Raw genomic sequence first — 103,370 nt, 5'->3', positions numbered from 1 at the left:
TATCGGTGGGCTAATAGTATGCAATGCCCTGCTGCAATAAAACAACAAATTTCACGACATCTGCCAGTGATATTAAACCTGATTCTGATTCTGGGTGATCTGGTCGTTGAGTCCGTGTTTCTGTCTATGCATAGGAACCTTTTATGCAACAGCTCATCAAGTGTCCATCTATCTTTGCGTTAAGAATATTCAATATTCTTTGTCTTTGATCCCCTGATTTCTCCGAAGTACAAGTTCTAGTGATTGAACCATCAGAACCCTCTGGGATAAATAACTCCAGCAGTTCATCACTGTTGTGAAAAAAATAACTCCCAGCCACCTCAGCTTTATCTTCTGATCGGGGTGTGTAGGATGATAAGAGGAATTGACTGAGTTGCCAGTAAGCTAATTTTTCCCAGGGTGGAAATGGCTAAAATGAAGGGCATAATTTTAAGGTAATTGGAGGAAAGTATAGGAGGGGGGAATGTCAGAGGTGTTTTTTTTACACAGATGTTGGGTGCATGGAACATGTTGCCGTGGTGATGGTATAGGGAGATACATTAGAGACATCTAAGAGATGCTTAGACAGATGCATAGATGAAAGAAAAGTAGGGGCTACAGGGGAGGGAAGCGTTAGATTGATGTTGAAGTTGGTTAAAAGGTCAGCACAACAATGTAGGCCAAAGGGCCTGTGCTGTGCTGTAATGTTCTATGTTCGATGTTTTAATTGATTTTCCCTTAGCATCTACGTCCCCTCAAGACCAGAACCAAGTTAATGTTCACATCAAATCACACAACACACAGTCAAATATCTTGCACTTGTCAAAGATTACTAGGGGTAAATTTCAGCAACAGACCAGAATCAGAATCAGGTTTATTATCACTGGCATGTGACGTGAAATTTGTTAACTTAGCAGCAGCAGTTCAAAACAATACATAATATAGAAGGAAAATAAATAAATAAATTGCATTATCAGATCAGAGGAGTAACTAATAATATAACTAAAAAACATTACTGGGATCAAATAAAACAACATGCAAACCATATTTAAAAAAGAACAATTGTGCACAGAGATCACACGGACACTTACAATTACTGCAATACCACGCTCAATAAATGCCAATTCAAGGAATCAGGTGATCGCACAGAAACATCTAAATTCATGAGGGATTTTCTGATTTCAGCTTTAAATCATTCATCATCTCCATTACCAATCGCATTTTCAATCACCTTTCAGACTCAGAATTAGAATCACATCCACGTCTTATGTGACATGCAATTTGTTATGCAGTGGAAGTATAGTGTAAAGACATAAGATTGCTATAAACTGCAAAATTAATAAATAGTACAGAAAAAGGAGTAATGAGGTAGTATCTATGGGTTCATGGACTATTCAAAAACTGATGACAGGGGGGATGAGGCTATTACTGAATCACTGAGTGTAGTCTTAAGGTTCCCGTACTTGCTCACTGATGGTTGTAATGTGAAGAGGGTATTCCTAGAGGGTGAGAATATGTCCGAGAGGGTGAGGGTATGTCTGAGAAGGTGAGGGTATGTCCTAGAGGGTGAGGGTATGTTCTAGAGGGTGAGTGTATGTCCGAGAGGGTGAGGGTCCTTAATAATGAATACAGCCCTGTTGAGAAGCCTCCTCTCGACGTTTTCCTCGATGGAGAGGAAGGTTGTGCCTGTGATGGAACTGGCTGAGCCCACAGCCCTCTTGTGATACTATGCATTGGAGCTTTCGTACCAGGCTGTGATATGACCACCTCTGGAATTTAGCTTGCTGGTCAATATTTCAACCAAGGTTGTGAGGAGTTCTGAAGCAGAATGAAACTGGCAAAACCCAATGATGTGCCTTACACAAGAAAGTCTGCAGATGCTGGAAGTTCAAAGCACAAGCACAAAATTCTGGAGGAACTCAGCAGGCCAGGCAGCACCTATGGAAAAGAGTAAACTGTTGACATTTTGAATCGAGATAAAGGGCTTTGCCCAGAAATGTCGAGTGTTTACTCTTTTCCATAGACATTACCTGGCCTGCTGAGTTTCTCCAGCATTTTGTATGTGTTGCCTTGGGGTGCCTTATAGCAGGGTTTTGGTGAGTAAGTGTTTCTCCATTTCACTGCTGGTGACATCATCCATCACCTTGCTAATGAGAAAAGATCGAATGGGCAGTGAATAACTGGACTGGAATTGTCCTGCCTTTTGACAACAAGACAAGCCTGGACAGTTTTCCAAATTGTTATGTAGATGAGAGTATTGCATCTTCATGGGAACAGCTTGGCTAAAAGCAAGTAGGTCACCAGACTGCTAAAGCAGAGGATTAGAGGAATGAAACAAGATTAAGTGGTAGGTACCACACATTCTGAAAGGTTCTTCATCAGCATTACTACATCTACTCTGGTTGGAAGTTTACGGCTGTGAGCATCAATTTAAACAATGCTGGGATCACTCAGTTCTGTGTCACCACCACCTCTGTCCACTGTTCAATGCTTCTAAATTCTCACAATGATTGTCCCAGTCTTCTGAATGAGCAGAAAATCTTTCAGTTACATATTTTGGCAACCAAGTATGTAACCTTTGGACTTGAGCTAAATCTCTCTTGTTTTATCAGAACTCCATCCTAGCAAGTGTCCAAGGATGAACCAGACTCTGCAACTCTGATGTCATTTTTACTATGGTAATAAATGTGTAGCCATCTACTGTATCAGTTCATCAATAAAACTATTTATTTCTTCCCACGTAATATCACCTGACTCATTTCACCGCATATTCTGATTCATGCTTTTGCCACCTCAGGAATGATTGTTCTGAACACATCCCTGACCACCTTGCCTTCTCCTTTGAGGTCTTTGAAACCTCATCCCATCTAGTTCCAAGTTCTATAAACACCTCAGTCATAGGACTGATGACTGAACAAGGCTGATGCATTTCATCTGAATATAGTCCCCCCCCCATTTACTCCACAGTTTCTGGAGAGTTATCCTGCTATTATTGAGATCATTTCTTGTGGTTTCTGTCAAGTTGATTATCTATGCTTTAAACAGATTCATATTTCTGTGTAGCCTTCCTGAAGGCCATTGAAGTCAGTTGTCTGCTACTAAATGTCAATAAAAAGCCAAAAAAGGAAGCAGTAAAATATAGAGCATAGAAATCTACAGCACATTACAGGCCAACCACGTAACCTACTCTAACCCAGAATTTCCCTACCGCATAGCCCTCTATTTTTCTAAGCTCCATGTACCTATCTAAGAATCTCTTAAAAGACCCTATTGTATCCTCCTCTATCACTGGTAGGACATTCCATGCACCCACCACTCTCTGTGTGAAAAACCTACCTCTGACATCCCCTCTGTATCTGTTTCCAAGCACCTTAAAACTATGCTCCCTCATGTTAGAAATTTCAGCCCTGGGAAAAAGCCTCTGGCTATCCACACAATCAATGCCTCTCATCATCTTATACACCTCTATCAGGTCATTTCATACCCTCTGTCGCTCCAAGGAGAAAAGGCAAAGTTCACTCGACCTATTCACATAAGGCATGCTCTGCAATCCAGGCAACATCCTTGTAAATCTCCTCTGCACTCTCACTATAGTATCCACATCCTTCCTGTAGTGAGGTGACCAGAACTGAACATAATACTCCAAGTGAGGTCTAACTAAGGTCTTACATAGCTGTAACATTACCTCTCGGCTCTTGAACTCAATCCCATGGTTGATGAAGGCCAACACACCATACAGCTTCTAAACCACACTGTTAACCTGTGCAGCAGCTTTGAGTGTCCTATGGACACCCATGATCTTCCTGATCCTCCACTCTGCCAAGTGTGTTTGAAACATTATCGATAATAAGACCTTTAAGTCAAATTTACAAATGGACTTTGCATGGAACTCAAAATAACTTTGGCAATAGAAGTGTGAAATGGGAAGTAAGAAAAATAACCAATCAGAAAGATGAATTTATTGCACCAAATTCTTATCTTCTGTCTCCAGAAGTACTTTTTTATGTTAATTCAACATGCCCTTGCTTGTTCGTATTAACCATTTCCACCTGGGACTAGACTTTTTTAATTACAAAGGATGCAAAATTTAGCACAAACATAAGATTCCAATTCATCTTTCCAGTAGTTCTCTTTACTTTTACTCTCTCTGTTTTTCTTTTCCCCTCCACCTTAATGCTTCTATTCCCCCTCCAGCCTTTTACCTCTTCGCCTCACCTGCCGAATCACCTACCCCGGAGCCCCTCCTTCTTCCCTTTCTCCCATGCTCCTCTCTCCTCTTTTATCAAATTCCTTCTTCTCCAGCCTACCTTTCCCACCCACCTGGCAAAACCTATCACCTTCTAGCTTGTCTTCCTTCCCCTCTCCCATCATTTTATTCTGGTGTCTTATCCCTTTTCTTTTCAGTCCTATTGAATAGTCTTGACCCAAAACCTTGACTGTTTATTCCCTTCTATGAACACTTCCTGACCTGCTGAGCTCCTCCAGCATTTTGTGTACATTGCTCTGGATTTCCAACAGTTGTAGAATCTTGTGTTTGAGGTTCCAGTGCTTTAATTGATTGACGGCTCAATTACAGTGAACTGTGCAGAATAATCTTCTAGAATTTTTACCAATCTGCAGACTGTGTATGCTGAAAACACAAAATAAAAATGGAAAAATGCTGGAAATACGCAGCAAGTCAGGAAGCATTGAAGGAGAGCAAAACAGTTTAATTTTGTTGAAAGATGAGAAACGTTTCTTGCTTCAGATATGATCCACGAGTGAACAAAGTTATTTCCAAGAAATTTAAATACTCCTCAATTGGGAAGTTATGTAGTTTGTTTCCTGTGCTCATTTGGAAGTGAATTAACCTGTCTTTCAGCCAAAACCAGAAACCAACAGCAGACCAAGTTCAACCACATAAAGCGTATTTGATTCATCATTTAAATCTAAGCTTAATACCACGTTAGTAAAAAACTAATCAGCACCCTCGCCCATGTAACCTCATAACAGCTCACTGAACAGCAAATATCGTTTTCAATTCAACACTACTTTCAAAAAGCATTCAAAATTAGAGTGTAATACAAATCAATAAAGTGTTAGTTATTTATCATGAGGGCCTACAAATTAGTCTATAAATGCCCAAAGTACAAAACAATTTATTATCAAAGTACTTAAGGGTTCATTTTCTTGCAGGCATTCACAGTGGAGCAGAGAAATAAAGTAGAATCAATGAAAAACTACTCATAAACAAATATATATCCCAATATAATGCAATTTTACTCAAGGAGCTGATGAACAAAAATAACGCGTATTATTAGCAGTTACAAATTGATAGGATTTCCAACTGAATCAGTTAGTATTCAAATAAGGGTATGTCCCTAAGATGTGTTGAAGTAGCAACTGATCTCAGCCAGAGTATAAGGTTTATTTAACTTTGACGCTATGGCTGGAGAAGAATCGTGGACACTTTAGTTTTAAATTGAAAGATGTGGACAGTGCTCATAAGGTAAATAAATTCTGCCCACTTTTTCTCTAGAATGCCTTTGCAGACTCCCTTCTTGACATTAAGGCCACCAAAAAAAAGAGAGCAGTTGAATGCTGAGCACCCATTTCTATTTCGCCCAGTAATGACTGCAGAGTTTTGTCCCGAAAAACACAAATGAAGCAGTAAATGTTTACAATTCAGTACCCATTCATGGAGCAACATGCTTGCATTCCATTTGAGCTGAAATTTCAAGTTCAAATTCAATTTATTGACATTCAACTTTACCCATGTATACCACCAAATGAAACAATATTCCCCCAGACCAAGGTCCTCAACACAGTACATATTACTCACACACATGCACAGAGCACAAAGTAATTTTACCACATATTAATTAACAAATAATAAGGTAAATTTACGGTACAAGCTCAAGGTAAACAGTGTAACATTACCAGAACTTCATACGTGTTGAAACCTGGGTGGTGGCAGGGAATTTAGTCATCTTACAGTCTGGGGGATAAAGCTGTTTTCCATCCTAACAGTTCTTGTCCTAATGATATGGCACCTCCTATCTGAAGAGATTGTTGGACAGATGGCAGGGATCATTGCCAAAGCTAAGAGCTCTGCATGCACAGTGCTCCTGATAAGTACCTCAGTTGGGTGGAAGAGAGACCCCGATGATCCTTTCAGCATTCCTCGCAATCTTTTGGGTTTTGCAGTCAGATGCCTTGCAATTCCCATGCCAGACAGTGATGCAGCTGGTTAGGACACGCTCAACCGTGCTCCTGTAAAAATTGATTAGAATAGGTTGGATGAGTGGGGAGGGAGGAAACTTCGCTTGCCTCAATCTCCGCGGGTAGTGGAAACACCGCTGCGTTTTCTTGATCAAAGAGGTGGTGTTCAGGGACCAGGTGAGATTGTCCGTTACATGCACTCCTAGAAAGTTGGTGCTTCTGACGGTCATTTATGTGCATTGAGGAGTGATCAGCTTGCACCTTCCTCATGACCACACATCTCTTTGGTCTTGTCAATGTTGAGACTGAAGGTATTGTGTTCGCACCAGTCTACCAGCGCTCTTGCTCCATCTTGTCACCGTTGTGGATGACGCCAACCACTGTTGTGTCATCACCAAACTTGATGACTTGGTTTGATCGGGATCTAGTAGTGCAGACATGCGTCGGCAGCGTGAACAGCAGTGGACTATGCACACAGCCTTGGGCATGGGGTTGTTGGTGGTGCTCAGCATGATGGAGTTAGAAAAGTTTCTGCCAATAGACTGACTGTGACCTTTCCATCAAGAAGTCTGGCATCCTGTGTACAATGTCCTGTGTATGTTACTCAAAATGGGTTTTTTGGTTTGTTAAGAGTAGGAATGCTTCTTTGATAAGTGTTTCTCTTGCAGTTGTTTGCTTTATACTTGTTGATATGGTAATTGTATTCATTTGTTAACCAATGGGGAATGCTATTTTGTCTTGTGAGGCTGGGAACTTGGGAGGAGAGAGTCGTGACTAGGCGCTCCCCAGGTAGGGTGGAAGCCTTGGAGCTGGCAGCCGCACTTAATTCCCTGGTGGGAGTGGCCGAGAGGCCACGGCTGAAGCTGGGGGTGTTCTCTGGAGCTAAGCCTACTCCGGACAGGGAGGTGGACTATGAGACCTGGATCGAGCATACATCTTTGATATTAGAGGAGTGGCCAGGCTCGGAGGAGGAGAAGAGGCAGCGATTGGTGGGAAGTTTGAGGGGTTTAGCAGCCAAAATAGTCTGGGAGTTGAAAGCTGAGAAGCCTGGGGCCTCAGTGGAGGAATGCATAGAAGTTTTGGAGAGAGAGCGGGAGGAAGACGTCAAGGAAGGTGTACGTGCACTGCACTGCTCGGAAGACCACCGGGGGTGGTCCTAGGTGCGAAGACTTGGAGGTCGGAGGCAAACGACGAGGGGTCGAATGGTTCGATGCTTGAGATCCAACGATGTGCACTAAACTACTGAACTTTGATAAGTTGGCGCCTTTTTTGTTTTTTTCCCTTGCATATATATTGTATTGCCTAATACTCTTTTAATTTTAGTAAACTCTTTAAAGTGTATTTCATAACGGTATTTGTTGTGGGTTTGATACTGTGGGCAGGCGCGAGGCATAAACTCGATTCTCACAGCACCTGCGTGTACGGGAGGTGGGATTGGTGTGTGGCTGGATCTCCTTTTCCCCTAGACATATACCAGCCTGTTAGGTAAGTGTTACATTTGTTGGAAAGAGGGGCGTTGAGACCCAATGAGGATTGTTAATCTATAGGTTTCTGAGGCGTGATTGTAATAATTGCCAAGTTGAGGCTGATGAACAGCTTCCTGTTTTATGAGGTACTATTTTCCAGGTGGGACAGGAATGGAGCTTAGTGCAAAGGATATGGCATCGTCAGCAACTGATTTGAGTAATAAGCAAAGTGCAAAGGGTCCAATGTTGCAGGAAGACGTGATTTGATGCGATCCATAACCAGCCACTCATTATTGTTGAGGCCAATGCCACAGATCATAGTTGTATGGACCTCTTGGGCACCAGGATGATGATGGCTGCCTTGAAGCCTTTATTGCCAACAACATATCAGGATGGAACTGGACTACACACACAAAATGCAGGAGGAACTCAGCATACAAGGCAGCATCTATGGAAAAGAATACAGTGCTCTCCTATTAGATTCCCCTTTCTCCAACCCTGTATCTCTTTCACCAATCAACTTTCAACTTCCCAGCTCTTTATTTCACCCCTCCCCCCCCATTTCACCCATCACCTTATGATTCTCCCTCCCCTCCTCCCACCTTTTAACTCTCCTCCTCAACTTCCTTTCTCCAGTCCTGCTGAAGGATCTCGGCCCTTAACGTCAACTGTAGTCTTCTCCATAGATGCTGCCTGGCCTGCTGAGTTCCTTCAGCATTTTGTGTGTGTTGCTTGTACTTCCAGCATCTGCAGATTTTCTATTGTTTGTGTTGAGGATGGAACTGGAATTTTTTTTTGGTCAGAATCTGATGATAGACACCATTATAGATATCAGCTTTAAAAATCTATATTCAAATGTATATAATTAACTATATTTAAAATCCTCAGCTGCCATCGTGGATTTGGAACTCAAGTTTCCAAATCATTAAAGTAGGAATCTAGATTACTACTCCATTTTCTTAAGCATTTTATTCGTATAGCTAAGCATTCAGGGCTTCGATGTTTCTATGGGATTTCTTTGTTTCATAGATGTCTGTGAAGAGGACAAATTTCAGGCTGTATACTGGATACTTACTCTCTGATATTAAATAGACTTTGAAACGTTTCATTGCATTCTATCCATTCATTTGTAATTGAACCATAGGCAGATTAGATCACCACTAGAAGTTACCCAAACAACGGGGTTCTTAAAAGGTAAGCGCACATATCAGGACAACAGTGTCAGAATTTGATTAACACTCACAGAAACTCGGATGGACAACAGCTGGCAAAATTCAGTTTTGGCCACATATCCATACTAAGGACAGACTGAAGAGGGTACAGTAGAATAATCAACATTTTGCCTGGACCCCATGTATTCAGCTGGAATTTATCATATGGAATTAAGATTAGGGGGCAATTTAATACATGTTTTTAAGACATTAAGATTCAATATAGTTCTATAGTAATATACAATATTACAAGGAGTTGAAAGGATAAATCAGAACAAACTATTTCTGCTGGCTTTCACACTAACAAAGTAGTGTGAAAATCAAAACCTGGCCTTTCAGCGGTGAGACCAAGAAAGTTTTATCTAGATAAAGTGAGAGGAGTTCAACTATTTTTATAAAAGGCAGTTGATGATTGATTTATTGTTTAGTTTAAAACAGATTATTTTATGTAAAGTAAATTAAATTGAACACTTCTCCATTTGATCTGCAAGGTTGACATGAAGCTTTCAATCACATTTTACTTGAGGTTCTCATCCCATTCGCACTCTGACACCCATCTTTGTCCTCCCAAACTATTCCAACAAAGTTCAATTTAAGCTTAACATACGGAACCTCATTCCTTGACTAGTTACAGTTCTATACTAAGGATTCCGAATTGGATTGACAGACTTCAGATAATCAGCCACTTCACTCTGCACCTGCACCATATGATTTGGTTTCATTGCTTCTTGTCAAGTTCTTCAGATTTCAGTTGCCTCCCTTTTAGTTACCACCTCCACCCTCTCAACAAGACATAGTACGTAGCTAATATTCCCATGTTCTTTCCTGAGATGACACCGCCACTGTATCTTTTAATCTCTCTTGGTTTCAATAATTTCTCTTGGTACACAAGAGAATGTGAATGTTGGAATCTGGAAGACAACACAGACTGCGAGAGGTACTCAGCAAGTCAGGTTGCATCTGTAAAGGGAAATGGATAGTTGACACTGCATGTGAGGGTGCTTCACCTGGACCAGTCATTCACTGCTTTTTACTCTGTCACTCTCCCTTTCTCCAAAGCTTAAAACTTGTTTCATTCCTATCTTTCCCCAGTTCTGATGAAAAGTTATGAACCTGAACGATTTCCCATATCTTTCTTGAGAGCATGCCTGCCCACCATTTTGAATTCTTATTTGACATTTTCAACATCTGCAGTAGTTTGTTTTTGAGTATGTAAAGAGAAAATTGGACAAAGGCTCCATATAAAATTAGGTTACGAATCAGCCATAAGCTCACTGATTGAGAAAAGAGGCTTGAAGAAATATTGAACATTTTCCTGTCCCTGACATTATATTTTTTAAAACCATGGATTTTTCTTAGAATTACCTTAAAATATTCTTCTATTCCTGTCAGTAATTTTGTTTAACATTCTTCTTATTTCTGCTCATCACATTTCACCAGCCTGCTAAAACTTCTTACTGTCCACTAATATGCTCTAATACACTCAGTGGCCACTTTATTAGTTACTTCCTGTACCTAATGAACTAACCATTGAGTGAGTGCCTGTTCATGGTCTTCTGCTGCTGTAACCCATCAAGTTTAAAGTTCAATGTGTTGTGCATTCAGAGATGCTCCTCTGCACTCCACTGTTGCAACATGTGGTTATTTGAGTAATTGTCACCTTCTTGTCGGCTTGAACCAGACTGGCCATTCTCCTCTGACCTTTCTCATTAACAAGGCATTTTCATCCACAGAACAGCTGCTCACCAGATGCTTTTTGTTTCTGTTTGGCGCACTATTTCTCAGCAGTTTCTGAGAGACTCAAACCATCCTGTCCAGCACCAATTATCATTCAATGGTCAAAGTCACTGAAATCATTTCTTCCCCATACTGATGTTTATTCTGAACAACTGGACCTCTTGACCCCGTCTGCATGCTTTTATGCATTGAGTTGCTGCCACTTGATTGACTGATTAAATATTTGAATTAACAAGGTGTACCTAATAAGGTGGTCACTTAGCAATTGCCAATCCTTGTCATAAGTCAGAATTATTATCTCACGGACAAGTTAGGCTTTCCAAATATAGGTGACTCCCACTATCTGTAATTTGCCCTTACAGAATTCTCTGATCATTATCCACAAAGCCAAGGTATAGAATAAGTTATTCTCATGAAATTTGTGTGAAAACGGAGTAAATAACTCAAGATATTTTTTTTCTGCCACATTTGTTGATATATGCACCAATGAAACTCATCACATTATGAAAAATCACGATGTGGACCGTTTTCGAGGAATGCAAAGCCACATATCCCCTCCCCACACCTGTTCATCCATATACGTAGTTGCCCAAAAGACCGCACCTGAGGTGGGGGGTGGGTTGTACAACACTACATACATCCTTCCTCTCTGTAAAATATCTTTTTACAGCACTGAGTTCTTTTAGTCAAATTCACTCACACAGCTACCGCCTCTCAATCCCATGGGCTTTATGGTTTCATTAAAAAAGCATAAAATGCAAATATCAACAACACAACTCCTTATAACTCAAGCAAGTTAAAGCCAAGTGATACACAATTCAGCATTTATCTACCCAAAAACTGAGACTGTTTATTAAGCCCATCGGCTAATGTTTCATAGTAAGCAAAATATTTAGTTGACCCAGCATAAACTTAATTCAATCTTTTATTCACAAGGGTGAATCCAGTACAAATTTGCAGGCTATCCAATGAAGCAAGGACTTGGCAGATGAAGGCTTGAGGTTGCGAGAGGCCTGGAATATTACCCTGTAGAGATGTGCCAAGTTGAGACATTAAGCCTTTTACTGAATCTTAACCTGTGAGAAAGTTCATAGATCGCAATGGTTGGTGCATTGGTTGTTGCTTGACAAATCATCCCATCGGATTACAAAACAAAAGCAACAACCCTGTTTAAGATGGGAGAAACTTTAGTTGATATAGATTGTCATGGAAATATTAGAAAGCATTATTAAGGAAACAATAGGACAAATAAACAAAGCATAAAGTGATTACAACTCAATACTAGTTAATGAAAAGGAAATAGAGATTTGGGGCTTCTCAAGGATGTGAGCATATAAAGGGTAGCTTATCTATATTTAGATATTTAAAAGTCATTTGATAAAGTGCCTCATGAAAGATCATAGACACAACCTGGGGCGCATGGGAATTTATTTACAGATGTGAAACAATGATAAGAGTTACTGTAGGTCTAAGAGACTTACAGACCCTTGGAGTTAGGGGCCAGGAAAGGAAATTTAGAAATTGAGATAGTGTCCTTGGTTTCAATGTCCATTCAGAAATCAGATGGCAAAGGGGAAGAAGCTGTTCCTGAATTGTTGAGTGTTTGCCTTCAGGCTTCAGTACCTCCTTCCTGATGGTAGCAATGAGAACGAGAGATGACCTATGTGATGGGAGTCCTTAATGATGTACGCCACCTTTTTGAGGCATAACCTCTTGAAGATGTCCTAGATACTACAGAGGCTAGTGTTCATGAAGGAGCTGACTTAAGTTTACAACTCTCTGCAGCTTACTTCTATCCTGTACAGTAGCTCCTCCACCCACTCCCAGTACCAGACAGTGACACCACCAATTAGAATGCTCTCCATGATACATCTGTAGAAATTTGAGTGTTTTTGGAGACATACCAAATTTTCTCAAACTCCTATTGAAATATATGTAGCTGTCGTGTCTTCATTGTAACTGCATCAATATGTTGGGTCCAGACTTTCATCCAAAAGGTGAAAGGGGAAAACAAGAAACTAGGCAAGTTATTCCATTCCCTGTTTGGTAGAGCTGAGTGAATAAAAAAAAAATCCAGGATGCCAATTGCAACACAGAAATTGAAATCCTTAGCTGACTGATAACTAAAATGGCAACAGCATTCAAGGTATGATTTATCAGTATTACCACTTTGAGAAAGGCAACAATCTGGATGCTGGAAATTTGAAATAAAAAAATAATCTGTAAACATTTAATAGGCCAAGTAGAAGCAGAATAAATACTTCAGGTTTACCTTTCATTCATCATCAGTCTGAAATATTAATTCCCCAGTCTGATCTAAATTTATTTAAGACAGGCTACACAGGGAGGTGTTAAAGCAATAACCAAAAGTTCAATCATTAGTAGGATCATATGGTTAGCAAATGAAATGGTGGTGGGACAGAAAAGCTGAAAGAGAAGACGTCTGAGTTTTGGAAGCTGAGGGCACTCACTGCTACCAATGGTGGACAAACTAAGTTCAGGGCTGTTCAAGTGCTCCAAGTTTTCCAAGGGTTATCAGTCCACAAGTCAAAGTAATGAGGAAGATCAAAAACAATACAGGGATTTTTAAACAAGAATGAGAATTTTAAAATCAAGATGCAGTTTTGAAAGTAAACATTAAAATATTACATTCTTGTGACAAACCTCAGTTTTATTGCATTTTATATGAGTGCACTTCAGTAGCAAACGGAGATGATGGGTGAAAGAATGCAAGTCAGAATTACAAAATCGTTTTGCTTACTTATCTTTGAACAAACTTAATATCTGGGATATTCAATTTCCACAATTAATGTCAATGTCAAGATTTATTACACATCTGTAATTGTCCTTGAGAGATGGTGAGTGGCCTTTTTGAACCAATTACTTTTGATGACCCTTTTCTCAAGGGTAAGCATCCATTGACAATGAAGTAATGACCATATACTTCCAAATCAGGGCGGAGAGGCATTTGTTGATATTTCCTGGGGGTGCCTGCTGTACTAGCCCTGGGCATCAAGATTTGAATTGTGGAAGGATTTTTTTCAGAGCAGCAACTATAAAGTTGCTAACCCTCTATAAACTATAAATCCTTTATAACTATAAAGTTGTTACTTATATCGAGAATAGGTAACACCAAAGTATTTATTGATGGCTGTAATCAACAATTTTTTTTGTTATCATCCAACTTGCTACATATTTTAAAGAAGAAAGAACAATCATTTAGGAAAGAATACAATGAAACCTAATCAACATAATTTGATGAAAGGTCAATAATATATGAAAAATGTGCTTAATTTCGTCAAAGATGTGACAAGTTTGAACCTGTAAAGATCGCATGTTGGATTTCCATCTGGATTTTGACAGGATGCCACTTAAGAAGCTGGTGCATAACTCAAGAACCTATGGTATTGTAGGAAATGAGGGCAATAGGCAGAGGGGATCAGGGGGATTTGGGGGGTGGGGAGAAGATGGAGAAAAACAAGTGGTCACTGGAAGTTAGAGATATCAATGTTCATTCCACGAGGTTCATGACTGCTGTGGATGAGGTGTTGCTGCTCCCCTAATCTGTGCCTAGCCTTAGCTGAGCATCACATGGACAGACCCTTTAATGTGAAGCTGGCCACTGGGAGATTCCAGCTAGTGTGGCAGATGGAGGGAAGACGCTTGACAAAGCTATTGCCCTGATCTGCTTTGGGTCTTAGAGGGGGCTGGATTCACTTGGGAAGGATACTATGCCTGGAAGGAGAGTTTTGGGGCCCTAACTGGCAGTGAACAGGTTTAACACTTAGCATGGTTACAGAAATAAGTTCCTGGAAGGTAGGAGGGTGGGTGGGGGTGCTAAATATGCTTGGTATGGTGGTGCAGTATTTTAGAGTAGAATTTGCAGAGAATATGCTGGATGTTTAGGCTTGTGCAGTGTTAGGTAAGGACTAGAGGCACTCCCCATTACATCTGGATGGGGTGAAGGGGGGTCAAAGCTTGCTGGCTTGCAGCAGATTAGAGGAACAGCTCCTCATATTCTGCCTTGGTAGCCTCCAAACTGACAGTAGGAACATCAAGTCCTCTCTTTGGCTAACTACTCACTGCTGTCCTTCCCCGCCCCCCCCCCCTACCCGACATCCCTCACTCATTTCCTTCACCTCCTCTGCTCTCAATCACCCACACATTTGTTAAATTCCCCTCCACATTTTCTTCCAGAATCCCTTCCACTTTCCACCTTTCAGTCCTTTGTCACATCCACTTATCTCCCAACTTCTTACATTATTTCCAGCCTCTCTCCCTCCGTCACCTGGATTCGCCCATCACCTGCCATCTCTTGCTCCACCCCTTCTCCCACCATGTTTACTGGCTATTTCCCTCCATAGGTGCTGCTTGACTCACTGAGCTCCTCCAACTCCTTTGCACTTGCAGTCTCACATCTCCACTTCATAGTATAGTGCAGTTTTGATCCCTTACATTAACAGATGCAATTGTTTTGGAGGCAGTCCACAGGAGAATCACAAGACTGTATCCTGGAATGTCAGCTGCCTATACAACATGGGTCTATATACTTTAGTGTTTAGAAAAGGTGACCTTATTTAAGATCTTAAAGGTGTTCAACAGGCTATATATTGAGGTGTATTATCTAGTGAGAGAGTCAAGGACTAAGAGCCATACCTTCTAAGGGCTGGTCATTTAATACTGAGGTGCATAGCAATTTCTTCTCAAATAGTAGTGAATCTCTGGAATTCTCTATGGAGTGGTGGAAAGCAGATCATTGGATATATTTAAAATGAAGACAAATAGCTCAAAGATTAAGGATGTGAGGATTATGGGCAACGCCATGAGTTAAAGCTTCCATTGATCATCCATGATGATATTGATCGAGGGATGTGGTGGCCTGGTCCTATCTTACTGTGTTCTTATAGCACTTATTGCTTCAGATTACGACAATAAAAGCTAAACAGTTCAACGGCTTTTGGGATCTTCGTCGAAGGATTTTTTTTTTAAAGTGTGAAAGTTAATACTGTTTAGTGTCTCGTATATAATGGCTAAGAATGAAAAACATAACATTGTGTATTTGAGTAAATGTTACATTGCTCAGCAAGATAAAGGTATAGCGTATTTATGGACCAGAGTAACTCAAAATGCACCACCCCGATTTCAAATTTGTGATGTGATCCCGACACAGCCGAAGTTAAGCTTTCATAATGGCAAGTGACCTCAGTAAGGATCATAGGCAAATCCACTAAATCATATCTTTTCAAATTATTTCTGAATAATTTAGTTGCAGAAATGAGTATTTCAAATCATTCTTCTCAGTAAAATTTTACTTAATTTTACTGCTTTATAAAATGGCAAGATGAGAATCTCCCTCATCTTTCATCTTATCTAAAAAAAAGTCACCATGAAAAAAATCAGACCCAGTAACAATTTGGCTCCTGAGGAGAAAATTACATTTCTATAACTAGTTTAATTCAAAACAATTTGTTGTTTCCTGAAGGACTGGCTTCTGGACTACAGAGCTAAACCACACATTGCCCTAAGAACTGTTAATTTTATGAATGAAGTTCTGTGCTGTCACCAGATAATTATGATCCATGCAGACTGGTAGTTGCCTATCAGACAGAGTGTTTTACTTCATTTCAATCCACCAAAATAAACCAAGCAAAGCATAAAAATAAACATGTCACTCCCCCACCAACACCCAAGTTATCCAATGCCACTGAGCAGCCAAAACTACCTAAAGCAAACCAGTGCTGTGGAGGTGTTTTTTGTGGTACAAGAACAGAGTCTAATTGAAGACTTCATGCTTTATCAGCTGTTTCTCCACATGGGAATGTTTCACAAACTCCACATCTGTGTCAATAGGTAAATCTGAGTTGGTACCATAATGAACCACCCCAGACTGTGTGATTAACATTGCACATTGTTAGTAAAACTTCAGAAATCTGATCATTCATACCACTTGATAAATAGTTTATAGTACAGTAAGTTATAGTAAAAGGAAGGCATACATTTCTTGCTATCAATATTGTACAGCTTTCTGTGGCTTTAATACTATTTGATGGAAATTCTAACTGTAGATGTTAGAAATCTGAACTAAAACAAAATGTTTGGTACATTCAGATCAGTTAGCATCTATGAAAAGAAACAGTCTGTGCTTCAGTGAAGGTCCTTTGTCAGAACTGCAAAAGAGGGGGGTAAAACAAGATAGCTTTAAGTTACAGAGGAGCTGAGGAAGAGATAAGAAAACATGTTATCTCTTTGAAGATAACAGCTGTGCTTCCAGCATGTTCTGTCCTTATGCTTAGTCAGCCTTCAGATTTATTATTAACCACACATTTCAACCCAAGGAAAGGTTTTAAAAAAGTTGCAAATGAATTTATTGTAACATTTGCAGGATTTAGGTGTTAAAATAGCAAGCACCAGGTACTGCAAATATGGAACTTTTTTTTAACCATCACTTGGATAAAAAGGACATTATATAAATGAGGACTTGAGCATAAAATATAGGGACCTTGGTAAAATAGATTAGACACTACAATGTTCCATAGTAATAGACTTTTATTCAAGGTAGTTTCTTCTGCAAGACAACAAATTGTAAGATCAAGTTCACAGAATCTAAAAGCAAATCATTTGGTTACCACGCAAGTATAGTTCTTAAAAAGCTCTGAAAATATCTCACGTTAAAATGTCAACCATGTTTGGTCATCTAAGAATGGATCTCATAGTAGTGGGGAAAGGTTTCAATAGGGAATGCACAAGTTAGAGATTCCAATGACTGAATACATAAAAAGGTCAGGAAAATAAATCTTTGCATATAGGAACTAAACATGTCTTTAAGCAAAACTTGCAGATACTTTATCAATCCCTGACAACCAAATATGGAAAAAGGTTTTAAAAAGAGACCAATCCCCAACACCAGTCACCTTCCACACCAAAAGAAAACCTGTATCCTCAATACTAATAACGAAGTACTTGCCATGGTCTAATGGCTCAGAAATTTAATTTCTTTCGGCAGTAAAATGAATCCAGTTCATTAAAAAATTAATTACATTTCAACTGTTAATCATGGAAAATATGGCAAAAATGAGGACTTTTAGGATAAGACAATTACTAGCTTATTGGACAGGTGGTAACAATTCACTGAACCAAACAAGCAGTCTATTTGACTGTCATGTGAGCATGTTGGTAAAGTTATAAAGCGGTTGTGCAGCAATCAACAGTGGAATGAGTTGCCAATTAACTGCAAGTTTGTAAGAATGTTATAATAAGCAAAAGAAAACTATTATTTCCTTAGAACCAGAACATTTCATAGGAAAATCTTTAGTTACAGCTCTGTGGCAAATCAAAATCCAAAGTTGACCCATTTGATGTTTCTGAAACAATAACTATCATATAATGCTAGAACTCAAGGTGTTGAAGTTCATCGCTTTCTGTATATCAATACAGAATAGTTGAAAAAGAGGAAGTTCTTAATTCAATGTTCCATTGTGACTGTGCACCCAATGCAGGTCCCAAAAGGTTATGTAAAGAGCTTGTGATGAATTTATTAACTAATGGGCAATAAAGCTCAATTTTTCTATAAATATCACTAAATTGTGTACAGTTCCATTTTAACAATTAGAGAAGAGCAAAACCACAGAAAGTAAACAAAGCCAGACTGAACTGTTAATGGAATTATATCAATCATTTTTTTTTTATCAAGTTTCAATTGTGTACACAGAAGCATAATTGCAATCAGAAGTCTTTGTAACTGCAGCAAAGTTACGATCACCCATCTACGGAGACTCAACATTTCAACCTCAAATGTGAATTTGCATGTAATTTTTAACATGCAATTTTAAGCTTTTTCATTAGCATTTTCTTTAAACTGTCAGCGTACTAATGCTACTCAACATCCAGTAATCACACACAAGTTTTTCTCATCAAAACACCAAAGCATTCAGTACAATGGAACACTTGTCCCTCCCCCAAAATCATGGGCTGAAGTGTTACCTATTAACAAAAGCAAAAAAAAACATCATCCGTGATTGAAATGAATGGAATTAAGTGTTATGAAAGATGTCACGTATAGACATAAATCTACAAGATTTGCTGCTGGTGCACATCTCAAAAGTTTTTCCCAATTAAATGCTTTAATCTGAAATTTCTGGAAGTGGATTTGGAAAGTTGCAATGAGGGAGGGGAGGGTTTTTATCTGTCACTTGGTGCTCTGGGAAGCAAGATGCTGGAGCAACACAGCAGTGACAGTTCACAGCAGATCAACACGGCGGTAGTACAGGAGGTAGGCTGTACGTTCAGGAGAGGGCTTCACAACCTGGTACTGATTTATCACTTTAACTATCTGGTCATCAATGCGTAGCCAGCCATTCAGACCAATGTGGAAGACATCGGTAGTGTAATGTCCACCAGTTGCACTGTTTCCATGGTGATAGACAACTGAAAAAGAAAGAAAAACTGTGAGATACTAAAGCCAATATGACAGCCTTTTATGTAACTTTCAACAAAACAACAGTAAATAACCTTTTGCTGATATTTCTATCTTTCACAAACAGTAAATGACTTTCTTTTATGTAAGTGGTAGAAAAACCCACCGTAATGAGCATAATTAATTTTGGTTATAGCTCAGGTAAGTAGCTATAGACAAGAATCCCAGATGTTCAGGTAGTAATAGAAATAAATTATATTTAAACAAAGGGGAGAAAATTCCTACCATTAGTACATAATTTAGAAGCGTCACTGAAGAATGCCCTCACATCTGTAATGCATTGGTTTGGGGCATATGTTTGTTGTCAGATCTCTGAGCCCAAAATATATTAATTCAAGCCAATTAGTTGTGAGATAAAAAAAGATGTAAATTATACTAAGAATGGTTAATAAAAATATTGGTTAAATATTGTTAATAAAAGTGAAAAATTTTAAGATCTTATTCAATCACTTGTTAAATGCTAGTTTTGGTCCAGATAGTTGATTGTACTCAAAGATACATTTGTACAGCATTTTACCCAGCATTTCAAGTGCATTTTGTAAACTGAAGATATTGCAATGGCTAATTCAAAAACCAAAAATGAAATTATATTGAGCTTTTTAATTTTTGAAGCAATTATTTCATAACAAAAATATCCTAGGTGACCCAACCAGAATTAATTAGATTATTTCAATGTTTGTACACTTAGTTAGGTTTGACCTGCGGTGGATAAGATTTACCCTGGCTAGAGAGCATCAACAGTCTGTCTGTGCATTTACTTTACAAACTGCTGTAACTAAAGGAATTTAATGGCAACCAGTGTGCTGGTATTACCCATGTCCAAACCACCTTGCAGACAGTTTGCATGTTGGATCACCATATTTAAAGACAGACATACAAACACTTTAAAATTATGTACTAACTTTCCCGCAAAGTTTGATTAACCTTTATGCTCAAAACAGAAGGCACCTCAATATAATTTGTAAATGCTCCAAAAAAATAGCCAACCTCTCTTCTAATACCATTCTATTAGATAGAAAAGTCTTCAAAAAAAAGAGACAAACCACAAAAGGAATAGAAGAAACAAAATAACGCAGCACAGCATGGTAAAAAGTAATTCAAATTACTTTGAAGAGGAATCAAAGTTCTGTTATTGCAAAAACAAATGTAACATGGTTATAGTTTTCACTTTTTACTTTCATAAATAATATGGATTTATGAAGTTATCTAGTGGTTGAGATCAATACAAAGACCAAATAGACCACTGACTCACCCCAGAAGCTGTCACTGATTTGCAGTCATGACAATTCCATAGCAACCAGCTGCTATGACGCACATGCAAGATAGAGTTCTGTACTAAAGTACAGTACTGTTTCTTTCCCTGCGGTTTGCAGTGTTTACAGGACACTTTATCCCTTATTATAAAATTGTAGTAAGATTCCACGTACACCAAAAAAGACATTTAAACGTAAAAAACACCTTTTAATCAGATTTTGATTCAAATATTTTTGCTTCTAAATATATTCAGCCAAATCCACAATTTAACAATAAAAAGTTGTTTGCAAATTCCACTAAGCCACTGCATGCAAGTACTAAAATGGAGCTAAATAATCTGAATAAAGCGTCCTTTATTCACTAAATTTTCTAAACATTTACCACCGCAAGGGGCAACTCACACAATTCAAGTACATTTCCCCTTTCCTTCCATCCCTTCTACAGTACATACACCAATCATATAACAATGTCTTTATCAACCTGTCATCCATACAGGTTGACCTCCTTACTCTTCAGCCTTAACTACAACTTACAATATGTACAGTTTAAAACTTCCTAATTTTAGACTGTCGAACTGAAAGCTGATTTGCTTTTCTGATCAATAGATGCTGCCCAATCAGCTAAACATTTTCATAATTTTCTGTTCCCATCCCTCCCCCACATTTCATTAAGTAGCAACATGGAACAATTTTTGCAGAATTAAAGGATATTACCATCGGGCTTATGACAAAGTAACTGAACAAAATGGGGCATTCTACATTACGGTCCAATAATTACTTCAGGACAAATGCTTGATGAGTGCCATGGGTAATGATTTTTTTCTTAATATCACTGTAGGAGTTTTCAAGGTGCAAGAAATCCATCTAAACACAGATTGATTTTTTTTTTTTACACACACAAAACTAATAAGCCAATTAAAAGTTGGCACTACTCTATTGAAAACCAAATCCCAGCAAAATTCACCTTGGCGAAAGCTAAAGCAGCAAGCAAGCCAATTAATAGAAAGCAGGTTGAAAATTACAGTAATTTTACATGAATGTAAAATTTAGTTTTAATTGGCTTTATTTTAGTTTTTAAAATTTTAGAGATGCAACCAGAATAGGCTCTCCAAGCTATGTTGCGATTTAACCCTAGCCTAACCATGAGACAACTTAAAATAACCAATCAACTAATACACCTTCATTGTAGGAAACTGGAGCACCTGGAGGAAACTCACACATACACGGTGAGAATGTACTTAGTACAGATCACGTTGGAACAGAAATGTGAAGTCCAATACCTCAAGCTCTAATAGCATTTTGCTAACAGCTACACCAAGATGGTGTCCTACAGGATGCATTCTCTTCTCACTGTTGCCATCAGAAAGGTGACAAAGAAGCTTCAGGACTCACACCACCAGGTCCAGGACACACCAAGCTCTTGAACTAGGAGGGATAACTTCACTCAGCTTGTCCCATCACTGAACTGTTCCCACAATCTATGGGCTCACTTTCAAGGACCCTTCATCTCATATTCTCGATATTTATTATTATTTCTTACTTTTTGTATTTGCACAATTTACTGTCTTCTGCACATTGGTTGTCTGCCTTGTTGTTGTGGTCTTTTACTGATTATATTATGGCTAGTGGATTTACTGTGTACTCCAGCAAGAAAACGAATCACAGCATTGTATATGATGACATATTTGTACTTAGTATTTACTTTGAATTTTGTTTATTTGCAAAGGTTTATTTTTAACTTCAATTAACTGCTTGCAATTTACAATTTCCATTAAGAACTGAAGGCTGGTTCTTGTTTGAAGTATCTAGTATATTAACATAACTTCAGAATACTCTAGGTGGATGTTAGCAGTTTTCATCTTACCAATGACATCATTTAAGGGATAACAGAACCAGAGATTTTTATATGTAAGAATCTGAGCGAAATATTTACATATGATCAACTCATGCAATGATGTTTAAAATCCTTTGTTACATGAAGTCAAATGCTTATGAAGAGAAATTTCTTGAATTCATAATAAATTCTAAATTTTACCTCAACACATACAATTTGCTTCTCCATTTTGATACAACCTCTTCCCAATAAAGATAACAAGATACAGCACACAAAGCTGCCAACATTTTGCAATCTATAATGGTAATACTATATGCATATTATTATGTTCCAGAAAACATGCCCATTCTGGGCCAAAAATGGTACCAGGATCACACTTGCTTATTTAAAATAGTGGAAAACTCCCAAATTCATTGTAGAATGAATCTAACATTGTTAATAAAATTTATCTGATTTATTATAACTCTGCATAAGTCATTCAAATTGACAATGCAATTTTGAGAAATTACACATGACCATGTCTTTCAGATTTAAAACATGAAAGATATACCTGTACTTCAGCATGAGTATTAAGCATTCTGTAATGCAGTTTGCTGCTGCATGTAAAACTTTTACAGAAGTTGCAATACTGAAAATTTTCAGCAACTTTCAAACCGATTGTTAAGATTCAATCAAAAATATTGAATATACGTTTAACTAAAAGTCAAGTTACATTAAATCTTAAAATGGAAATGATGAGACAGCAACACACACAAAATGCTGGGAGAACTCAGCAGGCCAGGCAGCATCTATGGAAAAGACTAAAGTCCTAATGAAGGATTTCAGCTCAAAACTTCACTAATCTTTTCAATAGGTGCTGCCTGACCTGCTGAGTTTCTCCAGCATTTTGTGTATGTTGCTTGGATTTCCAGCACCTGCAGATCTTCTCTTGTTTATGATGAGACAGAGTCTCTTTTTTTCTTAAATCCAGATAGAGTTAATATTATAAGATCTTCAGTTAGAGTCACAGTCATGGAAAAGTATAGCACAGAAACAGGCTTTTCAGCCCATCTAGTCAACACCAAACTACTTAAACTGCCTACTCCCACTGATCTGCACTGGGACCATATTCTTCCATAACCCTACCAACCATGTACCAATCCAAGCTTCTCATGCTGACAGCTTATTCCACAGTCTCACAATGTTCTGGAGAAATAGCTTCCCCTCACGTTCCCCAGAAGCTTTTCACCTTTTACCCTTAACCCATGCCCTCTGGACCCCAGTGGAAAAAGTCTGCTTTCATTTACCCTATCTATACCCCTCATAATTTTGTATACAGGTTTACACCGCTATCCAAAGGTAGAGCATTCCTATGAAACCTTTTGTAAGCCGAAATGTCATAAAGCGAAGAAACAATTACTATTAACTTATATGGGAAAAATTTCTGTGTTCTCAGACCCAAAAAATAACCTACCAAATCATACCAAATAACACATAAAACCTAAAATAACACGAACATATAGTACAAGCAGGAATTATATGATAAATGTACAGCCTATATAAAGTAGAAATATTGTATGTATGGTACAATTTCGCTTATCAGAATCGGGAAGTCAGCAAGCTAAAGTCGATTTGGAGAGGGAAAAAAAAAATCGGCACGTACACACACAACTGCCTGCACAGGGCTTCGTGGTCATGGTAGTCGTTCTCAGGGCATGTATAAAGCAGGGGTCTTTTTCGTAAAAGCAAAAACAGGTACTAATGTAGGTTTTTTGTAACAGCAAGCTGTCGTAAAGTGAACGTTTGAAAAACGGGGGCCACCTGTACCTCTATCAAATCTCCTTTCCACCTACATTCCAAGGAAAAAGTCTTAGCCTATTCAATTATTCCTTATAACTCAGGTCCCCCAGATCCAGCAACATCCTTATAAATTTTCTCTGTACTCTTTCAACCTTTTTTCCTGTGGTTAAGTGACTAAAAGTACACACAAGAATGCAAATTAGAGTTCACCAACATCTTGTACAACTTCAATATCCCATCTCCTGTACTCAATACTTTGCCATATCAAAGTCAATATACTAAAAGCTTTCTTTACACCCCTATCTATGACTCCACTTTCAACGAATTATGGAGTTGTATTCCCATATCCCTTTGTTCTACTATACTTCTCAGAGCCCAAGTGTTCACTTTATACTTCTCAGAACCCAACTGTTCACTGTGTAAGACCTACCATGGAAGTTAATAACTCATCTCCTTCTACCTCAGGCTAAGAACTTATCACTCCAGATGAGTTATTAACTCCAAACTTTCTGCATAATCACTCAAAGAGTTGATATGCATGTGCATGTAATGGGAGCTGTATAACTCGTCTCCTTCTGCCTTAGGCCACGAACTTATCAATTGCCCTTGCTTCTGGAGGTCCAAGATCCATATGCTCCACGACCGCTGGACTAAGCGTGTAAATGTAGGAGGGGACTATGTCGAAAAATAAAGGTGTTAGGTTTTCTAAAATTGACTCCTTCTATCTTAGGCCACAAACTTATCAATCACCCCTCTTAATAGCACAATTAATTTCCATAAGCTGTGGAGTGGTGATTGGCAAGAAAATGTAAATTTTCATATTAACATTTGAAATTAATGCCTCTTCAACAAACCTAAGTCACTGGAAATTAAAAATATTCATAAAATCCCATTATAACACTGTTGGCAAGGCATCAACATTTTTTTGGTTCTCTTCATTCCAAATGGATACTTTATCATTTCAACTCTCATTCCAGTTCATCTCCTGCCTTCCCAGAATTTTTTCCACCATGTGCACTAGTCACATCTTTTATATACACTCAGATCCCATATAACTCTAGCCGGCATAGTACTGATTTGTTACAACACGGTTATTCGATTATAAAAAATGAATACAAGATAAAAGGATAATTTGTGGACAAACAGACTTATTTTGGAAAAGAATGGCTTTTTGTACTTTCATTTCTTGATTCTGGGTTCAAGGCTGCAAAGGACTGGTTAACTCTCTTGCTAGAGGGCAATGACAAAAGTAACCAAGTTCAAGCCTATGTTTGTGCATCACTCTGAAACAAGCAATGAAGGCATTCTAAAGTTAAATCTACCAGTGACCTGGAAATCAAACAAGAAAGCCTGGGTGATGATTGATATTTTCGAAAACTGGTTTGTTTCACAATTTGTCCAACTGTGAAGCAGTATTGTGAAGAGCATGACCCTGAACCCAAAAGCATCCTTGGTGCTTGATAATGCACCAGGCCACCATGAGAATCTGACACACTTCAGACTTGGATTCCTGTAAAACTAGTTTTACCTTCTACCCAACACCAGTCCATTACTCAGATTCTGATAAGGGATCTTTGATCCGAAATGGTAACACAATTTCTCTCTCCACAGATGTTTCCTGATGTGCAGAGTATTCCAGCATTTTCTGTGTTTCTCTCCCAAGAAGCACATCACCTACATGTAAAATGCTAACACCCTGTCGGTTACACAGTGCCTGTAACCAGTCTTATCAAGAGAATGCACTGCAGTTGCTCATCAAGGTTACTCCTTCTGGAACTCATAACTTCTTCAAGAAACAAGGCTTCCAGGAACACAAGAAAACTACTATTTGTAGGCTCTCCTCCAGTGACACACCACCCTACTTATAACTATTGTCACTGGTTTTAGATCCCAGAACTTCCTTAATAAACAGTAGTTTGGGAGTAGCTGCAGCACATAAAATGCTGTAGCTCAAGGCAGCATAGCATTCACATCTATCTTCACAAAAGCAATTTAATATCAGCTTTTAATGCTAGCTTTGTCAACAAACCCTGCGACCCCCAAAGTGGGTGTGGGGGGGGGGGGAATCCCTGTATAAATTCCAACAGTGCTTCAGCATTTCTTCAACACGCTGCTACCACCCAGCTTTCACCCAGGTCAGCAGAGGTCCAAGAAGGCTACTGGCAGTAACAGCTGAGATAGGTGGTTCATTAAGTACCCAGCAAAGGGAGATGAATGCTTTTGAACTGCTGAAATTTCAGTATTAAATTTTTAGATTCTCATACTTTACATTTTTTTCTGCCTTTGGGCCATAGCATGTAATTCACAAATAAAAATTCTCAGTTAAATTGATCAAAATCCCTGGATGTAACACCCATTTATGTGAACAAAGGGTTGGGGCTGAATGCTTTTACAATGCACTGTATACAGTACTTAATTTTCACCCTTCCTTAAGAAAAGGGACCAATACTGCACAAAAAACTCCAAACATGGTCTTAAACCCACAGCTCTGTCCTATATTCTTGAAAGACTAAAGGTAATTGATTAAGGAATTTAGATATGCTAATTCATTAAGGGGTTGGGGGAGGGAGAGTCGGAAAAGGCCATCTATTTTCTGATTTAGACTTGTCAGGTTAAGGTATACAAGACATTTCAAACTTTATAGGATGCCTACAGAATGTCTCAAATTTATACTAGATTACAAGCAAACAAAACTTAACAGTTTAGACAGAATGAAGTAGCAACACAAATCAGCTATGTACCTGCAAACCCATACAATTTTCAGACTGCTTCCCTTGCATACTTGGTAAATTAAGGATGGATTTATATTAAACTTTAACAGGAGCGAACAAGACAATGTGTGCAACTTCCATGATGTAAGAGCATCTGCCATCTAACCATAACCAAGAAACATCATAGATTTGATACATGCTGAACATTTCAGCTAACAATTTCTACACCCGGACTGAAAGTGGAAGGACAAAATATCAACATCCAGCCTCTAAAATGTGCAAACGATAGCTCAAGATAAGTTGTTAACATCAAGTCCCAAGTCCTTAGTACTGGAATGTACACCAACTACTTACAGCTGTTACTTTAAATGCTAGGTTTGCTGTTTTAAATTTGACAGGATATTATACTCCAGGTGATGTACTTGGAATCTTTTCAACAGGGCTTCAAAAATAAGGTCCCATCACAAAAAAAGTTACAAGTTGGTATTTTCAAATGGTCTTATCACCTAAGGCAGTCCAATCCCATTTTATTTTTAAACTTCAGTAAAGAGGAAGTCATTCAAGCTTATTGTATCCTCACATCATCTCTCAGAACTGCAAGTTAATACAGTCGGCCCTCCTTATCCAGGGGTTCCTCATGCACGGATTCAACCAAATACAGATTGGGAAAAACTGGAAGTTCTCTCTCCAGCACTCATTGAGCATTGTTTGCCTCGCGTTTTGTTCATTTGCTACTTGTGTTGTGAGCGAGAGGAAGGAGTTTAAAGCTAGTGAGGGATGGTTGACTGGCTAGCTATGTAAAGCACTACAGCCTCAAGAACTTAAAGACCATGGGAGAATTGGGATTGGCTGATGCTGAGGCAGCATCAGCATTCCCAGAAGAGCTACGATGGTTGCATCTGTACTGAACATGTACAGACTTTTTTCTTGTCGTTATTCCCTAAACGTTACAGTATAATAACTAATTACATTATATTAGTTATTATAAGTAATCTAGAGATGATTTAAAGTATACAGGAGGATGTGCGTAGGTTATATGCAAATACTATGCCATTTTATATAAGGGACTTGAGCATTTGCATTTTTTGGAACCAATCCCTCGTGGATAAGGAGGGCCAACTGTATATCTGATGAATCTTCCTTTTTAAAACTCAAAACCATTATTTTATCTAAACAGTATTCTAATCTAAACCAGACAAGTAACACAAAGTGAACAAGCACTACCAGGAACTTGGCACTAATTGAATACCATAGCTTCATTATTTCTTTTAAAATACTTACAATGATCACTACAAATGCAAAAGCGAAGGAATGGGCAATTTTAATAAATTACATACCTGCAAAGAGCCTATAGGTTCTTTGGACTTTGGAAATCTTACTCTTCACACCAGGGGAAAGGAGATCTACAAGGAAAGCAATAGTTTTAGTAAAATGATACTTTACTAGTTTCACAGCAACCCAATTTTTAATATAAAGGATATTATGGAAAAGGCCATGCAATGGGGTAAATTCAGCTGGGTATCAAAACATGTAGACTATCACTTCATGAAAGTTGATATCACTAAGGATACCCCTTCAAGTGCTTACTTAATAAAGTGTCAATACAAATAAACATTGGAAGATGTAGATTTATATCTCAATGGAGTAACCTCCGCTTCACAAATTAACAAAAAAAAATTCAGTGGGCTTTAAGAACAGCTAACTATAGAGCTAGAAAACCACAATGGCAAATCTTTTAGTTATGGTGAGGTCTCAAAAGTTTATTCAATGCACAAAAGAATAACATTAAAAAAAATACTTTAATTGTAATCATCACAATACCAGTAAAAATGCACCCTTTCTGTTCATTTATGTTGTTATATGCTCTGGCCTATTTGTGACTTCAGAATCACTCCAATAGCTGATTCTTAAAGCATCCTCACATATATCTGGGGACGGGTGTTTATTAAGACTAGTATGAAGAGTCAAATATAGTCACACAGACATTACAGCAGAATTCCCCATCACACACAAGTACATCTGGTCCCACTGACAGGACCGATATACCAGAGGGAAAAAGCCTAACATACAATCATGAAGGAATAGTTCTTGGAATCCTCAACATGGACGATAGAGGGCATGAAGTCTCATGGCTTTAGGACAAATACAAGTGAGGAAAACTCTTCCTGATTATCTATATACCATCCTCCTCCTGTTACGAAACAGCGCCTTTGTGGATAAACACCTGGAAAGCATGCCAGAAGTAGGAAAAGGGCAATGTACGCCAGTTGAGGGATTTCAACTTCACCAAGAGTGGGTTGGTAGCATCAACAGTCAAGCCAGCCAAACCCTGCAGGACAAAGCTACCAGACTGAGTCTGTGGCAAAAATAAGCAAACCAATGCAAGGGATAAATGTACTTTAATTTCTCCTCACTAATCCACCTGTGGCAGATGTATCGGCCCATGATGACTTCGTTAGAAGTGACTACTGCACTGTCCTTGTAGAGACAATAATCTATCTTCACAGCCCAGTCACCACCATGTTCAATGGGCATCAATAACACATAACCCATTAGCAGGAACCGTAACCAGTACCACCACAATCTGCAATCTTGGGGCCCCGCATTGCTCATTGTACCACCATTAACATGCCCAGCAGTTCAAATGGGCATGCCAGGGGCAATAGCAAGCATATCTAAAAAATTATGAGTTATTAGCCTGGCACAGATGCAATGCACGCTAAATACAAGCAGTAGGCAAGACCAGGAGATTTCACAAGCAAATGATTACATCAAAACTTAGCAGTCCTGGTTGTGATTGCATGGGAAATTGAAAACCTTACAGGATGTGGCACCTCCAAGAATATTCTTCCTGTTGTCGAAGAGAGGGGGTTGTGGGGATATTCTTAGAGCTTCTGAACATTATTTGCTTGATTACCAAAGACCATTTATGACTAAATGAAATAAACCTGCAGGGCTTCAATCAGTTTAGTATAAACTGAAATCAACAGATGTCAAAAGGAACTCTTCAATGGCTTAAGTTATACCACGTAGAAATTAAGATGACTGATACTGCAGTGCAAGTGCTCTTGGCCTAACTATTTTTGGCTTTTTCGTCAATGATGTTCATTCCATCATATGGTCAGAGGAGGGATGTTCACTGATGACTCCACAATTCTATTCACAATTTCTCAACAACTGAAGCACTCAATACCTGCATTCAGCAGGACCAAGACAACTATCAGGCATAAGCTGAATTAGCAGCAAGTAACGGAAGTGGTGACCGATGACCATCTCCAAAAAGACAGTTTAACCATTTTCTCTTGATATTCATTGGCATTACTATGGTCAAATGCTCACCAGCAACACAAGGCAGTCACTAATGAAAAGAAATTTATTAAACCCAAGCACCCTGAAGCAAGTGACTTGTCCCCCAGTCACCTCAAACCCTTGCCACCAATTTTAAAGAAATGTAATGTAACTCTCCACTTGCCTGAAGGCAGCACCAACTTAAGCTCAATACCATGACTTACAAAAATGCAACTGTTCCAAGGCAACATTTACAAAGACCTTAAATTAAATTTAAGTATATTTTAAATATTGATCAATCTGGAGCAAATAATTTAAAATATACAGATTACTTCCCAGTCTCCCCATATCCTAGCCAAAATTTAGATCATCTTTATCTCCATTTAATGATCTAAATGAAACAATTTAGTCTAATTCTTATATTCATTGTAGTTATGTTGTTTTCCTTACCTCCCAAGGGTCTCCCATCTACATTACTCAAGCAGACATCAGCAAAGGAAGTGCAGCAATCAGAGTTCACATTTCAAAAAAATCAGTAACTTAAGTGAGAATCAGAGTGTAATATGTGACTGGGACACTGAAAGGAGCTAACTCTTATGATGAAGCTAGAGTGAATTCTCTTTTCTGGCTCTGTATTGAACCGTTTATTTAATAAATGCATTGTCAGATTAATGTCATAATAGAAATCAAGCACTTTGTGAAATAATAAGTTTAGTCTGTGGTCACCTCCAGCTACATAATGAAGCATTAATTCACTGTTAAATTAACAGACTGTTAAAACCTGTGTACTCCACTGTTTCCTCCAAGCTGCCCGCGTGTGTGGCCGCACAGTAACCAAGATGTTTCTGCATACATAGCATTTGTTACCACACAACTGGAATTTTCTTTTCTATAATGTTTCATTAAGGTACCGCGCAGTTTTCAGCCTGTGAAAAAAATTTCAGCTCAATGGTTGGTCCATGTAGCTGTTAAAACAATTAGAGGGAACATTGAATTCCCTCTTGCACAAAACTGCTGCTTTGGTGAAGCCCAAAATAAAACTGGCAAATGTTTGGGGACCTTTCTCCACATACTAAAATTTTAGCATTCAACGGCAGAATAGAGAATCAACTTTTTATGTTTATTGTATGTTAACACTACACTTACCTTTACTTATTTCAAGATCAATAGGGTAATCAATATTCTTGATTGGTTTCTGGCAACCCCCAGTCTTTTCATAAACAAAGCGCTTAAGATGCAGGACAAGGACAGGAGGCAATTCTTCCAAGGTAACACGACGACATATCTCAACCTGAAAAATCAAATGGAAATCAAATTACATCAGCTGCAAAAGCAAGTTAGGAATGAGTATGACTGAATTAATATTCACAAAATACTATACTGTACATTCATCAGGGTATTGGATCGATTTACATTCCTTACTGTCAAATCTACTTTATAAGCTTATTGTATCCTGTGAAATGATGCCACTCCAATGCAAAACCACCAACACATTTTTCCTAACTGGTGCAAAATACAGAGTCACATCTACAGCTTGATGTTCGCAATTGAAAAGATATTTCAATCTCTCTGTAAGGTATGCATAACTGAAATGAACCCTCTCAATGAAAGGGAAAGAACAAAACAACAAATTCACAATGCTGCTTTTTCCACAATTTCCAGCAGCATCAAATCAGTCAGAAACCTTAACACCAGAACTCAATACTCCTGTTGTTCTACACTCCACTGCTGACAAAAAAGGCCAGAAGCATTCAGTACAAATCGAAAATGATGGTTGACCCAACACACTGACATCTTGATAGCAAGTTGGTTTTTCTCTATGCAACACAGGGAGATGTGTTACAAATTAGGGGAAGTGGACATTGGGGAAAAGATGGCTATCAAACCAGGATAGGGAAGAAAAATACTTTCAGTTGCTTCACTTAACACCCATAATCAATTCTGCATGCTCTTCCATTTTGCATGAGCTTTACCTCTTATCTACACCTGCGTACTCTTATCTTCCCATGTCCATTATCTATATTAATTGCAAATGGTTACATATCTGCAGATTTCCCTGAAAGTCATCCATCTTTCTGATTTGGAAACTTATCAGAAAATCTTTATTGCTGCTGGCAATCAATACTGAACCTTCATGTCACAAGAAGGAATTTAAAGAAACCAAAATGGTCTACACAAAATTGGTGATGTTTCTACGCTCACAATAATATGTAGGCAGTTCCCTATGGCATTTTAAATGGTTTGATATTAAAGTGACTAAATGTGTAGGTTAATATTTTTTTAAATGCTGGCAATTTTGCCATAGGGTATACCGCTGAAGAACGCACTTACATACACATAATTGAAGAGTGTGTGTGCGTGTTTGCACGCACATACAAGTAAAACAAATTCTAATATTTTAAGATTTAATGCTTGTAATTCAGAAATACACTGTTTTAATGCTCTGGTATTAGCATACACAATAAAGCTTACTTTAAATAAAAATGTAATTAACAAATAGTTTCTACTTGTATTTGAAATCCATTTTATTTACTGGCACATACTTCTTGCTTGGTTTTAGTGGTGTATCCCTGAACAGACTCCCTGGCCACCAAAATTTCCAGAGCATCCTGAACTGTACGAATCTTCTCAGACTGTATATCAAGCTGCAGTGAGAAGAATAGCTGGAGGGTGGCAGATTCCTTGGAGCTTTGCTGGTAAACGACGGACCTAAGGAAAATATAAAACAGTTGAGGTATTTTTGAATGCCTTAAATATCTAGTAGCAGATTTGTAATAATGCTAAATATTTGTTTAATTGGGAAAAAGTGAACAACTCACTTGTGGAACTGCATTCCTGTCATTCCAGCTAATTATGGCCTATAACAATCACTCATTTTCATTGGCCGATTAACAACCAGATACTTTCAATGATAAAGTGGATGACTAACAGAATCATGCAACACAAAAACAGTGCCAGTTCTCAGAAAGATTTCTAAATTAGCTCCAGTTCAACCCTATTTCTCACAAATCAGCAAATGTCTCCATCTGAGAATACATTTTAATCCTATGTTAGGTTCAAAGAGCAAATTCAATATTTATTTATTTCTAACCAATTTTGACCATAATACATCTAATTTTTCTGAAGCACCCTTAGTACATTTGTATATATTCATGCAGTGGCAAAAACAGAATCCATTACTGGCTCTACCCTAGTGTGAAATAGATAGATAAGAACAGAAGAGGGCGGATGTGCCTTCATTCAGCACGTCCACAATGGAGTTGGGAATAGAGACAGTGTCAATTTACAGGACTAGAGACCTAGCATAATAATTCAGAAGTATAAAGAATCCGACATCACAGCAATCGGGGAATTGAAATTATTCAAACATTGAGAAAGAGAGAGAGAAAGAAAAAAAAAAATCGCACAGAGATGTCTAGTAAAAGAAATACTTATAATATAGGTACTGAGCTACTACCAACTTTTTCAGAACAGCAACTGGCCGTTCTTAGTTGTTATACAGTAATTATACTCGACTCCAGTTCCATATACAAGTGGTTAACTCTGAAAGGTATTCAAAAAGTCTAGCAAAATCTACGGCATCAAAACATAACATCAATACTAAGAATAAATTCAGACTAAACACTCAGAATTCACCCAAGACTGAATGATAGGCTGAAACTCAATTCAGTCACCTCTACAAATATCCTTTGAATGAACACGAGAATATTCATACTTTTGAGAAATTAGAAACAGCTCAAAAGTTCTGCTCAGAGAAACAAATCCTTCAGTCAATAACCATCCATTCTACAACCACTCCTGGATAGGTCTTGCTCTACTCAGCGACAGATTCAAAGTCTTGAATATCTGTATATCTCCCATTTGTAAATCTTGCCCTGCTTGTGTTTTCATAACTGTTGTAGATAAACTCATAGCTTTTTTTATTAGGGGAGAGAACAAAATTATGGTCTGCATCATGTAACATGTATCAATTTGCTCAAATTTACACTTTACTGTGGAACACCTGTTCATCTTAAATCACCCATGCCTATATCTAAAATGTCAGTAGCTTCTTTTGAGATTTTCTCTTTAATCTACAAGGAGAATTTACTACAACAGTGATGAGATATTTCTGCACATTGAGTCAGTTTCAGTCACCCAAATGAGGTAGCCTGATTTAATTAGCATTAACAATTCTTTTGTTTTAAATTAGTCAAGCTCGTAAATTAATTTAGGCAACCCCACAGATGTAATACTTTAAAAATCATTTGTGTGAACCTTGAATCTGAATGTACAGCACAAAGGCATACGATTTAACATGTAGTGAGTGCACCTGATCTTTCCACCAGTTATCCACAAATTTCCCTCAAACGCAAAAATATCTCTTGGCCGGAAACATTGACCGTACTTCTTTCTATAGATGCTGCCTGGCCTGCTGCATTCCTCCAGCATTTTGTGTGTTGTTTGAATTTCCAGCTTCTGCAGATTTCCCTTTGTTCCTATTCTTTATCACCTCTCATCCCTTAAAACCTTAATATATTACATTACACAATTGCAATTAAACGTGCTCTCATGCCCCACTTCTTCAACTATTCAAGGAACAAAATGGAAGGATGTAATTAAACTTCAGAGTGATTATAAATCTAAATTTTTATTGCAAATCCAGAAGGGGTCAATAATGTACAGCTATGAATATATTCAAATCTTAGATGTAGGGAGAGAACAAGAAGTACTTGATTTGAACATAATTGTTCAAAATTAAATACCTCTTGTCTTTTCACTCAGCTCCAGATGGAAGTCTCAATTAAGCAACATCAAATTTTATTCACCAACCCATACTGCAGGAAATATGGTAATTCAATAAATTTGACATCCATTTTCTGAAATAAATCAGTATGTGCAAATCCAATTTTTAAAGAACAAGAACTAAGGTTCCTTTTGCTACCAACACATTACCCCTTTAAAAATATTTTCAAATGATAAAAGAGAAGCACATTTAAAATTATTGATAGAAATCGATCTATTTCTCAATTGATGATTGATCATTTCACAAATGAGGTGATGTCCATTGTGAATAGCTCAAAATTTGGTCTATACTGAAGCAAATGTGGTCAGCTTTTCTTTTCACCTATTACAGCATTGAGTACACGAAGCATTTTTCATTACCCATTTCTGGAACCTCAGTGCTGACCAATGTACTGCACTCCTCTTTACTTTGGCAAACACTTAGTCAAAGGATAATAAACTCCTAACTTTGCATACTAGCCTTTTCATTCAATAGTTGGCAGAGATGTACTAAATTGGATTAGTTTCAGCAACATAAAATGGTGAGAGCAGCAGTAAGTGAGCCCCATAAAATAAATGTTTTCAAATACAAACTCTCCAAGCAAAACAAATCAAGTGTCTGTACTCCAAGGGGGCATGGAAAATAGAAGTTTCCTATATGTTTAATAAAATTAAATAGTTTTGTCAATAATAAAAAAAAACAATGAAAATTAATTACCTTATGTGCCCTCCAAATACGTCAGTGATGGGAGTCCGAATAAAGTCAGCTTGGCGTGTGACAGACGTTTTATTTCTGGGACCTACTTGCTCCCATTCATCTTCACTACCTTCACCTTGCTCCTCCTGATCTTCTTCAGCACCTTTTTGCGATTCAGGTCCATTTGAAACTGTATATTCTATACATTTTTAAATAAAATACTTAAAGATAAGCTTTGCCAGTTTTTCCACCTATGCAGAGTCTAAGGAAATATCTAGTCCAAGGTTCTGCTCATCACAGACATTCAGGTGCACAATTATTTTTATATACACATTTGTATATTATACTAAGTTGCACGCAAGTCTGATGCTTAATTACTTATCATAATAAAAACGTTACTGGATATGAAATCTGAAAAAGCGGCACTTCTCTATCATGATTCCGCATAAAAAAAACCTTCAACTAAAATTGACATATTTGAAGCATATGTGTTTTGAGGCCATTCACAGCCTACATCTACTTTACCATTCAAACAAGATCATGGCTGATACTTGACCCTACCTTTCTGTACCTGCCGTAACCATACTATTTTCAAAAACTATCTTGAAATTTTCATAAACGTTAAGGACTGAAGAGTCTACTTGTTTAATCAAAAGTCAAATGTACAACTTGTTGCTGCAATGTAAGCATTTCATTAAGGTTTCAATCCTATTAATCAAGATTTTAAAAATTCATGAACAGGCCAGAAGTATGTTTACAACACTGGCACATTTCCATGCACAATTCTATCCCTGCCTTGGATAACCTATTCCCTCATCAATGCCTTCCCCACCAGCACCTCCACACCCTGACTTGACTGGCCAACTTATGATTCATTCAGCCATAAACTTAGCTATCCTTGTCCTTACTCCACTAAGTCCTATGCAACTCATCTATCACTTATATACACAATTTAGTATTTCAATCTGAAATTTTTATTCCACAGTCAAGCATTTTCTTTCTAAATTATTCCATACCCATAACAATTGTGCAACTTTATATTCAATTTTAACTTTCTGATCCTCAAACTGAATAGCTCATTCTAATAGCAGCCGGGCTACCATCTACAAACTTCAAAATTTAAGAGGTTACTTTTTGGTACTGAAGGCTGTTCTACTCTGTAGCTTCCCTTTGCCCATGTTTTCAGAGTACTTTTGCTTTGTTTTAATCCATTATATCGGCATAAAACAAGTTTCATTCTACCGATCGTCATCATCACTAAGAAACACAGAACCTGGCTTGGTCAAAAAGAGACAGACTTCTTAAACAGATAATTGTTAGCACTTAAAAGTAAATAATATAACTGAAATAGCTTGGGAGCACAACATCACTTTAAGGAGCTAGTTATGTTGAACTTATTCAATCTTCTATATTACAAGTAAAAATAGTTTGAAACTGACGATAAAGATTAAAATAAATGTTAAATTATTATACTTCAGTTGCAAACCGAACAATAGGTTAACCAGGCATATACTAAAACCAACAGGCTTAAAAATAATCTACCGAGAAACACCGAGGTGCTTCAGGTAATCAATTGTCTCACAGTTCTAGTGACTTAGGCATTATCCTGACCTCTTGTACAAACAGCAGAGAGAGCACCATTATTCCTATGAAAATGTGGGTTTTTCTGAGGGGCAGCAGCTTCCACCCATATCCTAAGGATGTGCTAGTTGTCAGGGGGAGGTGTGGTAATTTGCCCCTACTGCAGCTAGCGGATAAGAACATCAGGGGATTATGATTGGCCCTGTATGAAATAATAGACTATGGGGAAGTGTGGGGATAGAATGGAATGGATTTCTCTGAGACAGCATAGACTTGATTGTCTGAATGGCTGCCTCCCATAAGATAACAAAATATGAGAATTCAACCTTCAATTGGCATGCAGAGCAAAATTATAGTTTGCCTGGTAAACCAGAACACAAAAAAATATAAAATAGTTGATGGAAACAGACATTTAAAAATTTGATTCAGGCAGAACATTAGTCTGAATTATACGATATAAAACATACATGATACAAGTACTTCATACCATTTAATTTTGTTACAGTGCAATATATAGTTTCATTTAATAGGATGTCTAAATTTTTTGATTGATCTTAAGAGTACTCTAGGGTCAGATGAATTAGTCACCAAAATTATTATACAACTTAAGAGTCTAGCACAAAATATAATTTGAAATTTAGATTAATGGTTTCAACAAAAATATAATCACCAGATTAGAATGTGCAGATCCAAAGGCTTTCTGCCTGATGGTGTCACAAACTAACCATGTATCGGGAATAATTACATTGACATGTTCCTGCTTCATGGATGAGGTTAACAGGACAAAACATCAGGAATTGCTTACTTTCATTCTGTGGAGTAATCAATTTCTTCAGTGCCAACATTTCTTCATGAAGACCATTTAGAATAAAGCCCAAATATTCTTCTGCATCTTCTTGTCGGCCCTGAATAAGATAATAAGAACCAAAAGCTAAAATATTAACAAAAAACAATGAAAAAATCGGGTGCAAGTTTCAGCAGGAAACATAAGCAGGAAAAATACTCAATCCAATTATTTCATTATCTGCAGTAATCACATAGATAAATACAGCAGCCAGTTTATAGACAGTCTCAAAACAGATGAAATAAATGAGCAATTACTGTATCAACAAAAAGGTGCTTAAGAAAGTTCCATTCTCTATTGTGTCTAAGCATCTTCTGTATACATATAATACTGAAACAGGCAGGGACTCAGTAGAATCTCTTGGTCTTCTTGCATCATCTCTTACTAGTTAAGGAAGTGTAAGCTCAAATAAATTCAAGTGATTTCTTAGACTTAGGATTTAATTTAGAAGTCAGGCTGTATCCATTGAGTACATATATCTCAGCTTTTTAAGCCTAACTGTAACAATGAAATGATTATGGCAATTAATTGGAAGTTCTAAGTATAACCCTAAAAAACATCTGTAAACATTATTAAAACATTTAGCCCAGGGTCAGTCTGCTAAAGCACCAAAATTAAGATCAGAACAAAGTTTCCAAAGTAAGGTTAAGGGGGATGTTCCATCTTTCAGAATCAGACAACAAAATGGGATGGAATCTCCATTACTATTTGGTGAAACATTTCTCAGAGCCAAAACAAGATCATTTACACTATTGTTTCTCGGACAATTTGTGCTACTACAGTTTAAAAACACTTCACATTCTGTGCAGTACTTTGCGATCTTCAAGGACATAGAAAGCATTATTTAAATGCATGCATCATAAAGAACCTGAAATATCAGGTAGAGATCAAATCTACTTTGCAAATTAATGTAATGGAAGTATGAAAACAAATGACAGGGAAATTATCTGAAAATATGAAAGGTATCCTTTCAGATGTATTGTGTTCAAAATGCAGACTATAATAGTTAAGTCTGTAGATTCTACTTTGTTGGACCCCATGGCAGCAAACTTGAAATAATAGCTAGCACTGCACAAAAATTGGAAGCCTGAAATACCTGCATACAAGATAAAGCCAAAAAGTTACTTACATCAAAGGATTCCAAATCAATCCAAATGCCATTTCTACATAGTCATAAAGAAATACAACACAGAAATAGGTCCTTTGACAATCTAGTCCATGTCAAATCCATTTAAACTGCCTACTCCCATTGACCCTGCACCAGGACCAGAGCTCCCCCTCCCCATATCCCTACTATCCATGTACCTATCCAAACTTCTCTTAAACATTGGAATCAAGCTCACATACACCACAAACTACATATGACCATGTCTTTCAGATTTCATATTTAGAAAAAAAGATATACCAGTACTTCAAGCATAGGTAGTAAGCATTCTGTAATGCTGCTTGCCGATGCACGTAAAACTTTTACAAAAGTTGTAATACAGAAAATTTCCAGCAACTTTCAAACTGATTGTGAAAACTCAAGCTGAAATAGTAAATGTAAGTTCAACTAATTTAAACACCATTAAATTAAAACAAAAAATGAAAATGATAAGTGCATTTTTCCTCTTAAATTCAAATAGGGTTAATATAAGATCTTCATTAACAGTCAGTTTTTAAAAAAGTACAGCAGAAAAACAGGCCCTTCGACCCATCTATCAATGCCACATTACTTAAGCTGCTTATTCACATTGATCTGCATATTCCTCCATACACCTACCATCCATGCACCTATCTAAACTTCTTGAGCTGGGAGCTCATTCTACACTCTCACAACCCTCTGAGTGAATAAGTTTCCCCTGATGTTCCCCTTATGTTCCTTTCACTTTTCATCCTTAACCCATAATCTCCGGTTGTAGTCCCACCTAATCTTAAAGGAAAAAACTTGCTTGCATTTACCCCTCACAATTTAGTACACCTCTATCAAATTTCTCAATCCTCTACTTTCTAAAAAAATTTAGTCCTAACTTATTCAATCTTTCCTCATAATTCAGGTCCTCCAGACCCAGCAACATACTTGTGAATTTTCTCTGTACTCTTTCAACCACGCTTACATCTTTCCTGTAGGCAGGTGAGCAAAACTGCACACAATACTCAAAATTAGCCCTCACCATCTTATACAATCTCAACATAACATCCCATCTCCTATTCTCAATATATTGATTTATGAAGTCCAATATGCCAAAAGCTTTCTTTATGACCCTGTGACGCCAATTACAAAAAAATTGCATTTCCTTTGTTCTACCACACCCTTCAGTACCCAACCATTCACTGTTTAAGAGCTACCCTGGTTGGTCGTAAATCCTTACATCCCCTACATTCAAAGGAAATTAACTCAAGTCCTCATGATCTTTGAGGAATAGGATTACTGACATCTAGCAGATAACAAACAAAATGTGGATACCATTAAGACCCTCCCCTTTGAAGAAGTATTTATACAAATAGCTCTTACAATTCCAAATTCACAGTTCTGGAAGCATCAAATATATATCTGTGATGATGAGAGGGAGGAGCATTGCAGGTTCTTCCTTGTACTCACAGCAACCTTTACCCTAATAATCCCTGCAACTCATGGCCTCTCAAATCCGAAAGATGCAACTCAGTAGGAACAAATTGCTACTGTTCTTTTACTTTAGGAGCTGCACCATTGGTTGACAGGAACCCTGCGAGATCAGGACTATTTCCAGGCACTGTACCTCTCCTAAGTTCACAGAAACCCTCCCCCACCCCTGTACATAATTAAGCCCTGTACTAATTAGGGACAGACTAACTTCATGGTCTTAACTCATAGGCAGAAGACTAATTTTACCAACACTCCTGAAAACAATACTGATCAACAGTGCGCAGAGGGCCAGGCAGGTGATTAAAATATAAAACAATTGTTAAATTTACCTTGAGCTCTGAGTTTGAAAAATAAACTAAAAATTATCAAATAGGAAAAACTGCAAGGCCAACACTAAATGCAAGCTCAGATAGTCACACTGAACGAAATTAGTTTTGCCAGTCTTATGTGCAAACTTCTCATGTTCGGATCTCTGTACTTATAGTTGGAATGTCGGTTTAATACAAATAACCCTTCATTCTGTAAAAGACACTCTGTAAGTCATGTGCAGTATTAGTTTGCTGTACATCACAAATTTAATCTGTGCTCACACCAGGTGCTTACCAGTTTAGAATGCATCTTCGATCACATTTGTTTAGTAATGGACAGCAAACTACTCACAACAAAAGCAGCTCTATGAAAAACTACCAATGTATCAACAGCTTTGATTAAAACGTTTGTAGATGAACTGAGGGCATCACATTTGCCTTCTGCAGAGAAAAGTAATTTGCACATGGCAGCACAGTCTCAGAATTTCATTTAGTGCACTGTGAAAATGAAAAATGATATCCATGATCTTGGAGAGGTGGGGAGAAAGGTGAGGAGAGTTGGAGGAATCCCCAATGTTAGCTCGAATATATGAGAGGAGTCGCGATACCTTTCCTCTGAAAAGGTAGGAAGCTTAGAGGCCATCACTCTCATCCGCCTAAAGCTGTGCACCAGCAATAGCAGAATTGATTGGGAGCGGGTCTCCAGCACTCCTCAATCAGGAAAAGTGATTGTTATGTTAGAGATTTGGGGTGGGGAAAAAATTTAAAAACTCAGTTGCAGACAGAGACAGTCAAAAACAACTAATGATTATTGAAAAATACCTTTCAGCATCACAGGAAGAGCATGGCTCGGTGACAACTCTCCTCTGTGAGGAAGGGCACGGCCTCTCTTCAGCACCTCCGACTTTGGTACGAGAGAGATCGAAACAATTCAGAGGTGTGGGGGGAGGAGAGAGAAGAGGACAAGTCATGGGCATAAACTCACATCCCAATTTATGGCACCATGCACTGCGTCACCAATAACTTTTCCACTTTATATTCCATTTTGACACCGTTTTACAATGGATTTTATTATTATGAATTATTAAAAATGTCAAAGCCAATTTGGACTGTTAATGAGCACAAGGGACTCAAAACATTCAATTAACATGTTTACAGAATTTCATTGCAGCAATGGGTATACATGCTGCAACAAAATGAGAGCGGTGGTTCAAAAGGGACTTGGTAACATTCAATACTATGGAATCTCCAAAACACCATTGGGGGGAAAAACAATTAAAAAAATACAAATTGTTCAAGTGCCAACATTATCCTAGATTTACCTTTTCAGATAAGCTTGACTTGATAACTGTCAGAAGTCTATATATGTAGGTTGGTTCGAAAGGAACTCCAGTGCGAATATCTTTAACACTTTTATCACCAGTACCTAATAATAATTAAAGATTGTGATTAATCAATTATTTTACAACAGCACATTCCAGAATTACACCAGACGATTGCTTTATAAAATGGAGTTCACTGTCAATTTTCTGAGCACAAAGATACCTATTACTCACCCGGTTTTGTCTTGGAGGGTATCGGCATTGTACTAAACTCATTCATCAGTCGAACACTATTTAATTGATAAAAGAGAACAAATTGCAGTTAACTATTTAATTAAGTGAGACAGAACACAACTTGACATGTCTATGTTAATGTGCAAATCAAAACATCTCAGACATAAAAATATACATTATGTAATACTTACAAGCTGTCAATCATTGGTGTAGAACTGCGAGGTCGCTGTGTCTCACTAAACATCGGAATTGACTTCATCAGGTGATACATGGGTGGGCATGCAACCAAAGCTTGCAAAGTCTATAGACACATTTGTTAAGGGAACTTTGACCTTCATGGAAATACTGCAAAATATTGGCAACTCATCAATAAAGAGAATATAATGGAAATACAATTCTGTTGACTATTCCTTTCCTCTCTTCTAGACCACACTGTTTCCTATCCATCTTTCAACTGATCTTCCCTTTTCTTCAGCTGAAGATTCCTCATCATCCAGAGGCGTTATTTCCTTCCTCCACACCTTGGGCTGCTTTTCAATCACCAACATCCCTCTCCTTTTCGTTGTAATGTAATGCACTTCATGGTGAAAAACTAGAATTATTTGGAAATCTTTCATGCTAATGATACAATCCTAACACAGGAAATTAAACAGATCACTTGGAATTTTGTGAATCACCCTGCTACATCCAGAATCATGATCTAGCTTGTGATCACTTTCTGTTTTAATAACCATTCTCACTGCAAATCTCAATCCTTGTCTGCCTATCTTCCAAAGCAAGTTCAGGATTTTAATTACTTAATTATCTTTTAGTTATTTTACAGTCCTCTGTACTGGAGCTGAACAGTTTTACACCAAATTGCTCACTTTAAAAAAAATACACACACATCAGCCATTGGTAAAGATTGTCTTGACTATTTTCATCTCTTCTTGACGTATCTTTGCTTACTCTTGTTTCCTTTCAGTTTCCACCATCAAATCTTTTATCATTTAGATCACTATAACCTTTTTTTCTTTGCTTTTCACTGTTTTCACAAAGGTTTAAAACCTGCTAAGTCTTGAATTTGGCCATCTCACAACAAAACAACAAGCCTGAGTGCATTATGTATGTTTCTTTCTCCATATATATTTCATCCATTGAGGACTTCCAGCACTTTCTGCACTTACTTAAAACTAAAGAAATGTTATATGTTCTTGCATGTAACAAGCATCTGCATTAGAATAATGTAATATTTGATTGATTGTGCCAACTACTCTGCAGAGTTTAATGCATGTTTTCAGAAAATCCATTAAATACTTTGATACCATTTAAAACAATTAAGTTCAATGAAAATTTAAAAGTTTCAAAACTTGATAGTCCACATCAAAAATCAGAGCTGGCAAAGAACACAAGGGATAATTCCTTAGATGGTGACTGAACATCTTTTGACTCAAAAGTGAATCCAGCAGCAGGCTGCAAATATGTCAGTAAATCCCAAATTTCCACATTTCAAACCTATGAAGCACAGAATTAACTTCAATTTCAATGGCTGAAAGCCAACAGTTTCAGTCAATAGCTCCAGACAAACATCAGCAAAATTAGCCCCCAACTTTTTTTAGCATTGGCTTACAAATACAGTGGTTAACAGGGCAGCCGCTTATTTGGCAGACTATGCCAATTAACTGGGACAGGGGACTGTTTCTAACAAGCAGTCACATGGCACTTGTGTGTCCATTTGACATTGTGCTTCAAGCGAACAGTTTTTAAAATAGAGTCAATTGCAGGTTAATGTCAAAACAACGATTTTTCTCACTGATAGTTGGCGACAAATTAAGTAGTAAGACAATTCAGAAATATTTTTCTCATTGCTTCAAGCATTCAGGCTTGGAGGTGCTAGAAAGGGCCGAAAGTGAAAATGAAACAATTTGACTCCTACATCAAGTTAGGAATTATGAAGAATTTGAAGGAATTGACAATCATCTTGAATGGACAAGGATCTATTCATCTTGAATGTTAGAATGAAACTGAAGACTTGGAGGATGCAATCAAAAGCAATGTAAGAAGGCAGTCCATAACCTGCACTAGGTGTCTGCATTGATTTTGTTCATTTACACTCAATCAAAAGAATGTGGCAGCATACACTGGATGAATTCCTGTCAATAACTGCTAGGAAAAGTTTTATAGAGGCATAATAATATTAGTAGTGTTCTAATTTGTTCTGTATTCATCTAAATACATAATTTGTTAATCAGTTTGTTAATCAGGTGGTTTGTCCTTTTTATATTTTTAAACTATTTTCATGAACCATTGACTAATTGGGGGCAGCTACTTAATTGGGTCAAAATGTATTGGTCTCAATGTCTCTCAATTAAGCAGAACCCACTGAACTTTACTTACTGCAGAATTACTTCAATGCCTGGCTACACATTTCCACAACAGTAGAAGACACATCTGCAATCCTGTTACAATGTATACCCAAATTATATGAAATAGTACAATTTACATTGATTTGACAAGACCTTTCATTTCCATTTCTTCAGATGTGAAATGGCTTGTTCGATGACATTAAGTAATATTCAAATTATAAGGATACAGCATTGATGTAACACCAGTTGCTCTTGTTGATCAGCCCTCGAGGTTGCAAAGACACTGGTTTGTGCACCAGTTTCACAGTTTCCAGTAGTTCTGTAGATATGGGAAAGAAAGTGTTAAAAGATCATTGTCTGAAATCTGGCTCACAAGATCCTCAATACAAATAATGTACTGATCTAATACAACACTATGAAACCTTTTGCTCAGTGGAAACTATTATTTAGCATTCTACTTAAAATTGTCCATTTCCCTGTTCTTTCTGCATTATCTTTAACCTCTGCTAGCATTGCTAAATACGCTAACATTATAAACTACCCAGCATCTCAGTGACCCAAAGTGTTCAGCAATCAAGTTGTTAAAAAAAATGCTGTCAGTCAAGTAAGAACAGTTAAAATGAAAAAGATTAACAATGTTTAAACAGCATTTCATTGTAAATCATCATTTCTGCATGGAAACCACAAACAACAGTATATACACATTGAAGGCACTGATTTGGCTAGTGAAGCTAAATCCTGAAAGTGAACTATTTTCCAAATGGGAGAGAAAATACAACCTGAGACACAAAGGGACTTAGGAGTCCTTGTGCAGGGTTCCCTACAGTTTAATTTTCAGATTGAGTCTGTGGTGAGGAAGGCAAATGCAATGTTAGCATTCATTTCAACAGGGCTAGAATATAAATGCAAGGGTGTAATATTGAGACTTCATAAAGCACGTGAGGCCTCACTTGGGAGAGACTGAGTACAGTTTTGGACCTCTTAGAAAGAATGTGCTGAAACAGGAGAGTTCAAAGGAGGTTCACAAAAATAATTCAAGGATTGAATGGCTTGAAGGATGACCTTACTGAAACCTACCAAATGGTGAAAGGCCTTGATATACAGAGGCATGAAAAAGTTTGGGCACCCCCATCAAAATTTCTGTTACTCTGAATCGCTAAGCGAGTAAAAGATGATCTGATTTCCCAAATGCATAAAGATAAAGATGACACAGTTCTTTAATATTTTAAGCAAGATCACTTATTTGTTATTTAAAATAACAAAAAAGGACAAGGGTCCGAAGCAAAAGTTTGGGCACCCTGCATGGTCAGTACTTATAACACCCCCTTCGGCAAGTATCTTTCTGTAGCCAGCTAAGAGTCTTTCAATTCTTGTTTGGGGGGTTTTCACCCATTCTTTCCTGCAAAAGGCTTCTAGTTCTGTGAGGTTCTTGGGCTGTCTTGCATGCACTGCTCTTTTGAAGTCTATCTACAGATTTTCGATGATGTTTAGGTCGGGGGACTGTGAGGGCCATGGCCAGAACCTTCCGCTTGCACCATTGTGGATTTTGAGGTGTGTTTAGGATCATTATCCTGTTGTAGGAGACATCCTTTTCATCTTCAGCTATTTTACAAGCGGTGTGATGTTTTGGTTCCAGAATTTGCTGGTATTTGATTGAATTCATTCTTCCCTCTATCAGTGAAATGGTCCCTGTGCCACTGGCTGTAACACAAGCCCAAAGCATGATGTTGGCATTCATAGCAAAAGGATGAGTACAGGAGCAGGGAGGTTCTACTGCAGTTGCACAAGGCCTTGGTGAGACCACACCCAGAATATTGTGTGCAGTTTTGGTCCCCTAATCTGAGGAAAGACATTCTTGCCATAGAGGGAGTACAAAGAAGGTTCATCAGATTGATTCCTGGGATGGCAGGACTTTCATATGAAGAAAGACTGGATCGACTAGGCTTATACTCACTGGAATTTAGAAGATTGAGGGGGGATCTTACTGAAACGTATAAAATTCTAAAGGGATTGGACAGGCTAGATGCAGGAAGATTGTTTCCGATGTTGGGGAAGTCCAGAACGGGGGGTCACAGTTTAAGGATAAAGGGGAAGCCTTTTAGGACCGAGATGAGGAAAAACTTCTTCACACAGAGAGTGGTGAATCTGTGGAATTCTCTGCCACAGGTAACAGTTGAGGCCGGTTCATTGGCTATATTTAAGAGAAAGTTAGGTATGGCCCTTGTGGCTAAAGGGATCAGGGGGTATGGAGAGAAAGCAGGTAAAGGGTTCTGAGTTGGATGATCAGCCATGATCACACTGAATGGCGGTGCAGGCTCAAAGGGCCGAATGGCCTACTCCTGCACCTATTTTCTATGTTTCTATGTTCGATCCACCCCCGTGCTTTAACAAATGGAGAGGTGCTCTTTTTATGAAATTCTGCACCCTTTTTTCTCCATAACTTCACTGATTGCGGCCAAAATGTTTTATTTTAACTTCACCAGTCCACAGGACTTGTTTCCAAAATACATCAGGCTTGTTTAGATGTTCCTTGCAAACTTCTGACGCTGAGTTTTGTGGTGAGTATGTAGGAAGGGTTTTCTTCTGAAGGCTCTGCCATGAAGGTCATATTTGTACAGGTGTCACTGCACAAGAGAACAGTGCACCACCACTCAAGTCAGCTAAATCTTCCTAAAGGTCTTTTGCAGTCAAACAGGGGTTTTGAGATTTACCTTTCTAGCAATCCTACGAGCAGTTCTCTCGGTAAGTTTTCTGGGTCTTCCAGAATTCAACTTGACCTCCACCATTCCTGTTAACTGCCATTTCTTAATTACATTACGAACTGAAAAAACGGCTACCTGAAAACACTTTGCTATCTGCTTATCGCCTTTTCCTGCTTTGTGGGCATCATTTATTTTAATTTTCAGAGTGCTAGGCAGCTGCTTAGAGGAGCCCATGGCTGCTGGTTGTTGGGACAAGGTTTGAGGAGTCAGGGTATTTGTAAATCTTTGAAATTTGCATCACCTGGCTTTCCTAATGATGACTGTTAACAAGCCATAGCCCTAACAAGCTAATTAAGGTCTGAGACCTTGGTAAAAGTTATCAAGAGAGCTCAAATCTCTTGGGGTGCCCAAATTTTTGCATGGTGCTCCTTTCCTTTTTTCCCCCTACTAAAATTGTACAAAACAAAAATAATACACTAATCTTGCTTAAGATGTTGAAAAGAATGTTTCATCTCCAACTTTATGACTTTTGGAGATCATTTCATGTTCTACCCACTTACTATCCAGTGACAGAAATTTTGACCAGGGGTGCCTGAACTTCTACATGCCACTGTAGATTTGATGTGGAGAGGATGTTTTCGATGGTGGGAGAGCCTAAGGCACGATGACACGGCCTCAGGAATATAAGGGTGCCCTTTCAGAACGCAGAAGAGGAGAAATTTCTTTAGCCAGAGAGTAGTGATCTGTGGAATTCTTTGCTACAGGCAGCTGTGGAGGCCGTCCTTAAGTATATTTAAGGCAGGAGATTGGAGCTTAGAGGAAAAATGGATCAGTCAACTGAACTCCATGCAACAGTTTCCATCTCAAATTTGTAAGTAGTAATTAACATAACTACTCTCAATGAAGCCTTGAAATTCAAATGGTGACAGAACTACCTGAAACTAATTTTATGTAAATATAAATACAACAATCTGAGAATGTACCACAGCAATATTTGTAAAATATGACCCAAAGTCACAGCAACATATAAAGCCTGGTGTAAAGCTGGAGTAATGACGACATTCCTGAAAAAGAATATTACTTCAAATACATCGCTTATGACATTTTACCTAAAAATACAACCTGCTAAAATGATTGAAGAATAACATTTATCAATGCCTCATTCTGCTGCTATTTTTCTTTATTCGTGCACATCTTGGAAATATGACAAATGCCTCAGCAAATTAGCAAAATCCAGTACAGGCAAGGCAAAATATACAAAAGGAAAATTGTTTGAAAATGACTATTAGATGACTGGGTGGCAAAACGCATCTAAATTCATTTAAAAGACATCGGGCACAGTTTAACTATCTGGTACTTAAGACCAGGGAAGAGTAATATAAAACTCATTAAGAATCTTTGTAGGAAACAATACGATAGTCAAGACAAAAATGACCAGACATAAACTGTAACTAAATCCTTTCAGTGTAAAAACTAAGATCAAGATCAGAAACCATTCATTCTCAGTTCGAAATTTTTGACAATGGCTTGGTCAAGCACTGAAAAGATTAGTGTATGCCAATAATGTGGAATTAGTTTTAAATTGAAAAATATTTGAGAAAAATTGACTCAAAACTGATCTGCTCTAAAATAAAATTTTGCTGAGCAATGAAGACTAATGATAACCAAAAGCAGAAGAATGAAAGCAACATTTGTAAGGAGATGGTGAGGAAACAAAAGGATAATTGGTCAGAATCATAGGCTTCCAGCACCATCTTGTGGCAATAAGGTAAATCTTCAATAGCTAAATTTGATAAAGTTCCAATTATGCTTAAACCCTCCACATTGCAAAAACTTAATGCATACTCACTTTTCACAGCTAACCTATGCACTAAAACACAGATTTTAAAAACCCTTCAGAATAAATATTGGTTTGGAGTGTACCACCTGCTAGGTTAGTTACAGCCAAGGTTTAACTACAGAAGAAATGGAGCTCACCATCAGGCCAATTGGTATAAATGCTTCAGCTGAGTGAGAACATAGAAAAGCCTCCCTGGACCATTGTTCTTAAGCCATAATCAATTAGGTATCAAGTCTTCCATGCAATACAGATTAAATTTCCAATTTTTAAAACAGAATTAATGTTTTTTGATTTTAAATAAACCAGAAATAGTGGTCAACAACCATAACAAATTACCAAATACTGAAAATATCTTAACATTAATAACTGTACAATACAGGCTTTCCTGTAGAACTAAAAACAAACCCTCTGCTGAACATATGGAATTAGAAGTTGCCAATTTGGATCACCACCCTCTAGTTCTGTTATTACATATGGAATGCAGAAGGTACTCACTGCCTTTTGCCACAATCTAGGATGAATTAAAATTTCAGTGAATGTGAGAATATTTAACCAAGATGCCTCAAATTGCATTGAAAATACAATTCCTTTATGACTGCTCCTCGTTGTGCTTTTATAGGATGTAGTATTTCACTTTATTTAGGAAATCTCAATGATTCAATACAAAACACTAGTGGTAAGAACAACAATTTATCATGCAGCGATCAGTACAATCAATGTTACAAAAAAAATTTCCCAATGTCACGTCAGGAACATAGTAGACACCAACATTGATGTTCCCATTTGAATGCTGGCTTCCGTTTCTATTGTCTGCACTTTCTTCTGCCTAGGATCAACACTAAAATTTCTATCAATTCAAATGTATGTTTCATCACACTTGATTTCAACTGCTAATATATATTTATAATAATTTATTCTTAGGTTTTTTTTGCTCTTCAGGATCATCTATCTGCCTAAATGCATTTTTTAAATGCATGTTATAATCATATGCAAGATCTTCATTATCTCCAATCAATGGACTAGCTTTTCTTCTGGGAATGAGACTTATTAGCATCTTTTTCCAATACAACTTTCTCCTGTACTTTGTGGCTTAAAATAACTATATCCAAACAAGGCTTATTAACTGAATGCACAAACATTTCCTCTCAATGAAATTGAAACAATCACTCATCTTTATAAACAATACTATCAAATACTTGCCTCAGGTGGAAACTACAATGTCTGAACAAAAACAGGCCAACTGGGTAAAGAGTCATTCCCCTTGCTTCATTTTGGCACAACTGTTGTAGAGGGAAACTTTCAATGACATAGTATTGAACAAATATTTGCCCAAAACATTAACTCTTGAAGTAAACAATGTCTAGCAGAGTGTAGTTTTATCCATCTTCTTCAATTATACTAACAACTCTTGCCATCTTGATGTTCAGTATTGCACAATGCCATCTTTAACAACCCAGAGCCACATGCCTTCTAAGTCGTAACTGGTTTCAACAATTTAATGATACTCATACAGCACAAAACAGTAAACAAGACAGTAGCTATCACATAACTCAACATGAACATTTCTAACATGATTACAAAACATACTCAAAACGAACTGGATACAAGAACTTATTGCTTAATTCACTAACTGAAATAAAACTAGCAGCAATGATGAACAACTTATAAAAATTAATTAAAATTACAAATTAAAATTCAATCACACCATACGCTTGCAGGTATATTTGAATGTAACAGTAGAAGTTGAGTACCCCTTATCCGAAATGCTTGGGCTCAGAAATGTTTCCGTTTCCAGAATTTTTAAAAATTTTGTAATTGTTCCCAACTCTGAACTTACATGCAATCTGTGAGGAGGAGTCTGTCGTCTACTTGCTCATCACAAGTGTAAAAATTATAACATACCATTAACGTAATGAAAATATAGTGTGTGCAGGGTTAACAAAAGCAGCACAGCAGTATCAGTAGAATATGTGAATCAGCTGAACAACAAAAACATATGATGTCATGTTTTGATTCAAAGCTTACAGTACACTATTTGTATTTTAAAGTTTTATGTAAGGTATAAAATCAACCAGCATTGTACACTTGTTCTGGTGACTTGCTCTTGTTATTAACAATGACCTTTACAAACTCAGCAATAAATTTTTCTGCTGCTTCATGGTCAGGAGACGCTTTAGAGCATAGGTGTCAAACTCAAGGCCCGCGGGCCATATCCGGCCCGGCGTACAATTATATCCGGCCCGCGAGATCATTTTAGATAGATCTATTATTTTAATTATTAATGGCCCGGCGATATGAAGCCTATGATTAAGTTAACACCAATCATAAAAATAATGCTTGTTCAGCAGTCTTCTTCATAAGAAACGGAATTTGTGAAGTGAAACACTTTGTAGTTATAGCAGAGACTGAGACACATGAGAACAGGCTGAAAAAACGGAGGCAATGAAAGCTGTGTTCGCACACGCCCGACTGATCCGGCCCGCATGAAGCTGCATTTTGCCCAATCCGGCCCGAGACCTAAAATGAGTTTGACACCCCTGCTTTAGAGTATCTTAAGAAAATTAACACCATGCTTTTGTTTTTTCTTAAATCTTTGCAAACAGCCTGAACATTCACAATTTGAATTTTCAATTTGTTGTGACAGATCTTCACTTGTTTCATGATCAGTATACCATTAAGCAGTGCAAGTTCACTCCAACGCTGACAAACCCATTCTTTCAATACACCACTGAGATCTTCATTTTTTGCTATATGCAGTGTTTTCTATTTTTCATTAACTTCTGTTCATTACATATGTGAGGTCACTTCTCAGAACTGTCAGTGGTGCACAGAGACTTATCAATCTGCTGGGAACCTTCCCAAGTGCCCTGTGGAATTTTCCAGTTGTGATGTCACATCAGCGCTCAACTTTTTTTTACATTTCAGAGATTGGTATTTCAGACAAAGAGTACACAAACCTGTTCTAATAGGGCTTTTTCATTTTTTGTTGATAACAATTGCTAACAATTTTATATACCTTGCACAGGTAAGAACAAAATTTATTGAAATTTCATCATTTAACTCCAGATAAAATGACACGCACCTTCAAGTTCAGTTATGCAGAACAATGGTTGCAGAACAAAAATAGCTACAAGAACAGCTTAATAAGCACTTTGAAACATTTTTTACTGAATTACTGGTTTTAAAGGTGTCATGTTGTTAACAGTCCAGTTTACACCTGAGTAAATAGTTAATTTGTTGTATTTAGAAATGTACAACAGAACTGAGAGCTTTTTAAAAGTTTTTTCAGAATATATTTAAGAAATTACCTGCCATCTTCTGAGCTACAGAATCCTCAGACACTGGAACAGGCGAATCGCTTCTCATTTCTGACTGCTTTTCAGGAATTTGAACAGAAGCATTGGTTGGTGTGAACTTTGCCTCAACATAGGCCACAGGTCCTGAAGAGGGCTTTGAATTGTGGAAAAGACTAGCCCATGATTTGGCAGGCAAAGGAGCTGAAGCTGTAGAGTGGGCTAAGGCAGTCTGCTCTGGCTCAACTGAACACGTATCCTCCGGTTTATCCTGCTCACATTCTGTGCTATCAGTATCCAATCCTGATCCAGAGGAACTAGGAAGTGTCATAACACTATCACCAGAGGGTTCCAGTGTGTGCTCACTTTTAGCATCCAGATTAATATCTGCACTTGCACATGATTGTGCAATAGCTGTCCTTACTGGACTACTCCTATCTGTCTCCGAGAGACCAAGCTGTTCAGTGGAATTAATCTCAATAGTAGCCTCATCGTTATTAGCCTGGGTATTACACTCAGCATCAAATCCAGGCTGCTCAGCTGTCCTGGCCTCATCTAGTGCACTAGAGGCCGAGTCATTACAGAAGGCTCCACCAATGAAGTCCGCATCATTCTCAGGGCTTTCACAAGTCCTCTGATTGGCCTTTGAAGAAATAGGTCCATGAGATTCAGGAATCTCCTTTTGGGCAAGCAATTCAACATCTTCTGTGCTATTAGCATTCAGTCCTGGATTTAACACATGCCCATTAACAAGATCCAAAGCTTCAGTAGGACTCCCTGCATCACTCACACCTTCCTGATAATTATAATAACCAGGCGGTCTTTTCTTCTTGTTTCTCCTTTCCCTTGGCCCTTGTTCTCGATAGGCAAGATCATCATTCCCCTGGCAATTGCCACTGTCCAGAGAAATATTACCTTCTCCAAACTGACAGTCAATGGAGCTGTAGGCAGCTTCTTCTGATAAGCTGTCTAACGATTTCTGTACAGGTTGATATCCCAATATGAATTCTGGTGCCTGTGGATTCAACGTGCTGGAGACTTTGTAAACATTGCTCTGCAGCTCTGAATCATTTTCTTCAATGTCAGAATCATTTCCATCTCCTATTTAAACAACCAAAAAGAAAAAATTAGTGATGATCTTTTCCTAAAAACTGAATTTGAAAACTGAACACTAAATTTGAAAGTTTCTTTCTTGTTTTTGGGAGTGGGGGAGCTCTGATAACTTGTGTACTGGCAAAAGTTCATTTTTCCAGGAAAGGGAATACTCATGTTACATGTATCCAACAAACAATTTAGTTCATGATTATGTGCTATATCTTTGTTTAATCAAGTTTTGTAAATAAACCTGCCTCAAAAGCCAACTTTGATTGCATCTGACTCCTTGGCAGTGATGTCAGAAATACACTTAAATATTATTCCAGATATTTGTACGCGATCTCAATACAAAAATCAAACTTACATATGCATCAGCATGTCCAACAACTATAAAGAAAAATTAAGCCAGGTCTTTAAAGGACATTCTAATTACTTCCATCTTTAATAGTAGAATTAATGCACATTATAAGCTTATACATAAATCAGGAACACTGCTGATCAAAAATAATGGTATTGTAATTTTTTTAAATATAAGCCCTTATTAAATCAAGATAGCATTCCTGTAATTATCTGTGTAAAGAATTTGACTGGCTAAATGTAATATTTGAGGAACGAATGTAAACACTTACCTGCTGATTGACTGACATGCAGGACTTTATCATTGTATGGAGGAAGCTGTGCCAAAAGAAAAAATAAAGTTTAGGCTTTCAGTGTAAACATTATATACACTAAAATTATATTCCACCATCTACAATTTTAACAAATGTGATTTAATCGCTGAAATAAAAAAGATTAAATTTTAACCACATTTACCCTATGGTTTTAATCAATCTGCGAATAAATTCAAACCAAATGAGTAAGAGTACTAGACAAAATCATTTTACTGATGCAACAGTGTACAAATATTCTTGACCAACAATAGCAACCAGATGTTAGCAGGATACATTTTAGTAGTCTAATTTGAAAGACAGCTGGCATTGAAACATCTAATTTTCTTAATTATATTCAGCAGTGAAAAATCCAATTCTCTGGTACCAAATGAATTCATGGTAACTTATGGCTCTTGCTGATCAAATTTGCGCTCCTAGACAAACCTGGAGATCAACAAGCACGTGCAATTATAAAATACAGTTAGAATTTACAAATTAAAAAAAGTGAATTTAGCATCAAGTAATAAGTATATGCCATTTAGCTTCACGGCTACTCTACCATTTAATAACTTTTTTTAACCTTAATATCATTGTCGTGTACCATCCTCATTACCTTTCAAATCTATGCATCCAAATGTCTAATTAATGACTAAACGCTCAAGTCCCATTCCAGAGCACAGAATTCCAAAGGCTCACCACCCTCTTGAGTGAAGTAATTTTTCTTATCAGTCCCAAATAATTATCTTAAGACAGTAACTCCCTCAGTCAGGGAAACATCCATTCAGTAAGGACCTCTAGTGATGCTTCAACAACTAAAAGTTAAAAATCAAAACATTTAATTTGCAGGATTGGAGGAGGGGTAAAAGGCAACAAAGAAACATTCTGTAATAGTCAGAATTCAGCTGAGATGGTGAAGGTTTCCAAAATACTGCTGTGCTGGTTTGAGAAAAGAAGCCAGCTATCCAAATGTATTGAATTTCATGTGGTATCAAGAAAGACCATGTTCCTCATTCTTTTGTTGGGCCTTGTCAGAACCAAGTGAATAGGAAAAGGTGTCAGAGAAACACAGGGAATGGGAACTGAAGTGACAGGTATCCAAAAGCCTGGGATCAACCCTCTGGAATGAAGAGGTGGCATGCTGTAAGAGTCAACCACTGCATTTGATTCATCCAATGTAGAAATTACATTATCAGCAGAGAATGCAGGAGTCCAAATTTGTAAGGTACAAGAAATAAGACCACAAGAAGGAACAGAAGTCCTTTGAGCCTATTCAACATCTTACAGGATTATGTCTGATCTGATATTTTTCAAATCAATTTTCCTGTCTATGATAACCCTTGAATCCCTTAACATTAGAAATGACAGATTATGATCTTTTTATAAAGGCTACTTCAGTCAGGCCATCTGAATTTTAATTTTCCATCGATGGATGTTCAAGCAATACTTGCAAGAGCAGCAACAGTCAACATCTGATCATGAAGAGAATCAAGGATTACAGGGTAGGAACAGCAAACTGAAGGTGATTCACCATACTCTTATTAACTGGGAAAGGAGGATGGCTGGTTTATTTGATTACAGTGACCCAATTTCTTATGCTCAATCATCAATTTTGGATTACTCAGGATACACAAACAGGCATCAGATGGTTTTGTTCAGCTAAAAGCAAAATCCTATCATCTGAAGCTCTTCAACCAATCCACATATTGTTTTGAACTCTGAACTTTTAACAGCCATGCACACTCTAGTTTTAAAATATAGTACATAAATATCCTATTCATGTTTATATGTACTGCACAATAAAGGAACAGAAATAATATTTTTAGATTTCGCTCACAATGAACATAGACGAGAGCATACTTACTTCAACAGAGCTGCGCGATGTTACAAAAAATTGATTGAATTCATCAGGGCTAAACTCCCCAAAGATGTACTGAAAGAAAAAAAAATGAATATTTAACCTAGTTCAATTGCAAATACAATTTAGTCTCAGATTTCAGAAAATCTAAGACAGAGAATAAAGAAACTAAAAATGCCCTAGCCATTATCTGCCTCATAAAAGGAAGGGAAGGATATTCCAGAAACCAAGCAAATGCCACTATTATCACAGCAAAATTGATCTCACTTAATTTGTTTCCACAGACCAACAACTTACATTTATAATACTTATACATATAACATGGCATCCCTGGCAAGTAATTTAATTTACGAAATTTGACAAGCGGCCACAAAATATTAGGATTGGCGACCAAAACTTTGGTTGATGAGAGCAGGAAAGCCAGGATTGCAGCAAAGTTTGAATAAAATGCACAGTGGCATGCAAAAGTTTGGGCACCCCGATCAAAATTTCTGTTACCGTGAATAAAAGATAACCTGATTTCCAAAAGGCATAAAGTTAAAGATGACACATTTCTTTAACATTTTAAGCAAGATTACTTTTTTATTTCCATTTTTTAGTTTCAAAATAACAAAAAAGGAAAAGGGCACAAAGCAAAATCTTGGGCACCCTGCATGGTCAGTACTTAGTAACACCCCCTTTGGCAAATATCACAGCTTGTAAACACTTTTTGTAGCCAGCTAAGAGTCTTTCAATTCTTGTTTGGGGGATTTTCGCCCATTCTTCCTTGCAAAAGGTTTCTAGTTTTGTGGGATTCTTGGGCTGTCTTGCATGTACTGCTGCCCTTTAGAGGTCTATCCACCGATTTCCAATGATGTTTAGGTTGGGGGACTGTGAGGGCCATGGCAAAACATTCAGCTTGCACCTCTTGAGGTAGTCCATTCTGGATTTTGAGGTGTGTTTAGGATCATTATTCTGTTGTAGAAGCCAACCTATTTTCATCTTCAGCTTTTTTACAGATGGTGTGATGTTTGCTTCCAGAATTTGATGGTATTTAATTGAATTCATTCTTCCCTCTACCAGTGAAATGTTCCCTGTGCCACTGACAGCAACACAAGCCCAAAGCATGATCGATCCACTCCTTTGCTTAACAGTTGGAGAGGTGTTCTTTCCATGAAATTCTGCACCCTTTTTTCTCCAAACATACCTTCGTTCATTGCAGTCAAAAAGTTCTATTTTAACTTCATCAGTCCACAGGACTTGTTTCCAAAATGCATCAGGACTGTTCAGATGTTCCTTCACAAACTTCTGATGCTGAATTTTGTGGTGAGGACACAGGAAATAATTCTTCCATGAAGGTCTTATTTGTGCAGGTGCCGCTGCACAGCAGAACAGTGCACCACCACTCCAGAGTCTGCTAAGTCTTCCTGAAGGTCTTTTGCAGTCAAATGGGGGTTTTGATTTGCCTTTCTAGCAATCCTACAAGCAGTTCTCTTGGAAAGTTTTCTTGCTCTTCCAGACCTCAACTTGACTTCCACCATTCCTGTTAAATGCCATTTCTTAATTACATTACAAACTGAGGAAACGGCGACCTGAAAACGCTTCATAAAAAACAAAAATATATTGGCTTCAGGGGTGATCAAATGAGGATTCATCTTCCTGATTCCCAGGATAGCAGAACTATATTGTGAGGGAAGATTAGATCCACTTTCACCCATTAAAGAGAAATTAATTGGGAGAAAGTGGATGAACAGCATGGTAGACTTGAAGAGCTGAACAGCCTACTCCCACTCTATTTTTCTATTATAGCAAAAGCGTTATACCAGTTGCTTCAAGCAACTGTTATTGTTAAAAAAAACTATTGTTTGACAAATATACATTCAACTAAATAATTCTTGATTCCACACAAGAAATTCTACATATGCCAGAAATCTTGAGCAACAAAACATACAGCTGTGGGAACTCAGCAGGCCAGTCAGTATCTATGGACAGGAATAAACAGTCAAACTGCTGAGTTCCTCCAGTTGTGTTATTCTTTTTGGAAGATTTCCATCACTTCCAGGGAGAAGGAGAGACCTGAAATGATAGGAGAAGACAAGAGGCGAAGGGATGAAGCCAAGAGCTGGGAAGCTGATTGGCAAAAGGGATACAAGGTTGGAGAAGGGGGAGTATGGATTGACATGGATGGACATTGAGTCCAATGACTCATCGTGTTATATCTGAATTTGCGTTAAATCAGGGTTTCACTATAGTAACAAAAAATGGTTTCACGATATATCCAGAAGATGTCAACCAAAGCAGCTTTTTACGCACCACCTTGACCAAAGTTGACTCCCCCCTCAGCAATCATTTCCATTCATTATATTCTTTCTTCTAATACATAATGTTTCCACCTAGCCACTAATAGGGCAGCATGGTAATAGTTAGCACAACACTTTACAGTATCAGCAACTCAAGTTCAATTCTCTCTGCTGTCTGCAAGATGTTTGTACGTTCTCCTCGTGATCGAATGGGTTTCCTCACGTGGTCCAAAGATGTACCAGTTGGTAGGATATTTTAAATTGTCCTGTGAATAGGCTAGAGTTAGATCAGGGGTTTCTGGGTAGCCTGACTCAAAGGGCCGGAAGGGTCCGTCCTGTGCGGCACTCAAATTAAATAAATAATAAAATGAATCAGAAGCACTGCAGATTGAACAGCTAGTCTGTGCTGAAGGAGTCAGATGCACTGCAATTAGCCTTAGCTCTTTAGGTTCGCAAATGAAACCCACAAATAAATGAATATGTCTGTCCAGCAGTTGGCTTCAATTGTGTTTTTCTTATAATCAGTTGGCAATGTGGCACTTGCACAATTACTATTGAGCAACTAATCTAATGTTCCTTATTATGCCTTGTGGCATATCGGTGGGCAACCTTGCCATATTTTTATCATTTTTGTCTGTTTTTTTTTTAAAAAACAAGGCCAAATTGCCAGCTTGATGCTCAACTCAGCATGGAAAGAAAGCGTGCAAGGAGCCAGCCGGACTTGAACCTACGACCACTCACCTAGAAGTCTGGTATGGATGCCACTACACCACCGGCCAGCTTAACCAATCTAAAATGAGATCATAATGATATGTATTCAAAACTTATTTTATACTGGGGTAGAGGACGACAAGAACCTAGAGAAAGAGGCGTATAATGCCTTTATAGCACCACCATACTAACTAAACAAAATCCTGAATACATACACACCAGGAAGCGCATCAAGATAAATAAATCTACCGACCCTGTAATCACCAATTTACCTGTGCCTGATACACAGGTCCACAACAGCATTAGAAGTGACCACGACACTGCCCTTGTGGAGATAAAGTCATATTTTTACACTGACAACTTCCAATTGTGCAATGAGCACAATTTGCATGATAAATGGGATACCCTCTGGTTACTCAAAACTGGGCATCCATGAGACCTTGTGGAGGATCAGCTGCAGCAGAAATACGCACTCTCACTAGTAGAGAAGATTAAGAGGTGATCTGACCGAGTTGTACAATATTGAGGACACGGATAGAAATACACTTTTCCTCCTAATGCAAACACTGATGACCACAGAGCACCATATTCTTTCCCACAAACAAGCCTTTCAAGCCAGTGATCATTCCTGGTAATACAGAGGCATACCCAAACTCAAAGTTTTTGCTTTTTGAAGCCATAGTACAAGAATCCTGCATGCTAAAGGCATACAACAGCCAAGCAGTCTCATGTCAGTGATTCAGATCAAATCTCTGTAGTCCTACCACATTTGCTTGTGAATAATAATGGACAGTTTAAAAAGCCAATTAGCAGCAGCAACTCCCAGAACACTCCCTTACATTTCAAACATAGGAGTGCCAAAAAGGCTGAAAGATTCAGAGGTAAACTCAGCCAGACGTGCAGAATAAATACATAATACATCACTGCTTCCTGTTGAGATCCCCACTGTCACAGAAACCAACCTCCTACCAATTCCAGGTAATGTTGGCCTCGGGTGTGATGCAGTAAGGATTCATCTGACTGATTCCTAGGATAGCAGGACTATACGTATTTTGAGGGATATTTCACCATTCTTCAGTTGGCTGATGATTGAGAATGGAATGATAGGGTGATAATTGGCCGGATTGGAACTTGCTTTTGTGAAAAATTCTAGACCAGTTTCCTACAATTTCATATAGATATAGGCTCTTGAACTTATGGGATAACTTCATTTGCCCCATTACTGAACAGTTCCCACGATCTATGGACCCACATTCGAGGGCTATGTTCGCAGTATGTAATGCTTATTTATGTTCTCTTTTGTATTTACAGAGTTTGTCTCTTCTTCATTGACTCTTTGTCTGTCCTGTTGGGTGTAGTCTCTCATTGATTCTATTGTATTCCTTAGGTTTACTGTATATTTATTTATTGAGATACAGCGCAAAACAGATCCTTACAGCCATCCTGCCCAGCAACCCTCAGATTAACCGAGCATAATCGCAAGCAATTTATAATGACCAATTAATCTACTAACCTGTAGGTCTTTGGATTGTGGGAAGAAACTGGAGCACCCAGAGGAAACCCACTGTGCGCGCCCACAAGATAAAGGATCTGAGTGTGATATGATGACATACATATTTTTTAATAATAAATTTACTTCAACTTTGAACATGATGTCAGTTTGGTCACATATTAATGATGTTAATATCTGAAGTTACCTGCTGTTGAACTAAATTCTTGAACAATAGCAAGCAATGGGATGGGATAGTAGCTTGACATCTAGCCTAGGAAGCTGATAGGTTTTTGAAATCTTGCACCATCTTCAACATCTTAAATTTTAGAACTTTTTGTAGAGGGCTTAATTTCCAGCTAAGTGACTGAGTATTCCTTATAATCAGTATGTGTGATAGTGCAATCCAAAGGAATCATTAACAAAAATCCTGCATCTGCAATACTTACATACCAATCTAGATTATGCTCTTAGCTCAGAAGAAAACAAACAAGAGCACGCACAAGAGAATGAATCAGTTCAGCAGTGAAAGTCAAGTTTGGATTTTCTAAATCTCCTCAATACCACACATCAAATTATCGAATTACAAGGATTTTATACTGCACGTGAAACAATTTAACATAATTTAAATACAAGCAAAAAAAAATACACAATGAAATGCATTTCTTAGCACAATGGATTGCTCAGTTGTTTTTTTCCCTGGCAAAATAACTAGATAGTTTGGAATTTCCCCCTGATTGTTTACATCTATTGTATTCTAATATGGTTCACTGAGTAACAATGACAATTTTGATCTAAAAATTCTGTTAACATCTTCACCATAACAAGTTTGAATGATGGTTGAAGAGAAATTAATCCAAAGAGAATCTTTATTGAAATGAACTTAATAAGACAAATTTAGAAAAAAAAATGTGAAGTACTTATGGTATATTAGCAATGCCTCAAAAAGGCAGCATCCATAAACCAGGACATACCCTCTTCTCATTACCACCTTCAGGGAGGAGATACAGGAGCCGGAAGACTTACATTCAACAATTCAGGACAGCTTCTTTCCCTTTGCCAGAGTTCTGAATTGACATCGAACCCATGGACATGACCTCATGTCCCCCCCACCTTTTTGTATGACTTATTTAACTAATTTAGAGCTTTTATTTCAACATACTGCTGCCACATAACAACCTTCACAACATATGCCAGTAATATTAGACCTAATTCTGGTAGTACCAACCATTTGGACAAGTTATTTTCATTCCAAAATACAACAAAATGGCCACTACAAGAAAGCGAATGCCACCAAATTGATCATAATCAATCCTCGGGTAAAAATAACATTAGATCCAACTTAAGTATCCCAGCCACGAAAAGAACATGACTACCAGAGGCTCAGTACTTACCTCTTGGCTCGCCAAAGGAGTTAAATCATCAATAAGGAATAAGCCACAAATAGAATGTACTACTTTCTACTTAATGGGATAAGTCATTGACCATTCAAGCCTTCTTGCCTGGCACTTCACTCACCACTCTAAACAATGATTCCTTCACCACTAGGAAGGTGCAGTATATAGAGAAAACCATCTATAAACTGGACCACAATAATAGATCAAGCTTCTTTGTAACACCCAGAAAATGGTGCGGCCTTCAAGCACCTGAAAATGCAGCCACCTGCAAGATCCTTCCCCTCCCCACCCCCAAACCACATCATATACCAGCATGAAATATTGGCTTTCTTCCTCATCGCTGGCTTAAGTAAACAAACTTACCACCCAGAACAGAAGCAAAGTGGAACTCTTAATACAAGATTTGCTTTTCATCATGTTTTCAAGATAATGAAAAATAGACAACTAATGTTGGTCCTGCAAATAATCTGCATTTCCACAGAAAAAAAATCAAAAATGGCCTAAGTGATTAAATATGGCAATGAAGTGATGTGCTACACACAGAGCTAAAATAACCACACGCAGTTGGTAAGTCATTTCGAGACTAGTTTATTCAAACTTCGCGGTGCTGGTACTTCAATCCCTAGCACCCGCCCTCTCCGGGCGGAAATGACGTCAGAGGTGCATTACCGAAGTCTCTCCCCGCGCGCTGGCTATTTGTGAGCCGGTTCGCCTGCGCAGAAAGTGGGTCGCCACAGCAACAATATATAACTGTCAAAAGCTTCATTATGCACAATGTAGGAACTTCCCAAGGGAGAATATCCTCATGTACAAAAGCTGGATGAATTCAGGTCAGGCAGCATCTGTTGAAATGAGCAGCCAACGTTTCGGGCCAAGACTCTTCATCGCGTCTTGGCCCGATGTAGGACAATATCCTCGCCTCCCTAATGGATTAACTTGAGTGGTAAAAGAAAATCAGGGATTCAGGCTTGCTGTTTTGTTTTGCAATTAATTACATTCCTATAGACATGATGAGAACTCTAGTTGTCCAGAGGAATTGGGAATTTGATTGTTCAGGCCATGGTCTTGTTCAGATCTTCCTCCATCAATAGTAGTTTCTGAATCAGATTTCAAGCAAATTAAGTTGGGCATATATCCTAGGTGTGATTTAAATACTTCAACCAGTAAAGTCTTCAAGCAACCAGCAAAATCTACTTAGAACATTAGCCAAGGATACTGTTATTAGTACATATCTTAACATTAATTGTACGTTTACTTTTAAATAATTCAATATATGCCTAGTACAATGGCATCACAGTTCTCCAATCTCAGTCCTGATGTAGGGCCTCAACACAAATTATAGCAATTCCTTTCCTACCACAGACACTGTTTCTTGACTACAGTTATGCCTGCAATTAAACTCACCACCATACTTCTGACCCCAAATATTAATGCCACCCTCTGCAACTGGATCCTTGACTTTCTAACCAACAAACCATAAACAGTAAAGATAGGTAGCAACACTTCTTCCACGACTATTGTAAACCTCAGCCCCTCCCCCACTTTACTCCCTGTACACTCATGACAAAGTGGACACAGTCTCCTCTGTAATCTTTACAGGGTTCATGAAATTGATGCCACTTTACCTTATTTTTATTGCCCTTGTGTCTGTCTCCTGAGGTAATTACTGATGCAAACAATTTATGTAAAATCTCCCCCATCTGTTATGGCTCCAAACATGGTTTACCATTCAGATCTTCTACAGGCCCAATTCTGTCCCGTGAAATCTTGCTCTAATGTAACTGTAGAATCTCTCACAATTCTCCTTCACCTGGTCTGCTACAACTTCATATCTTTAGCCCTCGTAGTATCTTTTAAGTGTTCTCTTGTGTTTCTTATACTCTATTAATCACCTCATTTGTTGCTACCTGCATATACCTGCTATGCAACTCCTTTTTTCTCTTAACCAGGGCCTCAATACCTCTTGAAAATAAAGGTTCCCTACACTTGTTATGTTTACCTTTTACTCTCAAAGCTTTGCTTTTGAATGTCTCTCTTTCCAAGTACACCTTTGCCAGAAAACAAATCCACTAAAGCTGGCCTTACTCCAATTTAGAATCTCAACCTGTGGACTTAACCTATCTTTTTGCAAATTTAATTTAAAACTAACAACATTATGGTCACAAGATGCAAAGTATACCCCTACACAAACTTCTGTCATCTATTGTTTCATTCCCTAAAAGATCCAGTATCGCATTCTCACTTGTTGGGATTTCTATGTACTGATTAAGTAAACTTTTCTGAACACATTTAACGAACTCTGTCTCATCCAGTCCTTTTACAGTATGGGAGTCCAAGTCAGTATGTAGAAAGTTAAAATCACCTACTATAACAATGTTGTGTTTCTTGCATAACCTGTCTGGTCTAATCACACTGATGATTACCAATGCCTCTGCTTCTTCAGGAGGCTGAAGAAAACTGGCTCTTCCCCTTTTACACTCTCCCTAGAAAGCATCTTATCAGAATAGATAACAGCTTGGTACAACAACTACCCTCCAAGACCATAACTGCAGATATGTGAACATTGCCCAGCTTATCACATAAACCAGCTTCCCTCCACGGTCCTTGTCGCCTTGGCAGAACAGCCAACATAATCAAAAAACCCCACCCACGCCAAATATACAATGCCTGAAAGCACAGAACACAAGACTCAAGGAGAGCGTCTATTCCGGTTATTAGTGTATTAATACAAGATGGAGTGAATCGCGCAATCTACTTCATTATGGCCTTGAAAATGTCTGCTTGCACTGCACTTTCTAACACTTGATTTTGCATTGTTACTGTTTTTCCTCATACTATCTCAATACACACTGCTGTAATGAAATGATCTGCATGAAAGGCATGCAGAACAATTTTTCCACTCAATACATGAGACAATTTACTAATGTCTACTATTGCACAGCACTAATTTCTTATTCTAATTACACAAAACAAGGCTACTAACTTCAACACAATTTTTGGAAAAATAGTGTATGAACTAACAGTGTCTGTTTATTTATAAATACTGCTCATGAAATTAAAGTATTGTTTATTTACAACCAACTTTGAGCATATACTTCAAGTCTTTAAAAAACTGATTTCTGAACAAATCTGTTTGAAGCAACCTAGGCATATGCAACTCCACTCCCTCTTCCCAAAAGCTCTGAATGACAAACTATTATTCAGCATAAGATCACATTTTAGACAGGTAACTTCGATAGAAAATGCTAGAGGAAAGCTGTAGCCAATATTGTGATTTATGCTGAATCCAACATCCTTAAGCAGTTTGAATGCAAGTACATAAATAAAAAAACACATTGATTTAAATGTATACTGGGTCACAAAGTTCTGATGTAACTGTTATATTTAACCTTCAGCGGATGCCATGCTAATCTATTTTCTATTTTTAAGCATCTCTTTGAGATGAGAATGATCAGAGCATTTAATGTGGATCCATTTATTGCCTTAGCAAAGTGAGACCCTTTAACTTCCATGCTTCAATACAACTCAAATTATACACTTGTTTTAAAGCAACATTAGTATTAGCCAACAGGCAGAGCAATAGTTATTTGAGATCTTGTAACTCAGAAGTAATACAAAAGAACTAATCTGAAATTCTATGATTTGTACATGAACTACTTTGTGCAAAAGTACATTTTTTGCATTTGCATTTAATGAATTAACTGTATTTGGCAACATCCAAGTATCCCACCCATCATACATTTAATTAATCAAAGCAATACAAATTTCTTTGTAATCTATTTTGCAAAGTTCATTTGCCAAAAATAAAATCAAAGGATAGGAAAAGTCATGTTTAATGTGATTATTCACACTCTCCAAATCAGAGCAAAATCATTTGCACACTTTCTTTGGAGATTAATCTTTTGTGTGAAATGAAAAAAACATGCTGAATAATTAGAATGAAGTTAAGCCAAGAGCAGAAAACATGAGAAAAGCACTTCACTAATCCTCATTCACAAAAGTACCATAACAGCCCTGACCTTTACTAACAGTCTTGTACAATTGTCTACAATTTTATCAATAAAATATTTAGTTCAAAAATAGCATATTTTATACACACATTATCAGCACTCATTCATTTCAACTCCACATACTATATCAGAGCTAAATGCAATTTGGAATTTTTCTGTTGACAGAATTAAGAATGACTCAATACTCCAATTCTTCTCCCTGATGCAAACAGAAACTAACAGAAGCATTATGTAAATACAACATTTATAGTGTACAGTTCAGTGAATCTGAACAGTCTTGGGTGTGCAAATTTTACAACTGCTATTTTCTATTTTTGAATGACAATTCAATCACTATTACCTTGAGTACCTTGAATCCGCGAGGGATTGGTTCTGGGACCCCTCACGGATACCCCTCTCTTACTCCAAATCACACTATGTCACAGAAGAGGACATGAACGTTAATATAGAAAGAGCAATATATTATTATTGGCAAATTACCACAAAAATTGTATTCAAACTGCCATCCACAACTTTTATCACACCGATAAATTGTACAGGAAGTAAAAGAGGGTATAAAATGAATACCCTAAAACTCCAAAACTATATTATTTCCATATGCAACAGTTGTCATAAAGTTATTGAAGTATCAAACCTACTCTTTGAGGACCAAACAATACAAGAACCTGAAATACTTCACTTTCTTAAAGTTTCTTACTAGGGAAACTACCCTCATGTGTATGCAGTACCAAGCCAGACCAGCACAGCAAATGTTTTATAAAAATATACACCTGACTTACGTAGTTGTCTTTCGTCAGTTAACTGGGCTCCAGCACATTGTCAGAAGATGGTTCATATGTAAACTTCAAACAGCAGAAAGACTTCAGCAACTCGCTCATACACCAATGTGACAGTTGACATTGCAAAACTAAATAAGTGTTGACAGCGATTTACAACAGTAAATATTGACACTTAAGCTCAACCAAAAATGTCAACTGGTAGTTTAAGTATCCAAAGGAAAATATGTATATTCTACCAGAGTTAATACACTAACTTGCTTGAATAATTGAAATCCATGACTTTGGTGAGCTGAGTGAATACAGTCGGCCCTCCTTATCCACGAGGGATTGGTTCTGGGACCCCTCACGGATACCAAAAATCACAAAATGCAAGTCCATTATTCAACCTGTCTCAATGCGGTGGACCTTAAGACCCAGCGGAACCCCAGACCTTTTATTTAACCTGTCTCAGTGTGGTGGACATTAGTACCCAGCGGCAGAGCTCTGATTGAAAATAAAGTGGAAATAATAAAACAATCGAAAAAAGGTGAAATGCCATCGGTCACTGTAAAAGCGTTAGGCTATGTCGGTCAACGATCAGAACAATTTTAAAGATAAAGTGAGAAAGGTCTTGCCCTGATGAAAGCTACAATTATTACTAAGCAATGCAGTAGTTTAATTATTGGGTTTTGGGGTTTTGAGTTTTTGATCCTCCACATCAACCTGGCACGGATGGACAGCACGCTCAGAAGTGGTCTGTCCCTGCCTCGAACTTGGGAACTTCCGTTTCTGAACCCAGCGCTGAAACATATATTCTTCAGTGTTTTATATGCATAGAAAGGTAAAGTATATACTAAGACAAACATTTGACTAACTGATGCTAAACAATACTGGACATACCTGTTCCGACTTACATAGTAAGAGAACTTCCGATTTTTTTATCTCGATCCACGATAACCCACACACATCCTCCCGTATACTTTAAATCATCTCTAGATTACTTATAATACCTAATACAATGTAAATGCTATGTAAAGTAGTTGTTATACTGCATCGCTTAGAATAAAAAGTCTGTACATGCTCAAACAAGTGCTGGAAGAGCACTTCCAGGTTTTCTCAATTCGCGGTTGGTTGAATTCGCGGATGCAGAACTCGTGGATAAGGAGGGCCGACTGTACACAATTGGCCAACGGAAGAAAGGAGCTGAACACTTGAACAAATAGGTGTGAAATACATAACCATGTACCTAACCCCTCTTCACCCCAGATATTGGCATTATTAAAACTATCATTCAGTAAGAGCTCAGAGTTCAGGAGCTGGACATAAAATTGCAGTTGCACAGCAGATTACATTTAACACAGATGTTTAAAAAATGATATATTAAGAGATAAGATCAACTAAATTATACAAATTAAAGGCCCATGAATAAGGGAACATCAGGTATAACTTTTGAATACAGCAGACGTCAACATGGCTGTAAAAGGCAGCATGCAATACCAGGTTGTATAATTGACTTACAAAAAGCAAGTTATTATGCTGAACACTTAAAGACATTATCTCCAACAATGTTCTGCTAAATATTTAACGTTTTGAGGTCTTGACATACAACCAAAAGCATTGTGCCATGATTGCATTCAACATAGATGGCAAGGAAGGCTGTCAAAAGATGCAGTTGGACATAGATCATTTAGAAATCAGGAGAGTTTAGTCTGGATATGCAGAAGGTTGCATTTTCAAAAATAAATGCAAGAGTAATGTACACAGTAAATGGCAAAACCCTTAGGATCATTGATGTGGCACCCTGGAGTGGCAACACAATTGGATAGAGAGCTGTACAACATGCTTACCTTAATTAGTTGGGCATTAAGTTCAAAAAAAATTTGCAAGTCTTGTTGCAGCTGTACAATCTAGGTGGCCCACATTTCAAGTATTGTGTGAAGTTTTGGTCACCATAACATTAGGATGCATAAAGGTTTACCAGGACATTGCTCAGATTAGAGAATATAACTATGAGGGAATTGGTTAAACATGGATTGTTTTCTCTGGCATCTCAGAGGTTAATGGAAGCATATAAATTATGAAAGGCTTAAGGTAATATTTTTCTCCAGGGTGAAAATGTCAAATACTCCAGGACATGGGTTTAAAATGAGAAGGGAAAATAGTTTAAACAAGATTTATCAGGCAATTTTTTTCTTTGCAGGAAGTTCTGTATTCTAGAACTCAGTGCCAGGGGAAATGGTAGAAGCAGGTATATTTGACAGGTCACATGAAGAGGCTGAATGGCTTTTTCTGTGTTGCACTTTTCCCATGTTTTCAGAGCACTACATATGATTTATAAAAGCTGGGATTGCTCTTCTGGCAACAAAAAGGCCAAAAGGAAATTTGATAATAGAAGTATTTAAAATCACCAGCAACTCAAGGTAGAATTAATGACAAAATGATTCCATGAAACAGATTTAAAAAGGACTTTTCAACAGCAAATTAAACACCAAGAGGAAATTACAAGAGAGCTTATTTCATAGCTCTTCTCAATAATGTGCCAAATTGTCTCAATCTGGACAGTCATTTTGTAGTTCTAAAAAAAAGGTATTTGCACATGAGTTTAATTTAGGTATTGGATGTAGTTATTCCAAACAATGTCAGTATTGAGCATCGATGCCGATTTGTTCTTGAACAAGGTGATGCATTGGTGACTCTGGAGAACAGCCTATGTAATAATGACATTGCCTTTCTTGAACTAGACAAGCTTTTCTGACAAACTGAAAATTGCACAGTCATTATTGAAAGTTGCTTTAAGTTCTATTTTATTTACTCAAATTCCTCACCTTAATGATGGGATTTCAATGGATCCGGAACTTCTGTAACTTACCCACTATGATACCAAATGCGTCAAAGTCCAAAATTAACATTAGTTTAACTAAATGGGTTCTCTTTTACAATCAACTACTATATTCATGAACTTCCAAATAAAACTAGAAGTTCCCATTTTAGTACCGAACTGCACCTTCCACCTCACTTAAGTGTGATCGGTATGCATTTCTAATCTCAATTATTTTGAACCTAAAAGTCAATCATTTTCAATGTTATAGATGCTATTGTTATACCTCTTTAATAATTTTCTTCCTTACCTCATTATTTAAAAGTATTTCCAATCCTGACAATTATTTAAACACTAATCAAAGCTCCTTGTAGCACTGCATGAACTTAGCTGGAACTAGGATACTTAACAGTGGTGGTGATTTTGGCCGAGAAGTGTACAGAAGTGTTAATTACAGCCAATCCATCTGTAAGAGTTGTAAACAGAGGTGAATGAGGATAAAACAAAAACAATAATAGGATGATGAGATATAAGATGACTGCTGTTGCTAAAATTCGTAAGTGCAACAATACTAGAGATGCCCAACAAGTTCAGCAGCATCCATGAAGGGATACAAACAGATGTTACACACTTATGACCTTTCTTCAGAAGTGTTTCGTTTTGAAATAAACCTGTAAAGTTTACAGTCAGAAAAAGCATGGACACAGGTCCTTCAGCTAAGTTTGTGCTGACCACCTAGTACCCATTTTCTTTAAATGAATTCACTCCTAACCCATTATATCCCCCAGATTATGTCACTCACAGGAATCAATAATCAGAATTTCATAAGGAATCAAAGCAATGCATAGCACAGAAATGGATCTTTTCCACTGGTTTGTCCACCATGATGCTGATCCAAGATGATCCTGTCCGCCTACAGACACAAATCTATCCAAAAGACCCATGAATGCTATGACATACACCTGTACCACCAACTTGTGTGTGAAAAATGTCCATCTTAGATCTCCTTTAAATTTCTTTCTTTTGAACTTAAACTTATATCCTCCCGTTTTAGATACCTCTGCCCTAATTTTCACTTTTGAAACTTCTTTAACGTCAGCTACCTGGTCTATGTTCCAGTGAAAATAATCCCAACGTTTCCCAATTCTAACATTCCAGCCAACATTCACCACTACTGGCAATTCACAGTGGCCATTTAACCTACCAACCTGCAGAACTTTTTGAATCAAGACAAAACTACAGCACCAGAAGAAACCCACACAATAAAAAGGAGAATGTGCAAAATCCACACAAGATGGAATACCCAAGGTCAGGATCTATGGCACTTTGAGGAAACAGGTCTAGAAGCTGTGCCACCCACACTGTTGAATTAAATGTTGATTTTTGAGAGTTGTAACATGACTAGTTAGGAGATGAGATGTTTCTCTTACATTGAACTTTCAAAATGGGAGTAGGAGAGGTAACTGCAGTCACAGTCAAACAGACAGTTAAGACCATCTGGAGGTGCTTTGCAAAGTAGGACCAAAGTGCAGTACATTAAACTGGAAGAAGTGTCACTGAAGTGTAGTTGAGTGTTTCTATCTTTGAGATAACAGTAGACATCGTGTTCTGTATCTCAGTTCCAGTAATGTTTTCCTTCTCATTCATTCTCCCTTCATCTCCATTCATCCAGATCAACTTCAACAAGTCTTAAATCAGATTTTTTCAGCACACATCACCCCAATTTGTATCGTCCAATCTCTCTTGACCTCCGACATTCCTATTCCTCAACCATTCCTCCTCCTAATCTGCAATTTAAAACAAATTTTCTCATTGTTCCGAGTTCTGAGAGCAGCCTATCAGACAATTTATCTTTCCAAAAAAAACTGCTGCCTGGTTCACCTAGTATTGACAGCATCTTCTGATTTTTAATTGTAAGGCCAATTAAGGCTGATTTACATATACACTTTAATTTTAGCCAAAAAATAACCTTGTGCAAAATTTGACAAAACTATGGTAGCCTGTTATTATTTTCAGTTCTGGGATGCAGTAATTAGACATTTGGACATAAAACACACTCAGAGCCATGACAACTTTGAGTAATTTTCCCAAGAGTTAGAAACAAAAATATTCAGTCAGTGAATAAAAAAAAACAGAACAAGGTTAAGTGTCAAAGAATCCTTAAGCAGCTTTTACAGTGTAATGTTGTCATGAACTGCATTTGTATTAGGTTATCAACGTAGTAGCAGGATTCAAAATTTAACACTGCTGAAATAGATAAATAGATTAAATGATGACTGCAACAATTATTTTACTCCAGTAACAGGAAAAATATCAGCTTTATACAGTTCTGTACACAAATCCCACTCCTGTCCAGATAATGAACATACATTCTTAAACCTTGCCTTTTAAGAATGCAATTAGTTGAAAATGTGACTTCTTTTAACTGTCAATTGAGGCAGAACACTTTCCTAACCATGCTGTTTATTGACTTCATTTACCACCACCTATCCCAATCTAAGAACAAAAATTCACTTTTAACATCCAGCATTAAATGCCAATGTTCTGGACCCTTCCCTCCCCCAACACGCACACAAAATAGCTTTAACTCACAGTATTTTATTGGCTTGAATCCTTGGGTTACAACACATTACAAGGATAAAACACGCCTAACATTGACACTCAAGAGAAATGTTATCAACCAACACATCTGATTGCAAGGACAAGTTAGAGCACATGATAAAGAGCTGGCCAAAAAATAAAATTAAAGAAGAAACAAAGGAGTAAAAGGCAAAGAGGCAGAAGAATGTAACAAGGGAATTCCAGGGCCTTGAATTCCATATCAGTTATTATGGAGCAAATAAATATATAGAATGCCCAAGAGAAGCAGTAAATATAGGAGACTGGAGGAGATTGAGGGATAGAGAAGGATGAGATGAGTCACATTAAAATGCAGATATTTTTAAAAGCAAGAAATTATGTAAGTGAACATACAGTCTGAGCTTGATCCAAGTTAGATGAACACAAAAATACAATAAATAGTAGAAATAACACATTTGGTCCTTCAATCTCCTGTGCTATTTGATAAGATTATAGCTAAGCACCACTTTTCCACACAGACACTCATCTCTTTATTACCTCAGATATACAACAGAACTGCAATTACTTCCAATTGGAATTGTCAAGCAGAGAGGAAATAAATAAAAGTCTGAACAAGTCAGCTTGGATAACAATAAGTCTCAGGCAACTTTACAGAAGATGGTTTTGGTGATTGTATGGACAGGTATGAAGTGTTGTCTTTCTGTTAAAAATAACTAGTTTCAGTCCTGAAGTATGCTGGAAAAGGAATGGGATCAGTGGTCAGGAACTGGAGTTCAGTTCAGGGTGAGGGCAGGAAATAATGAAGAACCAAAATCATCTTGTTCAGTCTTCCCAAGCTTTAGTTAAATGATGTTTTATTATTCATTGTCCTAGACACTGGACAAAGCCTATAGGTAATAGCCCATAAATTTATAGGCAGTGGAAGGGAAATGCCAGATAAAGATAGTTATCTGCCACTGATCAACATGTGAAAAACTGAAACAATAGAATCAGTCTATTAATCACAGTTAATAGGGGAAAAAAAATCACTTGCATAAATTTAAAACCAATCTACATTTTCTGTTACATATTATGATAGGTTTAAAACAAAACTATTTGGTGGGAATGTTTTGCAATGTTAAAATGAAAACATAGCACTTTTTCTTGGCACCAGTAGTGCAAGGACTTTTGGTCATGACACTCACTTGCTTCTGAAAATAATGAAACTGTGGAGCTGGTGCCTTTTGTTTCTAGTAGAAAAGAACTGGGCTAAATAAAGTGGAATAAAATTATTTTAAAACTTAAAACATTGATTGGAAAATTACTTTTATGGCTGAAGAAAAATCAGTAATGTATTTTGAATCATTATAAATGAATGGCAAAATGATTTAACAACTTTCTTTCATGGGGCCACAAAACATCTCAGCTAGATGTCAATCAATTGATAAATATTGGGAATAATTATTAGTCACTTTTTAAAATAGGCTTATACATTTCTATAATGCCTCTGTTGTAAGCAATGTTACACATTGGTCACTGTTTTACACTAGACACGTAACAACACAGCCTCCAGCATGGCCCTCCATTCAAGATCACAATCTATGACCTTTGCTCTTTGGTATCATAAATTTAGTATCTGGTGACTACAAATTTAAGATTAAAAAATGACCTCACATTCATCACCACTGGCACAAAAGGATTCCAAACATCTTTGCAGATAAAATATTAATTTTATTGTAGAATCAAAATTGTGTTATTTTACAGCCAGTGGAGTGCTACAATCCAAACTAATGTACTAATCACCTGATTTTCTCTCCATTAGATTTTCACATCCAGAACTGAAGCAATTTTCTGTGTATATGCAATTGACTTTTAATATATGTACAGATTCTAACGTCTGCATAACTCGACATTCCAACAGGTAAAGTTTAGAATATATTTTTTATAAAAATGCTCAATCAAGAAAAACAAGTACTTCAACATAAAAGTCCTGTTAAAAAGTAACAACTTATCAGGAACCACCACTTTTCCTCAGTGTCTATGCTTTTCTAAGTTAGCATTTAGTTATAGATTTTGAATATGTTCATTACAAGATATTTCACATTTATAGAATTGAGTTAGCAGTCGCTGATGAACGTCCAATGATTTACTTTCTCTGGGAAAAATACTTTGATACATTAGAAATCAACACCTTTTTAAAAAATGTTCCAACACAGTATCCAACTGTTTGGGGATGCAAATGCCGAACAGAATGAACAACGCTAGTGTGGCCAAAAAAAAACGACCACCAATACAGTCGAATACTTAATCAAAATATTCTGAACATACAGCATGCAAAGCCCCTCATCGAAAAATACACATCGGAATCCATTTTGACCATTCATCCCCATGAAGCACGCATGGATCTTACTGAACGAAATTAACCCTCTTCCGATCTAGCGTTCGATCACAATTTACCCGGTTGAACACGTTAGGAAGCGGGTTAATCTGCAGTAAAAACAGTCCATGCTGGAATGAATCATCACGAGCAGGGAGGAACCCCTCCCCCACACCTTATATCTTCTAATGTTTTCTTGATAAGCTAAGCGTTTTGGAACGCAGCCGAAACCAAGATGCTACACGACGGGGACGAAGAATGTTTTAAGTGGTAGTGACAGCTTGGAAGAAGGGAGATTCCTTCTTTCCAATATGCACCGTATCGTGTTCAGAGTCAGGCCCCAGAAAACACCCCAGGGCCTAAGCGTCGACCTCATGGAATTTTTTCAATCACCCTGTAAGAAGATAAAACTCTTCCCATTTCCCCACCCAGGTTGTTTTCAATCCCGCACTAGGCGATAGGCATTTTCTCCAGCATGACACTGCAACACCAGACTTTCCTCACCTTCATATTGTTGCTAGCCATTTTGCTGCCTTTGAATGAGATAACTCATGCTTCCCCGTTTGCTGCCATGTTGTCTCGTACGTGAAAGCCAGTGCGCCTGCGCGCTACTCCCTCAGCGAAGCACCCCACCCCCTAGATCCCTGTTCATTGGTTGATACTCGGAGAATTGTTTTCTCTGATTGGTGAATATGCGAATTATCAGGCTCCGCCAATAACCTACAAGTATAACACAGAGCTACAGTGGATTGGTCAGTTAGCGCGCGTCTGCGAAGAGCCTTCTTCAGGATTGGTCACTTTCAGGTGCTCGCCTTTTACATTGATCCAAAGGCAGTAGTGTTGGTGATCGGGACGTCTCGAAGCTGCAATTTATTTTCTGCAGTTTGTAAATGTGTTTCTGGTTACACGTAGAGCTGAAGAATGATATATCGTGGACAAAGGATGTCGCGGCAGGAGTAGGTTATTCAGCCCTTTGAAATTGTCCTACCAACAGAAAAGATCAATCTTCACACCATTTTCCTGCCCCGAAACATTAAATCTGTTTTATCTTCCCACAAATGTGCCCTGAGCTGCTGAGTATTTCCAGATTTGTTATTGTCTTTTTTTGTAAAAGACCTCCTGCCGTAACAGCAGTTTTCCCTAATCTCCACAACTTTAGGAAAACTTGTGAGCGCAGATGGGAAGCCACCAATCGCAGAACCTCCACGTGACTGTGGGATAACAATTCCGCGAATTCATCGCCCTATGAATGATTTCTCTGATTTCTCCCCGCACCCCTCCCCCAGTCCTAAGTGGCCTTTCTCTTAATTTGAGAATGTGGCCCGTACTTCTAGGGTCCTTGGCCTCGTGCTGTTCTTATGTTCCCTTTGTCCTATTTATCCTTGCAACCACTTTCTCTGTTCTCTCGTCTGTATCTACGTGCCCACGTCGATGCTGCTGCAAACATTGTACTTCAGTGCAGTTGTGCATGTAACAACAAACTCGACCTGACTTGATAGTCTAGTATCTGAATCTTTAGAAATTCCGATATTTGAGCATCTGGCTCACAAGATATTTCCCGCACACCACAGCCCCTGTCCTTTTCTGCCTTTCATAAACTAGGGGTCCATTTCCCACAGCCTTTTTTCACACACCCTGGATCCTACCCACGATTTTACATGCCGGGGTCCTGGATTCTGTGCTCTCCTTCACACACCAGGGCCTTGCTTCCACAGTTCCTTTCACTCCTTGGGTATCCCACTTTTTGATCTCTCATTCACCAAGATTTCAGATTATGTGCTCCTTTGGAACTCACCTAGTTCTATTTCCTAAGCAACAGACACAAAATACTGCAGGAACTCAGCAGGTTAGGGAACATCTATGAAAATGAACAAATAGTTGGTGATTTGGGTATGTTACTTTGGATTTCCAGTATCTTCTTATGTTTAATTTGATGCCCTACTCTCCTCTGAAACATCTCTAGAGCTATGCCCTCCACTCCCTTTAAACTTACCATGCATGGGCTTGTTTCCCCATGAACCCTCTATACTTAACAGTTTCACTGTGAAATACATTATTCTGCTGTGTAGCATCTTAAAAAAAGACGATAGTGTGCTGGAGTATTTATGGAAGTAACATACAATAGTGCAGAAAATCTGCTGGTTCAGCCCCATTAATGTCCTAAATGCAGTGGATTAATAGAGCTTTGGTGTACCTCCCTTTCCTCATTCTGATTATGGAGATTTGACTTGGAAGCTGCCTGGCTTGCACAGTGTTTTCAGCATCTTCTATTTCTTTTCAATTTTAGATTTCCAGCTTCTACAGATTTTTAAACTTTCTTTTTGTTTTCCTTGTACTCAAAAAGAAATTGTTGTACTTTTCAATGTTGTTACTTCTCATTCCTTAGTCAAACACACAAAATGCTTGAGGAACTCAGCAGATCCGGCAGCATGTCTGGAGATGAGTAAAGAATTAACATTTTGGGCTGAGACCCTTCATCAGGACTGTTAAGGAAGGGGAAATACACCAGAATAAGAAGTTGGGGGGCTAGAGGGGAAGGAATACAACTAAAACATGATGGATGAAATTCATTTCATTCTTTAAGCTTTGAAGAACAATTACTACCTTGGTAATGAAGACATCTTCAAAGAGCAAGGCCTCAAAAAGCCTATGTCCATCATTAAGGCCACCCATCACCCAAGACATGCCCTGTTCTCACTGCTGCTATCAGGAAGGAGGCACAGAAGCCTGAAGGCACACAGTTAATAATTCAGCAACATCTTCTTCCCCCTCTGCCAACTGATTTCTGAGTGGGCAGTGAACCCATAAACACTACCTTGCTACTTTTACATTTCTGTTTTTGCACTACTTAGTTAAGTATTTTATATATTTGTTTACTGTAATCCAGATTTCATTATATATGCTGGTGATATTAATAATGATTCTGATCTACTCAATGCCAAATCTACCATCCCAAAAACAAGTCTGATTAACTGCAGCTGTACTCCTCCGGAAGAAGAATATCCTATTATGGTTGAGGAGAGATAAAACAAAGAATAATTCGTATTTGATCACACTTGGGCCTCATATAACTTTAGTTTGACATCCTTGTGTCCAAACTGCATGCAGGAAAGTCAAATGTTCCATTTGTTTTCCTAATTACTGTTTTCATGGTTTGTCTACAAGGACACCCAGATGTCTTTTTGTGTCACTATCCCTTCAATTAGAGTCAAAGTTGAATTTATTGTCATATGTATAGTTATGCACAAGTGAAATGAAGGACTTACTTGCAGCAGTATCACCGGAACAGAGCATCATATAAGCAGAATTTACAAGAAAACATGTAAGTTATACATAATTTTTACATGAAGGACGCAATAAGAAAAGAAGAAAATTAAAATCCATTTTAGTGTGAAGTGGTCATGGTGTTGTTAAACTGTAGTGATTAGGGTTTTGTTCATTTGCTCAAGAGCCAACAGCTGAAAGGACATTGATGTTCTTGAACCTAATGGTATGGGATGTAAGGCTTCTGTACCTTTTGCCTGATAGTAGCTGCAAAGAAGACGGCATGGCCTGGGTGGTGGGGATATTTGATGATGGATGTTCCCCTCTTGAGGCATCGCCTCTTGAAGATATCACCAATGATGTCCTGAGCAGAGTCCACTACTCTCTGCAGCTTCTTGTGTTCCTGCATGTTTGAATTGCTGTATCATGCCACTTGGAAGGAGAAAAAAGCTACCGAATAAGTTTTTTCATTGCAACTTGGTAAGTTAAGTGTGTGTAACACAAAATGGTAGTTGTAAGACAAAAGTGTATCAGCTAAGAATGTGGTAATACCTTGAGGATTTACTTGGATATACCTTCTTGAGATTGGATACTGGTGAAGAATGCCTTTTGTAAATCTGCTATCTCTGTTTATAAGATATGTGCCCAGGTCAAGGATTACAGGGGATAACTGGTACAGGCTGGTACCATGAAGGATCAGAAAAGTACTGGGATTAAAAAAAAACTGTAAAATTTTGGAAGAATATTAAATGGGTCACAAATAGGAGGGGAGGGAGAGAGGAAAAAACAACTATAGAAATACTCCCAGTCACCTGAGGTTCTCTCTTCCATTATATGAATCAGATCATTGATTGGCTAATAAGTATCATTTTGTTCTTATCTTTATTGTATTAAGCAATCTTTCTTTCTGTATTTTATACTCAATAAAGTAATTTCTTAATCTATAATACATGTATAGCAACTCCTTTGTGGCTACCTCTTGCTGTTGAAGTAGGAAAGTACAAATTTGAAAATATTTTGTTACACTGTGATGCAACCAGTTAGGACACTTCTGCAGAAGTGTGTTAGGGTGTTAACACACCAAACCTCTTTAACCTTCTAAGATAGAAATATGCATCCCTCATGTGCTGAGCCCAGAACGGGTCATCCAATATGTTAATATCCAGGAATTTAAAAATGCTGACTTGTAATCATAGAGTAATACAGTATAGATACAGGCCTTTCGGCCCTGCAACTTCATGCCAACCATGGTTTCATGGTCTTTCACTCACCATTAAAATAAATCTCCTTTTATACCTTTGTGGGTAATCTCATTTCACAAAATCTGCCATATTGTTGCCCATTTACTCAAGATCTTTATATCTTTTTCAAGCCTTTTTGCATTCTCATCAGTACTCTCCATTTAACTTTGTGTCATCAATAAACTTTGAAATATCGCATTTGGTCAATTAATCCAAATTTCTTATATGGATTGTGGAATAGTCAAGGAGCCAAAAATAAGTCATGTGGTAAGCCTCTAGTCACAGGTTACCAATCAGAGATGGGCTCCTCCATTCTCACTCTTTATTTTCTATACAATCAATTCTCAGTCCATTTTTTAATAATTACACTAAATCTATGTGCTTTATCATTGTTCAGAAAATTCCTATGAGCAATCTTAACAAAATGTTCTGAAATCCCAAATATATGTCAAAGACCAGACATCAATTATCCTCTCTGCTGACTTTGTAGACGGTGTACAGATGTCGAGGTATAAAATTTTAATTGACTTTATTACTTCCATCCATACTTCCATCCATACTTCCATCTTTACGTCTCCATCTAAATTTGCAATGTGCAATTTATAGTAATTTGTTATAAGTAGTATGTACAACAGGACAGTCAATATGGCATAGAAATATTGTATTGGTGTGAATTAATCAGTCTGATGGCCTGGTGGAAGAAGCTGTCCCAGAGCCTGCTGGTCATGGCTTTTATGCTCCAGATGGTAGCAACAGTAACAGTTTGTGATTAGGGATGACGGGGTCCTAAATGATCCCTCGGGCCCTTTTTTTCACACCTGTCTTTGTAAATGTCTTGAATAGTGGGAAGTTCACATCTACGATGCGCTGTACTGTCTGCGCCACTCTCTGCAGAGTCTTGTGACTGAGGGTAGTACAGTTAGATGCAGCCAGTTAGGATGCTCTCAGTTGTGCCCCTATAGAAAGCCCTTAGGATTTGGGGACCCATACCAAACTTCTTCAACCGTCTGAGGTGAAAGAGGTGTTGATGTGCTTTATTCAGCACACAGCTCTTATGTACAGACCACGTGAGATCCTTGGTGATGTGTATGCTGAGGAACTTAAAGCTGTTCACCCTCTCAACCCCAGATCCATTGATATCAATAGGGGTTAGCCTATCTCCATTTCTCCTTTAGTCCACAACCAGCTTCTTTGTTTTTTTTGACATTGGTGGAGAGGATTTATTTTTCTTGACACCATTGTGTCAGGGTGATGACTTCTCTGTAGGCTGCCTTGTTAAGCTCATCTTCTAAAGGGTAACATTAAGATTCAAACACCCCAGAGAAGTCATCCCTTTCCCACACTTTTAACAAGCCCCTTTTGTCTCATTATCATTTCTGATGAAGGGTCTTCAACCTGAAACTTTAATTCTGTTTCACTTTCCACAAATTCATCCTGACCCGCTGAGCATTTTCTGTTTTATTTCTGTAAAGGGGGGTTTCTACTGTAAAGTAGGAATGCTTCTTTGTTGCGAGAGAGTGCTGGAAGTTTGTTTGGATTAAAATTTACTGATAAGGAGAATTGTATTCCTGTGTAAGCCAATTGGGATTAATGATGTTCTTTCTTCTGAGGCTGTAAGCTATTGTTGGCGGGCATTTTGGGGAGATCGGCGTGAGGGGGTGAGAGAGAGAGGACGTGATGCTGTAAACTGGGTGAGGAATAGACCCCAAGTGGGGGTCAGAGGCCAGGAGGTACCCTGACGAGAGGAGACGAAGATAGATGTGCTTGTTTGACCACTTCGGGTGGTCCTGAGCTGCAAGTCGAGGAGTTTGGAGGGGATCGAATGGTAGCCGGAAGACTTCAGTAATTGAGCTCCAACGGTTGTGCACGAAGTGGTTTGGACTTTGATAAGTTTGGCGCCTTTTCTTTATTTTTTTCCTTCATATATACTGTATTGTTATTAATCACTTAGTTATAGTAACCTTTATAAATTGTACTCATTTAATCACATATGGTATACTGTCTGTTTTTGGGCGAGGCGGGGACATCACACAGCATCCTCACCCCCTAGACGAGAACGAGCTGAGTGAGTCTGAGGCGACCTAGGGGGTTACATTTCAATCAAAGTTTATTTGGTTTCAGTACCACTGTCAAAGAATTGAGATCTTCCAGTAAGATGGCGGTGTGTTCTGACGCAGTGGCCTCTCAGCAAACAACCCATGGTGTTCTTTGCTTTGTTAGATATGTTAAATGTTATGATCGCAAGACATTACTGGACTCCAAGACTCTGGATACTGCAGGTCTACCCAATCAGTGAGCTGCTCATTGATCGGAGTAGCCGGCTGGCATGTCAGAGGGGCCAGCCAGGTTTAGAGGGGCTGCCTACTACTCAAAGGCATCAAAGTTGGCATGCGAAGACAGCCTGCAGTGTAACAGTGGTTGATTGCCTTGAATATTTCTCTTGCAATCACAAGACCCTGTAGGACATTGATAATGTAAGATACTACAGGCCTGTTTCTCTTGTTTGGTGGTGTGACAGGCGGTGGAGAAGCTGCATAGCCTCATTTGTAGTGAGGACTAGGCCTCAAGTCGCTGGCTTGCCTGCTGCTGCAGTCCAGTGGAGGAGACACCAGAGGCAGTCCATGCGCAGTTGGGGGCTGGCCTCTCCCATCAGTGCTGCCCTCCAGTGTTTGATCAGTGGAATGACATGCTGGATTGCAGTGCCAGAAATTGTACCATCAATTTGCAGGACATGGTGCTCAGGATCTTGCGCTTTAGAACGGAGGTAAAGAGGATTTTTTTTTTTTGCTAGAGAGTCGTAAATCTGTGGAATGCTCTGCCACAGACTGCGGTGGAGGCTAAGTCCATGTGTATATTTAAGGCAGAAGTTTCCTGATCAGTCAGGGCATCAAAGAACAGGGCAAGAAGGCAGGTGTATGGGGTTGAGTGGGATCCAGGATCCGTCATGATAGAGTGGCAGAGCAGAATTCTGATCCTATGTCTTGTGGTCTTGTATATGTGTTTTTTTGCGTGACTATGTGTTTTTTTTGCTCTCTATTTTGAATGTGCTGTGTTTGTTTTGTACCTTGGCCCCGGAAGAACGTTGTTTTGTTCAGCTGTGTCCATGTATAGTTGAATGATAATTAAACTTGATTTAATTATCAAGTTGTGATTTACCAGCAATGCTAAACTTGGATATTGCTCATCAGTTTCATTTGAGCATTTTGTGAAGCAAAAAGTACAAACGTTTGTATGTATGAAGTACACACATATTTCATCATATCAGTGAGAATTGCCAAAGAATTGCTGAAGGATCAAGTATTACAGCTTTAACAGCGAGATATCATTTAGCAGATCATTTCCAAAACTACAGAATATTGCCACCTTCCATAACAGGTTACACTGCTGCTGAGTTGCAAATGTGCAGAAAACTCTGAACAGAATTGAGTTTAATTCAGCCAGACCTTGAAGAAGGTGTAAGAACTGAGACAAAAAATATGACTCAAATCATGGAATGAAAATATTCAAATAAAATGACAGAAGTCATTTACAATGCAAAACCGTTCTTTGGAAATTGGATGCACCAACATTCATTCGACAGTTAAGGTCACCTAGATCAAATTTCTTCCTCATTCTGATGTTGACCTGAACAACAATTGAATCTCTTGAGTTCTGCCACATACTGGCTGATTAGATATTTGTATTAATGAGCAGGTGAGTCTAATAAGTTGGTCATAATTAGTAAATAAACTAGTTGTAGATAACTGTGTGTATTTCCATATTTGCATTTCCCTGTATACCCTGTATAGTTGAGGCTCAAAGTAAGGTACTTCTGAATGTAAGACATAAGATGTAATTCATTATGGGGAACCTGTAGATGCATGGTAGATTGGGAAATGATATTTGACAGGGTGAGAGATGCCTAGAAGTTGATGAAACACTATAGAGTGACCCCAGCTAGACATGATGTGGCTGACATAGCAGAATGAAGAATAGCGAAGTCATGCATGCAGGTTGACTCGAGCTCTATCCTGACCTCTTATGCTGTCTGTGATGAGTTTGCACATTCTCTTTGTGGCTATATGGGTTTCCTACAGGTGCTCCAGCTACCTCACACATCCCAAAGGTACAAAGTATAAAAGTTGGTAGGTTATTTGGTCTCTGTAAATTGCCTCTGCTATTTAGGTGAGTGGTAGAATCTGGGAAAAGTTGAAGCAAGTGTGGGGGGAATAAATTACAGGGAAAACTAGTGGAGGAATGGAATTGGTCTCTAAGATGGTATAGACTTTTTCTCTATCTGTTAACATAATTGTGTTAATATTATTTTATGTGCTCTGGTGCTTGTGAACAAGATCCCTAGCTTTGTGTAAATAGCCCCACTGCTTTGTGGGCAGCCTCAGGAGAGACGAAGGCTACAGAAGTAAACCCAGGCAGAAAATCCAGAGTGGAGTGCCTAAGGACATCACTGAACATCCTTCCAGCAGCTCCTACAGCCAAGGTGATGCCAAACTGACTGCTTCGCTTTCCTTTGGACTGCACCAGTGACGACGGGAGGGGGATCTTGACTGGGCATCCCAGGATCTCCATACCTTCCCCGCAGGCTAGTGCTGCTGTTTGCGATGACAGAACCAACCCGGGAGGTAGTAACAAGGGAGAAACTGCAGTAAGACCTGCCGCTCTAAAATTAGACTGCACAGCCATAGCACACACTCCATTGTCCTTTGAGACAGATGGATGCCATCATCATCATCTTATGTGCTGTATATGACATGTGCACTGTGTTTTGCACTTTGGTCCCTTAGGAATGTTGCTTTGCTTAGTTGTATCGCATGTATGGGTGAATGACAATAATCTTGAACTTGTCTCAATGAGCTGAAGTAGCCCCTTCTATGTATATATGAAGAAATCAGTAGCCTTTGTGAAGTCCAGCAGATTCACTGTGAAACTCTTTCATTTAAGTTTAAAACTAACCTGTCTGCATACATCACAATGTACAATGCTGTAATTATTCAAAGAAAATTCTGAATTACCTCCTTGCTGAAGCCCATTTGCATGCTGAGCGGGGTACAAAGATTGAACATTATTTTGTGCTGTGAGGCAGGCAACTTAACATCATGGAAATATTATAGAAACAAAAACGAGCCTTTAAAGTTTCCTCCAAAATCATCTATACATCGTTGGCAGACTCTTAGATGGTGTCAAGAGGGCATACATGTCATAGGAACAAACTTGCACTCAACATTAGTAAGACAAAAGAACTGGTTATGGACTTCAGAAAGTCTAGAACAAGTGAACACAAACCATCCTCATAGAGCGATCAGCAGCAGAGTGAGCAATTTCAAGTCCCTGGGTGTCAATATCTCTGAGGACCTAACCTTGATACAACATATTGATGCAGCTAGAAAGAAGGAAAGGCAGTGGCTATATTTCATTAGGAGTTTGAGGAAATTTGGTTTGTCACCTAAAGCACTCAAAACCTCTATAGATGTATCGTGGAGACCATTATGATAGGCTGCATCACCATCTGGTACGGGGTGGGGTGATACTACTGTACAGGATTGAAGTGAATTGAAGAAACTTGTAAAACTAGTCAGCTCCATCATGGCCTCCGTACTATCCAAGGCATCTTCAAGGAGCAATGCCTCAGGAAGGCAGTGTCCATCATTAAGGACCCCCACCACCCAGGACATGCCCTCTTCTCATTGTTACCATCAGGAAGGAGGTACAGAAGCTGGAAGGCACACACTCTGCGATTCGGGAACAGCTTCTTCCCCTCTGCCATCTGATTTCTAAACGGACATCGAATCCATGAATATTACCTCACTACTTCTTAAAAATTTATTTCTGTTTTTTGCACTACTTATATTAAACTTGACTGTTTAATATACATACATATATTTCATGTAATTCAATTTTTATGCTATATTTATCATGTATTGCATTGTACTGCTGCTGCAGAGTTAACAAATTTCATAATATATGCCGGTGATATTAAACCTAATTCTGATTCAAGATGCTCCAAAGGTCTTTGGAGATGAAAACATCCCTTGAAGTGTTTTCACAGGTATAACAGAGGAAATGAGAAGAAAATCCAAAATGACCTGAAGATGCTGGAATAAAATTTTTTTTGAACTGGCAGCACATGTGTAAATTAAAACAGAATTAGCATTTCAGTTCTCTGAGACCAATTGTCAGAAGTTATTAAAAGAAATCTGGTAACTAATGTACAAACAGAAAATTCCCCCAAATAGAAGAACTGGAGCTGTAGTGTGTTTTCACATTGTTTTTAAGCATAAAAAGTCGAAGAAAAGTTTTTCATTAATAGCCACAGTGACCTAAGCTTAGACAAAGGGTAATTTGCACTTCTGTTGTCTCTTTAAACACGTCTATGCCTGCTATTCGTTTCATAATCCAGCTCCAGCTCTCTGGACTTCCTATGCCATTCTCTTAAATTTAAACAATCTTCCTCAATAGAAACTTGGCCAGTCAGCTTTTTTTTTTACGTACACTCCTAAAATGCAGAATTTAAGTACTAACATTGTAAGGATACAGACTCAGTTGACACTTACAATCACTTGTTCAAAACTGTTTATTTAACTTTGCTTTCATTTTGTCTTCTTATTTTTATGTTTGCACATTATCCCATTGTAAAGCATCCTTGAACTATATCATTTATATGAAAAGTGCTCTATAAATCAGTTACTATTATTATTACCATACACTTCAAACTTTGATCTCATTTAGTTACAAACAAGAAAATGATCTGGCTCTGTTCCTGTCTGTGCTTCACCCTGTTTATGTCCTCAGGCTCCTGTTGCATCGCAGTGCCTGCCAACTTTCAGTACTTTTGTGGCAATGCATGTCTTATGGTACCAATTATTTTACAATTTTCAACTATGTGCATTAATCAACATAATTTTGTTAACTTGAACAATGACTCTTTTTTCAAAAAAAAGCAGAGAGACTAGCTTTATTAGTCACATACACATCAAAACATACAGAGAAATGCTTTGTTTGCCTCAACATTTGTCACCACACTTCCAGCGCCAACATCGCATGCCCCCCCAACTTTCTAACCTGTGCACCTTTGGAAAATGAGAGGAAACCGGAGTACCCAGAGGAAATCCACATGGTCATGAGAAGAATGTACTAACTCATTAAAGCGCTGGAAATTGAGCCCTCGATCGCTTGCGCTGTAAAGCATTAAGCTGACCGCCACACTACTGTGTAAACTCGGAGATATTCACAGAAATGTTTAATTTGTCATATTTCACACAATCAAGAAATTATATTTTTAGTACTATAGTTAATATAATAAAAAAACTGCTGCTGATTATGGAAATTGAAAATAAAAACAGCAAGTGCTGTAAACATTCTACAGGTCAAGGACAGAGAAACAGTGTTAATGTTTCAGGTCAGACCCATTAACAGAAGTGGATAAAGAAAAACTGACACTGAACCATGGAAGGGAATGGAAGCCTAAACTTTAAAGACAGTAGCCCAGCATGCTTCTTGCCACTAACTTTGAAGAAAGCTCCCAACAAAAGGTCAACCTGTAGCGCTGTGCTACACGCAGCGCTGAAATAACGACACGGAGTCGGTAAACTGCAGTTAAAAAAGATTTTATCCGAACTTTGCGGCCTCGCTTTAAAGCCTCCCTGATCCCGCCCTCCCTGGGCGTGGATGGTGTAGGGGGTATATATTCACAGTCCTGTCCTGCGCGCGGATGCTGTAGGGGGCATATATTCACAGTCCTGTCCCGCGCACGGATGCTGTAGGGGGCACGTATTCACAGTCCCGCACGGGCTTTTCCCTTTGTTGGTGAAGCAGACCTGGCGCCCTTTTGGGACTGGCCTTTATGCCGGCGCGCTGGCTACTTGTGAGCCGGTTCAAGTGCGCTAGGAAGTGGGTCGCCACGTAACCCCCCCCCCAGAACCGGCGATACACCCTCCAATGCCCACAGTCTGGGCTGGACCCTGTTTGGGAGGTCGGCCTCTGCGCCGCGGTGCCGGAAACTCAACCGGTTGCGTCACGTCCACATGGGCCGGTTTGAGTCAGTCACCGCGAAAACCTCCTCTCTCCCCCCAACGTCCAGCACGAATGTGGACCCGTTGTTCCTGATCACTGTAACAGCCCCTCGTAGGGCCGCTGTAGCGGTGGCCGATGCCCGCCCCTTCGTACAAACACAAACTTACAGTTCTGCAGGTCTTTGGGTACGCAGGTCGGGTTCTGCCCATGCTACGAAGTGGGTATGGGGGCCAGGTTGCCGAGCCAGGACTGCTGCGGGTTCTTCCTCGTGCCTCCTTGGGGCTGGTATGAACTCCCCGGGGACAATCAGGGGTGTGCCGTACACCAACTTGGCTGACAAGGCGTGCAGATCGTCTTTGGGCGCTGTGCGGATGCCGAGTAGGACCCAGGGAAGCTTGTCCACCCAGTTAGCTCCTCGCAGGCGGGCCATGAGAGCAGACTTTAGGTGATGGTGGAAACGCTCCACCAGGCCGTTCGACTGTGGGTGGTAGGCAGTTGTGTGGTGCAGCTGTGTCTCCAAAAGGCTAGCCATAGCTGACCACAGGTTGGAGGTGAACTGGGCGCCTCTGTCGGAGGTAATGTGGGCCGGTACACCAAAGCGAGATACCCACGTTGCAATCAGTGCTCAGGCACAGGATTCAGAGGTGGTGTTGGTGAGTGGGATCGCCTCTGGCCATCTTGTGAACCGGTCCACGATAGTGAGGAGGTGCCCCGCTCCTTGTGACACTGGCAGGGGGCCCACAATATCCACACGAATGTGGTCGAAATGCCGGTGGGTGGGGTGGAACTGCTGCGGCAGAGCTTTGGTGTGCCGCTGCACCTTGGCTGTTTGGCACTGCATGCACGTTTTGGCCCATTCACTGACCTGCTTGTGGAGCCCGTGCCAAACGAACCTGTTGGAGACCATCCGGACGGTTGTCCTGGCGGAGGAGTGCGCTAAGTTATGAATGGAGCTGAAAATGCGCTGCCGCCAGACAGCCGGGACGACGGGATGGGGTTGGCCAGTGGTGACGTCACAGAGTAGGGTCCTCTCACCTGGGCCTACGGGGAGGTCCTGGAGCTGCAAACCGGAGATTGCGGTTCTGTAACTAGGGATCTCCTCATCTGCCTGCTGCGCCTCTGCCAGCGCCTCAAAGTCTACCCCTTGAGAAAAGGGTTGAACGTTAGGGCGAGAGAGTGCATCCGCCACGACATTGTCCTTACCCGAGACATGTCGGACATCCATCGTGTATTCAGAGATGTAGGACAGATGGCGCTGCTGGCCAGGGATCGGACACCAGGGATCAGACACCTTTGTGAACGTAAAGGTAAGCAGCTTGTGGTCTGTGAACGCAGTGAAGGGCCTAGCTTCTAAGAAGTACCTGAAATGCCGGATTGCCATGTATAGTGCCAACAGTTCCCGGTCGAAAGCACTGTACTTGAGCTCGGGTGGTTGCAGGTGTTTGCTGAAAAATGCCAGGGGTTGCCAGTGACCCTCAATGAGTTGCTCCAGTACCCCACCGACTGCCGTGTTAGATGTGTCCACTGTGAGGGCAGTAGGGACGTCCATTCTGGGGTGCACTAGCATCACGGCGTTTGCCAAGGCTTCCTTCATTTTAATGAAAGCGGCGGCGGACTCCTCGTCCCAGGTAATGTCCTTGCCCGGACCCGACATCAGGGCGAACAGGGGGCGCATGATTCGGGCAGCTGAAGGGACGAAGCGGTGGTAGAAATTGACCATACCTACGAATTCCTGAAGGCCTTTGATTGTGGTGAGTCGGGGGAAATGGTGGACTGCGTCTACCTTAGCGGGCAGAGGGTTTGCCCCATCTGTAGTGATCCTGTGGCCCAGGAAGTCGATGGTGTCAAGCCCGAACTGGCATTTGGCCGGGTTGATTGTTGGACCATATTCACTCAGTCGGGCGTAGAATTGACGGAGTTGGGACAGATGCTCCTGACGACTGCTGCTGGCTATGAGGATGTCGTCCAAATAGATGAAAGCGAAGTCCAGGTCGCGTCCCATCGCGTCCATTAACCGCTGAAACGTCTTTGCGGCATTCTTTAGGCCAAATGGCATGCAGAGGAACTCAAAAAGGCCGAACGGGGTGATGAGTGCCGTTTTGGGGATGTCGTCCGGATGCATCGGGATTTGATGGTATCCCTGGATGAGGTCTACCTTGGAGAAGATCCGTGCACCGTGCAGGTTTGCTGCAAAGTCCTGAATGTGCGGCACAGGGTAGCGGTCCGGCGTTGTAGCCTCGTTCAGCCTGCAGTAGTCGCCGCATGGTCTCCAGCCCCCTGTTGCTTTGGGCACCATTTGCAGGGGGGAGGCCCATGGGCTGTCGGACCTCCGTACGATCCCCAATTCCTCCATCCTCTTGAACTCCTCCTTCACCAGTCAGAGCTTGTCCGGGTGACGCTGAAATCTGCATCAGACAGCAGCAGGCATATGTCCTCGGGCAGCTGCTCCAGGAATGCCTGCTCAGACATGAGGCAGGGCTTGTGTCCTCTGGCCAGAGACAACATCTCATTCATTAAAGCCGATGGAGGTCTGTCTCCCAAATCAGCCGGGTGCAGTAAGTGGGCAGCTCACTCGCGCCGTGAGAGTCCGAAAGTCCTTATGAGCAGGGCTTTGAATTCCGTGTATTTGCCGTCCACTGGGGGAGACTGTATGAACTCCTCAACCTGGGCCGCTGTGTCCTGGTCGAGGGAGCTCACCACGTAGTAGTAACGTGTGGCCTCCGAGGTTATCTGCCAAATGTGGAATTGGGCTTCTGCCTGCTGGAACCATAGGTGAGGTCGCAGCGTCCAGAAGCTTGGCAGTTTCAACGAAACTGCATGAACAGATGTGGCGTCGGTCATCTTCGGCCCAAAGAACTTCGCGGCCTCGCTTTAAAGCGTCCCTGATCCCGCCCTCCCCTGGCGCGGATGCTGTAGGGGGCACGTATTTACAGTCCCACGTGGGCTTTTCCCTATGTTGGTGAAGCAGACTTGGCGCCCTTTTGGGACTGGCCTTTATGCCGGCGCGCTGGCTATTTGTGAGCCGGTTCGAGTGCGCGAGGAAGTTGGTCGCCACAAAGCCATATATGTAGCTGGAACTTCATCTTTTCTAATGCATTGTGCAAGATGCACTCAGTCACATTACTGCACTTTCATAGAAGTTAAGTTACAGAACTCTCATGCCAGGAAGAAAATTGCCATTTTTGATGAGTTGTTAGAAGTGCTTAAAGGAGGAGAGTTATTTAGGCAATGAAAGGATAAGGTTTATGTAGGCAAGTGGTGTTGAGATAACAGATGGTTCACTTTTTTTTAAAAGGCAGAGTCAACACTAGGGTGTGAATGGCTTCTTCTTGCTCGTATTTCTATTTCCTGTACACCCAGTGGCCACTTTATGATATACTTCCTGCTTTTGGTCATCTGTGGACCAAGCTGATATGCTCTGATCAGCAGGCTGCTTCTGAAACAATGATGAAAAGGACTTCCCTTGTCCACTCATCCTTTCATGCTGATCTCCATCCTGGCACTTAACTCTCCCTTCAACTGGGGCAAGTGCTACACCTGCCCCACACCACCACTCAGGGCCTCAAACAGTCCTTCCAGCGGAAGCAACACTTCACCCGTTAGTCTGTCAGGGTCATCTATTGTATGCAGTGCTTCCAGTGTGGCCTCCTTTACATTGGTGAGGGAGACACTATGCATATTGGGGAGCCACTTTGCTGAGCAATTTTGCTCAGTCTGTCATAAGGTAGGTTCTCCCAATTAGTTACCCGTTTCAATTTGACTTCCATTCCCATTCTTTCATGTCTGTCCTTCCAATGCCATGATGAGGCAAGACTCTGGTTTGGTGAACAACCTGATTTATCTAACTCCTAGCAATTTCTCCCCCCCCCCCCCTTTCTTCTATTTTCCTATTTCCCATTCTGGTTACCCTCTCACACCTTCTCTGCCTATACCTCCCTCTGAACCCCCTCCTCCTCCTCCTTCAGCCCTTTACCTCTTCCACATATTCCCTTAAATTAAATTAGATTTATTTATTAATGACATGTAACTTGAAACAGAGAAATGCATCATTTGGGTTAACAACCAACACAATCTGAGGATGTGCTGTGGGTAGCTGACAAGTGTTGCTACCCATTCTGGCACCAACAATATAGACGGACCTCTGATTTGCAAACCATGGCCTCTGAACTCTGAACTCACTGACCTCTGGCCCCCATACCTAGACTCAGCAACCGACCTTTGGCTTCTGACCACTAGATTCGCTGATCGACCTCAGGCTTCCCAACCCCAGTCTTGTTGTTCTAAACAGGGTCAAGGACAGCTAGTATTCTGTTATTATAAGATCTTTGAACAGACCACTCATATGATAAAGATGAACTCTATGTTTCCCATTAACATTGCACTTTAGTGCCTGCCTGCACTTCCTCTGTAGCAGAGCACAGTGGTTGGTATAGATATTACTGGTAATTGACAGATGGCCTCTCTCAGGCTACACCCCAGTTTGAGTGCATGTCTCTATGTCTTTCAGCATCATTGATGAAAATTGTGAGTACTCAGAACAACCAAGCTGCTGGGCGTTGGTCAGTTTTAATACTCATAATTAGATAGGTCGTTGTAAATTGTCCCGTGATTAGGCTCAGATGAAGTCAGAAGATTTCTGGGTGGTATGACTTGAAGGGCCAGAAGGGGCTACTCTGTGGAGTATCTAAAAAAAATGTAAAAAATAATGATCATAAAGGCTTTGTCTCAGATGCTCTGCAAAGCAAGAAGTTTGACCTTATCTTTCCAATTTCCCCAAGATATTTCATCATTGAAGGAAGATATATACTCAATTCAAGGAAAATATTAAGCCATTCCAGATGCAAGTTTTACATGCCTCATTTCATCATTAAGTGACAAAAATCTCACAGCTTTCTGCATTCCCTTTTCAAAAACAGAAGCAGAAGAATTTTTTTTAAAGTATTGGTATTTGTATTGTTTTATAATTGTCACAAGCACAAAGATACTGAGTTTTGTCCTGTAGTTTAGTCCTTTCCCACCTACTATACATCTGCAGCATCTCATGTGCTCTCAATCTCCTCAACAACTTTCAATTCCTTCAACCTGATTGCCTCATTTTCACCATGCATGTCCAGTCCCTAGACACTTCTATCCCCCAGGAAGAAAGCCTTAAAGCTCTCTGCTGCTTTCGCAACAAAAGACCCAACCATCTCCCCTCCACCACCATCCCCTTCTGTCTGGCAGAACTGGTCTTCATCCTCAATAATTTCTTCATCAGCTCCTCCCACTTTCTCCAAACTTATGGTCAACCACATGGGCCCCAGCTATGCCTGCCTTTACGTAATGCTTCCCAACTTTTCCTTTGCTACATTGACGCTGGTTCATGTACTCATGCTGAGCTTGTCATTTTCAGCAAATTTTCCTCCAACTTCCACCCTGCCTCTAAATTCACTTGGTCTATCTCTTTCCCCCTTCTTGATCTCTCTGTTGCTATATCTGGATGCAAATTGTCTGCAACATCTTTTATAAACCTAACGATTCCTATGGTTATCTTGACTTTACCTCCTCCCACTCTGTTTCCTGTATGAATCGTATTATTCCCTTTTCTCAGTTCTTTCATCTCTAACTCATCTCTTCCCAGGATGATGCTTTCCTTTCCAGGACATGAGCGATGTCCTCCTTCTTCAAAGAACAGTTTCCCTTCCTTTACCATTGAGGCTGCCGTCACCCATACCTCTTCCATTCTCCAGACATCTGCACTCACCTACTTCCCTGCTGCATAAACAGGAACAGAGTTCCTCTTGTCCTCATGTACCACACCACAAGCCTCTGCATCCAACAGTTCATTCTCCGCAACTTGTGCCATCTTCAACAGGACCCTACAACCAAACACGTCTTTATCTCCTCCCCCCTCCTCTTTTCATAAGGATTGCTCCCTCCATGACTCCCTTGTCCATTTGACCCTCCCCACTAAACTCCCTCCTGGCACATATCCCTGCAAGAGACAGAAATGCTACACCTGCCCATGCCCCCCTCCCTTACCTCCAGTTGGGGCCTCAAACAGTCCTTCTAGGTGAGACGACAGCTGCAACTCTGTTGGGGTTACCTACTATATCTGGTGCTCCTGATGCAGCCTCCTCTACATTGCTGAGACCCGACATAAATTGGGGACTGCTTTGTCAAGCATGAGTGCTCCGTCCACCAAATGTGGAATTTTCCAGTGGCCAACCACTTTAATTCCTATCCCCATTCCCATTCAGACAGTTCAGTCCACAGCCTGCTCTGCGATGATGACGTCACTCTCAGGGTTGAAGAACAGCAGCTCATATTCCATCTAGGTAGCCTCCAACCTGGTGGCATGAACATCAACTTCTCCTGTTTTCCTCCCCTTCCCTCTTCCTCCATTCCCCAGTCTGATTTCTTACCTCTCTCCTCACCTATCACCAGCCCATGGTGCCCCCTTCCTTTTCTCCAACAGTCTACTATCAGATTCCTTTTTCTCCAGCTCTTCACCTGGCTTCACCTATCACCTTCTAACTAATCGTCCTTCCTCTCCCCCCACCTTTTTATTCTGGTGTTATCCCCATTCCTTCCTACTCCTGATGAAGGGCCTTGACCTGAGATGTCGACTATTTATTCATTTTCATAAATTCTGCATAACTTGCTGACTTCCTCCAGTATTTTCTGTGTGTTGCTCAAGGTACTGTCAAAAACCTGTCTTGCATTCTGTCCATACAGATGAAATCACTCCACGGGTAACTGAGGTAGAATGAGGTAAAATAATAACAATGCAGAACAAATTGTAAAAATTATTGAAAAAGTCCAAGTCAGGTAAACAATGCCAGGAGAGAGGAGTCAAAGCCAACGTGCTCCACCAAGGGGGTCTGGAATCAGTACTGCCCCTCGCCCACAGTAGTCACTCGGCAGTTGTATTGAAGTCGATCGCAGGTTTCTGTGGTAATAATGTACTCGGGGCTCAAGCTATGGTGTCAGCTGTTTACAGCCACCAGGAGGGGGCAGCAGAGTTGATGCACTCCAGGAGACAAGGCATCCAGGCTGAAGGCAGTGCTGCCCCCAGTGTTCACTCGGCAGATTACAGTCAACTGCAGCATCCATGAACTCTGGATCTGAATGTTTTTTTTTGTTAGATGTATTTTACTGATACCTTACATGCGCTTGTTATCTCGTGTGTTTTGTGTTCTGTGTGACTGTTGGTACTGTGATTTGCACCTTGGCCCCAGGATAATGTTGTCTCATTTGGCTGTATTCATATATGGTCAAATGATAATCACGCTTCATTTGAATTGGAATTGGAATTGGAATGATAAATTGCAGAATCAGTATCAGAATCATAAGACCATAAGACATGGCAGCAGAATTAGGTCATTCAGCCCATCAAGCCTAACGTGCCATTCCATCATGGGTGATTTATTATCCCTCTCAACCTCATTCTCCTGCCTTCTCCCTGTAACCTTTGATAGCCTCACTAATCAAGAACCTATCAACCTCTGTCTTAAATATAGCCAATGACTTGGCCTCCACAGCCGTCGGAACTTGCAGATGGTGTTTGAGCTGTGCCTAGCCACACAGTTATGGGAGTAGGGAAAATAGAGCAATAGGCTAAGCACACATACTTGAGATGTGTTGGTGTTAATTGTAGGAGGTATCACTTCCAATCCACTCTGACTGTTGTCTCCTGATGAGGAATTCGAGGAAGTCGGGGAATCAGTGCAGAGGGAGGTACAGATGCCCAGATTTTAAAGCTTGTTGATTAGTACTGAGAGGATGATGGTGTTGAATGCTGAGCTGTAATCAATAAACAGCAGCCTGATGTGGGTTCTGCTGTTGTCCAGGTGGTCCAAGGCCAAGTGGAGAGCCAATGCAATTGCATCCATTGTAGACCTAATGTAGCGGTAGGAAAATTGCAGCGGATCCAGGTCCTTGCTTAGGCAGAAATTAATTCAGCCATGACCAACCTCTCGAAGCATTTCATCACAGTAGATGCATCAACTACTGGGTGATAATCATTGAGGAAAGATCATAATTATGTAGATTGTGCATTTATTTTCCCTAAAACATATTTAAAATGGCCATCCAACACAGGATACAGATTATGATAAATTTTAATGGCCATATTTTAAACCGCAAATTAAGTAGACATGTTGGTAGCCATAATTACATTTACAGTAAATGTACCAATTATTTCATTAACAGGGTTGCATAAAAATCAAAGATGATCAACAAAATCTGCATTTTGATTGAGCTTCTCATATCTTTAATACTTGTCCGGTCTTCATAGTAAATTAAATTTTTTCTTAAATGTAGCTATCGTGTAGGCAGACACCAATGTGCTGAGATATACATATAAATGTGGTCATTTGTAAGAGCATTTGCCAAGACATTCTTCATTCATTAGCCCTTATTTAAATAATGCTGTACACCCTTGAATAAATTTGGTTTCTGTTTGATCATATTCATTCAGATGGTACCAATGTGTTGTCCACATTATCTGCCCAAGCAGACCTTCAGTTCACAATTTTGACAAAGGAAACTTTGATGATACCTCATTTTGACAATATTATTGGAAAAATACCTAATAGACCAAATAAAAGTCCCACATTGCTGTTAATCATCTAGGGCAGGGGTCGGCAACCTTTACCACTGAAAGAGCCATATGGACCCGTTTCCCACAGAAAACATTGGGAGCCACAAAACCCGTTTGACATTTAAAATGAAATAACACTGCATACAACGTTTTTTTTTGCCTTTATGCTATGTATAAACAAACTATAATGTGTTGCATTTATGAAATCGATGAACTCCTGCAGAGAAAACGAAATTACATTTCTGCATGCAACAAAAACATTCTGAACTCCGAAAAAAAGACATTGGGTTGAAGGTTACTTTTAAGCAAAATACTCAATGTCTATTTGAGTCCGTCTTGTATTTATGAAAAACGCCAAACTTAAATTGTCCGACAGCAGCAAACCAAAAATAACGTCAGCCAGCTGTCAACCTGAAAAATAAAATTTCACCGAACAATGAAAAAATATGAATATACGTAAAACAACAGGCAATTAAAATATTTGTTATAATTGGTTAATGGGTTTTCTGCTCCTGGACCTCAGCGCACAGCGTCTGCACATCAGGGCTGTATGACGTCACCTTCATCTTTACACAGGATCGCAAGCTGTCATCTGTGAGGTGTGCGCGATGTTTGTTTTTAATAAAGTTCATGTTGGAGAACACCTGCTCACATACATACGTAGATCCAAAGATCGACAGGACTCCAAGCGCATACTTTTTAATGTTTACATAAATGTCGGCGATAGCATTCCATGTTTCGAACATAAGTTTGTGCGGTTTGGGGAAGTTTTCAATATCACTCCATTTGTGATTCTGAGCAAGAACGGCCTTCTGACGGGCAACATCTTCAAGGTCTGTGGTCAAGCATCTAAACTTGGACACCCATACGTCTTTGTCGGCTATGTCGGCCAGTTCCATCTCAAGATCAGATTGACTCACACCTGCCAATGCAGTTGTATTCAGTAGGGATGGATCGATGCTTAGGGGAGTGACCGGGAAGGATAATGTGTTTTTTTTTTCCTCTCTGAGCTCACAGAAGCTTTTCCCAAACGATGTTTGCATTGCGATGATTGCAGAATGTAAATACTCCGAATTTATCATGTCGTGAGCTTGTTTGAACTCTCTCAAATTGGGGAAGTGAGACAATGTGCCTTTCTGTAAATCTCTGGCAAGCATTGTCAACTTGCGTTCGAATGCCAAAACATCCTCCAACATGTGCAGGGCTGTGCATTCTTTCTCCTGAAGAGCTGTGTTCAGCGTGTTCAGGTGCACTGTCATGTCTACTATGAAGTGTAGTTTTTCCAGCCACTCTGGCTGTTCCAGCTCAGGAAAGGTGAGCCCTTTGCTGCCCAGGAAAGTTTTCACTTCTTCCAGACACGCAACAAAGCGTTTCAGCACCTCCCCTCTAGACAGCCACCGGACTTTGTTGTGCAGTAGGAGATCAGAATATGCGCTTTCCAGCTCTTCCAGTACAAACGGAATTGATGGTGATTTAAACTTTTTGCCATTATTTTATTGACAATCTGAATGACAACATTCATTACTTCTGTGCATTCCAGAGGAAATGTTTGTGCGCACAGTGCCTCTTGGTGCAAGATGCAGTGAAAAGTCAGCAGCTTTCTGTCCAGCGACTACTGCAGTAAACCAACAAATCCCTTGTGCGCTCCTGTCATACTTGGTACCCCATCAGTAGCTACTGACACCAGGTGGGTGGTCTTTATTCCTTTAGCTTTTAAACAATTCAAGACAGCCTCACAGATGTCCTCCCCCCGTTTGGCCTTTTAGAGGTATCAACTCAATCATTTCTTCCTGTGGCCCGGCAGAGTTTACATACCGGCAGAACAGCGCTATTTGTTCAATATCACCTTTGCCTTTAGAATCATCACAGGCAATTGAGTAGGCCACAGCTGAATTGATGTCTTTAATTTGCTGTCTTGTGATGTCTTCTGCTATTTTTATGGTTCTGTCTTTGACAGTCTTTGCAGAGAGGGGCATATCCCTGATTTTCTGCACAATTTCACTCTTGTTTTTAAAGTCCGTGAATAGATGTTCTGAAATCTTAATGAAAGATTCTTTTATATATTCACCATCTGTAAACAGCTTCCCATGCCTGACTATTTCCTGAGCGGCAACAAAACTAGCATATGTAGTTGATTTTCCAGACTTCATCCACTTCTTGAAATGATTTTTGCTCAGATCAACCTTCTGCATCAGTTCTGAAATGGCTTTTTTTCTCTTATCTCCATCTGGATATTTTTGAGCAAAGGCTGCGTGTTTATTCTGCAAATGTCTTGCGACTTTTGACTTTTTGTTGTTTGCTAGTTTCTCGTTGCATATTAAGCATACTGGTAAACCAGTCTCATCAGCAGTGAAAGCAAATGAATCTGCCCACGTATCATTAAACGTTCTGTTTTCTTCAGTCACTTTTCTTTTTTTAGAATTCTCCATAGTTAGCCTACCTTGGATCGAAAAATTAAAGAAATCGCGCTCTGGCGGGTGTCAGGCATTGGCAGTGGTAACGTATATTAATAGCGTTTTATTTAGATTGTGCAAGATCACCATAATCTTCAAATTTAGAATTATATTTCAAAAACTACCAAACTAACATAAAATACATTTTAATTAAATACTCATCATTTATTTTCCAAAGCCACAGGGAGCCGTAGCACAGAGATGTAAGAGACGCATGCGGTTCCGGAGCCACGGGTTGCTGACCCCTGATCTAGGGCATCCTTCAAAACACATAGAACAATGCTCCAATACAAAGAAGCATCATTGGGCTTTAAATTGTTTCATCATAGAGAGCAGCAATTTTAAAAGGCAGCTCATGTAACACAAATGTGGCTTAACATGAGAACTCACGTGAACTGCAGTAAAAGGGCACTCCAAAAGCAAAATGCTACAAAAGCTGGCATTTGGAGTTAAAGCCAGAGGCAGGTGCTGTGGAGAGGAAAACTGAGTTAATATTTCAATACAAAGACAATCCTCTGCTCTGTTGAAAATGTTTTCAGTCAGAAACATTGATGATAATGAATAAACTGTGGGAAATATCAATTCAGGGTTTTCGGGGATTCTAATCTTACTTACTTTATTTATAGCCTATGTTGAAGGAATATTTTCCACATTATTTTTCAAAATAATCCACGTGTATGGCTTATTTACTCAATTGCTTGGTCACTTTGAATTGAGCTAGTCCCAAGATTGATCAAAGATTATCCCTTTATGGTTATACTGAAATTAAATGTAATGCAATCATGAAAAGAAGGAAAATATTCTAATGCTGGCAAAGTTTTAGCAATCATAAATCATTGGAATAACTGAATAATCAGAAGTTTCATGTGGCTAGATTACTCAGTTCCTCAAAATCAATTATCTAAGAATAAAAAGCTTTACTCTTTTTGCAGTTTTATTTCAAAATGGTTGGAGAGGCGTAAGAAAAAGAATCCAGCTTGCTGGCATGCTGAAAGTGAAATAAATACAAAGATCCTCCAAACCAGTTTTTTTTCCCCATCTTGTACGAAACTTGGGAAATAGGAGATTCTATGGGTTGTTTTAGCAGCAGTACGCATAATTTATCTGGAAGAAAGGAAGAAAGTTATCAGGTGGTGACTCCAGACATTACCTTGTTCAATGCCACAATTAACATATTAAAGTATTATGTTGATGAGATGAGCAAGGTACAGTACATCCTAAAAAAACTCCACAGTAAAGGGTAAGAACCAGCTATTTCTGATATCCTGGAAGAACTAATCTTCACCTTTCATGAATTTAGCTCATCCAAAACTCCACCATTTGCACCATGTCCCATAGATTTATCACTCACCTTCAGTGATATAAAATAGTTACAGTGGCAACTCCTTTAAATTAACATTTTTAAATTTTATTACTTAATGTAACCATGCCCTTAACTACTTCTGAAACTTGTTCAGGCACATGATCCTGAAAATGCACACATCTAGTATGTCTCACTCACTTTGTCTCAATTGCTACAAACTATTCAATTATGTTCACCCTACCCTTTTCTGCTTTTCCATCTAGGTCTTTCTCAAAATTATCTTATTAACCTAGTTCTTAAATTCTTTGTATCATTGCCAGTTATCGCCTCAAAAAATTTTTGTGCTGGGAGATGTGCTCACCTCTTTTTCTGTGCATTCTATCTAAATGCTGCTTAACAGTTATTTATTTCATTTCTAATTAAGTATTAAGACCCCACTTCTATTCCAGAGATGCCCACTTGGTCTTTTAGCTCATCAAGATGAAAAGTGTGAGAAAATAATGACAACTACAGTCAGGCAACAACTGTTTAAAGCCGATGCTCACATCAACATTTACCATAATACTTAATGTGATGGAATTGTACTGAATCTGGAGATCACACAAGTGTTTTCGGCACTAAAATTTCATGAATTACCAGAGATTCAGTGGTAAATCCGAAGAGTTCTCAGATGTGTTTTTTTTTACCAACAAACAAATTTTTTTGGTAGTTTAGTTTTACTTTTGACTCCAGCACCCAATATTCTAATTTTAAAAATCTTGTGTAATTGTGGTGAACTATGTGCCTGTCTGGACACGCCCCCTGCTGACTGCTCCTGTGGCTCCTCCCACAGGCCCCTGTATAAAGGCGATCTGAGGCCTGACGCTCTGCCTCAGTCTCCAGGACAAAGTATGATAGACACTCACTCCTGGTTCCTTCTTCCAGTCAATAAAAGCCGATATCTCGCCTTACGTCTCAGTGTGAGTTATTGATGGTGCATCAGTAATACTTGTAAAATTATTAGAAACGGGAGCAACTCAGGCAGACAGAAATTGATCAAGATTGGTTATATTTGCTTTTTTAATTCCAAAGTGATGAAAAATGTGCAGTGTCACAACATTGAAACTAAATTTGATTTGGTTTTGGCATTTCATTAATACACATTTAAATTACAAAAGCATCTTCTATATTCAGTTCTGATGAAGGGTCTCAGCCCGAAAAGTGGACTGTTTACTTTTTTTCTCATAGATGTTGCTTGACCTACTGAGTTTCTCCAACATTTTGTGTGTGTTGCTTCGATTTACAACATCTGCATATTTTCTCATTTGTGATTGGACAACTACACTGCAAAGTCACTTCCAGGGGTGCATACCCTGAAGGAGTTTAAATCTTCCCTTTGACAGGAATTTGGTGAGTCTCACTGTTTCCCCCCTCCAACCATATGCTTAGTCAGACCTGCTTCCACAGCCACATATCCTTCCTGGGAACATGTCTTTACCACCATCTTGTACCACATCTTCCAAATCCTTTTCCAATCTTCTCAATTCGGACCCTTTGAAGAACTCAAGTATTTCTTCTCTCACTGTGTTCTCTACACCGTTTTCCAGTTCTGATGAAGGGTCTAAGTTTGAAATGTCCACTGTTTACTCTTTTCCATAGATGCTGAATTCCTTCAGCATTTTGTGTGGGTTGCTTGTATTTCCAGCATCTGCAGATTTTCTCCTGTTTCTATTCATATTCTTCATTTTAAGTAAATCCTGGTCCCAAACTCCCATATCATTGTTATTTAAAAAAATATTCTAGAAAGAATTTTTTTTTTTGTAATATATAAACTTCTGAAGAAACTCAGCAGGTTGACCAGAATTGGTGAGGGGAAGGAAATGTTGACACTTCAGGTCAAAGTCCTGTATCAGACCATTTCAAACTTTTTCCCCTTTGCATGCTGCTTAAACTGTTGAGTTTCTCCAACAAATTGTGACTCCAGGTGCCGGTATCAGCAGTCTCGTGTTTCTCCCATTCTTTGTAGTTTTCCTTTGTTGAACATTTTGCCAGCTTGTAGTGCTTATGAATTAGCCCCAGTTTTGTATTCAACAAATGAACCAGAATATATACCTTCTTATTATTTCATAGCAGGCTACCGGAATTTGATAATACTAGGCTAGTGTTTCACTTTGCGTCAATTGGTTGATATTCTCATATTTTCAGACAAGTCATTTTTGAACCCAGTGAAACTATGCTGTTGCTCATTAACCCAATCCCCCCCCAATCTATTCTCTCATATACCAATCAACTCCACCTTAATTTTCATCTACAGCCAGCTACTCCCAAGAGTATTTTTAGTAAACTATTGACTTATTCAACCAATACATTCATGGGATATGGAGGAAATTGGAGCATCCAGGAAACAAGAGGGAAAATGTACACACTTTTCATAAACAACACCAGAGGTCAGTGTTGATCCAGGTTGCTGGAATTGTGTGGCAATCTTTTTATATTCACAGGGATGGTTTTGAGGACAGAGAGAGGAGTTGGGGGTCAGGTCAGTGTTTAAGGATAGGGATGTGGGGAGTTAGAAGTCAGGACAGAGTCTAGCACTCTGCTCTGTGCTCCACATTCAAAGGACATTGCTTTTTCCAGTCCATGTGGAAACTAATGTGGGTTAGTTGTTGCACACCAAAGAAACCACATGGGCAGCTTCCATTTCACATGAAGCATGTGTGTGTATAATGTTGTTAACACTGCATACATATCATAAAATTATTCCTCTTCTTTCAATGAAGATCTTCAAAGTTGTTTTAAAAGGAAGTCAGTTGCTGACAACAGCAGCGTGATATCAAATTTATGGCAAAAATGAGAAGAAAGCTTAATTGAAGCTTTTCTTCAGAACTCGATGGACGCTGTTCAGCTGAGGCCGATAATGATCCGGAACAAAGGTCACCCAAATCGCAGCTGTTAATTTGTTGAAATGCAGATGACGGTTGCATTTGTACACGTCAGGAGGGTGAACTTAAAATCGTCATTGACATTACCACGGGAGAATACCAATTAGGCTTTGCACTCAGCAAGTGGGGAGGAGAAGTATCTGTAGTGCTCACTTCGTTCACAACTGTCCACAAAGAACAGGTTTGTTGCTGCACAGTATATCCTCTACTTGAAGAGTGATACCATGTCAATTTACAAATATGTTCAAACCAATTGTATTGGAGAATCTGAAAGCCTTCTGTGGATTAGACTAAATTGCTATAATGCAGCAGCACAGTTCCTACATCTTACATAAATGTTAAAAAGAATTTTGTTGATTTTTAAGGGACTGAAGTCAAATTTTCTAAGGCAGTGAGTGTCCGTCACCATTGAAAAACAGCAGCAACTCTGCACCAAACAATACCTTACTTTAGTTAGAAAATAAAGAGCCACCTCTCAAAAGATGGTAAAAAAGTGAGTGAACGGTGACTTAAGTTGGACTGCAAATCCATGTCTTTAGAGACTTAAGAACTTAGGGTAAAATTGTTACATTATTTGTTTGGGGTGGAGTGGTGTAGTTGAGAGTCAAGAATTAGTTAAGGCAAATTCTATAATACAGCTAGGGATTTTTTTAACTGGATCTGAGGAAAGCACCCTTCGCAGCATGAGTGGGCCTTGTTGAGGAATGTGTCGAAATGAAATGAAGTAGAGCTGCCTGACACCGGGCAAACAGGAACTGCCTCCCTTAATAGGCAAAGTGATGAATGGAAAAATACTGAATAAATAATCTCCTGACCATCTGAAGAGAACACAAATCAAATACCAAGTACTGGCTGATGAAAGACAGTACAAGATGGATGGAAATGCAGAGGGATATCCCAGTCTGCCAAAGGCTTTTGAGTTTGTACTGTATCTATTGGCAATATCAACCTTGCTGAACAAGCTGTTTCAGTAATTACAGCCTGGTCACCAAAATGGCATGACTCAGCATTTCAACAGTGATGTCTGTATTTTTTGTATGGGTAAATTTTGACGTTGTCTACAGAGTCTTCTATAATAAATCGTTGAAAGACAAACAGACATGGCAAAATATCACTTAAAAATACTACCCAG

The 103,370-nt window shown here is 39.0% G+C and overlaps 1 protein-coding gene across 1 annotated transcript; it reads right to left on the bottom strand.

Moving 5' to 3' along the window:
* Positions 1–17,122: 17,122 nt before the first annotated feature.
* usp10 (ubiquitin specific peptidase 10) lies at positions 17,123–75,074 on the bottom strand. Its single transcript, XM_059993178.1, has 14 exons — positions 74,970–75,074; positions 56,074–56,142; positions 54,192–54,237; positions 52,483–53,568; positions 44,860–44,951; positions 42,479–42,588; positions 42,288–42,343; positions 42,054–42,157; positions 37,780–37,879; positions 35,415–35,592; positions 32,476–32,641; positions 31,079–31,223; positions 27,982–28,047; positions 17,123–19,018 (listed from the first exon to the last, which is right to left on the bottom strand). The coding sequence occupies exons 1-14, from the start codon at positions 74,988–74,990 to the stop codon at positions 18,831–18,833; spliced, it is 2,427 nt and encodes an 808-aa protein (XP_059849161.1). The 5' UTR covers positions 74,991–75,074; the 3' UTR covers positions 17,123–18,830.
* Positions 75,075–103,370: the final 28,296 nt, after the last annotated feature.

Source organism: Hypanus sabinus, chromosome 17 (genome assembly GCF_030144855.1).
Source record: "Hypanus sabinus isolate sHypSab1 chromosome 17, sHypSab1.hap1, whole genome shotgun sequence".
NCBI lineage: Eukaryota > Metazoa > Chordata > Chondrichthyes > Myliobatiformes > Dasyatidae > Hypanus > Hypanus sabinus.
Note: the sequence above shows the minus strand (reverse complement) of the source record. Positions and strands in the feature narration are given on the sequence as shown.

What these genes read in the sequence shown, in the direction of transcription:
- usp10 (XM_059993178.1), bottom strand. Translation starts at nt 74,990, where the DNA reads ATGGCTAGCAACAATATGAAG. An exon ending in ACACCAATGATTGACAGCTT is followed by an intron (nt 42,344 to 42,478) that starts GTAAGTATTACA and finishes TCAATTAAATAG; the next exon opens with TGTTCGACTGATGAATGAGT. An exon ending in CCACTAAAACCAAGCAAGAA is followed by an intron (nt 31,224 to 32,475) that starts GTATGTGCCAGT and finishes TTGATTTTTCAG; the next exon opens with GTTGAGATATGTCGTCGTGT.